Here is a 144,179-nt window from a genome sequence, read left to right as displayed (position 1 = left end):
TAAGGTTTTTAGGGTATCATGTACAAGAATTTATACTTTTGTATTGGGATGAGTTATTCAGTTACTTAAAATTAAGGTTTAAATCATAAACATTGCATGTATTTTCTAGGATACACCTACATAACTAGGTGATACAAAGACTTAGATGATTATGATGATGGATATGAGTTAAGGTTTTATGGTGTAATGGAAATTGAGATTAGTGGATACGTTCATGTTTTGATACCTATGATCTAGGACTTGCTACATTGTTTGATTTGTTAAACATTGAATTGTATTAACGATGATATGTGGTGTTTTACCTTATGATGATGATGTTATTTATGGTACCTTGATGATTATGTTATATGCATTTAGATAGTTTAGTGTACTTTATTGATGTTGTTTATGATGTTTTGGGTATATGCATGCATCATGATGATCATTTCAATATTTTAATTTGAATTAATGAATATGTTATGGTATTTTGATCATGCAATCAATTTATGTTTTATCAAGTGCATAAATGGAAATGTTTGTTAAAATAAGAATGTAGAATGTTCAATTTGTAGACACCTAAATTTGATTACACTACTTTGGTAATCTAATTTAGCCATCTCTAAAGGCATTATTAATTAAATTTCTATTTAATTAATCCTTTGTCATCCCCTAGTTGATTAATTTAATTAATCATCTATAGTCCTAAATTGATAAATCAAATAATCTATTATTTATCAATTAAATCCTTTTCTCCTATCTAATTCCAAAAATCCCCATTTATTAAATAAATCTATTTGATAAATGAAATCCTCAAATTCAAAAATCCTTAACCTATCTCTAATCCTCCATTTAGCCTAATCCACCCCATCCACCCATACTAACCAAGCTTAGCCACTAACTCACCCACCCTCATTAATGCCATCCACTTGCACATCTCTAACATCCCTAATCTAATCCTAAACCCAAGCCTAATCCACCCCCTAATGTTGTCACATTCCTTAAACAAGTTTAAGAATTTCCTAATCCAAACCAAAGTCTCCCCTCAAAAAGCCCAACCACTAAGTCATGAGTGCTCTTACAAAACATAAAAGACTCTTACAAGCCCACTCATGACTCTTACACCCATCTTCCACACTCTTCCCTCTTCCACACTCATTCCTCTTACATCCCTCTTACATACTCAACCCCACTCATCATGCCTTTAACCAACCCTTTACCCTACCCTCTCACACTCATCCTCCTTGTGACAAGTGTCACCTTCCCATTGGTGCTAAACAAGCACAATCCATGTGCTCCCCTTTGAGTGCATCTTAGCCCTCCTTAAGCCTTCATCCATCCTTGCATCTAAGCCCTCCATCCCTCTACCCCTTAGCCTATAAATTGAATCCCATCCCAAGCCATTTCATCAACAATTTTTGAGCTAAAGTTACCATGCTATTTTGAGAACCAAAGCCATCAATCTTACCCTTATAATGCCAAATTGAGAGCTCACAAAGCTACCAATTTGCCATTACCCATCTCCATTGAAGCAACTTTTGAGCATCTTGAGCATACATCCACAGCAAAAGGACACATCTACAGAATCAAGAAAGCATGGAGTGTTTTCTCTTGTGAAGTTTGCACTTCTTGTTTGCTTTTTTTTGTCCAAGCATTTATGTGAATTTAGTTTTTGTTTTGTGAATGTTTACTTTATTTGTTAATGTTCTTTGCATACTAAATCTTGTTCTACATTTTGGCACGCCCGGTGGGACCCCACTATGGGTCATTTAATCATCTATTTTCATCTATATGTCATTTTTTCTAACCATCTAATGTTTGTTGTTGTTTGAGTGTGTTGTGAGGGTGTTTTGCTTATTTTTGCAGGTTAAAGAACGCACTTAGGAAGAAGAAATACCATCTAAAAAAAAAAATTTGCGTTTTTCAACTTTTTTCGCGCAGTTTTGGCATCTGCAACCTGTTCTGTCTACAAAAATCCGCGTCTGTGCAAATCGACGTCTGTGAAAATCCGCGTCTGCGAAAATCGACGTCTGTGAAAATCCGCGTCTGTGCAAATCGACGTCTCCGCCACCGCCAATCCAAATCATTGTCTGCGAAAATCCGCATCTGCACAAATCGGCGTCTCTGCTTGTCACCTGTTTTCTGTGCCGCAAATCTGTTCTGTTGTCTTCGAATACTAGCATCTCTGTATTTTCGCATCTTCGTATTTTGGCGTCTCCGCTTGATAGACTGTCGTTTCTGCACTTTGTAGCTAAAAAAAAAAAAAAAAAAAAATAGTATAAATCAAAATTTGACTTTTAGTGGTTCCGTAGGATTTAGACCATTTTAAGCATTTTTACGCGTAGAAAAAATAGCAAAAAAAGTTAAAATTTTTTTTTCCATAGTTAAGCTCTCATTTTTGAAGATTTTGGCTAACTAACTAAATTGCTTTTTTTTGTCTCATTGCAGGTTGGAGCACATATGGAACCACTAACCATGTTTTTTGCAGGTTTTCATGTTGCTAAAAAATGAACTTGAATGTTTAACCATTTGTCTTTGAATGCATGTTGCTAAAAAAATGAACTTGAATGGTTAAACACATTTTCCATTGAATGAATGTTGCTCAAAACACACTCTTGAATGTCATGGATTAAAATCAACTTTCCTTGGAATGCATGCTTAAAACAACAAATCCAATCTTGAATGCCAAGGATCAATTAACCATTGCAATATCAAACACTTCATTTGGAGCTTCTAAAATTGAACAAAACAAATCTCTTTTCCACATGCAATCTAGGTAAAGTTTGATTTTTGAACATTTAAGAAACTTTGTTAAGTTAAAATACAAATTTACAAAAATCAATTTGAGTAGTTCCTTGGACTCACCTCTTTTCTAATCACCCATCAAATATTAACCATTGGTTGCAATCTCAGTGCCATTTATGGGGATGGGTCTACTTGAAAAAGATGTTAAATGTTCCACAATCTAACTCACTCACTTGGTCTTTGAACGTTTGCTTTAACTTTATCAAAATTCTTAAATGGCCAAAACTCTAGATTAAATCGATCACACTTCAAGTTTGGGCACTAAAATTGAACAACAACTGACGTGGAGAGCCTCCGGGCACGCGCTTGAAATCGAATCTCACACACTTTTGTTTTGGGCTTAAAAAAAAACTCACACTCAATCTTGAATGCCTTAAAGAAAATTAATCGATACTTGATGTGGAGGGCCTTCGGGCGCGCGAGTTTTCTTTTGTTGACCCTAACTCTTCTTATTGTTTGCATTCTTCGATCGATTTACTTTTGTTGGCGCTTCAAGTTGGAATTGAACATTGTCTCTTAAACATGAGTGCTTGCAAAGTCTAGATTAGCACACATAAGAGTCAGTTGGTAAAAGAACAAGCATGTTTTTTAGCCCAAGGTCATCCAAGTCTTCTCTCCCCTTGTCATCTTTCGAGGCCATCTTGGGTGCATAAGATTAGGATCCAAAACCTTGTTTCTTTTTAGGAGGCCTGCTTGGGGATTTCATCACCCCTTGGACGACCGCAACTCCAGCATTTCGGCGAAGTATAAGAATCGGGAGGTGAATCAAAAGACACCTCTTTTGGGATCAAGATTTTGTCATTCGGGCTAAGCCTCAAGGAAATTTATACCCTTGAGAAGTGAAAGAGGAGAAGTGGGTTACCGCTCCTCTTGGCTATGTGACATCCTTTTGGTCTCATCTACGGATTTGGGCCTCACGTACCTTGCGTATATCGAGGACTCCCTAGCTAAACCAATTGTCAGCCTTGCAGAAAACCATCTAGGATGTTAATGTGTTTGGAGTGACTGATCGAAACATTTGTAGAACATACACACTCCTTGGCGCAAGTATCACATTCTGAGAACCACAAACTTCTATCTGGGTGTTCCTATCTATTGCTTGTTTTTATTTTACTTGTTGAATGAATGTTTGCCAAACTTGGTCAATCTTAGCTTAGGGCACACTTAGCGTAGTCACTGCCTATTTTAGAAGTTCAACAAGTTGAAGCAAAACAACTAAGATTTTTTCCAAAGTCAAGAAAATTCAAGAATTTATGTCGAAACAACCCAAACCCAAATAGAAGTTTCACAAGGTCAAACTCAAGCCATCTCTAGCATACCAAGAACTTTCAGCCAAGAGAAAAGAAATAACACCAAGCCCATGAATTGCCAAACTCCACAAAGCAGAGGACAAAGCTACCGACGAAGCACTTCAAGAGGCTTGGTTAGAGTGCACTATCAAATTTAGCCAACATCCAAGAGTTAATCCTGCTTATGCCTTACCAACTAGGCATGATTTCTATGATTAGACACCCTTGTTTCTCCACATCTTCTTGGATAAGCTTCACTTTAGAGTCATCTTTGTAGAAAAGCCAGCCATCTTAGGTTATCCCCTTAAGCATTATTAGCTCATCCATCTCATTTAGAATCATACCATCTAGCCAGTAATCGAAAATCTGCACATCTAAGCTTTCAAAATTGTTGTCACCTTGCTAAAAGTTTGCCATTCCTAAAATCTTCCAAATCCACCAATCTCACCAAGGTTATCCCTTTGATAGAGCTTTGTCTAGGGTAATCTAGCTTTGTCACTTGTTATCCCTCATCACCTTGAGCTAAAGGTTGGGATTTGCAAGTGGTCAATCTCATGTTCTTCCTAAAGGATCATTAGTCTATCCTTAAGTTGACACAATCACCACCAAGCTTGCACATAGGAAAGCAGACCTTTTGTGCTTTGACAACATATCTTTGAAGTTAGAATCCCCAACCTAATCCTCCTTAGGTTTTTTCATATAGCTTTGCCTCAACCTAGGAAATCATTTGCATAGAAAAGCCTTCCCCCTTTTGCATCCATCAGCATTATTGCATCTCATCCCTAGGAGCATTTTTCATGCCACCCGTCACTCGCTTAGCCAAGAAGAAAGAAACAATGGAGCCCTATCATTTGGATCAAACAACCTCACCCCCCTTGAGCACTCAGCCATCCTTCAGCCCAGAGCAAGCTATGCCATCACCTACTGACATTGAAGCTTTCATGAACCAACTAGGAAATGCAGTATTGGTAAACGCCATTATAGACAAAAACAAAGAGACAATCATGGCTAATTTTCGAAGGGACAATGTAGGAACCTTTGACTTTGGAAGACCCCCTCCATTATCAGATCCATCTCACCCATTGTTTGGGCAGCTGCCACCACCCATAGGCTCTTATGATCCAAATTATTCTCAATATATTCCAAAAGAAGAGCCTCCAGCCAATCCATATGACCCAACAGACCCAAACATACCATCATCCACCCAAGTTGAAATCTCCATGCCACAAGCGAATCCAGCCACCACCACTCCATCCTTGGTTCATACCGACCCCCTTTACTCAAAACACCTCACCATTCACCCCCTTCACTATTGCTGCTGCTCCCCATCCCAGCCTTCCAGATCCACCCATCTCCAAAATCAGTGCTAGCATCTTTGGCCAACCTCAGCAATATACAACAGGGATGCCACCCATGGGGCCAAGTAATCAACCTTTCATCGCCCCCAGCTTGTTCCCCATAGCCCAAAGTACAATCCCATCATTTCCATTAAGTCTTGGGAGCTCAATACCACCAGCCAAAAATCCAAAAGCTACTACCTTCACTCCACAAAGCTATCAAAACCCACAAGCTACTGCCAATCTTCTACCAAGCTCCCAAGTGACCCCAGCTCCCACCACCACTCTACCAAGCTTCCAAATCCAGCCACAAAGCTATCAAACCCCATCAGTTCCATTCCCAAGATTTCAATTCCCACCACCTCCACCACCAACTAATCCATTACCTCCAATTACCAACTACTTTTCAATGCCACTTCTAGGAGGTAATCCACCACCCCAGCCAACCACCAATTATTTGCAGATACCATCCCAAATGGGGGCACAACCCACATATATTGGTCAAACCCACAAGCCCTCCGATCCTTTCCCCAAGCCTCACAACCATCTTATACCTTACCTCCACAAAGCAATCCATTTATCCCACAACCAGCTTATGTTCCTCAATCCCAAACTCAAATCCCATATCAACAGCAAGCCTCGCAGCACATGCAACTATATGCGCCACCTCCCCCTCAACAACTAGTCATCCACCATGTAGCTGCCCAAACAATGTACAATCCCTATCAGCAAATCCCTCACAGCCATCCATATTCAGTAGCCCCATCCAACACATACCTACCTCAAAGCACTCCTACATTGGGGGCACCCTAACCATCACCTATCAATTCAGAGTGGGAGCAAATGAAGACAGATCTGAAAGCCATCCAAGAAGGGAATGATCTAAAGACATTCAAGTTTGAGAATGTGTGTCCTTACCCATTTGACAGAGCCATTACCACGACACCATTTACCAAACACTTTGAGGTACCTAAATTTGACAAATTCAGAGGAAAAGGAGACCTTGTCACACATATCAAAGAATTTTACATGCATTGCCAGGACGTGGCATATAATGATGTCTTCCTCTTGCGCCTTTTTCCCAAAAGCTTGGCTAGACCAGCTCTTGAATGGTTTTATAGAATCCCCTATGGCACAATTAAAAACTTTGCTAAATTATCTGAGGCATTTGTAGCCCAATATGCCCATCTTGTTGAAACAGAGCTATCAATAGTTGATCTTGTCCACACCAAGCAAAAAGGTGGAGAAAGCCTTGCCGAATACCTGCAAAGATGGCAAACCCTTACCACCCGCATATCCTGCACCTTGCCAGAACGCCATGTGGTGAAAATGTTTATTGATAATGCACATCCCAGCTTGGCTCACCACATGACCATGAACTGTTTGCAGACCTATAAGGATATCAAAGAGAAAGGAATGATCCTTGAGCAAGGACTCATCAAAGATGGTGTGGTAAAGATTTAAAAAGAGGCCAACCAAAATCAATCACATTCCAATGACAAGTCTAGGTATTGGAACAAAAACAAGCATGTTGCAACAGATGGGGTTACTGACACCAGACATGTGAATATCGTTGGTCCTTCTCAAAACCAGTCTAACCCACCATATCAAACAAACAACCAACAAGCTATCAATTACCAACAACGAAATAACCAAAGCTATCAAAACCACAATACAAGACCCAACTTTCAAGGGTCTAACAATCAAGCTAATGCCATCAATGTAGCTGCAGGGCAAAAGCCTAGATTCCAACCTGCACCTAGAAACTATACACCCCTTGGTGAGCCATTGGATGTTATTTTTGAGAAATTGGTTAAGGAAAACCTCATCAAATTTCCTCCTACCCAGCAAATTGATCCAAGACAATCCAAAGCTGCATGGTACAAGGACAATGAGTATTGCAAGTTCCATAGGGTAAACGGTCACACCACCCTCAGATGCATGAAACTGAAAGACTATGTGCAGGACCTCATTGATCGGAAGGAAATCATTGTTGGTGCCCAAAATTCTCCCAATGCAAGCTTACAGATTTATCAAAATGCTTTTCCTCCACACAACAACCAAAATCTTGGAAAAACACCTATCCAAAACAACACCAACAACTGCTAGCCAAACCAACAGTATGGGAAGAACAATGACCACACTTCATCTTATATAGACTATGGTAGCCTTATAGGTTGTATATCTGAGAAAGAGCCTTCTGTCAATGTTATCAATATTTGAGGGCCAGACAATGAGTGTGCGGTTACCACTCGAAGAGCGCAATTTAACATCGCAAGCCCACTAGTTTCATCAGCACCATCAGCTCCATCAAAAAGCCGGTACAATATCTTGGAACACCTTGGGAACATGCCAGCCCAAATATCCATTTTAGACCTTCTCCGCACTAGTCTTATGTACAAAGACATCCTTGATAGTGCTCTCATAGAATCCCGTGTCCCTTCTGATATCAATGCTACTGATTTTCGTAATCTTGTTGGACACCTTTCATCCTCATGTGCCCTATCTTTCAAACCCACCGACATACCCGCGGTTGAGCCAGATCACACCCTTTCACTTCGCATAGCCATCATGGTATCCAATTTTGCCGTGAAAAGAGTAATGATAGATAATGGATCAGCCTTGAACATTTGCACCCTAAAATTCATAAAACAAGCTGGGTATACTGAGGCAGATATGATCAGTGAGGTTATCACCATCAAAGCTTATGACAACTTGGAAAGGACCACAGAAGGGACTATTTTGCTACCAATCAAGGTTGGGCCAGTCATCCAAGAGACAATTTTCCATGTTGTTGATCTAAACCTACCATTTAACATCCTCCTCGGTCGCCCATGGATTCATGCTATGAAGGCCGTTCCATCCACCTACCATCAGTGCATCAAATTTTTGCATCAAAACACTGAGGTAACCATCCACGCCGATCCAGAACCCTTTGCTTACTGCAATGCAGTTGAAGCTTCATATACAAACCATTGCCTTGGAATAGACATCGGCACAGCCATCGCCAGCTCATCCCACACTTGTAATGATGCAGAAACCATCCTCGCCTCCACCCTATCTACTGTAAAGATCAACAACAAAGACTATGGAGAATATAGTCTATCAGATGCATTTGCTGTCAGAGCAATCCCACTTGATCCACATACCCATGGATGGCCAACATATCACAAAGCTAAGGAGATTCCACCTCCTCGATACAAATGGTTTGGCCCAACCACCTTTGTGTCCTCCAAAATGCCTCTTCATGAGGAGCTCACTCTAGATATCAACAATTGGTTACATAAGGATGCACCTCCAAGAAATCAAGCATGCCTTGATCACTTCAACCAGAAGTATCCCCAACAACATAAGCTCATCACTGAAAAATGGAACTATAAAGGAGGTGGACTAGGACCAGAAGAAAGGGGCATGCAATGTCCCATCGAAGCACATAATTGGGAAACGAAGTCAGGTCTTAGCTTTGGTATACCCACAACTGGGGGTACCAACGAGAACGGTCACGCTTTTTCGAACATCCACCGCGACCTTGTCGAAATCGAAGACATTCCTGAGGAAGTTGAAAAGAGAGCCTACGATGATATCCCAGACCAAATCTTCCTAGGAGACTCTGTTCTCCGAGAACTATCCATCCATCTCATTGACCTACCACTTGCTCATCCACAACTCATAGATTGGGACCAACCAAGTGTCATACATACTGATGAGTTCGCATCAGAGGAAGCGCTTCTAAGATTCATGGGAGCCAGAACTCCTCATAAGAAGACAAAGCCAAATTTTTCCTACATCTACAAGCTAGATCCCAAGGGGTATTTTAGAGAAAATCCCCAACCTAGTTTCGATACACCCAAAACTGGAACTAAGGTAAATCTGGGACTAGCTAAGGCAGCAAAGAGAACCCCTCAACAAGAAAATCTAGCGCCACAAGCAGAACATGAGGATTTAGTATTGCCTCCTCAAGATAATCGACCAGAGGTGTCTTCTATTCTAATAGAGGATACTAGAGAAGTCAACATTGGTTCTTCAGAGATCCCTAGAATTGTTCACATTGCTGCATCCCTATCACAAGACCAAGCTGACCACCTCTTTGAGGTTTTACGAGAGAACATTGGCCGATTTGCATGGTCATATCAGGACATGCCAGGACTTGATCCAAAGCTTGTAGTTCATCATCTTGCAGTCGATCCAAAGATCAAGCCCGTAAGACAAAAGCTTAGAAAAATGCAACCCAAGGTGGCCTTACTAGTCAAAGATGAACTAGAAAGAATGTTAGCTGCTAAGGTTATCCAACCTATCGACTACTCAGAATGGATCTCCAACATGGTCCCTGTCTCTAAGCCTTCTGGTGACATTTTAGAGATCTTAACAAAGCTTGTCCAAAGGATGATTTTCCCTTGCCCAACATAGATATGATTGTAGATCTTATAGCTGGACATGAAATTCTGTCCCTTATGGATGGATTTTTTGGGTATAATCAGATCAAGATTGCAGAAGAGGATCAACATAAGACAACATTCACTACCCCTTGGGGAACCTTTTGCTACACCATGATGCCTTTTGGCCTGAAGAATGCTGGGGCTACCTATCAAAGAGCTATGACAACCATTTTCCATGATCTTATCCATAGCATTTTGGAAGATTATGTGGATGATATCCTAGTCAAATCTCACACCTTCATGGATCATCTTGCTGACCTGGAAAAAGTCTTTGATAGGTTGGCCCAATATCATCTCATGCTAAATGCCAAGAAGTGTGTCTTTGGGGTCACATCTGGCAAGCTTCTAGGCTTCATAGTTTCTAAACAAGGTATAGAGATCGACCCCAAAAAGGTCAAGGCTATCTTAGACATGCCTCCTCCCCAGACACTGCGATAGCTTCGCTCTCTTCAGGGAAAACTTCAATCTATCCGGTGCTTCATCTCCCAACTTGCAAATAAGTGTACACCATTTTCACACTTGCTAAAGAAGAATGAGAACTTCAAGTGGGATCTTTTATATCAGCACAGCTTCGATCAGCTCAAGCAGTATCTCACCAATCCCCCTATCTTGGTTCCACCAGTTCCTGGTCGTCCCTTGATCTTGTATATATCAGCAACACCTACTGCTCTAGGGGCACTTCTAGCACAACATGATGATTATAGCAGAGAGAGAGCCATCTACTATATCAGTTGAACCCTAGTTGGTTATGAACTCAATTACACTCCTATGGAAAAAGCTTGTTTGGCAGTTGTTTTCTCAACTCAAAAGCTTCGCCACTACATGCTAAGTCATACCATCCAACTAGTCTCTAAAATTGATCCACTCAAGTATATGCTCTCTAGAACAGCACTCACAGGTTGGCTAGCAAAGTGGGTTATGCTACTAAGTGAGTTTGACATCCAGTATGTGGACAGAAAGGCAATCAAAGGGCAAGCTATAGTAGATCACCTAGCTGATGCACCTCTAGTAGATGCATATCCTTTTCTCATAGAATTTCCAGATGAGCATATCTGCCTAATTGAAGAATAGCCCCCATGGAAGCTTTAATTTGATGGCTCATACACCTCTCATGGATCAGGGGCAGGAATATTATTAGTTACACCTCAAGGAGATTACATTCCAAAAGCCTTCAAGCTACAATTCCCTAGCACCAACAATATAGCAGAATATGAAGCTCTTGTAGCAGGATTAAAGATAGTTGTAGAATGGAATATCAGTGAGTTAGAAATCTTTGGCGATTCCCAGCTCATCATCAAACAAGTCTTAAATGAATATCAAACCAAAGATGAAAAGCTATTACCCTACAAAGAGCTAGTTGATCAGCTGACCCAACATTTTACAAAGCTTCAGTTTACACAAGTTCCTTGAATGCAGAATAAGGCAGTAGATGCCATGGCCACTATCAGCTCACTCTTGAAAATTCCCCAAGAAGCTACGCAGTATGAATTCTTAGTTGAGCAGCTCCTCACACCCGCTTATGCGAATGAGGATTCAAATCGTGTTCGTATCTTGGTTGGTCCCCAATCCCCTTGGTACCATGAAATTCACACTTACCTTAATGATGGTATCATATCCCCTCACCTCACACGCACCCAATGCTAGAACCTTATTCGAAAATCATCCCGCTATGTTATCATAGCCAATACCCTATATCGTCGGGGTTATCATGATACCCTCTCACGATGTTTAGATGAAAATGAGGCTGCGATGGCATTAAAAGAAGTACATTTCGAACTTTGCGGTGCCCACACGAGTGGTATTGTCCTAGCACGACAAATCCTTAGAGCAGGCTACTATTGGCCTACCATTGAAGAAGACTCTTGTGACTTTTTCAGAAAGTGTCTCCCATGTCAGCAGCATGCAAATCTTGTGCACGCTCCAGCACAAGATCTACAGCCTATTGCACCACCTTGGCCTTTCGCTTGTTGGGGCCTTGATCTAGTTGGAACTATCACCCCTCTCTCATCTGATGGACATAAATGGATAATAACAGCTACAGACTATTTCACTAAGTGGGTGGAAGCAGTCCCCCTAGTCTTAGCTACAGGAGTTCAAGTCTCCAAGTTCATCTTGTACCACATTGTTTGCCGCTTCGGCATCCCATCCACCATCTTCACTGACCACAGAGGTAACTTTGAAAATCTCAACATGGAAGAATTATGCGCTTCCCTCCGCATCCATCACCACTTTTCTAGCCCATATTTCCCACAAGGTAACGGCCAGGCAGAGGCAACTAATAAAAGCCTCCTCAAAATCCTAAAGAAAGTTGTCAATGATTTCGGCCGTGATTGGCACCTTCAAATAAATCCAGCTCTATGGGCCTATCGAACTTCCTTTCATACATCCACAGGCACAACTCCATACTCCCTAGTCTATGGTGCCGAAGTGGTATTACCTATAGAAGTTGAACTTCCCCAACTACGCATATCTTTGCGAGGGAAAATCTCAGATGAAGAATACAGAGTAGCTCGACTCACCCAACTAGATCTCTTAGACGAGAAGAGACAACAAGCCTATGACCATCTCACAGTCTATTAAACTCGTCTCAAAAGGAATTTCAACAAGAAGGTGCTCCCACGACACTTTCAGCCAGGTGACATGGTCCTCAAAGAAAATATGAAAGTGCAAGCAGATCGAGAAAAGAATGGCAAGTTTGAACCTACATGGCTTGGTCCCTATGTGGTTACTGCCTCCTTTGGCTCCGAAGCCTATCAATTATCTACACCAGAAGGAGAACTCTTGAATGATCCCACTAACATCATTCATCTCAAGAAGTTCTATGCTTGAAGATCCTTGGTATACCCAGCTTTTGAAAAATACAAAAAAAAAAAAAATAGTAAAGAGAAATAAGCGTCCAATGGTGAAAACTTGGCAATTCAAGCACCTTGGATAGGTACTTTGGTGAAAACCTGGTAATTCAGGCGCCTTGTGTGCTAAAGACTAATCCATTATCTATCACTATCCTATCCCTCATCCATCCACCCACCATCCCATAAAACACCTGCTTGTTCCCTTGGTGTTCCAATCAAATATCCAAAATCTGATGGAGGTTGTCAAATACCTCCTGTACAGCTTGTAAATCTTGTACCAAAGCTTGTATTATACCTTGTAAATCTTGTACCATACCTTGTATATATCTGAATCTTGTCCAAAGCTTGTATCATATTCCAACTTATAATCTTGTATCCTAGCCTGTATCCTATCACATGCACACATAGAATCCCATTTTCCTTAAGCTTTTCACAAACCATCTACCTATCCACCTATCAACTATTATAGACATCCCATCCTTCACAAACATTTCCATCTCACAAAAAACCAAAACATGAACAAACTTGTACATTTGTAACATATCTTGGTCTATCAACTTGTACATCCTCTTTAGCTTAGTATCATTGTATCTATCCGTCTTTCATGTTAGTTCATCCTTGGTCAACATCTTGCACACATCGCACACCTTGGTTAGATATTCCAATGCATCCTTTAGCTAGATATCCTATCACCAAAGTGTTATCCTTCTTAGTTCAGCTTGCCAGACACATCACTCATCCAGATCCATCAGCTTAGGTGCTCTCTGATAGATCTTTGCAAGATATAGCTTTCCTCATGTCTGATCTTGGTCCGTTAGTACCTCGTCCTACCCATCTCGTTGGTAAACAGTTCTCTTTTGGATTTTCGCTTTCTTTTGATTTGGGATCTTCCCTTTTGGGTCTTGAAATATCTTTTCCAAGCAATCTCCTTGTTCCCTCCTCAAGGTTTCCACGATCTTCCATATCATGGTATGCTGCGAATGGGGCAATTAGAGCATAAGGTCTTGATCAAGTTTTTTGCTTGTTTTCTTTTTCTGCTTGTGGGTTACCTAGTGTCATTTCCACGCTGCTTCCTCTGGGATTCATGTGTGATACTGGGGCAATCCTTGTGTGTTTGTTTTGAGTCAGTTCGTCAGTCCTCTGGACGGTTGGTAAAAAGGCCTTGATGTTCTTGGTAACCCTGGCAATTAACCAACAGTCCTATAGCAAATCTAGTGCTCAACTACATGGTGGTACTTCTCTTTGAAGTATCCCCCCGCTCAAAAAGCTTCAATGGATTCCCTTCATCTCCATTATCCCCCATCCATATCCAACAGCTATCCTAGCTTATGCATCAATATCTCTTTGAATCACTCCTCACGCTTAGCTTTAGGGATCCACAATCCTAGTCTTAGGGATCCACCAATCAAATCAATCCACCAAGCCTCATCTTTCGAGATCCACAATCCTAGTCCTAGGGATCTCCGAAACCCATCTTCCACCAGTCTGACTCTTTGAAATCCTGTTGCATCAGCTTTATCATTCTATCATCCATCTCCCTACCATGGATTCCTTTTATAGCACTCCGCTCCTCCATCTCCCCCCCCCAATCCTGGAAAGTCTTAAGCTTGATTTACTATTGTGCCTCTGATTTCCCTTTATCATTCTCCTGTAGTGAGAGTTTGAGCTAATTCAGCCCCTTCTCTTCGCCAACCTGCGTCTTAGCTCGTCTCAATTTCTTGTACTTTTCAAGAAGTCATCGAGCCTCATTTCTCTCCCTGCCGCCTTCTTGAGGGGGCATCATCTAAGTCTAGTCTCTTCTCTTCTTATCCGAGACTGGGGCAACCTTGTTGCTAAAACATCTTCCTCGTGTCGTCTTCATTCAAACTTCTTTGAAATAGTGTTGTCTCAACACTATGTCAAAGAGGGGCAAAATGTAGACACCTAAATTTGATTACACTGCTTTGGTAATCTAATTTAGCCATCTCTAAAGGCATTATTAATTAAATTTCTATTTAATTAATCCTTTGTCATCCCCTAGTTGATTAATTTAATTAATTATCTATAGTCCTAAATTGATAAATCAAATAATCTATTATTTATCAATTAAATCCTTTTCTCCTATCTAATTCCAAAAATCCCCATTTATTAAATAAATCTATTTGATAAATGAAATCCTCAAATTCAAAAACCCCTAACCTATCTCTAATCCTCCATTTAGCCTAATCCACCCCATCCACCCATACTAACCAAGCTTAGCCACTAACTCACCCACCCTCATTAATGCCATCCACTTGCACATCTCTAACATCCCTAATCTAATCCTAAACCCAAGCCTAATCCACCCCCTAATGTTGTCACATTCCTTAAACAAGTTTAAGACTTTCCTAATCCAAACCAAAGTCTCCCCTCAAAAAGCCTAACCACTAAGTCATGAGTGCTCTTACAAAACATAAAAGACTCTTACAAGCCCACTCATGACTCTTACACCCATCTTCCACACTCTTCCCTCTTCCACACTCATTCCTCTTACATCCATCTTACATACTCAACCCCACTCATCATGCCTTTAACCAACCCTTTACCCTACCCTCTCACACTCATCCTCCTTGTGAAAAGTGTCACCTTCCCATTGGTGCTAAACAAGCATAATCCATGTGCTCCCCTTTGAGTGCATCTTAGCCCTCCTTAAGCCTTCATCCATCCTTGCATCTAATCCCTCCATCCCTCTACCCCTTAGCCTATAAATTGAATCCCATCCCAAGCCATTTCATCAACAATCTTTGAGCTAAAGTTACCATGCTATTTTGAGAACCAAAGCCATCAATCTTACCCTTATAATGCAAAATTGAGAGCTCACAAAGCTACCAATTTGCCATTACCCATCTCCATTGAAGCATCTTTTCAGCATCTTGAGCATACATCCACAGCAAAAGGACACATATACAGAATCAAGAAAGCATGGAGTGTTTTCTCTTGTGAAGTTTGCACTTCTTGTTTGCTTTTTTTTGTCTAAGAATTTATGTGAATTTAGTTTTTGGTTTGTGAATGTTTACTTTATTTGTTAATGTTCTTTGCATACTAAATCTTGTTCTACACAATTAACTGATAATGCAATTTGGTTTATATATATGTGATTTTATCGAACTACTAATATTCAAATTGAGTGTGTAGGAAAGTTACCATTAAAATTTATCGGAGAAACAATAACCAACCATATGTGCAAACTATAAAACCAAGGTTGAATCCAATGAAGAGATTCAAACCTCGTTGTTAAGTGATTTAATTTGTGATTGTAATTTGTATGTATTTATTAGGTGTTTTCATATGTAATTAGTGACATGTTAGATGTTATGTAATGTGATTTTATAATGTCACTTGACACTTGTCATGTGTATGTGTAATGACATGTCTACTAAGGCTGGCAATATAATCCTAAACCTAATTGACTTATTAAGAACCCAATTAAACCCCTTTGATTGGAGATACTTATAAACTCCCACCAATTAGATTATTTGGATTCAATTTTTCTAGTCACTTCTAGAGACCAAAAAGTGGTCATAGGGTCCAATTTTAGTGAAATCTAAGTGCCTAGGTATTAGGGGTATGGATTAGGGACATTTTTGACACTACTAGAACCTCCTAGTGGCCTTGGTGACCCTTTTAATATCTCATTTTGCACATGTTGCGAAATGGAGTGGACCCTTGACCTTCCCCAAACCCACCCTCCTTTTCAATCTTGCATTTCTAATAGGGGACAAGTGAAAGCCAAAGTTTATAGGGGTCAATTTTGAATTTGATGTTGATAGGTGGGTAGAATTTGGAGGCCTTTTTAGATGCCCTTGTGGGAGTTAGAGGGTGTTCACCCACTCTCTACTTTTAGAGACATTAGGGTTTTGGATTTGGAGCAAGAAAATGGGGTGGAGCTCTTCTCAAACACCATTTTACCATAACACTTGTGAAGGTTGGTCACCTCCATTGCCATGGAAATCTTGTTCTTGTTTGAAAATAGATTAGTATGTCATTATATTCTCTTGCATATGTGCTTAATGTATTTTGTGATATTGTAATGTAAGGGGATGAAATTTTGGCTTGACTTCATTCTCGTTTTATTCATTTTTGGATTTTTGTATGAGATATTTTGCATGTATGGGCCCTTGCATGCCAATGTTATTGAGATTTTTTGGGGGAGATAAGGAGAAGAAAGTATGGAAATTGTATGTGAATTCTAGCCTTGGGAAGACATGTTTCTTGTATGTTTTACATTTGGTATCTCTTACACGGTAGTCCACCTTCACCCCTTTGTCATGGGTTCAAGGAAAATCTCATTGTGTATACCTTGGATGAGTGTTATTGTTGTACACTTGATTGTCACCCGTTGGTTATTCTTTCTCCTAACTCAATGGGTGGTCTCCTTTAGACCTAGGTTGGGAGGTGAGCTCTCCATTGCAAGCCTTGTATGTATTTGTAGATTTGTATAGACTTGAAGATGGAGAAAAATTGGATTGGGATCTTGATGGTGTTTCTTGAGTCACTTTGTGTGGGGATTTCTTCATTGTCACACTTTCTTGTATATTCTCCATTCATGTAATGAGAGAACAATTGTATCTTGATTTAGATCTTTAAAATGGATCCAATGTTGTAAATACCATTATTGATAATAGAAATGAAGTTATTGTATTAAAAGATGTATGTTATGGGACAACATTTCAATTGATTCCAATTCATTCTTGTCACTTGATACATTGTTTAAATAATATAGTTTTAGAGTTGATTATTCCATAAATTACTCATTGAAATTTTGGAAACCAATAATGTAAGAAAAAAGTTGATACTAATAGGATCTTGGTTTTGTATGTGGTATGTAAATTGTAGTTTGGATAGTTCTTCCAAAAAGTACTTGACTTGAAATTAATGTTCAAATTAATATATCTAATCTTTAGATGCACCTCAATTTAACCAAATAGATTTAATGGTAAGGCAATATATCAACATGGAAATCCAATCTAGAATACATGCATATCACTTCTATCACCTCCTAAAACTAATAGAAAATGAAACCAAACACATTCTATGAAATTTAAATATATAACCATAAAACCCATTAGGACATTTACAAATTCAAAAAAAAATGCATTGAAAAGAAATCCAAATGAGCACCTACAAGATTCTGGAAAATGTATGTGCAAATATTATTTTCCATCAAAAGTGAAATCACAGGGAATATCATTTGAATTATTCTTTTTCAAATTTAAAATAGAAGTATATTAGGAGGTATACTAATAATGTAGGAGTATCCTAGGTTGCCTTGCTATCGTGCTCATCTTTTTTTATTTTTCCCGTTAGTGCCAAGTTCTAGTGGTTGTCAACTTGCAGTTGCTTTCGAGTTGTTTAGTGTTGATTGAGTTGTCTAGTATTGATCAAGAATTCCTTTGTGTGCTAAGTACTTGATGTTTATTGATGTTTGGTTCCTTCTTTGACCAAGTTTTTTTGTAATTGGTTCTTAATTTGAGCCAGCTTATGTATTTAATTTGGATTGTGAATTTAATGATAGGATCTTGTCTTGGGATGACTATAGACTGTTTTAAGGTTAGTCTTCTATTATGTAAAGATCTAGAATCTTTCGCAAGCCATTTTGGCAAGAATAAAAGGGGTTTTTATGTTTAGGTTTGGTATCACTTGGAGAGTCTAGATGGGAATGTGAATTAGTAGAAGAACTGGAAATCCAAATTAAGGACTTGTAAAAGTTACTAAGTTTGGGATTTTGTAAAATCTTGTTGGCCATAACCCAGGAGACCTTAAATAGCTGGACATGTATGCTGATAATTTGATGGATCAATAAAAGTTTTTTGTTCTCTCTCTCTCTCTCTCTCTCTCTCTCTCTCTCTCTCTCTCTCTCTCTCTCTCTCTCTCTCTCTCTCTCTTGGTATTGTTCTCTCTGTGTTTGCTTCTATTGTGTTTGTTAAACAAGGTGTATGGATAGTTAGGTGTGCCTTCGATCCTAGCTATTCATTCCCTCCTTGTGTCAACTATATTAAATATAGACATTAAAGTATTTATATAACTCATTACCCCCCTATTACATATCATTTTGTTTTAATATGTTGAGTGGGTAACTGGAAAATGGATGGGACATCATGTGCCCCCCACCCTTCCCTCTACCCTCGACTCCTTTCCAAGCTAGGCACAGGTCAACATGAATACACTTGGGGGTACCTTGGTAATACATTTCAAACATGGGAAGGACCCTTAATGTGGATCCCTCCCCAAAACCCTTTCTTCCCTTCTCCAACACTTTCTCTCCTTTCTCCTTGCATGATCCTCATCCCAACTACCCTTTTTAGACTTCAATGTGCACCCATCTTTTTGATGGCCTTAGGTGGTGTGGCTACCACCTTGGACAGCATCCACCTTTGTCTTTTAATCCCTACTGTCCAAGTGGGAAGGTTAGTCTAGGGTATAGGGAGGTGTTAGGGGAAGTTAATAGGTGTTTAGGATAGTTAAGTAGGATTTAGAAGTTAGTGTTTAATATTTTTGGTATGTGTAAAACTATTTTAGGTAAGTAATCCTAGTAGTATATGTATATTAGTTAGATTAGTATAGTATTGAGTACATAGGATTGCATGTTAAAGTTTTAAATAAATAATTTAGTGGGTAGGGATTTGTTAAATGGTTGATAGGATATCTTAGTCATTTAATAAGTATGTTATTAGAGTTAATTAGTTAGGATTTAGTAGTAATTAGTGAGTGGATTTAGTATATGATGTTCTTGTGATGAGTATTGGATGTATTTTAAATGTTTAAATTTTAGAGTTGTTATTATATAGTGTGTTAGTGGTGCATTTAGGTATTGTTAATAGTTGTTAGTGTGTAGAGCTATTATATAGAAAATGTTAAGTCATAATTACATTTCATGATTTAAGTGGGATATTAGTTTGAATTGATGCTACTTTATCTTTGTATATATATTTAATGATTTAGATAATATCAATTATTTGTAAAAAGGTTGCAATTAATTCAAGATTGCTAATGTTAAAGGTTTGAAGGGTAAATGAAGGGGTCTTGTGTATATGACTTGATAGTTGTTAGGATTGACGTTAGTAGTTGTTTTTTTTCATCATTGACTAAATGTACTATTGTAAATATTTATTTGAATTTGTATTAGTTTAGTTATTAATTAGAGTTTAATATTAGTACATTAATAGGTCGCCTCTTAAGGGTAGAACTAGACTTCTAGGGGATTGATGTTGTATATTACTACAAGTACTTGACATTGAATTAATTCTAATGTAACTTATGTCATTAATCGAATAAAATGATGTGGAATGCATTATAGTTAAGTGAGGTTAACTTAACTATTAATTAGGGTTAAAATTTGAATGTACCAATGTTGTAGTATTTTTCCAGCTTCATGTCAAAAATGAAAACATGTGAATCAACCCTCACTGAAACTAAACCTATCTAACTTGAATTCAACTTAAGCTCTTGGAAACCCTAAAATGTTTCTTGAACATGATGTCGTACCTTGGAAAACATAAAATTATGGTTTAATTGTTTGACACTTAATCAACTCAAACTAAGTATTCCTATAGCTCTATAACTTATGGTTTTGAACCTGTGCAGTAAGTTTGGGTATTGACTCTACATCCTCATGTAATGTTATCAAAATTCAATTGTTACCTAAACCTTGTGACTTGAACTCACCTTATCATGTTGTCATATTTCTATAATGTATTGGATGTTAATATGTGTTTAACATAGTTATTATTACCTTTAAAAAAATTGTTGGTATGTTTTTTCCCTGATTTTTGGGCATGACAAAATCTTGTTAATTGATTATGCTATAGTAAAAAACATTTGAAAGAAAGCTAAATCTAATTACTTGTTTTGTATAGAAGATAGGATGAAATCATTAGAATTAAGTATAATGTGCCCATCTTTTTAGCAACTTAGTGGAGTTCTTAGCCTTTACATTCTCTTAAGGCTAAGTGAAGAAATAAGTAGAAATTGATTAAATTAATTTCTTATAAAGTCATAAAAAAATTTAAAATTAAAAGGTAAATTTATATTTAATTAATTTAATTTTCTAGAAGCACAATTAATTATTGTATTGCAAGGGAGAAGCTTCTAGAGAGTGTATTTTCTAGAAATACAATTAATTATTGTATTGGAAAGGGGGAAGCTTCTAGAGAATGCAATTAAGTAATATTTTATTTCCTTCTAGAAGGGTGAAGGAAAAGAATAAGTAGAGGTGAGTGATTTATTGTTAAATCATTCAATTATTATGAATTGCATTTGATATAAAATTAGGAGAAGAGGCTAGGGTTTCCAATTTAAGTTAGCCATTGGAGAACGTCAACTCTTTAGTGTTTCAACCATTTGAGGTGGTGAAATATCCACTAAATTTGGTATTCAGGAGAGCTTCAATTCATGAGTTCTATTTGTGCTCAAATTGGAGAATACATTTATTGTTGGCTACTACAATACGCAAGAACGATGCTGCACTACAGTACTTATGCTTGATTCATCTCCATTCTTGGACATCACTATTATCAGGTTCCTCTTGCAACTATTAGTAGTTAACATTGTAATTTTTAGGCATATGATTTTACTGTGATAATTCAGAATCAGATTTTGGCATTACTGTAGTCATTATTGTAAGCTCATTTGTCTTGGCAAACTCATAGCAACATTGTACTTAAGAATGAATTCAATAAATTGCGATACATGTTGCATACCATTTGTTTGATGAAATGTCCATCTAATAGCACATATGATCATCATAATAGTTGTATGTCAATTGTTTGTCAAAATGTTAGTTGGTTGTAGGTATGCATTCCATATCTAGTTTCCATGTATATGTATTAAAAATATCAAAAGAACTACAATTGCATATTAGTTCATTGTAAGAGGCATTGTAATATCATTTGCAAACATTCTAAATTTATTAGCATTGAAAGGTAATAATACAAGTGTTTGACAATATTACTTGAGCATAAATTAGTTAGTTTGGGCAAGGGATATCACATTGGTATTAGAGCTAAATCTTGCCATCCTGAGGGTTTAGCAATCACATGTAGCCACTTGGGGTTAGCTCTCATAGATTTTCCACTTGCAGGCAAGCTTTGTTTGACAAGAAACAAGTTTTTGACATGTAGCCAAATGCCATGGGTAACAGGAAAGAGCATAGTCCACCAAGAGACAATAGGAATGAGGATCAGGAAAAAAGGGAAATTTTTCAGAGCAATGGTTACATGAAAAGAGTGAATGGCTTAGGCTTTGCAGGCACTCACCACCATGGTTGAATACATGAACCCACAAGATAGATGGAATTTGAAACAAGGGGATAATAGGAGTGTAGTGGGATCACCTAGAACTCATAGAACTCTTTTCAAAATAGTAGATAGGCCCACACATCCTACTTTTGTTAGAGAGGAACCAGTATAGGAACCAACATAGGAAGTTGAGGATGAGACATTTACAGATATCCTTATGGTTGCAAATGATGAATGGGAATTATTGGCACCATAGGTTTGGGAGAGGATGACCTTTGAACACTTTGTAAATAAGAGGAGAGAATATTACAGGTCACTCAAATAGGATAGGAGGCCTAGGGGTCAAAATAGTGAGTTGAAGAGGGCTACATGCAACCTTACTATGCATACATTTGATGGGAGTGGTAAGATGACAACCCAAGCTTGGATTCATAAGCTTGACACATTCTTGGCACTAAGGCCAATGACAGAGATTGAAGCTATCAAATATGCCACTTTACATTTGGAGGGAGTAGCACATGATTGGTGGTACCATGCAATGATAACACTTCAACATAATTAGGTGATAGAGTACTAGGACTTCATGGATAGGTTGGTTGAAAGATTTGACAAAAAAAGATCCAGAGATTTACTTTCAAAAATTTGCATAGCTGAAACAAATAGGCAACTTGGAGTATTTCATTGGTGAATTTCAACTATTAGCAGTCATGGTGCCAAAACTTTTAGAGTGTAGATTGATAGTTCTTTTCATTGAGGGCCTATCCAAACCACCAAGAGGTTGGATAAAGGCATTTGATTCCATTTCTTTAGAGGAAGCTATGAAAAAGGAAAGAAGTATGGAACATGTAGTCCCAACAAGAAAATTTAAGTCTAAAGGAGCATCTTCTAGTAAGGATAACAAACCACTTTATAAAAAACCAGAAAGGACTAATTTTAAAAATGATTCTAAAGATAAAACTCCAGTACTTTTTGACAGGGAAAAATTAAATGATTTGAGGAAGAAAAAATTATGCTTCTATTGTAAGGAACCCTATGATGTAAACCATAAATATCCTCTTAGACCAAAGGGAAAAGCTAATAGAATTATGTGGCCATACTATGAGGAATCAAAATTAGATAATTCAAACCAACAGTATGATATAGAGGAAATGGATGGTGAAAAAAAGGAAGACAAGGCTGAAAAATTGTCTAAAATGGAGTCCATGGATGGGGAAGGAGATGGGAAAATTAGGAAAGCTCATCTCACTAGTATTAAGTAGGAAGGATCATTTCAAATGAGAGGAGTACTTGTTGGACAATGAGTTATAACTTTGGTTGATACTGGTGCCACTCATAATTTCATTGATGCTAGGTTGGTGGAGAAGCATGGCATACAAATAGAGGAGTTTGGGGGAATTAGAGTGAGGGTAGTTGATGGCTATGTCCTCAATTGTGATCATAAGATCACTGGACTCCCATTGAAAGTTAATAATTATGCCTTTAATGTAGATTTCTATGTTGTGCCTATGGGAGATACAAATATAGTCCTTGGGATGAGTTGGTTGCACAATATTGGTGAGTTCACTCTTAATCTCAAGGAGATGGAGATGAGGTTTAAAGTGAATGGGAAGACATAGATTCTTAAGGCAATCAGGGACAATTATTTTAGAATGGTCTCTTTCTAGAGGATGGCTAGATTGATTCGACATGATTAGGTAGAGTGGGCAGAAAACTGCATGTCAATGCTATCATAGGAGGGACAACATAAGAATGAATATTCTCCTAATATTCAGGAGCTTAGAGTTAAACAATCTAAGGTGTTTAGTGAACATTCCACCAAGTAGGCCACCAGACATGGGCATTGAGCACATCATTCAGTTCGAGGAGGGGGCTAAGCACATCATGATTACACCTTATAGGAATCCCAAGAGGTTGAAGGATGAAATTGAAAAAACCATAAAGGAATTACTTGCTATGGACCACATTATACCAAGTAAGTCTCCTTTTTCTTCTTTAGTGGTGTTGGTGAGAAAGAAGGATGGGACATTGAGGATGTGCATTGATTACAAGGTGCTTAATAGGAAGAAAATTAAAAATTGGTACCCCATTCCCAGTATCGATGAGTTGATAGATGAGCTTCATGGAGCTTGCTTCTTCTTAAAGATAGATTTGAGATTAGGTTATCACCATATTAGAGTTAGAGAGAAGGACATTGAGAAGACAACTTTTACATGTCATTGTGGCCATTTTGAGTTTGTAGTTATGCCATTTGGGCTAACTAATGTACCTGCTACTTTTCAGGCAACAATGAATAGGGTTTTCCATCCTTAGTTGAGGAAATTCATACTTGTCTTCTTCAATGATATCTTGGTGTACAATAGATATTGGGAGGAGCACTTGGTTCACCTTGACACGGTGTTGGATATATTAGGCAAAGAGTCCTTGTATGCAAAGGAGTCAAAATGTGATTTGGGTATGATAGACTTGTTGTATTTGGGTCACATCATTAGTGCAAAAGGTGTATGCATGGATCTTGAAAAGATTCATGCCATTGTGGAGTGGCCTTCATGAGTAACCCTTACATAGTTAAGGGGCTTTCTAGGATTATGTGGTTTCTACAGGAGGTTTGTGGATGGATTTTCCAGGCATGTAGCACCCTTGATAGATTTGATGAGAAAAGGAGCTTTCTTGTGGACTCCTGAGGTACAAGAGTGTTTTGAGAAATTTAAGGAGTCGATGACTTCCTATCCAGTGTTAGCATTACCATATTTCAACAAAGCTTTTGAGATACACTATGATGCTTTTACAGAGGGCATTGGAGTGGTGCTTATGCAAGAGAAGCACCCTATTACTTATGAGAGAAGGAAATTAAGAGGGCCAGAGTAGAGCTTCAACATATATGATGAGGAGATGTTAGCCATTATGCATGCTTTGGCTAAATTTAGGCAATATTTGGTAGGTAGCAAATTTTGTATCAAAATCGACCATAATAACATAAAACACTTTTTGGGGCAGTGAGATCTCAATGATAGGCAATAGAAGTGGGTGAGCAAGTTATAGTCCTATGACTTTGATATTACATATTTTAAGGGGACACATGATATAGTTGCTGATGCTTCATCACGTAGGCCCCATTTGAGCTTATTGCTAGATATATTAGAGGATTGGAGATACTTGATCCTTGTAGAGTATGCAAAGGATGCATGGACAACTAGATTCATAGATGGAACTATTTAGGACATCAAATACACCCTTATGAATGAGCTCGTCATTTACAAAGGGTGAATATTTATGGTTCTAGGCTCAACAGTGAGGAGGATGGTTCTGAAATCTTTTCATGATTCACCTATAGCAGGACATCTTGGTTTCCACAAGACATACCAGTAGATTAGAGAGTGCTTCACATGGAAAGGGCTCAAAGAAGAAGTACTTTAGTATGTTAGGGAGTGTCCCACCTGCCAACAAAATATGCAAGTGCACTCCTATCCAACTAGTTTAATTCAACCACTTCCAATTCCTAATAGGAAGTGGAAGTGTTTATCTAAGGACTTCGTCATAGGACTGCCTAAAGTCCAAGGCAGGGAGTGCATATATGTGGTCATGGATCACCTTATGAAGTTTTTTCATTTCTTTCCGATCACTGCTACATACACTGCTATATAGGTGGTAGAGTTTTTCTTTAAGGAGATATTCAGATTACATGGCTTACCTCAGAGAATTATGAGTGATAGAGACAACAAGTTTATGAGTCACTTTTGGTAGGATCTATTTAGGTTGTGTGCAACAAAGCTCACTCCAAGTACTAGCCACCACCCTCAGACAGATGGTCAAATGAAGATAATGAATAAATGGGTGGACAGATGTCTCAAAAATTTATAAGGGCAACAAAAGGCATGGGTAAAGTGGATTTGTCTTTGTGAGTATTGCTACAATACCACTTATCACATGTCTATTCATATGTCACCCTTTATAGTCCTATATGGGTATGAGGCACCCAATTTTATGGATCTACTTTTGAGTGATAGTAGAGTGCCCAATGTAGATGATTTTTTACAGGAGAGTCAAGATATTGTTAAGACTCTCAAGGATAATATAACCACAACACATAATTAGAAAAAGTAGTATGTAGACTAGAAGAGGACTGAGCGGACTTTTGAGGTTGGAGATATGGTGTATCTTATGTTGTAGCCTTATCGTCAATCCACTCTTTAGAAGAGTGGTGCCAAGAAACTTAAGCCACGATAGTATGGTCCATTCGAGATTATTAGGAAAGTGGGAGAGGTGGCTTATGAGTTAGATTTGCTAGTGGAGAGTAAGGTGCACAACTTTTTTCATGTATCACGCCTTAAGACGGTGCTAGGACATCATATTGTTCCTTTTACAGTGCTTCCATCCTTGGATAATGAGGGAAAATTGGTATTGGTGCCAAAGGCTATCATTGATTTTAGGGAAAGGAACTTGAGGCAACGTACTATAAGGGAGTATTTAGTGAAATGGAAGGACCTACCAATAGAGGATGCGACATTGGAGAATAAGGAGATTTTGCAGCATCTGGACTTGAATTGCTTGAGGACAAGCAATTTTAGGGAGGGAAGACTATAATGACTCCATCTTTTTAGCAATTTAGTGGAGTTCTTAGCCTTTACATTCTTCGAAGGCTAAGTGAAGAAATAAGGAGAAATTGATTAAATTACTTTCTTATAAAGTCATAATTTTTTTTTAAAAGGTCACTTTATATTTAATTAATTTAATTTTATAGAAGCACAATTAATTATTGTACTGCCAGGGAGAAGCTTCTAGAGAGTGAATTTTCTAGAAATACAATTAATTATTGTATTGGAAGGGGGAAGATTCTAGAGAATGCAATTAAATAATATTTTATTTCCTTCTGGAAGGGTGAAGGAAAAGAATAAATAAAGGTGAGAGCTTCATTGTTAAATCATCTGATTATTGGGAATTGCATTTGATATAAAATTGGGAGAAGAAGCTAAGGTTTTCAATTTCAATTAGCCATTGGAGAATGTCAACTTTTTAGTGTTGCAACCATTTGAGGTGGTGAAATATCCACTAAATTTTGTATTTAGGAGAGGTTCAATTCAGGAGTTCTATTTGTGCTTAAATTGGAGAATATATATATTGTTGGTTGCTACAGTATGCAAAACAATATCGCACTACAATACTTATGCTTGACTCATCTCCATTCTTGGGCATCACTATTATTAGGTTCCTCTTGCAACTATTAGTATTTAGCATTGTAATTTTTAGGCATATGATTTTACTATGATGATTTAGAAACAGATTTTTGCATTACTGTAGTCATTATTATAAGCCCATTTGTCTTGGAAAACTCATAGCAACATTGTACTTGAGAATGAATTCAATAAAGGATACATGTTGCATACCATTTGTTTGATGAAATGTCCATCTAATAGCACATATGATCATCATAATAGTTGTATGTCAATTTTTTATCAAAATGTTAGTTGGTTGTAGGCATGCATTCCATATCTAGTTTTCATGTATATGCATTGAAAATATCAAAATAACTACACTTGCATATTAGTTCATTGTAAGAGGCATTGTAATATCACTTGTGAACATTCTAAATTTCTTAGCATTGAAAAAAATAATTCAAGTGTTTGACAATATTTCTTGAGCTAAATTTAGTCAGTTTGGGCAAGGGATATTACATTGGTATCAGAGCTTGCTTGCAAAGTGTTTCACGAAGTTATAATCGATTGCAGTTATTTCCTTAACTATGTTGGCCATGCTAGCAAAAGCCCTTCACTATCTATGCTTCTAGGTCCTGATTTAAAAAATGAAATACTTCTACAAAATCCATATCTACTATCGATGAACTCTTCTAGTAGTGGTACTTAAAGTTATTTCTATCCAAAGCTAGTGGTGTTGGATCTTGAATTGGGCAAAGGGATGGGACAAGAAAGCAAGGTACAATAGGAGAGTTGCTAGATCTCAGTCTCATCAAACTGATTGTTTAACAAGTGGTGGATAAGAAGGATCAATGACTTGAAACTTAAGGTCATAGTTGACTATGAAGATGTCGTGATGAGCTTTTGAGAGAGAAAAAACTTTTAGTGAATTGTTGAGTGAATCTAGTAAATCACTTCAAAGTTCATGCTATTTTAAAGAAGTGACCCACATCCTACAACTTCCTTTACACAAAAAATATCGAACCTAACTACAAAATTAGTTATTTCCCTATATGCAGAGTGGGACTAGCAAAAACCAGTCCTTATCCATTATGGGTATGAGCTCTAGCAGCTCTAGAATCCAAATTTGGTCTATACTTAATGCAAGTTTCCCCACTTGTCCTACATGCATGTAACTGTTATCTTGTTACACTCACATAAAAAGTTCAATACAATGCCATGGGAAAATCTACATGCAAGTAGACACGTGTATATAATTGTTTGAGAAATGGCAATAGTCCAAGCCCCTAAAATACAATTTTTTTTCCATGAAAAAGGAAGAGACTACTTGAAAAAATGGTGATAGCCAATAGAGAGAAAATAAATAAAACATTTCAAATGCCATTTTAATAAGGAAATTTTCTTTGACCATAGGTTAAACACATATTATAGCATTTTTTAGAAGCTTATTAATGCTGGAATTGCAATTGAAAACTTTAGTTTCTTAAGAGTTTAAAATGAGTTACAAGTAGTTCTTTGAATCTAATTACATTTAGAAATTACCATATTAAAAAATCAAAATTAAGTTCTATATTGCTTCTAACCACAACTAAGAATAAATCATTAACAATATTATGCTTCTACATACATTGATGTTAGAATCTATTACAAAACTCTTATGATACTCTCTTTATGCTCCCATGTGACAAATATGTATGCTAAAAACCTAGCACAAATATTTGAATTGACTTTATTATTATGGTTGATAGAGAAGAAGTTAGAGCCCAACACATGTTTAATGACATGCATAACCAATTGATACTTGTATTTGGAAATTTCTTTCAACTTTAAATCTCAAATTGGCATGTAAATTTTTTTTGTCATTTATTTTTTTGTCATTTAATGGAGTTGAGCTTTATGGGACCATCCAACCTTTGGCTTATGTTCTTGTTGCACTGGTATTTACCCCACCAAAATTTCAATATTTTTTGCTAAAATGGGCAAAGAAACATCTAATTTTGAGCTCCAGAAAGATCAATAATTCATGGGATTCTTGATGGTTTGGGCTCTAGCCAAGTCATCCATCTCATGGTCAGCTTTGATTCACATTTTGAATTCCCACAATTGGAGACCCAACCTAAACCTTATGTGAGTTTGAAGTTGAGGTGCTATCTTTCAATTTTCTTAGCACATAAGAAGTAGGTTAATAAAAGGTTAATGTCTTAACGAAAAGACCTTAAATAAAAGAGGTTAAGGAATATAGGTTAGCATTCCCTCTCTCTCCCCAAACATTTATGCACTCTCTCTCTTTCTGAACAACAACTTTTTGGAAAATTTAAAATTAGGAAGTTAGAGTTTGAAAATTGAAATTAATGATAAATGTTTCTATAGGTCAATATTCCCTCTCTTTCCCTATAACCTTAACTTTTCAAAAACTTGGAGTTAGGATTTGAAATTTTGGCCAAAAGACATGCCCTAAGCCTAACCTATAGAATTTCAAGAATCTGAACTCAAATACATATTTCAGAATAACTACTTAGTAGAAACTTTCTAGAAATGTATTTGCATGTGTTGCCACTTTAGGGCATGGGTTGATTTCAGATGTAAAGTCATTAAAGATTTATTTAATTGACTCTTGACTTCAACAATAAAAGCATTGAGAGAATATTTGACATTTCAAACAATGAGAATATTTGGCATTTCAAACAATGCAAGGTGTAAAGCCAACTTTCATGAGGAGAATATCAAAAATTGATCAACATATATTGAATACCATAAGTTTGCATAGAAAACGTTTGACACAATGTCAATGTATGGACTATCTCATGAGAGTTTGTATTTATAGAAAAAGTATAGAAGATTAGTTGAGGAAACCAAAATAATCTGAAGTGAATGTAGTTGGCTATTCGGTAACATGCCTATGGAAATGATAGCAGAGTTTTGAATTTAGCATATAAAGGGATTGAATGTGTTGGTGTTTTGAAAAACTACAAAGTAACAAAATGCTCAATACCAAAATGACATCACTCACACAATCTAAGAACTAGCCAATTCCTATTAACAATTATATGTGCAAACCATTTGGACCCAACTTTTAAAAAAACCAAGGGTGGTTTTCTACTCTTTAGGCTCTGCAAAACCAAGGTGGGTATACCCAGGGATGATTCAAGACTGGGAAACACTATATGAGGATTATTTTAGTTTCATTCTGATTCTCATCTGAAATCCTCAAATACATGCATAATTCATGACAATTTGATAAACACATCCATATAATAGATTTGGCCAAAATTCTTCTATAGGTCTGCACGTGTTCTCAACAATAGTGGCTAACTGAAGCTAAAACATTCCATGCAAACAAGTACTGGCCAACTTTGAAGATCTTTAGAAAATAAAAGTAAAATTGATTATAATTCTACATTTGAAAACCATTTATGACATATGTCTCTTCCAGCTGAATCAATTTGACCAATGCCTAATCCATTAGGGTTCAGAGTCTACTACAATCCTTAGATCTAATTTGTTGCCTTACAACAAATATTATTAGCAATTCTTATCAGAATTCATCATTCAAAAATCCTTTCTACTACTCTAGCAACCTTACCAAATTCATCAAAGCTTTTACTTAATCCATTGAACTAATATCATTGATGAACATATATACAACCTAACTGGATTGCATTCAATTGCACAAGCCTTTACTCATACAATATCAAGATGACCAAGTAATCAAAAAGAGAGAAAATTCAGAAAAAACTAATATGGGGACAACTCATAATTTGTATTTATTTTCTTTGAAAATTGTATACATTTGCAGTAAACTCAGAATGACCTTAACAATAAACACAGAGATCATTCTATATTCATGTATTCTCAGGAACTAATAGAGAAAATACATCATAAACTTGCTAAAAAATATTGGACCGAAAAAACTAAGTATATCACCTAGAAACAATAGAAATCAGACCCCTTCTCTAGCCCTGGGATCTCACTTATATAGTGTGAGATGCAACAAGCTTTAGGCTAAGAGAAAATGACAAGTGTCCTTTACAAGAAATATTTACATACACCTATCACCAAATGAAAAAATGTGAGTAACAGAAAGAATTATACATCAAACATTCCTTTTGTGGGCCCCTTTCTATTACATCCTCTATTGTTGTTGATTTGGCTGCTATTCTAATCTCTCTTTGTATGCAATTGCCAAGCTAGCCAATGATGAAGATTATTTTGATGATTGCACATTAATCTCCACCTATGGGTTTTCACCATCTTTATCCTGTATGGTGGAAGTAACTTCTACTTTTTTCTCTTCTTTAGTTATATCAGCATCATATGGGCTCGGGCCTGCAACTAAAGGTGGCTGATTATTCTTGTCTTCTTCTTCTAGTTGGGCTTGTGTAGTGATGATGTCAATGATTTGGATCTCCTCACCCTACACCTCATCACTGCCAGTTTCATCTTCAACAAACTATTCACCAGGAGCTATTTCTGCCATCCACTTGTCAAATAGTGTGTCATTTGGCCAATTGAATTGCAAAATATCTCTATGTCTTTTTAACACATACTCAGCCTCATTATCAATAGAAACAAATTCCTGTTTTAAAGAATCAAAGAATATTTGGGCCTTCACCATTTCTTCTATTGTTGTAGCCCACCATGCATGCCCTATTTCATTTACAATTCTATTCATCCTTAAACAAAAAATATCATCAAGCTCCTTCGCCCATTCATCTTTTTTTTTCAAATCATTTCTTTTATCTAGCGCATGAGGAAACAAACTAAATTTTTGGCTCTTGTACTTGTTCAAGTAGCCCACTATTATTCTCTGTAAATGAATCCTTTTATTGTCAAAATCAGCAAGATCAGAAACAATATCAAAGGTTTTTTCAATTTGATCATAAGAATTATTTATTATAGAGAAACACAAAAATGTCATTTCGTTCTCCCTTCTCACCCATTTATTTATGATGGGCTTTAAAGCCTCATCATTGGCTTTCAAATCCTCCCAGATACTAATCACCTTGGCCAACTGATCATGGATTAGTGGCCATTCAACTTTGTCCCCCAAATATGTGACAGCTTTTCTTAATTTATCTTCATATTTTGACTCCAACTCTACATGTAAGGCCCATAGTTTACCCTTTTCTTCTTCAAAGTCCTCAGTAGTGTAGTACTGTGGCCTTTGGGGTGTATTTGGTATTTCTATGAGGGGGGTGGATTTGAAGGGTTCAATTGGGGGACGAGGGTATGTTAATCTAGGTCTGGTGGATTTTCCCAATAGCTTGTTCTCAAGATCAACTCTCTTTTTTACCTCTTTATTGTAGGCATCCACAACTGCCTCATATTTGCTCTGTAATTCAATCATTTCCTTTTCTTCTATTTTTGCAGTAGCTAAGGAAAATTGAGAATAATCTGCATTCATGTGGGCTGCCTATACATGTGAGGTATCAACAACTCTCCTTACAATGATATTCCCTATCAGTCCTGAATCATCAGGCTGTGTTGGTACAATCCTAGATCCTCTTCTTAGTGACCACATGACAAGAACAACTTGGTCATTACTAAAAGTAGTCCCTACAAACTCCTTTTTATTTGGGTCTTATAACTCCAATTTATTAGAAACAAAATTGAAAATCAATGCATCTGCAATATCTCAATTACGCAACAATAGTATGTTAGAAGTCTTTACCATTTGCCTTCCCTCTTTAGGGGCAATGTTCTGGAACTCTTGCATCATTTGTTCTTTTATTTAGTTTTGGATGGAGGCTTCATCCATTTCTGGATGCTCTATTTTCATGTTCTTACATCTTTCTGCAAAATTGTGCATGTTTGCCCTCCAAGAAAACTGATGGAAAGCCGTAGACTTTACAAAACTATCATCTAACAAAAATTGCTGGCTGGGTTGTTCCAAAATAGGATCCAATTCCCTTCCCTTAAAATTGCCTATAGTTAGCTCAAAGCTTGGCACAGGAGGCTCTTGGGGGTTCCCTTCATCAATCTCTACTTGGGTAACAGAAACTCCCCCTTGTGACCCAATTTTTTCAATTTGCTCATTAGTCAGCTGCTCCTCCTCAATTCTCAAAGGGGTCTGTGAAGGTGAATACTCCTCAACATGAGGATCCTCCTCTCTTATTATTTATCTCCTCTTAGGGGAGGGCTCAGAAGGCCTCTCTTCCAAAATATTACTAGTGGACTCAATTATTTGTTTGCCTTTGTCCACAGTATTCCTTTTATTTTTAATAACAATATACCCCAGCCTTTTCTGGATAGGTAATTGACCTGCCCTTATATTGGGAGTAAAACCCAATCTTCCCATTACTTCCCTAGACTTATTTGGGTAGAACCTAATAAAGAATTGCTTCTTCTCATTCATTGCCTCTATTATTTCAAGAAAATTATTCATAAGTTTTTTCATCTTATCTAGATTTGTAACTGCATCGTCCAAAGGACTATAATCTGGATCAAAACAATGAATGAAATCCAAAATTTTAGAAAAGACTCTCCACTTTTCTTTTCTAGTCTCTTGCTCTTGCAAGGAGTACTCATTCCTTATTAAGTCTTCAGGAAAATAAAATTCATGCTTGATTTTACCAAGCTTAATTCTGTGCCTTAGAGCCAAATGATAAAAACCTTCAGAATCACAAAAACAAGGGTGAGAATCAGCCATCTTATAAGGATCCAAAATCTTGTGTAGAGAAAGCCAACCCCCTTTTGTGATTACAAATTGATGAGCCATTGTGCAAGTAGGAAAAATTGACCCCTTTTGTCTCTTCAATAGAAGGGTTTCCTCCACTCCTCCCTGTTGCCACAATATTTCAGCAACTCCTACCTTCAAAGGCACTTGGTAAGGTAGTACGTGAGGGCTTCCTTTAAAACCATATACTCTAAATACATTAGAAATAGAGTATGCAATAACATCTCTCCAATTATGTGAAACTTTCAAACTACTTGGATTGTCCATAGGCCTAATGAGACCCATTAGTGCTTTGGGGATTCTAGGATTGTCCCTTAATAGGAGGCATCTAAGCTTTGAAGCGAAATATCTATCAAACCTGACAAAACTGGCATTCTCTGCATCCCAAGTCATATCTGCACTCCACAATTGAATTGGTAGTGCTTGCCCATTCTCTTCTCTGTTTAATTCCATTTTTTTACCAAAATATGTAACTCCTTTGAACAAGAACATGTGCATTAACAAAGAATAATGGCCAAAAGTTTGTTCCACCTTACCCTTAGCAATTCCAATCAGTCTAATGTGAATCTCCTCAGCTAAGTAGGAAGAAAAATAAAAAATTATATCAACACCAAAAGAGGAAATCTGAGTAATCATATACATAAAATCCACAGGCATAAACTCCTCTTCATCTCTCCCAAAAACTTTGCACAGGGACCTATATATTTCTATAGCCCTAGAATTGAAATATACCCTTTTGAAAGGTTCCCTGGAGGATGTTGTTATTGTTGGCAGTGTTCCAATTCTACCTATGTGTTCCCTCAGTGCACCTTGCCTAACTACATCTTTCTTAGACATATATTTGTTCTCTAATCCTTTCAAATCAATGGGCACATGATAATCAGTGATAGGCCCTAAACTAAAAACCTCCCTAATTTCCTTTGGGCTGATTGTAATCAAGATTTCACCATCAATTCTCCTCACTACTCTAAGGGCTTGGTCATAGTTCTTAGCTACAGCTTCCAAAAGATCATAGTCCATGAAAACACTGGGAACCACTAGTTTCCCTAGATCAAAATTCTAGATATTGGCATGTGGGGCAAAAAGGTTCCTCTCTGAAAACCATTTTTTGAACAAAACAAGACCAATCTGTGAAGTTATTGCATCTCTAACCAAGTTTCCCTTATCATACAACCCATCTACTATTCTCAACCTAGGGTTTAATGAAGTTAGCCTTTTAACTTCTATAGTTTCAACGGCGGAAGGAGGGAGCAGTTCAAGCAAATCATTGTGGACATTCTTATCCAAATAGTTCTCTTGACCAGAAAACACCTTCTACTTTGGAGCCATTTTTAATTAACTCTCGAAGAAATTGAAATAGTGCAAGGATTATAGTACAAATACTTACTTTTGAATTTTTCTCTAGTTCTTTTCAGTATTTCTACAATCTTTCTGCGAACAAACTGCTTCACAGTCTTACCAAATTCAACACAGTCTTCTCAATAACTGCTTCTTCTTAGAAATGCTTGGAATCTTTGTTCACGTAAGGTGGAATTAAGAAAATATTCTATGTTATACTCTATTTTTTCTCACTTGTGAAGTTTTCATCTCTCATAAATGCACAGGGTGGCATCACCTTCTACATTCAAATTTACACCATAGATTTTCAAAAAATCCTACGATCCAGGGATGCAAGCAAAGATGACTCATGTTCCACTTGACAAGTTGGTAGTCAACCCAATGAAAATTTTCCATGTGTACCTTTCCTTCATTATTGGCACTTTTGAACTGGACCCACAAAATTCTGAGGACACGTGTCACTGAGTCGCTATCTCGTTATACATAAAAAGTGAGCACCTTGCCATAGCGGGATAGAAACCATCATTAATTTTGCATTGATCATGTGGGAGATATTTGATGCATTACTTAAAAGAAATATGGTAGGCCCCTTGTCACTATGTCATTGTTCGTAACCTTCGTGCACCTCAGCATAGCGAGATAGCGACGATCGTAGATTTGAGATAGATTTGACAATCATAATCTTTCATATGTTTTATGAATTAGGGTGTGGGTCCAATTGTTGATGACATGAGGAAACCCTACCCTTCTGGCATTTAGATTCATCTTTTAAAAACCTGGCCATGTTACCATGTTGCTTGGGGCCCACGTGTGTTTATTTCTTGACTGGGCGCTATGTCGCTAATGGCAAGAAGAACAAGTTTCAAATAGCGATATAGCGACCTCCAGTGCCATTACTTTTCCCAGTGTATACGTGTAGCTCATTAGATGCCATCATGTTCCAAAGCTTTATAACTAATATCTGACAGAGCATTTTCTAGGACCCACTTTCTCTAAAATGTTGCTGCAGTATTACTTTCTATCTGGGCGCTATGTCGCTAATAGCGAGAAACAAAAATTCTCCAATAGTGACACAATGACTTTCGAGGACTCATCAAAATTTGGGGCCAGAAAGATAAAGGCAATTGAAGTCATAACCACCTTCATTAATGCTTCTGACATAACAATAAAACCACACATCCATCACGCAGCTTGCAAAAGTTACGGTCACCAGAAAACTTAAAAGTGACTATCGGCCATTATTTTTGGTGAAGGTGCCATGTCACTAATGGTGAAGTGTTCAATTTTTTTGATAGCAACAAAGTGACTAATTGGAAAAATTGAGATTTCTATTGACGCCTTTTGTACTTCAATGTTCTAACCCCTTTTCAGGTTCTGACAGGTCTGTCATAAAAATGTGATCAAATATTTCTAAAGCAATATAATCTCTGATCATCATATTGACGACACCACTCTTCAACTTAGTGGTAGTCGCTATGTTGCTAAGGGTAAAACACTCGCATCTTTTCATAGTGAGATAACGATTGCCGTAGATCTTTTAGGACCGAACGGTGAGAAACAAAAAATAAATGGGGAGACTCGGGGTGTAGAAAGTTTGAAAAGGATGGGAAAATTTGCATATTTTTTTAAAAGTTTCACACCCAAAAATTTAAAAGGAAATGAGACCTAGGGCTTTAACAAGAAAATTCAAATGCTACCAAGATTTTGCAAGATTAAAGTGAAAACCCTAGTCTCCACTTGACAAATTCAATTCTAATTTTTTTTTAAAAAATGGGGAAAAATATTTTGCAAAAATCAGACCAACAGAATGATCACAAAAATAACACAAAATAACAGAAATTGACAAAACCTATGAAATATTTTCCATAGTTCATTTAAAGGGGATTTTCAAAGGTAGTTATGAGGGTTGCACAATCATAAACAAAGACCACATGCTAGAACATAGAAGACAACACTTTTTGCTCATAATGATTGGAATGAAAGAGTCACGTGTCTCTAACTCATGTTTGCATTGAATGGAACATGTAATCAAGGTATTATTTAGAAAATCCTCTTAAGTAGTGTTGACCCTCATGATGTAGCAAACTATTTTATAAAATGCCGTAAGTAGATCATGAAGACACTTGTCTGGGGAAACAAATTATCTAATGCAATGTCTGAGAATGACACCAATTCAATGTTCACATGCATAGAGTATAACAGTGTTGATAGAGAACAAAAGCCCACTTTATAATAAATTAAGTGTTAAAATGTCATTAGCTAGTTATAGATATATGTGTTATTACTATCTAGAAGTCGTTGTGACATCGTATGGATATTTATCTCAATCATTTGACATTTCTTTGGTGTTGTTCGTTATGATTGCAATAGTTGAAGCACAATGCTCCAAATTATATAATATAATGCCTTGGAGCATGCTCTAATATGAGGAACATGCAAAATTGAACACAAAGCTATATGATTTCCTACACTATGTCACTTTATAGATTTGAAAGACTTGGTGCCTCAACAAAGATAACATGAAGAACAACTGAAGTAAGATGCAAATTGTTGGAGTCCACCCCTAATAAATTACATGTGAAAAGGTGGAATTGGTGAAGGATGCACATTGAGTGTGTCAACCATTTGACAGAGTGCCTTTAAGGGTCACACTCATCATAGTGATGTTGAAGCATCCATTCTATGGTCAATAAAGGACAAAACACGAAGACGTGCTGAATTTGTAAATGAGTTGATATACAAAATACCTCAAAGAAGTTGATGAGGACATGTTAGAATGTGGAGCTATAAACATGCCACATGGGTGATGCAAATAAATGATGCCCATTGGAAATGTGCTTGTAATATGTGGAGATTTGGACCAAGTACAATGCCACACACACCATTGGACCAAACATAGAAAAAATTGGATGCTTTGTAGAATTGGTTAGTGATCTTATGTCCACTAGTTGTGTGGAGACCTTCAAGCAATTATAAATGGATCAACACAAGGAGATCGCAGTTCTATACACAAGTCAATTAAGCATGAAGAATATAACAAAAACTAATTTAAGTCTTCAAAGTGAGCAATATAGAAGTCAAGATTTAGAACTTCAAAATGGCCATGGTGAAATTTGATTATGTTGGCTTCAATCAACTAGTTAATTATGGTAAAAGGCTAATATTTACAATTATGGGACCGGTACCAAGAAGATGAAGATATTGCATCTACCTAGATAAATTATATCTTTTACTCAATGTTGAGTTGTAGTTTTAGAGTTTGACTTTTATTTTGTAAAAAGTTGGAGTTGGCTTTCACTAATCTAACTTTTGAGTTAGTAATCAACCCAATAGGTTAGTTATGTGAAGATACTTATAAATACAAGGTGAGTTCAATGTAAATGGGAGAGAGGCATTTTAGAAAAGTGTAGACACTAGAAAAATTCTTAGAAAAACTTCAAATAAATTTCAGTTTGATATTCAATGTGTAATGGTTTTTTTTTGAGTTTGTATATTCTCAAAAGATAATGAAGAGTACATATGTGTTTATGTTCAAATTGTTCTTCTAAATTTTGATCACTTGTTTATCATAAGTTAAATTAGTGATTCCATTTATGCAATTATGTAGATCATTTGGATTGGTGCAAAGAAACACATTCATTTCATGGTATCTTGATTTGGATCTACACATACAACTTATCACTTTGTATGTTGGGATTTTTATATTGCTTTCATCATTATCAAATTTGTATTAAAACCCTTTGTAAATCATTGTCTTTTATGGATCTTGGTCAGTAGTCGTATGCCTACAATTGGAGTTCATATTCCTATCTTCTTTTAGTCTTATTTTCTCTCCTTTTGTGCTTTTAGGTGAAAAGTATAAAAAAATACAAATGAACCTATCATATCATGGAGTTGCCCCTCTCAAATGTAGAAGAAGATTGCAAATTGATAGTGATCAGTTGTAGTCTCTCAAACTGTTGGAATAATTGTCATTGTTCACAAGGAAAACATGGTCAGTTTGGAAGATTATTTCACATTGACAAATCTATTTACCAACAAGTTTTTGGTGACTCAACAAGGGAAGAAAAAAGACCAATATACATTACTCCACAAAAACCTCAAGGCAACTTCCTTGAAATGGAGGTTGGTAACTCTATTTGAAAGAATGAAGGTTGGTAACTCTATTTACAAGATTTAGAATTGTCAAATTTATCGAAAAGAGTGAATTTAGAATCATGTGCAAAGGAAAAGTTGAAAATGACAATAATAGTGACAATGATGATGAATACTTTTCATACTAGAAGAAGCAGGTTCCTGATTAACCTATTAAGGCTAATTTCTTGAGAAGTTTTTATGGTGGTGCACGACTTGATCCAACAAAGATTCATCCATATTTGTTTCAAACTTTGTGAAATATTGATGAAGAAGATGGCAGACACAATCCATTTTTCTCTTGTACATGGAAATATTTGTCAAAAAGAAATTTGACTTGTATAAATCAAGAAGAATTTGTTCAGAATCATATTGTATGTGGATGTAGGTTGGAGAATGATAATCAAGAAAGTTGCCCAATAGGTACACCTATTAATCAAAAAAATCATACTCCTAGCAATCTAAGATCCAATTCAATTTTTGAAAAACTTCTATGGTAATCAAAGACTTAATCGTACTAAATACATCCTTTATTTCTTCAAAAATTGTAAATATTGAACAAGAAGATGATACTGAGAATCAATTTCTTGTTGATGGAATATCTTATGAGATTTTTTTCAAAAGTGATTCATCAAAAGATGCATGCCAAGAAAATGATAAAGAAGAAGTGAGTGAAATGGAAAAAGAAGTTTTTATTGAGAATTTTCATAGGCATTACAAAGATCTTGAGAAGGTAATGGAAGTCATTCATGAATTTGAAAATAAAGATCCTGATGAAGAGGCATCACAATCTTTGCAAACATGCTTGTACAGGTCACAATTTAAAAAGAATGTCAAGGAGAGGATGCTAGAAGATGAATCATATGTGGTCACTATTCCAATTTGGTGTCATGATGCTCTAGATGATGACTTCCTATGTAGAGAAGATCATCCCATTCATCTATCATTGATCTTTTGAAGAAAAAAAACATGTCAATACAATTCAACATATGGGCTCATCCATATCTTCTTCTAGTGTATCATTGGATAATGATGTGCTTTTGAAATATGAGAAAAAGATTAGTGAATTTGTTTATCATAATGAGTTAGAGGAGAGTTTTTCATTGCAACAATTGCAAATTATAGATCCTAGCATTGAAATAAAATCAAGGATGAGGCAATTTTTGAAAAGATCAATCCCATCTACAAGTAAATTTATTGAAGATCATCTCAAAGAGTGTGATTAAAAAATGTGGGTATTGAGAAATCTAAGGAGGTTCATGATAATGTCTAAATTTATGCAGCATTCCCTCTTGATCAATGTCATGATGCTTCCAAAACTAATTGTCTTTGTACTACAAAGCCTTCTCAAGTTCCTGGTCTTGATTATGATTCATTAGAGGCCTTGACTAAATTTCTAAAAAGAGAAAGTTTTCATGGAGTGTGTCCTAATGAAGAGACAAATAAATATGAGGATGAAGTAGATGAGAACCCTATCTTACCACACCCACAGTCAAAATGTGAAGAGGGAGATCCCATCCTAAGTTCACATGATCATGAATCCCAACTAAAGCAAGTCATATACAAGGGGGATGCATTTTCAAATTCAAATCACTTCTTACAAGGTTCAACTAGAATCATGATGATTAAAAAGGAACTTTATCATGTATTAGAAGAGATTCAAGAGTTTTTTTAATGAAGAATCACAAGAAATCCAAGCAAGGGACTTTCTAGATGGAGTAAAAGACTAGAATCACATTCTGAAGCTTGATAATCTAGTACTGCAACTCTTTCAAAATGAACTCATTAATGAAATGTAATAGGAAGTAGAGTTGATTCTAGACTCAGAGATTTTTGATGAAGCATGGTTATTTGGATATGTTTCTTCACCTGATGTAGTGGAGCATGTTAGCAATCTCAAAAATGGAATTCACGAAGCAAGTCTACATTTTAGTTTGCAGGAACTTGGGAGTTGGTGCTTGTTAGCTTGACATGATAGTTATTTTCCTCATCCTGTCAATGGGTATGTATGACTTATCTCAAGTTGGAGTTATCAGAGGTAGGGGTTCCCTACTATGTACATAAATTAGAAGTTTTTTTTGTGTTGGTCTCATTTTTGGCTTGTTCCAATTTCTTGTGTCACTTTCTACATTGTCCCCCTATTGACTCTATGGCCATATGATAATGCATTGTTTTTCAAATTTGTTGGGTTCATCCTATGTCCTTTACAATCCTTATCCCTAGTTAGAGCTAGTTTGTGCCCTGGTATTTATCCCACCAAAATTTCAATTTTTTTAAATATTAAAATGGGAAAAGAAACATCTAGCTGAGCTTCAAAAAGACCAATAATCCAGCATATGAAGAGATTGAATGATTGCATAAATTATAACACAAAATAACACCATGCAGACCTTGCACCCCAAGGACATGGATTTCATTAAGCTTCTATGAGAGAAACAAGATGGATGACTATGGGCCATACCAAATAGAAGGATTGGAACAACATATCAAGGGCATTTACTTTACATGTGAACCATATGCAAAAAGTGCGTCAAATAGATGATAGCGAATTTGAACAAGTGCCGCATAGTGGCATGTACTTGCCATTTAGTTATAGTTAATAGAGTAAATAGATATTATATAGTACAAGTTATAGAATACATTATATGTAGTTATGGTTAATAGAATAGATTTTTATTTTTTACATTTCATGGAGTTATAAGTGAGCTATCGTTATAAGTGAAATTTTCAAAGATAGGTAAATTAATGAAATAGAATTAAGATATAAAAGTTTGTAGATATATAATATTAAATAAATAAAATTAAGATGTAAAGGTTCAATACATTCAATAGTGTAATTTATTGTTTGTCAAGATTTAATTTAAAAAAAAAAATTTATAGTAAACTTTTGAATAAATAATAAATATTTTTATTTTTATTAGAATGAATAATAGATTAATTTTATCGCTATTTATTACAATCTATAAATAACGAAAATCTCGTCATTGAAAATGCAATATGGAGAACTCCCGAAAAAAGAGCTCCTATAACACCAAAAGTATTGAGCCAATCATATAATTTCTATGGTATATAAAATATATAATTAAATAATAAAACTTCTGAAAGATTTTTGTTAGTCAAAAATAAATATATTTGATTGGCTAAAATTAATAGAATTTGCAGAGAAACTGAATACAATAGTAAATAGTAGTTGTCAACCGCAAGCACAATATGCCCAACATGAAATTGTTAATTAAGAACTTATTAGGCAACGACCATCAAGATGAGCATGTCACTTTGAAATAAACCTTGCCCCTCGATATTGAAAAGTGAAAATCAAGTCACACTATACACAGGTGTGACAAACGTTGAATAAACAAATATTCAGATATATAAGTATAGATAGTGTTGATGAACTATTTTGTCAGAATGCAATTAAAGGGGATTTTTGAAAGTGGTTATGAGGATCACACAATGATCAACAAAGAACACATGCTAGAACACATAATACACCACCTTCTTCTCACAAGGATTGGAATGAAGGAATCATGTGTCTGTGACTCATGCTTGCTGTGAAGGAAAAGCGTAATCAAGGCATTATTTAGAAAATCCTCTTAAGAATTGTCAGCCCACGAGGACACTCGCGTAAGGCAAAAAATTATCTGATATAACGTCTGAGAATGGAACCTGTTCAATGTTCACATGCATAATATATAACTGTGTTGACAGAGAACAAAATCCTACTTCATAATAAATTAAGTGTTAAAATGTCATTAGCCAATTATAGATCTCTGTGTCATGACTTTGTTGAAGCCATTGTAGCACCGTATGCATATTTATCTCATCATTTGGCATTGCTTTCGTGTTGTATGTTATGATTGAAATAGTTGAAGCACAATGCTCCAAACTATTTGATATAATGCCTTGGAGCACACTGTAATACGAGGAATGTGCAAAATTGAATACAAAGCTATATGATTGCCTACACTCTGTCACTTCATGGATTTGGAAGACCCGATGCCTCAACAAAAATAGCATGAATAATAACTAAATTAATATGCAAAACATTGGAGTCTACACCTAACAAATGACATGTGAAAAAGGTGAAAATTGTAAAGGATATACATTCAGTGTGCCAACCATTTGATAGAGTTCCTTTAAGGGTCATGCTCATCACACTGCTGTTGAATCATCCATTCTATGGCCAATAAAGGACAAATGTGAAGACACTGACTTTGTGAATGGGTTGATAGACAAAATGCTTCAAAGAAGTTGATGAAGACATGTTAGAATGTGGAGTTATACATAGGCCATGTGGGTGATGCAAACAAATGATGGTGGTTGGAAATGTGCTTGTAATATGTAGAGATTTGTGCCAAGTATGATGCCTCACACACCATTGGACTGAACATAGCAAAAATTGGATGTCTTGTACAACTGGTTAGTGATCTTATGGCCACAAGTTGTGCGGAGACCTTCAACCAATCATAAATGGATTAACACAAGGAGATCATAGATCTATGCACAAGTCAATTAAGCATGAAGAATATAACAAACGACAATTCAAGTCTTGAAAGTGAGCAATATAGAAGTTGACATTTTGAACTTCAAAATGGTCATGGTGTAATTCAATGATGTAAGGCTTTAATCAGCTAGTTATTTATGGTAAAAAGACTGATATCTACAAGCATTGAAACAACACCAAGAAGATGTAGATGTTGCATCTACCTATATAAATTGTATCCTTTAGTCAATGTTGAGTTGTGGTTAAGAGTTTGACTTTTATTTTGTGAAAAGTTGGAGTTTATTATGAAATGTATTCTAAATTTCAAAAATCAAACTTTTGAGGTAGTTATTAATCTAATAAGTTAGTTATGTGAAGAGGATTATAAATACAAGGGAAGCTCAATGTAAATGGGAGAGATAATTTTTAACAAAGGTAGACTCTGGAGAAATTCTTAGAAGAACTTCAAATAAATATCAATTTCATATGATATGTAATGGTTTTTTTTGAGTTTGTACATTTTTGAAAGATAATGAAGAGTACATTTGTTTGTAAGTTCAAAATTTTCTTTGAAATTTGACCAATTATTTATTGTACATTTGTTAATCCCTAAGTCATGTTGTCTATTAGCATCAAACACTTATTTATACAGAAAGCGAGATTATTCGATCATCACTGCGTCCGAGTCATCCTAGATATAAGCCAAGCAAAGGAATAAAGACTTTTAAATATTCTAAGTCATGTACCAAGTAGTTATTATTGACGAGTGTGCTAATGGTCATCGAGTACTCACATTATTTCAGAGAAAACTAGAGACCAAACTAGTTGTTGAGTTAGTCAGAGTTTAGTGGAAGTTGAGTGTTATATATGTAATGCCCCAAAATTGGCTCATTGCCATGATCACCAATTCTAGTCTATTTCAATCAATTCTAAGTCCTATGTCACTAGGCAATTCTAGTTTTGATTTTTGCTACTTGACCTAAGTGTCAAATGCAAAAAACCCTAAATCTGCATTAATCAAACTATCTATTTAATTCCTAAAGTATTGACTTGTATTAGCCATATTAAACCTATTGATTAAGATTTAATTTAATTTAAAGTGTTTATACTTTACTTAAATTAAATTATCTCCTAAGGCTAATGTACTAAGGAATTAAAAGTATTTAATTTCATAACTATGTTCATTTTAATTAATTGAATGTAATTATTCAATTAAATAGAAAAGGCATTTATGAGGTCATATCTCATTTTATTAAATTGAATATCTTTCCTAAATTCTATTTCTCAGTTCAAAATGGAAATTCTCAGTTAACTACTTCTCGAATGAGAAGTGATTTAATTCACTCACTCTCACATTAGTGAATATGAGTTAACTATTTCTTGCACTCAGGATCTAAATCATTTAATTGCATCTGTATTGGGAATCTTTCCACTTTGACTAAATCTTGGCTTTAGTCCTCACGGTCGATCTAAGTTGATCTCAACCGTTGATCAATTCTAGGAATTCTATTTAAGAGACTCCTAATTCTTCATTCAAAAGAGGTTGAATTTTTATGCTATTGAATTGCTGTCAGATTGAATACTCACTTTCATAGCTTTTATAAATGCTTTTGCTTAATATCTTAGTATAATTTAGATTAAACAATGCATACATTTAATTAAATAGCTTTCTTTTATTGTTCAATAGAATAGATTGTATTTCATTTAGATTACTTGCATACTCATCTTTTGCATAAACCCTTCATTCTAGAAAGGTTTGGTTGCCTACATCTCATTCTGAGAGTTCATAGGTAAAATCCTTCTAGATAGAAGGCAACGGGTCGCATTGTCGAATGTCTTGGATAAATGACTCCATCTTTATCCCAGGATGAGTCCGTAGGTAATGACTACATTGAAGTGTGTGTGATGTTCAGAGGCCCACAAATTCATGCATTCAATATAGACTAAGTTATCTAGTTCATGTTGAGCTAGTGAAGGTCGAAGGACAACATGAAGAAACAATTTATTGCAAGCACCAATATGTTGTAAGTGCCAAGTAACACAATTTTACATTTTTATTTGGAATGTGTAGTGCCTCTCATGTTATAAGTCTGTACCTTGTTATATTTTGATATGAGAGATATTGTTACTCATGTTATGTTTTCATTTGAGATGACCTGAGAGCCATATGTTATACTTTGATTTCTAGTACCATAGATGTTAGATTATTATGTTGTTCAATTGATCATATTTGCACGATGATGCTATTTTGAGATGATAAGACAGTTTATGATGATACCTAGTTATCCAATATTTGGACATATCTCTGATTTGGTTATATGTGGATTTAATGCTATGGTTATTTACTTCATTCTTGCTTTGATATGCTTTATGTGAACATGAGTGATGTAAATGGATTAATTTAGTAGAATTGAATAAATGGTTTAAATAGGTTATTTAATGCATTTATTGCTTCAACTATGATATTATATGCAATTGCACTTGATCGTGTTTTTAGTGCACAAGATTTATATCCCTGGCAGTGGCATACAGAGTTAGTGATTCAATTGTTCATATTTTACTAATTTTGTCCTTGTATGGTCAATGTATCTTATTTAAGTATTATAATTGAACCTTCCAATGATTTGATACATCCAGAATCATTTGTGTTATGTGATTAGACCTATGAACATGTCTGTGCTTTTAAAGATTCGCATTGTTGCAAAAGTTGTTTAGGAAATTTCTATGATTTGGGGTTTTTGGGTTTTAGTTTTATTGATTTTAATTTGTGGCAGATTTGCCATAGATGAATTCCAATTACTTGGAATAGCCTATTTTTGTTTGGGTTGATTTGGGATTTAATAAGTATCTAAAGAGGAAATTAATTCCCCACTTCTCACTTTTTGGAAATTAAAAATTTGAGAGTATTTTTCCAAAACCCTTTTCTGGAGGATTTTGTTTATGTTCCTTGTGAGAGCTATGGGTGTGGGATCTTTGCGAGATCAATCTTGTTGGATCCAACTTAGGGAAACCTTGCTTTGCTGCGACTTTCAATAGTTTCCACAGGATACTTATTTTATCTGGCTTATTCTTGTTTTAGCCCTTTTGGCTATCAAGTAGGGCTCTCTTGTATTTGTGTTTAAGCTCTATTTCTACTTTCATTTCTAGTAGCTATTTGTTAGGAGGTTGAGAACTAGTGTTCCCCTCTATTTCTAATTGTTTGTTCTGCCCTATTGGTCGGGTATGAATGTTTTCCTAATTTTTGGGATGAGGGTTTGGGGTTTTGCATTGTTATGTTGGCTATTTTTTCATATAGTGTTTGAACTTGAATTTTATTGGATTTTCATGGCTTTTGTGCCCTAAGATCAAATGGGTTTTAATTTTGAAGTTTTTGAGTTTTGAGTTTTGAGGTTTTTACCTTGATTTGCATGCCACTCAGTTTTCTCGAGTTTTCTTGGCATGATGTTGGTCGTGGCCTTGGATTATCCATAGGATGTCAAACAAACCATTGTTGCACTTTTATGTTGCATTGGGATGCATGTTGCATCTATCCTCTCGAGTTTGTCTTCGGTTGAGTGTAATTTTTTTTGTGTTCTCATCCAATACTTGTGTTATGATCTTTTTGATGGTGGTGCACCACACATGAGAATGTGTGTGTGCATTTATTGGGTGACTTGTGAGGCTCGATCTCCCATTTTTACTTTGGTGGAGTTAAGATCATTTTGGGTTGGGTTGGGAATATGCATGCCTACAAACACTCCTCATTGGATGAGCATGGGTAGGGTAGGGTAGCACCATGGAGGGGGCTTCTATCTCATAGCTTGGTGTTTATGACACCATAGGGTTGGAATGAAGAAGTTTTAATCAAGTGACAACTAAATAAAAAATATTGGGTAATAAAATGGAGATGATAAAAAGGACACCAAGTGTGAGAGCCTTATGTTGGGAAGTTGAGTCCACATAGTACTAAGCTTGGGCTTTTCGATGACAAAAAACTCTCCATGCATCAAGCCCCTACATAGTTATCCACTGAGTGTCTGACTAGGACCTATAGTACTTTCATTATTTCATGTTCTTGGTTTCAGTCATCTTTATTGTTTGGCATGAGTGTTAGCCATGGATGTTTGCTTTATGTGTGTTTGTGGTTGGATCATTATCTCTATCAACATGGTGGGAGTGGACCTATGGGTTTCATGTGGTTGGGAGGTGAAGTTACCTATACTACTGTTGAGGACTATTGTACAGAGATGATCTATTATTCCAGTATGACTGATGCTTTGAAATATCCCAAACCAAATATTTACTTGATTTCCTTTTCAGCAATATATTTAGGACTAAACATGGCAGAGGTATTATGAACACAATTGAAACCAGTAGAAATTCCAATAAACATTTACCCAACTTCTTCTTGAATATAATATTCAAAACTAAAACATAGGAAAATGTAATACGATACAAAAATAAAACTAGCAGATTCTCTACAAGATAATAATTCATTCTTTCCAACATAACATTCAAGATTCAAGAATATAACAATGCTTTACAAAAAAATAATATAAAAACCAACAAACTTTTATAACTCCTTAAAATATGTTATTGCATTATATGACAATAATACAATGACCAACACTAACAAATCCAATCTTAAATGCAGTTAATATTTAGATTGGAATACTAGACTAAGAACTTGTAGGCGCATATGAAACACCTAATTTGATGTCTCCTTAGACAATGGGTTTGCGTCCACTGTCTGCTAGTACAAGGGGCTATTTCCTCACATTGGTTGAAAGCTAAAGCTTTCTAAATACTCTTGCAGGAGAGAACTGAAAATTGAATAATAAAATCAAGCATGCCCAAATGAAAGAGTCTCTTCCCCTTTTAACCCCATAGCTATGACTCTTCAACTTCCCTCTTGGCATTTTGTCTTATCCCCCTTGTCCTTTTTGCCCTCTTTCTAACATTAAATTGACCCTTATATTTTGAGTCCATGCTCTCCAAGTCAATTTTGATATTATATATAATATGCCTTAACATTTCTAATGTCCTAGAAAAGGGGACATTACAAATCTCCCCTCCTTAAAATTGCCTGTCCCTAAGCAATCAATACCAAGATCTAATACGAATCTATAGGCAAACCTAAAGCCCAATTTGACAACAATTCTGGCCACACTATGAATCAAGGTGACACTCTGCAACCCATCCATCAACCTGAATCCCAAATCAAATATAAAACTATAAGATTTCATTGTCCTTATAGGTTGTACAACTTTGACTATCCACTATAACTAACTCCTGAATAAGCCATAGATGCATACTGTCAACACCTGGATCCCAAAACATATTGTCATAACCAATTGATATGATAAGGTAGAAATGTATCAATGAACTATGCAAGACCTAGTAGATGGTGACAACCCAACCTAAATAGATGATGTAATAAAGAAGCTACTCAAAAACTAAAAGTAACACCCTGAGTGCATCCAATACCATACTATCATCATCAATCTCGAGAACCTCTAGGTAAATAGGTACTATGAATAAGAATGAAGCTTAAAACCCATCCCTTGAGATTAAAACATAACTCCCATCAATACCACACTGAAATCTATCCAAGGGCTGATGTATGTAATCCAACAAACTCCTATATGGTGTGAAATCAGGAACCCTACTAGGATTGATCCAACGATGAACAACTGTAGTCAATTCACCACTTCCATACTATGACCCATATTCATTGCTAGGAATTGTACCAAGATTCCATATCCTAAAATCATAATCATCTTCTCCATGATAATCAAAAGGAGAGTCCTCATTTATCTCAAAAAGGGGATTATCAAAAATCCAATCAGCATCTAATTCAAACATGAGGTTGTCGATAAGATGAATGTGATCTAAAACTTTGGTACTTGGTCTTTTAGGACAACTATCCAAGTCATAAGTTTGTTGAATTCTATCAAGCTCAACAATGATTTCTTTGAGAAACTCCCACTTCATTTTACCCTCATGTTCCCGAGAGTGATTTGTAACCCTGATATAATTTTGTGCTTCCTGAAGAGAAAATCAAGTTTCATCCAATTCCTCCTAAGTATACTTAAGCTCCCTATTGAGCTCCATAATCCCATTCCTTTCCTTTTTTAGCTGATCAACATGTATTTCAGAAACCTTAAGAATGTTATTCCTATTGGAAAGAAAATATAAATAATCAAATTTCATAGTTTCAAAAGCTATTTTGATCACTCGCAAATCAAAACAAGCCAATCTACTTCCACTCCCTTTTGAGCCATTCTATAGAGATCTTCCACCATCTTGTGAGTGTTGTCATAACATACCAATGATGCCATAACCATGTTATTACTAACCTTCAACTGATTCTTTAAGGTATGCATTTCATTATTGTCCCGTTGAAGCAGTTCATCATCTTGCAATGTCATCTTCGATTGTTCCTCTAAATTCAAACCATGGTTATAGGAAATATATGGTTCATCACATAAATAATCCATCCTACTATTTCCTTGTGTACAACCAACCTCACTAACCATCTTGTCAAAGCTAACCTCCATATCACCAACGAAGAAACTTGCACCTTGTGTAACATCTTCTCTGTAATCATGAGAAGGCTACAAATCAATGATAATTGACTAGTATTATTTTTCAAGACCATTTATTTGATGATATTGTTCTACTAGAAATTATTCATAATTAAGTTTTCACTGGTCCTTTGCAAGGAGATCCTAAACCAAATTCAAATACTTTCTTCTTGCCATATTAGTATTATTTTGCTACTCTAGATAAAAATCTATCTAATTACTGAATGATAAATCATTCTGAATTTGGGTAGGAAATTCTTTATACTCCCCATAAATGTTGAGTATTTTTTCTCTTATATCGGATTCAAAATTCTTGCCTAACTTCTCTTGTGGCTTCATAGTACCTTTCCTAATTTTATCCAAATCCTTTACTTACCATATTAGCAAGATGGATGCTCAATTCGACATGATTTATATGCTCAATTTAATCTCCTTGTGTTAACAATAGAACTAAAGGTCCATCATTTGTACCACATACTTCTTTAGCATGCCCACAATGTAGAATTTCCTCTAAATTGAAAGTATCTTGACAATGAGAATCAAAAATCAAACCACATGCTAAAATCATTGCGCCCCATAGACTTACACTGCTTTCTTATGACACTTTTGATACTCAGGTGGAGTTATTTTTCACAACAGTGACTTCTCCTGTTACTTCCTTTTTAGATATACTACATTGTAACTATCTAGACTTGGCAACAACCAATACTCACCTTATTGGAACTTCTTCCATTTACAACATGGGTGACACTATAATTTATGCTTTGTTTCATATTCTGCCATTAATATTTTGCACACAAAATTGCTTTCATTCTAGGAGATGTTTTATGTTTTTTTTTCTCACTATTCTTGTAGTCCTACTCTGTAACATAAGACATTGCATCAATAACAAGTACTACAACATCAAAGTGCCTTATTGCTCGAAATCCTCGATTCGTATGAAGTGACTCAGTTTTGTTGCCCCCTGAGGCTACACTACTCTTCACTTAATTCCAACTGTATCAATGAGTCAGTACCCACATGGAACCTATTTTAAAATCTAAGTATGCAATGCTAATGTTGCAAGAATGTGCCAGTTGCTTCTCTAGATTTCCATGTGTTTCACAACCCTCCCTGACGCTTCCCTCTAGCATCCATGTAGGATAGAATTCATATTTGTGTTTCCTTCCAATCTTGCCGTAGCTCCTAGTAAGACCAGCATTGGCTCTCAAACATGCAACACAACCTCCCAAGACTCATCACATACCTTTAATTCTCAATGCAAGCCCCTTAAACTTGATCATAAGTCCACCAAAATTGTCTGAAACCCTTCAAACTCTTTAACTTGGGTGTGATAGCAGGCCCAACATCTGCAATTTTTTTGGCTTTTGAAATAGTTCTTAACACTAATAATTATATTCCACTTACCCACTCTCGATGGTGGTCATAATTGGTTCCTATAATTATCTCTGATGCATCATATCTTATATCCAATTTGGAAGATCACAAAATTTTGACATTGTGTTGGAGTTCATTATAATGCCAACAACTGTTTCAAGTTTCAACTACCCACACCAATGCTTGATTTACGAGCATAATTATACTAGGAGGCTAATTTACAATGTGAACCCCAAACTTAAGGTAGAACTCTATGAAAACAATTTGTGATTCCTTCATCTACAACTCCTACAAGCTTAGATCCACAAATGTAATGCATGTAGAAAGAAATGAAAAGCATGCTCGAAGGAATCAACTTGTTTTTGAAGACTATCAAACTATTCTCCACTTCGATAACATTTAACAATCTGCCTCAAACTAATTGTTAACAAAGTATTTGTTCCATCGTAGTATATTATGCCTGGCAATATTTTCCTATCTTGCACTATAATTGATAGACCACACATATTTTGTAACAACTCCACATATACCTACACATGATGGCCAACTTCAATCATAGCAATCTTGCTAATGTGAAATAAATTGTATTGCTAGATGCCTTATCTCTCCCAATTGTATCTTTAGAACTTAATCCCAACATTGAGCAATTTATCATTCATGATAACATGTATGATTTTGGTTACAATTTATGTGTTTGTAACTGCCAACACTAGCCACTTGAATCTATTGGCTACCTCCTCATTACCCCTATCTTTTGGCAATACAATTGTTTGCATAGGTCAAAATTCCTTAGAGTGACTCAAGCTTGACACACACATCAGTAGCTCCTTGATGCGAAATCTTTGTAGTTTATTCTTGAGGTAGCCTGGAACAAATATGACATAAACAAGCTCATTTCATAGCTTGTGGTAGAGATATATGTTTTCAAAAAACCTACACTTAACAACTCTGAGAAATCCTTTCACCAATCTTCTCAAAGGGATATGTAGCATCTTAGTCGAAATGAAGTAGCTCACGATAAGATCTTAGCATCCTCTCATATTTCACCCCAAACTATATACTCATTGCCTCTTAATAGACCTAGCTTTGTAAAGAATCATGAAGAAATATTTTGGACCATGATGGCAATTCTAATTGGTTTGATTTGAACATAAGTTATTGCTTCTCACAAACTATTTACAATGTCAATGACCTAATGGAATTCAAACCAAAATTTTGTGCATGGCAAGAATGGCTATATCACTTACTTAAATGGGTTTGACCACATCTTATATTATATGTTTTCTCCTTATCAAATTGGAAAGACGCCCAAGAAAGCCCTCACACTATACACCTAAAAGCTTGTAATATTTTGAGTTTCTCATAACAATTTATCACATGCAAATGCTTGATACTGAAGATTTATCCCTCTATTGAAGAGGCTGTATATCATTTCTTGACCAAGCTAATGTTAAAACTCTTCTAGAAAAAGAGCTAATATTTCAAAAATCTGTAAAGAACATCTCTCTTGCACTTTACAAAGGAGAACAATTATAATATATGGACTTCTATTGAAATGATGACAAGAAATTGACACTTCAAATTTTCTCAATCTTTGATGAACAAAAAATATTCACTGCTTCTTCAGAAATATGAATCAATTTCAAAATTTCTGTAGATGCCTATTATACATAACCTATTTAGGCTGGCAAGAAAACATAGCTTTGATACCATTGAAATATCCCAAACTAGATATTTACACAATTTTCTTTTTAGCAGTATATTCAGGACTAAACATTGCAGATGTATTACTAACACAATCAATACCAGTAGAAATTCCAATAGATATTTACACAACTTCTTCTTGAATATAATATTCAAAACTCAAACATAGGGAAATGTAATATGATACAACAATAAAACTAGAAGATTGTCCACAAGATAATAACCTATTCTTTCCAAAATAACATTCAAGATTTGAGCATATAACAATGCATTACGAACTAGTAATATAAAAAACTAACAAACTCTTATAACTCCTTAAAATATGTTATTTTATTATACAACAATAATATAATAACTAGCTCCAACAAATACAATCTTAAATACAGTTAACAGTCAGATTGGAATACTAGAATAAGAACTTGTAAGCGCATATGAAACACCTAATTTGATGTCTCCCTAGACAATAGGTTTGCATCCACTGTCTACTAGTACAAGGGGCTACCTCCTCACACTAGCTAAAAGCTAAAGCTTTTTGAATACTCTCACAAGAGAGAACTGAAAAATGAATAACAAAATCAAGCATGCCCAAATGAAAAAGTTTCTTCTCCTTTTAACCCCACAGCTATGACTCTTCGACTTCCCTCCTGGCTTTTCATCTTATCTCCCTTGTCCTTTTTGCTGCCTTTCTAACATTAAATTGACCTTCATTTTTTGAGTCCATGCTCTCCAAGTCAATTATGATATTATATATAATATGCTTTTAACATTTCTAATGTCCCTAAAAAGGAGACATTACATGCTTGATGTTTCACTTAGTATATTCAAGATTCCAAAGTATGCTTCCTTGTGATTTATACTTTCACTGGAATGCTTGGATATCATGTTTAGATGATATTAGTTTATTCGATGCATTTCTTTATTATGATGTTTAGTGTATGATTAGATGGTGTGGTTTTCTTAGTTGGAATATTTAATGCTTATTGGTTTAACATGTTAGATTTTATGTTCTTATGATGTTATTACGTTTTAGTAGTGACGTCCTCATAAGATAGCTCCGACTATCTAATTGGAAGTTATGGATGTTATGCACAAGGGATGGCTAGGGCCTTTGAGGTCTCATGATGATATTATGGTTGGGAGGAACCATGCATGAATTTGGTTATATTTGTTCATTGTGATGTTGGTTTTAGTACATTTCCTTCACTATTATGTTTTAGATGGTAAGATGCACTTTTCATGTTGCAGTTATTGTGTTTGAGTGCCTAATCCTCGATTGTGGATCTAGTACTCCTTAGTGTTGGAGGAATTATTTTTCCCTATCTTCTCATCTTGTGTTTACCTTACTTTCTATAATGAATCCTCACACAAGATTGTACTCTCTCCTACATGAGATTGCACAATCTCCTGCATGAGACTTCGTGTTTCCTCATGCACAAGCTTGTATTTCTTCATGTGGTGTCTTGTACTTCCTCACGTTAATCTCAACATTAGTGAAATGGTTTTGGGTACTAGGCCAAGTAGTTCTTCATGCAAGAGGGTAGCATTTCACATGGCATGTTGTACTTCCTCCTATAAAACTGTCTATTGGGATTTTCTCACACTGAAAATAGGGGGCATCTCCACTATTCATTGGAGAATGCAATTTGATGTTTCAAGTACCTCTTGTTAGGATAAACCACGGACATAAATAAAAACTACATGCAAATATAACCAATAATAGAAAATAATAGATCACATAGAAATGAACACAAGGCACCAAGATTTAACATGGTTCACCCAATCCCTAGGCTACGTCCACCAAACAACAAGTCTGTTCTTATTACAATCTAGTGATTACAACCTAATTACAATCCATAATCCCTTACAGCTCAATACCGCTGCAAGAACCAATTTTGCATCACAACATAATGAAAAATACCTAACCCTAAACCCTTTTATACAAGTATTAAACCGCTTTAGGGTTATAACATGTCGGCCATAATTAGCCATAACTTTAGTGGTGAATCTACAAATGGAAAATAGTACCAAAATGATTGGAAAATAGTACTAATTATGAAGTATGTATAGTACTTTCCTGATCAGTCACCAAAATCTAACAATCTCCCACTTGGGGACTGATCTGGCTCCACACTAAACAACAATCTCCCACTTGGAGACTGATCCTATAGCAATACCACTACCACATGGGGCTCCCACTGGATCAAACCACCTTGGACTCTGCTACGCTTTTATGCATGTTCAGTCTGAAAGACCAACCGAAGCTGAAGAGGAGTTCAGCTTCTCCCTTGTTACAACCTTTGTCAACATATCTGCTGGATAGTCATTGGTATGTATCTTCTCTAGCTTTAACTATCCATCCTCCAAAACCGACCAAATGAAATGGTACTGCAACTGTATGTGTTTGGTCTTAGAATGCAGAGCTGAATTCTTAGCAAGATGAAGGGCACTCTAACTATTTGTGAACAAATAATTATCCTTATGAGGATGTCCCAATTCTTCCAAGAGGAACTGAAGCCATATCATCTCCTTGGCTGCCTCTGTAGTAGCAACATACTCTGCCTCTGTAGTGGATAGAGCATTAATCTTTTGTAACCTAGAAACTCAGCTCACAGTTGCCCCACCAACAGTAAAGACATAACCTATAGTACTCTACCTAGTATCAATATCTCCTGCCAAATCTGAGTCAACATAGCCCTATAAATCAGTAGTAGAGCCCCCAAAGTGTAAAAACTTATTGGATGTTCCTCTCAAATATCAAAGAATCCACTTGACAGCATTCCAATGCTCAAATCCTGGATGACTCATATACCTGCTAACGACTCCCACTGCATGTGCAATATTTGGCCTAGTGCATACCATAACATACATCAAGTTTCCTACAGCTGAAGCATAGGGTACCTTGGACATCTTATCCTCCTCTTCTTGTGTCTTGACACATCTCCTTAGTCAATTTCAAATGACCAGGTAAAGGTGTGCTGATAGCTTTAGCATTCTCCATAGAGAAATGTTGCAACACCTTCTCAACATAATTAGCTTGAGATAGCATCAATTTTCTATTCTTCCTATCTCTACAAATCTTCATACCAAGGATTTTTTTTGCTGCCCCCAAATCCTTCATAGAAAATGCATGTGCTAACTGGCATTTCAGCCCCTTAATATGATCCATGTTAGACCCAGCTACAAGCATATCATCAACATATAGACATAAAATAATGTAGCTATCATCATCCAACCTCTTAAAATACACACAATAATCTGAATGACACTTGTTACAGCCATGCTCATGCATAAACTTGTCAAATTTCAGATACCATTGCCGAGGTGCTTGCTTCAAGCCATATAAACTTTTCTTCAATTCGCACACTAAGTTCTCCTTACCTTTCACCTCAAATCCTCGTGGCTGGGCTATATATATTTCTTCATCCAAATCACCATGAAGAAAGGCTGTTTTAACATCCAACTACTCTAAATGCAAATCTTCAGTAGCCACAAGACTTAAAACAGTATGGATAGAAGTCATTTTAACAACAGGAGAAAATATCTCATCAAAATCAATTCCCTTTTTCTGTGCAAATCCTTTTACAAATAACTTGACCTTAAATCTTTTCTTACCTCCTTCCTCTTCTTTCAACCTGTAAACCCACTTATTCTATAAAGCCTTTTTACTTGCAAGCAACTTGCATAGATCCCATGTCTTATTTTGTAGCAAAGAGTCCATTTCATATTTCATTGAAGACTCCCACTGAACCTTAGTATCCACCTACACAGCTTCATCATAACTTTTAGGTTCACCAGCATCAGTAAGTAAAATAGAATACAAAGAGGGAGAAAATCTTTGTGGAGGTCTAATTTGCCTCGTTGACCGTCTAACATTCACTGGTGTGTGTGGTATTTTTTGTTGCAGTTGTTGCACATCATGAGGAATGTTTGGAACATTAGCTTTTGCAGTATCATCCAGCACTACATAATCATATTATTTCTTCTCATGTTGCTGCAACAGATCTTTGTACAACACTTTCTCATTGAATATGACATCCCGACTTCTAAAATTTTTAAGATTTTCAAAACCCCAAAGCCTATAACCAAATTCATTAATGCCATATCCAAAAAAGACACATTTCTTTGATTTAGCTTCTAGCTTGGTTCTATTTTCAGAGTCTATATGAGAAAAAGCTTCACAACCAAAGGTCTTGAGAAAAGAATAACTCACCTTCTTACCTGTCAATGCTTCCTCTGGAATACCATAGCCCAAAGGAGTATAGGGACCTATATTAATCAAATATACTGTAGTATTGATAGCCTCCACCCACATGTGTAAGGGCAACCTAGCATGCAACCTCATGCTCCTTGCACACTCCATTATAGTCTTGTTCATGCGTTCAGCCACTCCATTTTCTTGTGGAGTCCTTGGAACAGTTTTATATCTACAAATACCATTAGTGGAGTAATAATCTTCAAATTCATGATTGCAATACTCACCACCATTATCAGATCCGAGACATTTTAATTTCTTACCAGTTTGATTTTCAACCAAGCATTTCCATTTCTTAAAAGTTTGACATACATCGGATTTTTGTCTAAGGAAATAAACCCATACTTTTCTAGTTGCATCATTAATAAATGTAACATAATAATGAGATCCACCAAGGGAAGATACTTGAGCTGGTCCCCATACATCTGTATGCACAAGCTCTAATTTCTCCTTTTTGTTTTCCTTCCTAGTCTTTACAAAACTCACTCTCTTTTGTTTTCCATACACACAACTTTCACATAAATCCATAGTAACACATTTCAAACCTAGTAAAACTTTCTTTGAATGAAGTACTTTCATACCTTTCTCACTCATGTGGCCAAATTTGTTGTGCCACAACGCTGTATCAGAATCTACAACAACTATTTGTTCTCCCTGCTCAATTGCAGCAATTGTTCCTGAACATTCATTTTTCTCTGAAACAATCAAAGTAGTAGGAACAATATGACCTGTACAAAGATATAAGGTGCCTAATTTCACACCTTTTGCTACTACAAGGGAACCTTTTGAAACCTTCCAATTTTTATCATTAAAAGTAACTACACAACCCTCATCACCGAGTTGCCTAGCTGAAATTAAATTTCTACTCAGCCTTGGAACATGTCTTACCTCATGTAGTAGCCAATGATTCCCATTCTACAACTTAATCTTAATTTTTCCCTTTCCAACAATCTGACAGGGTTCATTATCCCCCAAATAAACAAGTCCAAAATCCCTTTGGACATAATCAATGAAATAACCTCTATGAGGTGTAGCATGAAATGAAGCACCAGAATCTAAAACCCATGAATCATCAACACTCTCTAAAGATAGAAGCAAAGCATCCTCTTCAGATTTGTTACTTACCACATTTGCCTCCTTGTCTCCATCTGATTTATCTCCTTCATTTTTTTTTTGATTCCAACAATCTTTCTTTTTGTGCCCTGGTTTCCCATAGTACTAGCAATCATTTGGTCCTCTCGATTGAGATCACCTCCTCCCCTTTGACTTTCCTCTTGATTTCCCATGATTTCTAGAGTTACTTCCTCTTTCAGTCATTCTGCCCTTGCTTTGTGCATTCAAAGAACTTCCTGATGTAGATCCACCTGAGGATTTCCTACGAGTTTCCTCACTCAAAACAACACCGATCACATCATCATATTTTAGGGTACTAGATCCAGGAATAGAATTACTCACCACCATTACCAAGCCATTCCAGCTTTCAGGCAAAGAACACAAAATCAAGAGAGCCCTAATTTCTTCATCAAAATTGATACCCACAGAAGATAACTAACTAGTAATAGTATTAAACACATTTAAATGATCTGCAACAAATCCACCTTCTTCCATTTTCATATTAAATAAACACTTCATGAGAAATACCTTGTTTGAAGCAGAGCAATTTTCATACAATGTCGCTAGGGTTTTCATCAAATCTTCTGTCATTTTTTCTTTTGCAATATTAAATTCCACCGATGGTTCTAAGCATAATCGAATGCTTTCGAGTGCCTTTCTATCCAAAAGATCGCATTCAGCCTCTAACATAGTTCCCTAATTCTTGGCTTTGTCTTCCAATGACTTCCATAAATCCTTCTGATATAGATAGTCTTCCATTTGCATTTTCCATAACTAGAAGTTCTGCCCATTAAACCTATCAACCCTCAGCTTACCCTCATTTTCCATCGCTCCCACTCAACCATGAGGTCCACCCACTTAACCGTGAGACTTTCCTGTAGAGGATAACTAAAAGACAACCTCGCTCTGATACCACTTGTTAGGATAAACCATAGACAGAAATGAAAACTACTTACAAATATAACCAATAACAAAAAATAATAGATCACATAGAAATGAACACAAGGCACCAATATTTAATGTGGTTCACCCAATCCTTGGACTACGTCCACCAAACAACAAGTTTGATCTTATTACAATCCAGTGACTACAACCTGATTACAATCCATAATCCCTTACAGCTCAATACTGTCGCAAGAACCAATTTCGCATCAGAACATAATGAAAAATACCCAACCCTAAACTCTTTTATACATGTATTAAACCGCTTTAGGGTTATAACATGTCGGCATAATTAGCCATAACTTTAGTGGCGAATCTACGAATGGTGAATAGTACCAAAATGATTGGTGAATAGTACTAATTATGAAGTATGTACAGTACTTTCCTAATCAGTCACCACAATCTAACACCTTTTGGGATTTCTTGTTTTTCTAGGTTTTGATAGATCAAAGATTATTCCTTCTGTTAATGTATTTGGCTTTCGTCTTTCAGTTTGAGCATGTCTGTTTGGTAGTGGCATTCAAAATTTTGTTGGATGTCAGGATTGTTGGTTAAGTCTTCCATTGTGATCTTCTTGATCCTCATATGTTGATTTTCATGTGCATCCATACTTGTTTAAAAAATAAAATATCTTGGCTTTTATTTATCCTTGTTCTAAGGATCTCAGGGCAGGGCATTATAGAATGACACTAAAGTCTATGTTAAACATTTTTGTCGAGCTGGAAGTTTGTTTTGGAGATCAAGGAGTTGATCAAGGAGGTGGTGTTGTAATTCTTTTAGAATAACTGGGGGGGGGGGGGGGTGCAGGGGGGTGGGGTGAATCAATTATTCAAGGTCCAGATGTACAAATAAAACTTTTCACAATTTAGTGAACCCATAAGACATTCTCAACCATGCATTCATTCATTGTGTGTTAACTAAAATTGATATGTTACTATTAAATCAACTTGCAGAAATGTGAAGAATGAAATATAATATAACCATCAACACATTTGACACAATAATTTAATGTGGAAACCCAATTTGGGAAAAGCCACTAGTAACATGCTACTCCTTTTCCACTCTTCTAAAGTGATGCCCTGGTAAAGGCCAACACTGTTAAAGGTTACAATAAACATTTTTAAATGTGACCTAATTAAGGGCTTTCAATCACCCTATCAAAAGTGAGCCTTGTTAGACGACTTTAGGCCATTCACTTGGAATGCCACCCTATTAAAGGATTTTTCAATGACTGTCAAGTCAACCTTACTCCAAAGGATTTACTCTAGGCTAATATAATTGTTAGAAAGTAACAATAGAGCTTTGATTTGATACAACTTACAACCTTACTTCTAGATTACAGATCACTATTTAGTCCTCAACTCTACTTGGCTTCCAATCTTTGTATTTCTCACAGCTTATTCACCCTTCAAGCATTCATCCTCTTTAAGCATTCTTGCTTAGTACACCATTGCAGACTTCTTCACTTGGGTCACTTGATGAAGCAAAACCCCTTTTCCTTCTACTTATTAGATTTTTGCATAAAACTCTCTAACTTTTTGCTTCATGACTAGATATTCCTACATATAGGAAATTAGAACACTTTTCCCACTCATTATCCATCACCAAAATTAGGGTTTCTGATGGATTAGGTAGGATACAATGTATCTACCCCATATCTTGTCTTTTCTAGAAACTTCTCTTAGAATCCATTTGAATTCACCTCCAAAATGGTTTACATAAGATTCTGTGCCACTAGCTCATCAATCTTATATTTTTCCTAATTCACAAGTTCTAAGAAAACAAACTTGTTGGCTTTTATTTGATGAATCTTTGATCTTTCTCATAATGTAGTAGCTCGACATTACCATCCTTCTGATGCTTGGCACATACTGCATTACTCGACATCAACTGTAAAATCACTCAACATCAATTGGATTTTACTAGTGCTTGGCATCAACTAAAAATTACTTAGTATCTACTAACTTGCTCAAAATCCACTAGAATTTGCTTTTACTTGGCCCCAACAGACTTTTTTCTCATCTTGCACTAACTTTGTTCAACTTTATTCTTCTAAACTTTCTAAGTGTAGCCAATTATTTTGTAACCTCAAGTAGATCATCAATTCACTATGCTATCATTGTCTTAACTGATTCTTCTACTTCAATACATAATCATAACTCAATCTTTCCTCTAGGTACTTTTGTTACATCTTGTTGATCAAATCCTCCTCATCAATCAACTAAGTGATAGTACTTGAAACATATAAGAAATTGTCTTACTAACATCTAGTAGGTTTGACATCGGTGAAAACACAATGATTGAAACACACAATCTCCTTCGACAATCTTTCTAATCAAGTGATCTTTTCAATCAAATACGAACAATCTCCCTCTTTAGCATTAATGACAAACCAAACTGATCAACCAATCAAACAAATGATGAACATCTTGTTCCATCAAACTAACTAGGTTAAAATAGTAAGACATTACTAAAAAGAAAACTTGTGATTGAAATTTCTCCCTCTATCAGTAGCTCCCTCTTCTGATTTGGTTACAAAATATAACTCCCTTTGAGTTCCTTCTTTATTTGTTTCTCTTCTTTCATGGATTAGCAGAATATCAAAATATCTCCCTCTTTTTGTTTTGATCCTTCCTCTAATTTCTTTTTGCTTTCTATATCTCCCTCTTTCTTTCTTTTAATCTTCTGATCTTTTGATGATGTACTCTCTCCATTATTCCTCTTGCACTTGATTAGTTTAATGTACTTTCTCCCTCTTTGACAACAATTCCAAAGACATATACTCAACACTTGGCATCTTTGATATATGTAGATATAGGCTTTTGCAGGTTCTTTAATTTTCTCCCTTTGTCACCTTTCTTGTGACTGATTTGTAATTCTAGTTCTGCAATTACTTTAGGTAAGTCCTAAAGTAAGATCCACTGAATCAATTTTTATGAAATGAATGTCATCTTGTTTGATGCAAGGTACTCCCTTTGTCTTTTACATAGCCTTTGATAAGGGTATCATCCCTAGTTTACCTCTCAGATACTCATAAGCATCCTTAGGTATTGCTTTTGTGAAGGTATCAATAATTTTCTCCTTTGTGTTAATATATTCCATCTTCACTTCTTTATCTTGAACCAATTCCCTTACATAGTGATACTTGATTGCAATGTGTTTTTTCTTTGTATGCATTACATGATTCTTTGATATATTGATAGCACTTATATTATTACAATAAAGTGTCACTAGTTCTTTCATTTCTTTCTTCATTCCCTTAAGTAGCTATTTGATCCATACAATGTTTGTGCAGTTAATAGCAGCAACAACATACTTTGCTTTAGTAGTGGATTGGAAGTACAACTTTGCTTCTTGCTAGTCCATGTAACAAGTCTTTTTCCTAATAAGAATGCTCCTCCACTAGTGCTCTTTTTGTCATCAATATTTCCAACCCAATCAACATGAGTGTAGGATTTCAATTAAAACTTTTCATTCTTCTTATAGTATAAACCAAAATCTTTTGTTCCTTTCAAGTATCTCATTATTCTTTTCACAACCATCAAGTGATTCTCTCTAGGATTAGCAGAGAATCTTGCAACTATCCCTACAGCTAATGCAATATCAAGTCTGTTGTGTACTACATATTACAATTTGTCAACCATGGATCTATATAATGTTTGATTTACCTTGGCTAAATCATCATTCTTTGATAGCTTGAGTGTTGTCACCATAGGTGTACTTACTAGTCTTGAATCCTCTAGTCCAAATGTCTTCAATATCTCTTTGACATATTTTGACTGAGTGATATATACACCATATTTCATCTGATATACTTGTAATCCCACAAAGAATTTGATCTCACCAAACATTGAAATTTCAAACTCTTGCTTCATTTAATTTTCAAAATCCTTACACAAAGCATCTTGTCCTCCAAATATGATATCATTTCAGATAACGGTATACTTTTTCTCTACCCATCTTCATGTACAAATTGCTATTATCATCTATCCTTTCAAATCCAATCTTAACAAGATAAGTATGAAGTCTTTCATACCATGCTCTTGGTGCTTATTTCAATCCATATAGGGATTTGTGTAGTCTACATACCATAATCTTGTTATTTTTATCAGCAAAATCTTTTGGTTGTTCTATGTAGACTTCTTCTAACATGCCATTCATAAATGCAGACCTGACATCCATCTAATAAACTTTGAAACCTTTGTATGCAGCATAAGCAAGCAAAATTCTTACTCCTTCCATTCTTGTAATAGGAGCAAATGTTTCACCATAGTCAATTCCTTCTTCTTGTGCATACCCTTTGCAAACTAGTCTTGTTTTGTTTCTTGTTACTTCACCATTCTCACCCGACTTGTTTCTGAATACCCATTTTTTGCCAATCACATTCTTGTCTTTTGGTCTAGGAACTAGACTCCAAGTCTTGTTCGTCTCTATCTACTAAATTTCTTCTTCCATTTCTTTGTACTAGTCATCATCTTCCAATGCATCTTTCACTATCTCAGGTTCCTTCATGCTTATCAAACATTATTCACTTCTCAATCTATTTCTTGTCATTGGCCTTGTATGTTTGTCTCCAATGATTTGATTTGCAAGATGATATCTTTTGACATATTTGGATAGTCTAGGCTCAGTTCTTGTAGCTACATTATGTCTCTTAGCTTCAATGTCACTGTGTACATCTCTATTAAGAGTTTTAGCATCTCTTTCATGTGTGCTAATCTCAAAGTCAGATTGTGTATTTTCCTCATTCTACAACTTGATATTTGAATGCAACTTGACATTCATAGGTTGTGACTCGATAGTTGTTGAGACTTGCTGTTGGTTTGTAGCATGATTTGTAGCATCTTCTTTTGCATGCATTCCTTCATAATAGTATACAAATGATTTGTATTCTTCTGGTTCTTTTGTAGGTTCAGCCTCATGTACTTTTGTAAACTCATCAAAATTCACATTTTCACTTTCCACAATTTTTTTAGTGTTAGTATTTAAACACTTATAAGCTTTACTTCTTGTGGAATAACCAAAGAATATACCTTCTTCAATCTTTGAATCAATCTTCCCACTCATAACATCTTTAAGAATATAACATTTGCTTCCAAATACCTTATAGTATTTCACATTAGGTTGTTTGAATGAGTACCTTTCTTGACTTGCACATGATTAAGGGTGTATATAGTAGTACTTACAACTTCTCTTTAGTATTTTTGAGCAACATTCTTCTCCATCATGAGTGTTCTGGCACAATCCATTATAGACCTATTTTTTCTTTCATCAATTCCATTTTGTGGAGGGGTCCTAGGTGTAGGTGTTTGTCTTTTGATTCCTTTGTCATTATAGAACATCTTAAACTCATTTGAAGTGAATTCTCCTCCTTTTTCTAATCTCAAGCATTTCAAACTCTTATAAGTCTGTTTCTTTTTCAACTCTTGCCAAGTACCACTTAAACATTTGAAAAGCATCTAATTTTTTTTTTAGAAACATGACCATCATCATCCTAGAGTAATCATCAACAAATAACATTATATACTTATCTCCTTTAGAGCTTTTCACTTCAATAGGTCCACACAAGTTAGTATGAACAATTTCAAGTATTTCTTTAGAGGTATTAGTTTTAAAGCTTGACTTTGTCATCTTGCCTAGCTGACATTGTTTGCGCATTATATTTTCTAGTTTTTTCAACTTAGGCAAACCTCTAACTCTTTTCATGTTATTGATACTAAGTAGATTATCAAAATTAACATGACATAATCTCTTGTGCCAAAGCCATACATCATCAAATTTTGCATTAAGATAAGTAACATCTTCTATATCTAGATAGAACAGATTACTTCTAGTTTGATTACCTTTTCCAATCAAGTTTCTATTTGTGTCATATATCTTGGCTGATTTATTTTTCAAACTCAACTTTGCATCCGAAATTATTCAATTGTGACACACTTAACAAGTTATAATTCAATCCTTCAACATAGTAAGCATTGCCACATGAAATCTTGTCTGTGAGTTTGATAGAGCCCTTTCCTTTTATCAAACATGGTGCATCATTACCAAATCTTACACTATTTCTATCATAAAAGATTAAGGTAATGAACTTGCTTTTGTCTCTAGTCATGTGATGTGAGCATCCATTGTTAATGATTCATTTGTCATTCTTGTTCACACAAGTCATAAGTGCAGTTGCCTCATCCTCATTAGATTTACCCTTCATTGCAACATATACCACTTCATCATAGTCATGTTTATCAGCAATGTAGCATGACTTCTTACCTTTGTCTCTGTAGTCTCTTCCATCATCTTCTCTTCTATTTTTGTGCTTGTTTCCTTCTCTATAGTTCTTCTTTTGTGTACATCTTGCTGCAATATGACCAACTTCATTGCAATTGAAACAAATGATAGGTAACTTACCTTTGAACTTGCCTTTTTCTTTGTGAAATCTTCTCGCCAGCAATGCTTCCAATTGTTCAATGTCTTCCTCATCTATGTTATTGTCATTGGATTCATACTTTATCTTTCTTTTCTTCTTCTTCTTTTGCTTTACCTCCTTAGAATCCTTTGATAACAATTTTTCTTTGAAAGCTGATTCAATACTTTATGGTCTGTAGTTGTCAAAATTAGATAGCTCAAAAGTAGTGAGTCTTCCTACCAAACCTTCAAGGGTTAGATCTTGGTATACATCTTAACTCTTAGATTGCAGATACTCTAATGGTATACAAAGGCAATAATGTTCTCAAGACTTTACTTAGCATAGTATCATCATCTATTTTACCAGTGGCACCTTTTATTGCACTAACAACTTCTTTTATTCTAGCAACATATTGAGTAGTATTCTCACCTTCTTCCATTCTCATGTCATCAAAATTACCTTTGAGGCTCTTTGACTTGGCTCTTTGAACATTTTTGTCTCCTCCATAGATAGTATCCAAGGCATCCCACATCTTATTTGCACCATTAAGGCCTTTGATATCATCAAATTTGGCATAGCTTAGGATAGAGGCAATCTCCAACATTGCCTGATTGTGTTCTTTCTTTTTCTTTAAATCTTTAGTAGTTAGGGCTCCTACTGGATCAACATGTTGTACTACAATGCAAGATTTTGCATAATCTGCAAGTCCTCCAAGGTGTAGCTTCATCAAACTTTGCCATGCAGGAAAGTTATTTCTATTGAGCTTGGTTACCTCTCTTTTTGACATCTTGATCTTTGTGCTTCTAGTACCTTAAAACTAATCCTCTTAAGTAGATAGCTTTGATACCAATTTTTGTAATTCTTTTAGAATAACTGATATACATTTTTTTGAGCATCATTAATCCCTAGGTAAGGGATTCAATCAATCAAAAAATTGGAAGGTTTAAGGGTAAAAAAAATGATTCTAGATCATTTATTTGGATCAAGAAGGTTCACCCAATCATTTATTTAAGGATGGTTTATGACTTAATTCAATATAGAGAAATAAGGTTGTTGCATGCATGTGAAGTGTGAAGGATTGGATGCATGCAATGGTGAAGATAGATTAGACAGAGTATAGAGACTGAGAAGAGTAGTGAAGTGCAGAGATAGAGATCTATCAAATCAAAGAGGTGATGAGTGAATGAATAGAGAAGATATGTTATCAACATATTAGTGCAAACCAAAGGATCAGGTACTGATAGAATTTAACAAGTGTAATCAAGGCTTAAATATCTTAATAGAGTGGTCCTAATAGACCTTTGCAAATCTCTTAATATAGTACTTACTTAGTTGTAAGGTTAAATCCTTTAATTGAGGTAAACTAAATAAGTCTTATAAGATCTTAACAGGGAAAACCCTTCACAAGGTAGATAATCATAAGTTATCTAACTTGTAGCCCTAACATACAAAATTTATTGCTGTAGTAGTGAAGATTTGTGGGTGTCATCCACACCGCAATTTTACCTTCACATTGGAGGGTTTATGTGTAACCAAATCTTTGTGTTTATGTGTTATGAGTTAAATCTTTGTGTTTATATGTTATGAGTTACTTTACATGTTTCTAAGTTATTCATGATATTAGATGCTGGATTTGATTATGCAATGCAATAAATGTTCATTAAGTTTATGATATTATTGAGATAAGGGTTTATAGTGAAGCTATCAAATTTGATACTTGTTTGAAGTGTTAAAGTTTTATAAATCCCGATTCACCCCCCCACCATCTTACTATCTCAATTTCCCTATTAGATTTCCAATAATTGGTATCAAAGCATTGATTCTCTTATCATAAGTTTAATTGCTTGAGAGATAAGATCTTCGAGATGGAAGCCTATAAGCTGGGAAATACTATTGAGAACAAAAAGATTGATTTGAAAATTTCCTTGAAACAAGTCAAGGTCGCTAAAGAGGAATTGAGGAAATTCTTGGATCAAAGGAAGGAGATGGAAATTAAGCATAATGACACACAATACAAGGAACAAAGAATTGAGGAGACATGCAATGAAGGTAGATCAAGTGATACTGATACAAAAATAGAAAATTTAGTGGAGAGAAACAACAATATGAATGATGAAGTAAAAGAAATGAAGTGATATCAATAAGACTATGTGAAGCCTTGGAGAAGAAGGGAAAAGTTGAGGATGACACAGTTCTAACAGAAGAAAACATTATAGATTTAACTAAAAGACTGGATGAAAATATCACTAAGGTACAAACCCTAATACACAATCAATTTGACATGGTAAATAAATTGTTAAGTGTTAACCATGAGTTTGTTAGAAAGGATCTTGAGATTGTAAATATGAAATCTGAAAATGGGAGATTGAAGAATTAACTAAAAGCTGAAATTTTTTTATGGAAAGCTTAAAAAAACCTAAGGAGGCTATGAAATTATTGAATAAACTGATGAATGAACCTAAGAGATCTAATGATACTTATGGACTAGGCTATGTCAAGTTCTTATCAAGTACCAAGAAAGGAGAATCATCTAAGAAAGGAGAACAAAGGAATGTGAATGCCAAGCCACAAAATAAGAAGCCTATATGTTATCATTGTGGAAAACTAGTTCATATGAAAATATATGTAGGAGCAATATTGGTAAGTGAAACCCTAAACCTAAATTCAATGGTTATTGCTTTAAGTACAACAAACAAGGTCACCAAGCACATAAATGTAGATCAGAGGTCAACAAAGTAACAACCACTTCTAGATCTGAAGGTTACTATTATACATGCCATAATTATGGTCATAAGTCACAAGATTGCAAAGCTTAGGAAAATAATAATTGGAGAACCAAAGAACAAGGCAAAACACCTAAGCAAGGTAATACAATCAATTGGAATTACAAAACACGGTACAACTATCAACTATGTGGTGAGTATGGACATATTAAAACTAATTGTGTTAGAAAATATTTCAAAGGTAAATCCAAAATTTGAATGAATGGTAGTGTAGTGTCTTATCATTATCATATGATTGTTCATTTGAGTAGAAACTGTAGGAATCGAGTACTAGAGATCAATATTGAGCAAAACAAAGGAAAATCAATAGTTGGAATTGAACAGATGAATCAAACCTAGAGAAAGAAGGAAGATGGAAGAAGTAATGTAATAAATGATATCGAGGTCACCTAATCCAATGGATCAGGTGATCACAACACCATAAACTAAGCATAAATGGTATGAATGGATGTGTTTTAAGTTGTTAAATCCTATAGGTCAGCTCCTAGTATAACATGTATTGACATCCATATCAACATAAGTGAAGATGCATAAGGATAAATGTTAATGTTTGGACTAGTATTGAGTTGAAAATTTGGTAATGACTGAGTGACAATTATGTATGTCAGTATGAGTCGAGTCGTGGTGTTGACCAAGTGAAGTAGTAGGTATCTGTGTCAAGTTTTACAGAGTAAGTCGAGACAACTATCATGTACTTTGCATTTACCAACTAAGGGTATAGAGCATTAAATAGAATAACATTTCGATTATATGAAGGTATATTGTCAATTTTTGAGTTCATTTTAAATCACTAGGCTATCAAATTCTCAGAGCAAAGAACAAGATGATTTGAAGGTGCAATTGTGCATAGTTTCAAGTATAAAACATAATTAAAAATGTTTCTAAATATTTTGATTTATAGTGTACAATGTGGTCTCATATATGTCAAATTTGGAAATTTTCTTTTTGCCACCAGTTTTTGGGTACCCAAAACTAGATTAGGTACCCAATCCTATTTCGGGTACACTATTCAGTCAATTAAAAAAATGTGTTTGAGCCATGTGTATCTAACATATTGACTTCAAATGATCATCAAATGACTTTTTCTCCATCCAAATTCAATGAAACAAAAGGGGTTTCTTGAGAACACTCTCAAGATTCCATTGATATAATTGTCGTCAAATAAAAAGTTTGATAAATATTTTTTAGTTGATTTGTAATGAAGATGCCTATAAAGTGTCGATCGACAAATTGTTTGAAAAACAACTATAACTATCAAACATAATAACATTTTCGAAATCCAAAAGTTGAGTCACATTCTATGTTTTTCCTACTATAAGAATTTTTATTTTTTATTTTTTAATAAAGTTTTCAATTAGTTAAGGTGGTCATACACGGGAGATTTTTAAAATTTTGAAAATGTTATAGTAGATTAAAAAAAAAAAAATTTACCTAGAGTAAAAATAGCCAAAAATATGTGTCACATCTAGGGATGAGTCTAATTTCTATATGTAGAATTATATTAAAATATATTAGATCATTTGATTTTGATTAAGGTGGTCAGACATACACCTACTTTTTATTTTCACCATAAAGTTTTTGTACTATTGCATTAAAAAAAGACCGATCAAATGATTTTTTTTTTTCAAATAAGGCATAGTAGTTTACAAACTACATTAAATTTCCTATAGATTCTTTTCTTACAAATTTTTGATATAAAGTTCATAACTACATCAAAATAACGTGTCAAGTTAACAAAACCCCGATTTGCTAATTTTTCACTACCACTTAAGGCCATAGTTTGGTTGACCATGATCCTGCACATGCCCATACCTAAAGTTCCTTACAAAAGTTAGAAGCTAATATATTGAGGGTAGTTAAGGAGGACAAAGAAAATTAGATCTAGGTAATAATAAAAAAACTTTATATAGTAGAAAATGATGAACATTTGAAGACCATATTAAGAAATTGAAGCCATTATTGAGGACAAAGACTAGGCTAATACAAATAATGGCAAAACAAAATGAAGATATGCATGTTGAGATAGAGAAGGTGTTATATGAAGCATTAAGTGATCCATATGTTATAAATTTTGAGTTATTTGGAACGTAGATCAAAGAACCAAAGGTTATAACTAATGATGACAAGGACACAACAATTTGTAAGTAGAGTCACACAACCTAATGTTTATATTCAAATAGATCCAATTAGTCCAAATGTAGTACCTGATGAAGACACTTTCCAGGATCAAACAATTGTTAGAAATGTAGATACCAGTGATTTTAATGATGAAAATATAAATGAGGATTATATAGAACATGATAAGGATTGAATCGATACATAGGATGGAGTTAATGATAATCAAGAAGTAGTAAGCACATAAGAAATAGTTGAGAAAAGAAAAGATCAATCAAAAGATCAATCCATTTAGCAAAGTGAGGAATCAAAGGAAACATTAGAGTTAACAACACCCATATTGCAAGAACCATTAGTACTATGAGCACCTAAAACTGCAAGACACAATTTGACAAAACAGAGGGTAGAAAGTGGTTAGCAAGTAAAGATAAAACAAAAGGCAGAAGTAGTGGAGAAAGAAGCAACTGAGTGGAGGCCGAAGGAAGAACAGAGGACATAAGAGGTTAGTCAATCAAGGGAAATTGAGGTAATTTATAAACCTTCCAAATCAACTAATAAAAGAAAAGATAGTGCAAGCACCTCAACACCTACTTTGGAAATTCTATTTGAAGGAGATTTTTCAAGTTTGATGAAAGTGCAATTGACCCCAAAAGGGACATGCAATTGTCAGCCTTTGCATTTTCTAAAGTTGTTAAAGAATATTAAAATAAGGTAGAGCACACTAAAAATGTATTAGATCTTGCATTTGATATATTTCATACATCTTTAATACCTTTCCAAACCCAATTTGCAAAACAAGATAAAGAGAAGAATTTGGAGAAAATCATTGAAGAGTTCAATGCACATTTCTTAACTCTAGAAGAAACAACAAAGGAAAGAGTGCAAGAATATCATGAGGATAAGTTATTTAATCAAGTATTTGAAAATGTTAAGAATTTTTTATTTATTTTATATACTTGTATTAAATACTTGAGGAATTTCATACCAAAATGAAAACACATATGTGTTGAATGTGCTAGAGCACGTATTCATACTTCTGAAATCACTAAGGAAATTAAGGATAAGGAGACTGAGATAGAAAAGATAGTAGAGGAAATTAAGTCTTAGCATGCAATTTTTTTTGAAATTGATCAATGAATAAGCGAGGCTTATTATGAGTTGAGACTCTTGGAACATGACAAAAATTAGATTTTGAAAATATTCGGTCTATTTAGAGACCATCTATCACCAAGGATGGATTTAATGTAAAAAATAGTTAGACACACTCCTAGAAGAAAAGAAATCCTGTGAGAGATTTTCTTTCATGGACCTTAATGGAGAAAATATTGTAGCTCATGGACTATGTGTAGTAATAATGTTAGAGAAACAATTAAGTAAACTTAGGATAAAGAGTTTGTAGCCTTGAAGATAAGTTTTTCAGATTTTATAACATAACACTTTTGGAAAAGAATCAAGGATGAGAAAAAAGGACACAAACAAAATTTTGACATGTAAATAGTAAAATTTTGTGTAGCCTTTGTCATTGATGTCAAAGGGGGAGAAGTGGACAAGTTTTTATTTATTTATTGGTATTTGGAGAAGATAAGTATGCAAGGTATGTACATATAACTTACTAAGTATATAGTAAGGGGGAGAATTTATGTAGAGTATAATATTAGGGGGAGAAGTATGTATAGATGGTTTATAGCTCGATGATCTACAAATTTTGACAATTTGTTTTGGCCACAAGTTTTGAAGTTTTTGGTAAAGTGCATTATACTTGGCCAATTTTTCCCATAGTTTCATCAATGCCAAAGGGAGATATTTTTGGAAATTTGGCTATGGTAGTATATTTAGGGTTCCCATTAATAGAAACATAATGTATTATTAAGATGGTAGAAGTCAAAGGTCAAGTTTGGTATGACAACACTTAAAAAATTATTTGAGTATAAAGGTTGATTACAATATAAAGGTATATTGTTTTGTTCGGCAAGCTTCATAGAAGATATAGTCTATTTAGAGGGCTTGGAGGAAGTAGTATGGACATCATAGATGACATGTGTAAAGATACTAAATATTTTTTTAATGTTTTGATTATGTTTTGGGGAGATTTCTAGTAATAGGTATAACATGGCAAAACAAGGCAACTGGCAGAGTATTGGATTTTTTGGTCAAGGAATTATTTTGACTTGTCAAAACAAGATCTTGACATGGTTGGGACAATATCCTAGATTTGTTAACCCTTATATGTTCAAAAGAATGTGATATTAAGTATTGGAAATGTGTGAAGAAGGCTAAGGCCAACAATTCAAAGTTCTCAGTGTAAAGGAAGATCCTTTTTTTTAATAAAGAAAAGTAGTGAATTGTATTATAATGATATAATGGACATATTCACACTTTGATGATATTGTATACATGAAAATATGATGATTAGAATAGATCATGTACCATTGTATGAAGTTTTGTATGTGTGGAACTAGAAGGACAAATCAAATTTGGAAGATCTATCAACACATTCAAGGTTTTGCATCTATTTATATAACTTGTAAAGTTCTACATGCATGTTTGGGTAGTGGAATCAAGTTGTATTTTGTATTGTAGTTACAACTCCTAATAGGGTTGAGTTTGCTAACAGTTCCTGACCATCTAACAAAGACAAATACACATAGATATACATGTAATAAACTCCTAACAAGGTCAATAACTTTCAAAAGATTAGTGGATCATTTTGTGGGTGCCATCCCCAGAGGGGTTTTCCCTTGGCTAGGGTTTCCATAGTGAAAAAAAGTGGTTTTATGAGTTTCTTTATGTTGTGCATGATTTTACTTTTTAGTTTTCCCTTCTATGAAATTTTAACATGTATAAATGATATTCATATTTGGGCAAAAAATTATTTAAAGTGCATAAATGATTCACCCCCACCTATTAGTTATATCCATGTGTATTTCTAACAAATGTAGCATGTTGGACTACTTAAGGATCATTATATTACTTAATGTGGTGTGATCTATCTCAAATCCATTTTAGGTGATAGCCATATGTTATGCATCAAGTATAAATAAAGTATCATTTCATATGTGATGTATGCAAATATCTATATGAAAATATTTATGTGATCTTGGTTTCTTATATATGAACTATATATGTGTTCAAGAAAGTTGTAACTTACTTATTTGTCTAATTTGAGGAGGTATAAATAGGAGAAGACTCTATTTTCAAATTTTCAAAAAATATATAATGTGATGGTTTCTAATTTTTCTTTCATATATTTCATGTAATCTTATCAACAACTTGAACCTTATTGTATTTCTAGGGCATAATCACTCTAGTAGCGAGGCCTACCAGTAGCATCCCTTTTCTTATTATAGTGAGCATTTCATGCAGTTAGTGTTATTGTACACATCACCTTAACTTATCTCATTATTAAAAGATATTTTTATTTCATGAAAATTATATTCTCTACGATTTCCCCCTTTTGGGATTTCCACATTCTATGATTATGTTAATGTTAATGTTATTTCATTCTCATATTTTTTATGGCAATTTACCATGATTTAAAGTTCAAAGATCTTAAGTGGTGGTTGATGATTGTTAAGTAATAGTTTTGTTGATCAAAAGTTTTAAAAGTGTGTGGGAATAACTAATTTAGTCCCCTCTTGAAGTTATTTACCTTGTTCAACAATAATAACTTAACTAAATCATTAAACATTATGACAAGTACTAGATCTCCTCTCTTCTTGCCTCAATCCCCTTGTAGAGGCAAAAACCTATCTAGGATTTAATCAACTATATTCACTTGTGTAGGTAAAGATCTATTTATACCAATCTTCTCTTAAATCGTTCAAGTGGTAGCAAAAAGGAAATGTGAATTTCTATCACACCCCATCATATGTCTCGTTGATATCTATTTTCAAAATTGTGCATTTGGTGTTTGTGATTGTTATCAAACAATGGAATTAAATATGATGAAAATACATCACATAGTGCTTGTATTTGATATAAAGCCTCCTTTCTTTGGAAAGATACCTTGGTCTAGTAGCTAGAGTAATTCTCTTGTAAATGACATTGCGTAGCGAAATGTGCCTATATTCCACAAATCTAAAAAGTGAAGCATTTTTTGCTAAATGTAGTGAAGATGTACATTTGAAATAGAACTATAAGATTTTATTTTCTTTCCTTGAAGCATCCACAATTTCAAATATCTTCTTTTTAATTACATGTAAGAAGTGTTAATTAAATGTAATGGGAAGAACTTTAGAACAATAAGACTTATGTTTTTAAGTGGAAAAATTTGACTTCCACCATGGTGGTATGTGTCATTATTATTGTATTCTCTTCTATTCAAATAAGCAACGAGATACTTCTCAAAAAATAAAGAATAGAGGTGCATTAATGCTCCGTTTGTTTGCTGGAATTAATCTGGAATAGGGAAACGGGAATAGAAAAATTGGAATAAATCTATTCCAATTTTGGCCCAAAATGAGAATAAATCGAATTCTATTTAGAATTCGATTTATTCTCATTTTGGGCCAAAATTGGAATAGATTTATTCCAATTTTCCTATTCCCGTTTCCCTATTCCAGATTAATTCCAGCAAACAAACGGAGCATAAGGTCAATAAAAGATGATCATTGAAACTCTCAACTTCTTGATATCATCAAGATTTTCTAGAATCTTATAGTCTATAGACTGAATTGAATTGATTCTATCGGTACCTCTCTTTGTTGTAGTGGAAATAATTAGTCCTTTCATCTACCTCCTTGGTCTAAACTTCAATTTGTAGAAAATCTCATTGCACAAATGGATCGTGGAGAGCTTTACCAATATATCCTTTTCAATATGGAACCATTCTTGATTCATTCTAGAACTTTAATTGTTACAAACACAACTAATCTAAACTATACGAATCAGTCCCCATCAAATAATGAAGAGGAAAACAATCAAAACAGCTGGAGATTGAGCTCAACTATCTATGTTTGAACTGAGTGCACTATGGGCCTGAATCAGCAGCCCTAGATGTAAAGAAAACGCAGCAATGAAGCATCTCTTTGAAGCTTACATAAATAATTAATTTTAGGATTAAAAAACAGAAGCTTATTAAGAGATGGATTTCACTACAGCAGTTAGCGTGTTCTACATCATTCATTTAAGGCAGAATTTGAACCGTGCTATTAAATTTATTTATATTTTAAAAAATATGTATTTAATAAATCAAAATTTAGACTTTCTGATTTCTAGTGAAATTGAAAGGTTCTTAAAGAATCTACTAGAAATTAAGTTTTATTGAGTGCTTGGCTCTAAGTTGAAAAGAAAGAAATGAGGCCAGATTAGTGCCCAAATGAATTTGAGAAATGGATACCCTGCTTAGCCCTCGTTCTCCCATATCAAATAGTTACAAATATTTGATAAAAGACCTCCGTAAACAAAATAGAATGCACTGTTATATTTGCTATACAAAAATCAATTAAAAACAAACAGAAAGAAAACAAAGACACAAATTTTTACATTATAGAAATAAGCTGAAGCTGAACATACAAGTGTAGATTTCCAAGTTAAGGAGACAATTCCGGTATAACAGGGAGTGTTGGGCGCCAAGAAAAGTCTTTGTAAAACTCAAAATCATCCAAGGGTGGAACAAATTGCCATTTATTCCCTTCGCTCTGCTTCTCGCCATTTTCACACGTAGAATCCTCAATCTTGTTCAATTCAGAAACCCCTAATAACCTACCTATTCTTTGTTGACCACCATGCCGATGATCCCTGCGAATGCCATAAAACTCCTTTACAGTAGAAATAAACTGTGTCACATACGTCATAGCACTCGCAACAACCCTGAGCTTTTTAGAGGCCGGCAGATCCTTTGAAGCACTAAGCTCTATATTACTACTAGTATTATTATTGTTCTTCTTGTGATTCATCCTTTCTTTGCACAAAAGCTTATGAACTCCCTTCCGAGAAAGAAGATAAAACGTATTGCCCAACATAAGAACATCATCTGATTTCAAGATTGAATCTTTAGGCCTCTGAAAGACATCTGGCCTTGTGACAACATAATTTGGATATGCCTCCATTAAAACTCTTGCACTCAGTGGCTGGTGAAAGATTTCCATAGACCCACCTCTATGAACAACACGTACTATGTTGCTCTTATCATAATCTTGGGCATTTGGGCTTCTATCAATCCTTCTATTTATGCTATTCTCGTATTCTTGGCCAATTGAACTAATACCAATCCTTCCATTTCCTTTATTATCATATTCTTGGGCAATTGAGCTAATATCAATCCTTCTATTTGTGCTATTGTCATGTTCATGGGCAATTGGGCTTTTATCAATCATTCTATTTTCGCTATTATCATATTTATGGGCAATTGGGCTTCTATCAATCTTTCTTATGCTATTATCATATTCATGGGCAATTGGGCTTCTATCAATCCTTCTATTTCCGCTATTATCATATTCATGGGCAATTGGGCTTCTATCAATCCTCCTATTTCTGCTATTATCATATTCATGGGCAATTGGGCTTTTATCAATCTTTCTTCTGCTGTTATCATATTCATAGGCACTTGGGCTTTTTTCTGAATCGCCAGAATCCTGTGGCTGTATTGCAATTGCATTCTTCTCTCTGTTCTTCAGCTTGGCGGCAAAAGAGAGGAAGACACGCTTACTGTGAATTTCCATTGTATAAAAGTATAAACCACATCTGCAAAGCTTAGTGACTTATTGTAATGTGCTTCAAAGGCGGCAAAAAACACAAAAAAACATTGCCGTACGAGATCCCTCGATGAAGTTGGCAAAAGGGAGAATGCTTTCGAGGTGATAAGATGAAATTTGGACGGTGTTTCCCATGGGAGTTTATAGATAAAAATAGTCATGTCCATATCATATTGAATTTGTGGGATCTGCATTGGTGGCTAAAATACAATTTTAGTTGTTCCTTATAATGTCGCAGGCCATTGGAATACTCGTGGGCCGCCTGATGAGCATTGTAGTTGGTGACATTTTTGGCCTCTCGAATGGTTTTTCGTATATCCATGAACATTAGTTATTTAATATTTGTATAAATAAAGATAAAAATGTATAATCTCTATAAAAAGAGGGCTAGAAGGGTATAATCTGACTTTCTGATATATAGAGTTTTATTTAGTTATTAAAGAAAAAGGATGTTAGAAGGAGATGCCAAGTTATAACCAGAATATACCTTTGACAATGTTTATCAATTAATTGAGAAATAGAATATAATGATTTTTAATTGTTAATTAATTAATTGATATATTCAAAGTTATATCTTTATTGTATAAAGATCTATTAAGCCTAAGAAAAACTTATTTAGCTATAGCAACTCTTAAAGGACATGTATTATCAGATTTCTTCCGAACATCACTAGTGTAGGATCATCATATAGGTGGCTAAATGTCATTACACTTTATTTCTCATGGGCTAGAGATTATGAAACTTTATCAGTCATTTATACTTCATTATAGATATCTTAAATATATATTTTAAAAATTGTTGAAAAGTCAATGGGCCTCTAATCTTAACTATTGAAGTTGAATGGTTCTAAATGAGCCAACCGAGGATCAAGTTTTATTGAACACAAGACCCTCGATATCTAGTAAGGCATGTTGTTGACATCTTGCTTGAAGAGAATCTGATGAAATAGACACCCTTTATTCTTTGAATATTAGCCAAAGGTATCTCATTGAGTCTATGTCTCTCAATATCACAAGGGACAAGGTTGGTATCTTGCCCCAGGTGAATTTGACAAAATGTACACTTCTAGTTGTTGGATCTTAGCCAAACTAGAGATTTATTATAGAGATGTTGATTTGGATCTATTTTATCTACCTCAACTTTTTAACTCAATTTATTTATTGCATGTATGAAGATATAAATTTTGTGTGCTACTATTTTGAAAGTATTACACTTACTATTAAATATCAATATTTTGAGATGTAAATGATTATCGAATTTAAGGTAAAATATGAAAAGAATGTTAACACACTCATGTCATTATACTCCTAACCTGAATGCCATTGCAGAATGCTTATTGATATTAAAGCTAATTAGACCATTTTATTTAGGATTAGTATGGTATGCACATAACATAATTTTCACATTTACAAATAAATATATATTCAAAATGATGTATACTTAATATAAATAAATTAGGTTGAATAAATAAATGAGTTATTAAGAGTAGTATGAGTAAAATTCTTAAATCTACAACAACTAAGATAGATCCAACCACAAAATGATCTATATTTCTACAAATAATACTGTGAACATCAAGAGAGAATGAAAGAATTAATTGTTTGTTACATAAAAGATTAAATCAAATGACCATGACAATCAACATATACTCTCTTGGCTATCTTCTTCTCAAAGAGATGCGAGCTCTCAAAACCACTAAAGTCCAACAACATGAGAACTTTCAAGACTGTGGTTGTAGAACTATGAAAATTAAACCTCTTTATATATAGTTTTAGGATTCAATTAGGAATGAGTTTATTTGATACATAATTATAATTGATTGATCAACTAACTAGTAAACTATGAAAAAATGGCAATTAAGTGGTTGCATGAAAAAATAGATTAGATGGTTAATTTTATTGATTGGAAGTTGATATTATTTATATGGGTATAAATCAACTGCATCAATAAGATGATTGGATTGATTATTGAGAAGACTAAGTTGATTTCTTATTCAAAGCAAATAGAGTGGAGAGAACCCCAAGTCAATGGTACATAGAAAAGATGAAACTAGAAGAAAAAATTCATTAAATAAAATTCAAAATAAAAATTAATTTTGAACATAAGAAATAAATAAATTATATAATGTATTTATTTTTAGAAGAATTCTATGAATCATCTAGTCAAGGACTAGCAACTAAACAACATAAGACAATAAACCTTAGATATTGAACAATTGTGCTAGCACATTCCTAGTCTTGCCACAATCACCAACCCTTTGCATTGGAGAAATAAAAATTAAATAAATTGATCATATTTCTAGTTTAAGAAAATGTAGTTAAGTAATTATTACAATTATCTTAATAGTGGTGATAATAACAATGAGGAGTATTTTAGTTAAATAATGAGATTATTTAATTAAATTAGATATAAAATATTAATAAAATAATGATAACTATTTAATTAATTTTTTGAAGATTAATTAAAGAACTTATAAAGAATATAAATTGAAAACTAATAATAATTAATTAATATAATTTAATTATTGAAATTTGAGGAATGTGATTTATTCAAAATTATATTAATAAGGAAGACACAAATTATAATGAAAATTATTTAATTAATTGAGAGAAAGATTAGTAAAATTACTATGCATAGATGACTTGATAATTTTTAATGTCTACATTACTTGTATATAATTGACCTAGATAATTTATCTCATTAGTCCATAAATTTGAATATGATTAGGTGTAGTCTAATTTAATAATGATGATGTAGACAATATTGCCTCTCTTGATTGTAGCTTTCCTTCATGAAATTCTAATCATAGCTTTGACATCGTGCCTATGGATGCTTCATCTTTTGCATGTGACTTGTCAATTATTATTTTATTTCATTCTTTTATTTTTTGCTATGTACTCATTTTGGCATAGTAACACGTAAGGAGTGCTTCATGACAATTATGATTGTGATACTACATTGAGATGTATGCACAATTAGATTAATTGTGCCTTGTAAAGTCCCCCTATTCACTTTCCATATTTCATACTCCTTTATCTGATCTTGGCTTTATGTTCATGGATTGTATCACTTTCAATTGCATGTGTGTTTCCTCATACTGCCTCTCCCATTTGAATTATGTAAGTCATCTTGATGGATGCAACCTTGTTGATCTCTCCTTGAGATGGGATCATGATTGGGACCATGAGTGGTCTACACCCTTGAGGTTATTAGATTTATGTTATTGTATTAGTTGCTTTGATTATGCTTACACCTGTTTTATGAGATTATGATGTGATCTATGGTTCACTGAGGTTTGTGCTAGTGGTTACCAAGATCAATGTGGTATCATGATGTTGTTCCATGATTACCTTGAGATGTGTGCAAAGATTGCACTATGTATTATTATCATGCTCATTGGACTAGGTTCCTATAGCAGTGGTTAGTCATGTTTATCATGGTGTTCACTTATGTGTTTTAAGTGCCTTTTCATGTTGTTTTTACAACCATTATTAAATGCTTAAATAATTAGGAATGGATTGTTCATGCTGGATTCATTGGTAATGTGTTGCGAATATTTACCTTGTTATATTTTGATCTGAGAGATATTTGTTACTAATGTTATGTTTTACATTTGAGATGACCTGAGGTTCAGGTGTTATACTTATTTCAGTATCATAGATGTTAGATGACTATGTTATTTAGTTGATCTCATATTGCATGATAATGCCATTTTGAGATAAGAGTGTATTTAATGATGATATTTGGTTATTTGGTATTTGGACATATCTCTAATTATGTTATGTGGTGGATTTAATGTTATGGGTATTTATTTCATTCATGCGTTGTTATGCTTTATGCGAACATGAGTGATTTAAATGGATTATTTTGATATAGTTGAATAAATGGTTAAATTAGTCATTTAATACATTTATTGCTTTACCTATGTTATTTTATGCAATTGTACTTGATCGTGTGTTGTTTAGTGTGTAGGATTTATATCCCTGGCAGTGGCACATTGAGTAATGATTCAACCATTCATATTTTATCGATGTTGTCCTTGTATGGTCAATGTATCCTTATTTTAATTGTTTAATTAAACCTTTTGGTGATTTGATTAAATTTGGACTCATTTGAATTATGTGACTAGACCTATGAGTGTGTCTGTGCATTTAGAGGTTCGCATTGTCGTGAAGGTCATTAAGGAAATTCTGTGATTTTTTGGTTTTTGGGCTTTTAATTTTATTGAATTTAATTTCTAGCAGCTTTTCCATATATGAAAACCTATTTCTAGGAAAAACATATTTTCATTTGGATTGAATCAAGATTTAACTAGGTTGGATGGTTATTTTCCCTAATCAATTATTCATTAAAAAAGTGAATAAGTATTGAAAAAGGAATTTAATTCCCCACTTCTCACTTTTGAATAAGAAAGTTTGAGAGTAAACCCCAAAATCCTCTTCATAAGGATTTACTATTTTGTTCGTTATGGGAGCTATGGGCATGGGATCATCACGAGGTTGATCTCATTGGATCTAGCTCGGGGAGACCTTGGATTGTCACAATTTTTGGCTACTTTTGCTAGATGTTTATCTTATGCTTTAGATTCCCATTTTGCCATTTTGGTTGTGAGGTAGGGCTCTCCTATTTTATTGTTTCTGCTCCATTTTAGCTTCTATTTTTGGTAGCCATTTGTTTGGAGGCTGAGAACTAGTGTTTCCCTTTGTTTCTATATGTTAGCTCTACTTGGTTGGGTGGGTATGAGCATTTCCTATTTTTTAGGATGAGGGTTTGAGCTTTTGCACTGTTATGCTAGCCTTTTTTGCATACAGACTACAAACCAAAATTTTATTTGATTTTCAAAGTTTTTGTGCCCAAAGACCAAATATATTTTAATTTTAAACTTTTCCATTTTTAGGGGTTTTTACCTCATTTTGCGGCTACTCTATTTTCTTATATTCTTTTGGCATGAGTTTGGTCATGGACCTGGATTATCCATTTGGATATCAGTCAGACTATTGTTGCACTTTTGTTTTTGCATTGGGATGTGTGCCACATTTGTACTCTTGACTTTGTGTTCGGTTGAGTTATTTTTATATGGTGTTATTGTTTCTTTTGGACCTTTGTTATTGTTTCATGGACATTAGGATTTGTGTAGAATCCATACTCTCGGATTGAGGCTAGCTCAGTGAGTTCATGATGTTTGGTCTTGTTGCATCATTGGGATTCACACAAAATTCATACTCTCAGATTAAGGCCGATTGAATGAGTTCATTATGTATGGTTTTATTGTCTTTGGGATTCATGTAGAATCCATCCTCCTGCATTATTTTTGGTTGAGTGATATTTTGCTTGTGTTCTCATCAAATCCTTGTGTTATGAACTTCATGATGGTGGTGTGCCACACATGAGTACGTGCACATACATTTGTCAGGTGACTTGCGAGGCCCAATCTTCTATGGTACTTCTAGGAGTTATGATCATTGGGCTTGGGTTGGGAATATGCATGCCTATGGGCACTCATCATTGGATGAGCATGGGTAGGGTAGGGTAGCACATGGAGGGGCTTCTATCTTGCAACCTAGTGACTATTTCCTATTGGTTGGCAGAGAAAGTTTAATACGAGTGAAAACTAAATAAAAATGTGTGAGTAATAAAGTTTAAGATAATTAAAATGGTGGGGAGAGTACCTTTTGTTGGAAAGAGTTGCCACCCAAATTGTGCGCCTTTCATTGGAGAGTGTAGTTGCCAAACTAGCTTGGGCTTGTCAATGCCAAATGACTCTCCATGATGTCATCCCCTAGTAGCCCATTGAGTGTCTGATTAGGACCTATAGTTTATTCATTGTCTATGTTCTTGGTTTAGTCATCATAGTGTCTGACATGTGTGTTAGCCAACGACGTTTTCTTTGTGTGTGTTTGTGGTTGGATCATTATCTCCATTAGCATGATGGGAGTGGGCCTGTGGGTTCCACGTGGTTGGGAGGTGTAGCTACCTATGCCATTATTGGGAACCGGTGTACAAAGATAGTCTATTGTCCTAGTGCAATCATTATTGGATATTTTCACTTGGTACTTTGGGTTTTGGAGTATACTTTCTTGTGATTTATGCTTTCATTATAATGCTTGTATATCATGTTTAGATGGTGTTATTTATTGACACATTTCCTTATTATGATGATTAGCATATGATAGATGATGTTATCCATACTTGTAGGTTTATCTTATGCTTTACTTCTAGCATGTTAGATTTCATTTGCTTATGTTGTAGCATGTTTTAGTAGTGACATCCTTATATGATAGTACTAATGATCTGATTAGTAGTTTGGGATGTTATGCATGGGGGATGGCTAGGACCCACGATGGTCTTATTGTTAGAAACAATACTCCACCAATATAATTGGGGGGAGGGGTGAATCAATTATATGATAATTTAAAACATTTATCCTCATAAAAAATCTTGACCATTCAAACAAAGTAAACAACAACCATAAAGAGATGCACATAAATAATTACACTAGATATGTTGACTAGGGAAACCCTTAATTAGAGGGAAATCCCCAGAGGGAATGTTGCCCGCAAAATGATGTTCTAATATGGATATTCCTTGTTAGAGGATGGACCCTATTAGGAGACTTTGAATCCATGTTAGGAGATTCCAACGCTATTAGGAGTTGTGGAAGGTAGCTGAACCCACTATCCAAATAGTTTCAAGATCAGATCAACAAATCCACTGTCCAATTAACCTCGGTACTATTGCTTTTGAAATAATAGATGTGTAACAAGCTTCCACTTCTTCCTCTGTATAGTACGTCAGACTCCTTCACCTTCAGATCATGCAATTAGATCTAGAACTTTGAACTTAGTATCAATAACCCTTAAGGTCACTTACACGCATAGGTAGATCACTCTACTCTTGTATCACTTTTTTGCCTAGTAATTTGCAAGTCTTCTCTACTCATCTATGTGTAAAATAAGGAAAACATCTTTCCTTTATACCATGCTTAATAATAAATCCTTGATCCAGCTTTCCATATGTTAATTAAATGAAATACACATTTAATTAATGATGTTGACTCATTGTTAAACACAAAATTTCACATGTGCGACTTTCATAGATGTGCACTCTTTGACATCATCAATGGTTAGTAAACTATCTCCAGTTCACTGCATAACCCTTCACTACAATTGTAACAAACTACATAACAATCATGCAATAGGAACTGCTTTCCTAATACTCTATTTCCATATGGTTCTCTGTAGATCAACCATATCTTCTATACACTATAAACACAAAATTTCACATGTGCGACTTTCATAGATGTGCACTCTTTGACATCATCAATGGTTAGTAAACTATCTCCAGTTCACTGCATAACCCTTCACTACAATTGTAAAAAACTACATAACAATCATGCAATAGGAACTACTTTCCTAATACTCTATTTCCATATGGTTCTCTGTAGATCAACCATATCTTCTATACACTATCAATTTAGGTTCTATGCACTTACCCTTGTAACAAATACACAATGTAGTATGTGCTAGTAACTGCACATCATCAACTAAGTAATATAATGTTCTTAATATAGAAATCATAGTCTGTTGCTCTGTTAGTCTTTTACAAACTTATTACTATGTTGTCATCAATGAGAAACATATTTATAAATACATCATATCAATGCTCCCCCATAGCATCGGCATTCATGTTAACAAGCTTCTCCCTGTGGCATTGATGGTAACATAGATGAAAAACATCTAGTTACAAGAATACCAACAAGTCTTTTCAAATCCTCTTCATCAATCAAATCTTGCTTCATGAAAATCCTTTATTGCAATACTTCTCCCCCATAGTACAATTTTTTTCATGCCATATTTCTCCCCATTGACATCAATGTCAAATATAGTACACAAATGGTTCAATTTTTTGAACATCCAATAATTTATTAGCACGACCACAAACTAGTATGTTTCTTTACAACTTTGTATATAAATCCATAAATAACTCAAGTGTCTAAAGACACTATTGTATACCAATTACTAATTACCAAGATTCCTTTGCTAACTCTGTTCATAACTATCAATGGTGCTCTAATCCCTAGATTGATGCACTTTTGCATCTTTTATTCTAAAATAGGTAGGGGCATAACCCCAAGCATATCTCTTAGGTACTCAAACATATCCTTTGGTAAGGCCTTTGTGAAAATGTCTACAATCTGTTCCTTAGTGTTAATGTATTCCAGTCTGATTTCTTTCTCTACAACATTCTCTTTCAACACATGATACTTTATAGAGATGTGCTTAGTCTTAGAATGCAAAACAAGATTCTTAGACATGTTAACTATGCTTGTATTATCATAGTAAATAATAACATTTTTTTTTAATGTAATTCCAATATCCTTCATCATCTGCTTCATCCATATAACTTGATTATAGTTGTTTGCTGCTGCAACATTTTCTACCTCTTTAGTAATTTGTGAAGTGTAATCTTGTTTCTTGCTTAGCCAAGAAACCAATCTTGCACCAAGAAAGAATGCTCCTCCACTGGTGCTTTTTTTATCATCCATATCTCCAGCCTAATCAACATCAGTATAAGTGCAAAGAGTAAAATCATTACTTCTGTCATATCGAATGTCATAACCAGATGTCCCTTTCAGATATCTGAATATCCTTTTTACTGTTGCGTAGTAATATTCTTTAGGATCAGCTTAAAATCTTGCCACAATTCCAACCACATTTGCTATATCAGGTCTATTATGAATTAGATACTATACTCCTTCAATCATAGATCTATACTTCTTTTATTCAACAATAGATGTCTCATCCTTGCTTGATAACTTGTGACCAATTACAGTAGGAGTTCCAATAGGTTTACAATTTTCTAGTCCAAATCTTTTCAGCAAATCTTTCAAATACTTGGTATAAGAAATAAAGATTCCTTCTTTTTTTTGAACAATTTGCAATCCTAAGAAAAATTTCATTTCTCCTATCATGTTCATCTCAAATTCATTATTCATATCTTCTAAGAATTTTTTACTGGCTTCATCATTTCCTCCAAAAATGATATCATCAACAAATACAATGATTATCAACAAACCATTTTCTATCTCTTTCAAGTACAAGTTGCTATCTGTTGTTCCTTTAGCAAATCCAAGCTTTTCTAGGTATTTATCTAACCTTGCATACCAGGTTCTAAGTGCTTTCTTTAATCCATACAAGGCTTTCTTTAATTTGCAAACCATATCCTTCTCTTCTATCAAAGGAAAGCCTTCTAGCTACTCAATATAAACTTCTTCAAGTTCTCCATTTAAGAACGCTAACTTAACATCCATCTGATATACCTTGAAGTTTTTATTTGTTGCATATGCTAGGAACATTCTAACTGCTTCCATACTTTCTATAGGTGCATATGTTTCCTCAATCAATTCCTTCTTGCTGAGAATAGCCTTTGCATACCAGTCTTTTTTTGTTTCTTAATACTTCTCCTTGTTCATTCATTTTGTTTCTGAATACTCATTTTGTGCCAATCACATTTTTGTTCTTAGGTGTAGGGACTAGTTCCCATGTGTCATTCTTTATTATCTATTGAAGTTCTTCCTCCATTGCTTTCATCCAATGATCATCCTTGAATGCTTCATCTGCATTTTTTGGTTCTAGTTCAAATATTAGACATAGTTCTTCATTGATTTTGCTTCTTATCATTACTCCTTTTTCTTTACTTCCTATTATCTAATCAATAGGATGATTTCTTATCATATTCTTATTTGGGTTAGGAGTTGTTACTTCAACTCTTATTTCAGGTACTGCGCTCTGTTCTTCTCTTATTTCTTTAGTTTGTACATTATTCTTCAAGTCATTGTTAGTCTTGAGAAATAATTCATTATATCTATTGGTCATCCTAGAATAATCATCTCGATCAGATTATAATCCATCACTTTCTCTTTGGTGCCAAACTTTTCATCTATTCTCACATTTGCGCACTCTACTATAGCTTTTGTTCTATAATTGAAACATCTATAAGCTTTAATTTTTAATGAATAGCCAAGAAACATACCTTCATTGCTCCTTGGATTAAACTTAATGATATCATCATCTCTTTTGATGTAGCATTTGCTTCCAAATATTCTAATATATTTTATTGATGGTGAGTATCCGAACCATAACTCATAAGGTGTTTTCTCCATAGCTTTTCTGATCTGTACTCTATTTAGAGTGTATACTATTGTATTGACTGCTTCTCTCTAAAAAGTTGTTGGTACATTATTTTCAAATAACAAATCTCTTGCTACTTCATCAGTTGATCTATTTCTTCTTTCAACAATCCCATTCTACTTAGGTGTATGGGGTGAAGATAGTTGTCTCCTAATTCCATGCTCTTCACAATAGATATTGAATTCTCTAGAAGTGAATTCTCCTCCTCTATTAGATCTTAAGCTTTTAATTTTAACTCCAGATTCATTCTCAACTCTATTCTTGAATGTCTTGAATTTCTCAAATGATTCTAATTTTTCTTTAAGAAAAGCTACCCACATCATTCTAGTAAAATCATCACCAAGAATCATAAAATACCTTTCTCCATAGAATCCTCTTGTTCTTGCGGGACCACTCAAATCTGTATAAACCAATTCCAACTTTTGTGTAGTACCAAACTACTTGATAGGAAATGAAAATTTCTTCAGCTTAGCCATGATACGTTCCTTACAAGTAATGTCATTTGGATTAGTGATCTTAGGTAAATCTCTTATAGCAATTACTAGCTTTCATAATGTTATCAAAGTTTATGTGACAAAATCTTCTATTCCATAAGCAAATGTTGTCAACTTTAGCTACTAAACATGTAATTTTAGTGGTGTTTAACTGAAATACATTACCTCTAGTTCTTGTGCCAGTACCAAGAAATTTTCCTTCCTTATCCTTGATGATGCATGTGTCATTACCAAATTGTAATTGGTAACCTTTGTCCATAAGCTGTCCAATACTTAACAAGTTATGTTTTAATCCATCAACAAAATAAACAACATTAGTATTTGTTTTACCATCAAGTGTGATAGATCCAATTCCTGTAATGTGATAGGCTACATTGTTCCCTACTCTAACAATTCCTCCATTATGACTTTTGAATTTGAAAAATTTGCTCATATCACCAGTCATGTGATGTGAACAACCACTATCAATGATCCAATCTTTCCTTTCAACTTGTGAGATCAGTGCACTTTCTTCTTTAATTTCTATATCAAGATCATCCACCTTTATAGCTATGAATCCTTATTCATCTTCACTTTTTTTTTTTATCAAATTCTTCTTCTTCTTCTTCATTAGCATATAAATAACTAGGTCTTCTAGATTTGAATCTTCACTTATACTTTCTTTCTCTTTTAGGACACTTAGATGCATAATGACCATATTCGTTACATGTCCAACATTTAAAGATATTCTCACCATCTTTTTCTCTTTCCACAAGAAGAACCACTCCTTCCTAGATGTTTTCCTCAATAGACTTGCTGCTACTAGCAATGTCTCCTTGCACTTTTGTGTTCCTTACTAGACCAAGTTTAATATTAAATACACTAAATGCTGTCTTAACTTTTTTTAATTCTCCAAATTATTTTAGATCGAATTCTTTAGCTTCCAATCTACCAAGCAATGTTTCTTTGGTGAAAATAGTAGTATAGGGTATCATCACCTGAATCATCTATGTTATTATCTTGAAAGGTGGTGTCAGACTTTTCAAGATCTTCCATATTACTTCATCATCAGATTTCTTTCCACCAAGAGATGTGATTCCTACAACAATCTCAAATATTTTGCCAATATAGCTTCTTATAGACTCATCTTCCATCATTTTAGCATCTTGGAATGAGAAATATAGATTTTTTAATCTAACTCTTTTTGCATGTGTATCACCTTCATAATTAGCTTCTAAGGTTTTCCAAATTTTATGAGATGTTTTGAGTTGTTTTACTTGGCTATACTCACTTTCAGGTAGAGTAGACAATATTGCTTCTCTTGCCCTTATGCTGCACATGAATGCTTCTCTTTGTTCCTTGGTACAACTTTCAAGATTGTCTTCTTTTACAATGTTTTTAGATGCCTTGGTTACAAGCCAATATCCTAGACCCATGCACAAAATATGAGTCTTCATTTTATCCTTCCAACTGTCATAATTTGTGCCATCAAATCTTGAATTTTCATTTTTGGACATATTCATCATGGATCTTCTAAAGTTGTTAAACTTTTTCTTCAAGGACCTAATGCTCTGATACCAATTGTTAGAAATAATAGTCCACCAATATAACAGAGAGGGAGGGTGGGGGGGCGGGGGGTGAATTAGTTATATGATAGTTTAAAACATTTATCCTCATAAACAATCTTGACCATTCAAGCAAAGTAAACAACACCTATAAAGAGATGCACATAAACAATTATACTAGATATGTTGACTAGAGAAACCCTTGATTAGAGGGTAAACTTTGGTCAGAATGATGCCCACAAAATGATGTACTAATATGAATATTCCTTATTAAGGATGGACCCTATTAGGAGTCTATTACAACATTTAGTAGAAAGAGTCCTTAATTGTTAGGAGACTTTGAATCCATTTAAAGAGATTCCAACCTTGTTAGGAGTTGTGCCAACCCTGTTAGGAGTTATGGAAGGTAGTGAACCCACTATCTAAATAGCTTCAAGATTAGATCAATGGACCCACTATCCAATTGAGCTCAGTACTATTCCTTTCAAAATAATAGATTTGTAACAAGCTTCCACTTCTTCCTCTGTCTAGTACATTAGACTCCTTCACCTTCAAATAATGTAATCATATCTAGAACTCTGAACTCAATATCAATAACCCTTAAGGTCACTTACAAGCATAAGTAGATCACTCTACTTTTGTATCGCTTTGCTACTTAGTAATTCGTAAGTCTTCTCTGCTCATCTATGTTTAAAACAAGGAAAACATTTTTCCTTTATACCATGCTTAATAATAAATCATTGAGTTAGCTTTCCACACATTAATTAAATGAAAAATACATTTAATTAATGTTGTTGGCTCACTGTTATACAAAAACTTTCACACATGTGACTTTCATACATGCGCACTCTCTAATGTCATCAATAGTCAATAAACTATCTCCAGTTCACTGCACACACTACAATTGTAATGAATTGTAGTAATCATGCAATAGGAACTGCTTTCCTAATGCTCTATTTCCATATAATTCTTTGTAGATCAACCATATCTTTCGTACACTATCAATTTAGATTCTGTGCACTTACCCTTGTAACAAATACACAATGTAGTATGTGCTAGAAACTATGCATCATCATATAAGTAATATAATATTCTCAATATAGAATCATAGTCTGTTGCTCTGTCAGTCTTTTACAAACTTATTACTATGTTGTCATCAATGAAAAACATAGTTATAAATACATCATATCAGTGCTCCAACCATACATCAAGATTCATTCTAACACTTATGACGCTATTATGGTTGGGAGGAACTACGCACTTAGTTTGGTTTTTCAATTATTGAGATGTTATTTCTATACATTGAAATATTTCTTCTATACACTTCGATGTTGCTTTTAGTACATTCTTTTTCTACTATGGTTTAGATGGATAGATGTTTCTCTTTCATGCTTCATGGCATCTTGTTGCTTATGCACTTGAGTGTTCATTCCTCGATCTACATGGATCTGGTACTCCCCAGTGTGGAGGTTTGTTTTTCCATTTCATCCCTTGTTTTGGCCCTTACAGTAATTCTTTCTTTCTCTAAGTAAGCATGCATCAACATTGGGTGATACTTTAAAGTATTGCATGTCCAAAGAAGAAGAATCGAGTGATACTAAAAAGTATCGCATGCCCTTGTAAACTCCATCATGTGACACTCTATTGTATCACATACCTCTTGGAGAAAGGTCATACAATACTGGTAAATTATCACATGTATTCTTGAGAAGTATTACCCAAAACCTGATTGTATCAGATACCTTCATTACAAAGGTCATATGATATTGGAAAGTATCATACTATGTTGATTTAAAGTATCACCTGGGTTTTGGAAAAGACCTATTTGGGTGGATAGTGGGCACTTTTCAATTTGGCCGAAAGTTTTTCTAAGATGTTTTGGATACCCTTTCTGATGTTCTCAAATACCTTAGGTTTAAATTTCAAATTTGATATGTTATTAGATTTGTATTTGTTTGTGTCCTTCTGTGGTTTATCATTTATGTTTGGTAGTGGCCTTTGGAGATCCGTTGGTTGCTTGGATTGTTGGTGAAGTCTTCCATTACAATGTTTGTGATCCCTGTATGATTTTTTCATGTACATTCATAATTGAATAAAAAATATCTTGGCTTGAATTGAATCCTTGTTCCAAGGATCTTTGGGTAGAGCATTACATTTGGTATCAGAGCCCATGTTCAAACTTTGGAATATTTGCATATATGTTGCCCATATGGTTAATGTTGCATTGTGTGAGTGCGAGTGTCTTGGTGAGAGCTTGTGATCTTTGTTGCTTTGGTATCTACTTGGGATGAACTTTCTTATCCAGTAGACGTGACTAGAGTAGTGTGAGGAGAAGGAAGTAAGTCCTCCTAGTTTTGTAGATGAAATCATTGTGCCTTATTTTTTTGGTTGTGTGTGTGACCCTTTTGGATGAAATTTTTGATTGGTATCCAAGTGTGGACTTTGAGTGCCTCTTTTTATGTCTCCTTGTGGAGTAAGGTGCATTGTTTCCCTATTTTCTCCTAATTGTAGTAAATAAATAGATCTTATTTATGATTATTTGTTTTCTCATTATAGTAATGAAATGGTTCCTTTCAGTGAGAAATAAGTGTTATTTTGAATAATTTCAAAGTATTAGGTTTTGCATTTTATCCTTTGGGTTAATGACTTAATTACCCTATCTAATTGATTCATAAACTTATGGAAATTGTATTAAATTTATGAATATCTAAATGTTGCATTGCATGGAAAATAATTAAGGAAATTATTGTAGCCTGCATATGCATATGGTTATTGGTGGTATACTACTTAATGTGTGTGAGTGTGTTCTCTAACGCTGCTACAATGTTGTATTCCTTAGAATTGTGTGGTGATTTATCCCTCTTATGTGACTATTCTCAATCATCACATGTAATGTGAATTTTTTTATGCTTTATTTTATTTGGCTGGAGGTACTTTCCTCATGTTGTTGGGCTAGCATTGGTTTTTAGTATTTTCCTCTCTTGGAATAATCATCAAATTTTCTTTATCACTCTCCTTGTAGCTATTGTCACACTTGAATTATTGTTGAAATGAGCTCTCTTTTGATTTACTATTGAAGTTGAAAATACCTTGATGGAGTTTTGTTTTGGTTCATGATGACTATTCTAAATGTGTTTTACTATTGCCCAGTTGTGTGCTGTGACTCTACTATGTTCATCTCAAACCTCTGGTAGTACGTACAAGGGATAATATCATAAAGAACATACTAGCGTGGTTTTCATAGATCTGAATTTGTTAATGTAGTTGGGTATTTTAAATGTTGATTAAACTTAATGTATTTCTAGATAGAAATTTGAAAAGATATGGACCTATTTTTTCATGACTCTTGAACCCTTGCTTTGAAAACCTTTCAGTTTCATTGTGCACTAGTTCTTATGTTATGTTTAATTAATAAAATTATGTCAAAAAAGTAATGATGGTTTCAATGTGTGAGTAGCCTTGCTTTTTATGTCTTATGTAGTGTTGGGCATGTGTTCTCTTTGTTTGTTTTGGACATTTCATCCATTGCTTGTCTTGGTAATCAAGATGGTTTGAGTTGCCTATGATGTTTTATCTCGAGTGGTGGTTCTAATTCTTAGGTCATAGGACTCTCCAAGCTCCATCATTTTGTAGGCCTTGTTGATATCTTTCTAATTCTTTTTAAATGAAGTTAATCAGAGTCTAGATGTGAAAGTTATGGCCTCTAGAGTGAAGGCAATTTTTGTGTTGATTTGAAATTTTGCACAAGAATCACATGGTCATGCACTTTCTTGCCTAGTTCATTGCATTTTCTTGCTTGGTTTAATGAGAAACTTTGTGTGAGATTGTATTAATGAAAAATTTCACCTAGGGAACAACAAGCAACTATTTTGCACTTCTAAAGGTGCAAATCAATGTTTCAAGTACCCTTTATCGAGTAGAGGCTAACTAAATCATGTCATATCACATTTATGTCCATTGTAGAATTTTAACCCTTCATGTTATTCTTAGGGAGGTGTTAACAAATCTTCACAATCTACTAGGTACTTTTTGGGATTCATGCTTGGGTTTGTGTGTTTCCTATAGCACTAACCCACCCTCATGAGGTGAAGTGTGGTTTGTGAGCATTCCTTGTCTATGGTGGATGTTGCCTTCTCATTTGGGAGTGAATTAATCTTTTGATGAGTCTAAGATCCACCTTTTGGATGTTGACTTTGGCACATCTCGATATCCTTTTCTCTGTTGAGAAAGTAGGCTAGCATGGTTATGCCCATAGCTTAGTTAGTGTTGGATGAGTATTTTGATGGTTGGTGGAATTGTGAGTTTCCTAATGCATCTTGGGCTGATTATTGTAGAGGTTGAGAGAGAATCCCTCTTAGTTCTAATACTCTTTAGTTTCTTTCTATCTAACCTTGTATCTTCATGAATTTTCTTAGTCAAGTTGCTCATTGGTAGTTGAATTGAGGCTAGAGATTGAGTTTAGCAGTAGGTTGGGTGTAGTATTCCTAGCATGTTGGTGTAGGAACATGGTGTCATTAGACACATGTTACCATCTTATGAGTTGGTATGTTGTTATTACATGAATTTGTCCACTAATGAGATTCTTTGCAACTTGGTGGAAAGGTGATATCTTGTTAGGTTGGGTTATGTAAACCTAGTTCCCAGTGTTAGTTAAGCTTTTTGTATCATAGAGGCTATGTGCTCCTATGCTTGGTGGTTAGTAGTGGTGAATATCATTTGGAGTGCACACTTTTGTTGGTAAACTATCATCCTCTATGTTCTAAGGGTGAGTTTATGTGGTTCAAGGATGCTCATGTGTGACATGATAGTATTCTTGGGATCTTGGGATGGTTATTCCCATAATTCCAACACTTTTTTGGAAGTGCATAGTATTTGACCTAATTTTGTGGTCATGTGGTAGGTGGATGTTGTGGTTGGGCACCTGTGGACAAGGTAGAGTGGGTTTTTCCTTACCTTGTATTGTTGACTTTATGGCTAGATTGGTTTTCCTAGTGCATAAGATGTTCCTTATTGGAGGACCATGTGTTAGGGTAACACCTCTTCTCTTTTGGTTAACCTATCTAGGGGTTGCTATGATGGTTTGAGAATTTTGGAGTGATTTGGGTTAGACTTGTGGAGAGTTTGTTGATTCATTCCTATTGCTTGGTTTTGATTTTCCTCTTCGTGTGTTTTAGTTTCTATTCTTGGATTGCAGGATTCAAGGAATAAGCCTAGTCTTTGGGGGGGATAATGTAGTGCCTCTCCCATTTGACTTCTTCAAGTCATCCTAATGGATGTAACCTTTTTGATCTCTCCTTGAGATGGGATTGTGATTGGGACCATGAGTGGTCTACACCTTGAGGTTATTGGATTTGTGTTATTGTATTAGTTGCTTTGATTCTATGTATGCTTGTTTTATGAGATTATGATGTGATTGATAGTTCACTAAGGTTTGTGCCAGTGGTTATTAGGATCAATGTGGTATAATGATGTTGTTTTATGATTACCCTGAGATGTGTGCAGAGATTGCACTTTGTACTATTATTCTGCTACATTGGACTAGGTTCTTGTAGCAGTGGTCAGTCATGTATATGATGATGTTTTCTTATGTGTTTTAAGTTCCTTTTCATGTTGTTTTTACAACTATTATTAAATACTTAAATAATTAGAAATGGAGTGTCCACGTTGGATTCATTGGTAATGTGTTGCAGATATTTACCTTGTTATATTTTGATTCGAGAGATATTTGGTACTCATGTTATGTTTTACATTTGAGATGACCTTAAGGTCAGGTGTTATATTTATTTCAGTATCATAGATGTTAGATGACTATGATGTTCAATTAATCATATTGCATGATGATGCCATTTGAGATGACAGTGTGTTTTCTGATGATATTTGGTTATCCAATATTTGGACATATCTTCGATTATGTTATTTGGTGGATTTAATGTTATGGGTATTTAATTCATTCTTGTGTTGTTATGATTTATGAAAATGCAAGTGATGTAAATGGATTATTTTGGTATAATTGAATAAATGGTTAAATTATTCATTCAAAAAATTTATTGCTTTGACTATGTTATTTTATGCAATTGCACTTGATTGCATTGTCTAGTGTGTAGATTTATATCCCTAGCAGTGGCTCATGGAGTTAGTGATTCAACCATTCATATTTTACCAATGTCATCCCTATATGGTTGATGTATCCTTATTTTAACTATTTAATTAAAGCTTCTGATGATTTGATTAAATCCAAACTCATTTGTATTATATGACTAGACCTGTGAGTGTGTCTGTGCATTTAGAGGTTTGCATTGTTGCAAAGGTTGTTAAGGAAATTCTATGTTTTTTGGGTTTTTAAGATTTTAATTTTATTGAATTTATTTTTGGCAGCTTTGCCATAGATGAAAACCTATTTCTAGGAATAGCCTATTTTTGTTTGGGTTGATTCAGGATTTAATTAGGTTGGCTGGTTATTTGCCCTAATTGATTATTCACTCGAAAAGTGAATAAGTACTAAAAAAGAAATTTAATTCCTCACTTCTCACTTTTGAATTAGAAATTTTGAGAGTAAAACTCAAAATCCTCTTCATAAGGATTTACTGTTTTGTTCATTGTGGGAGCTACAGGTGTGGGATCGTCATGAGGTTGATCTCATTGGATCTAGCTAGGGGAGATCTTGGATTGCCACAATTTTTGGCTACTTTTGCGAGATTTTTATTTTATAGTTCAAATTCTCATTTTTCCCTTTTGGTTGTGAGGTAGGGCTCTCCCATTTTATTGTTTATTCTTTGTTTCAACTTCTATTTTTGGTAGCGATTTGTTTGGAGGCTAAGAACTAGTGTTCCCCTCCATTTCTATATGTTAGCTCTACCTAGTTGGGCGAGTATGAGTATTTCCCTATTTTTTTGGATGAGGGTTTAGGGTTTTGCACTATTATGCTGGTCATTTTTGCATACAGACTCCAAACCCATATTTTATTTGATTTTTGGGGTTGTTGTACCCAAAGACCCAATGGGTTTTAATTTTGAAGTTTTCCAATTTTTGGGGTTTTTATCTCATTTTGCATGCCACCCTATTTTCTCAAGTTTTCTTGGCATGAGTTTGGTTGTGGACCTGGATCATCTATTTGGCTGTCAGTTAAACCATTGGTGCACTTTTGTGTTTGCATTGGGATGTGTACAACATCTGTACTCTTGACTTTGTGTTTGGTTGAGCTATTTTTATGTGATGTTATGGTTTCTTTTGGACCTTTGTTATTGTTTCGTGGACACTAGGATTTGTGTAAAGTCCATACTCCCAGATTGAGGCCGTTTGAGTGAGTTCATGATGTTTGGTCTTGTTGCATCATTGGGATTCATGTAGAATCCATACTCCCAAATTGAGGCCAATTGTGTGAGTTCATGATGTATGGTTTTATTGTCTTTGGGATTCATGGAGAATCCATCCTCCCAATTTATTTTCAGTTGAGTGATATTTTGCTTGTGTTCTCATCTAGTCCTTGTGTTATGATCTTCATGATGGTGGTGCACCATAAAAGTATGTGTGTGTACATTTTTTGGGTGACTTGCGAGGCCCAATCTTCCATGGTACTTTTGGGAGTTATGATCATTGGGGTTGGGTTTGGAATATGCATGCCTACGGGCACTCATCTTTGGATGAGCATGGGTAGGGTAGGGTAGTACATGGAGGGGCTTCTATCTTGGAACCTGGTGACTATTTCATGTTGGTTGGTAGAGGAAGTTTAATACAAGTTAGATTTCCTTATGCCTATGTTGTAGAATGTTTTAGTAGTGACATCCTTATATGATAGTATCGATGATTTGATCAGTAGCTTGGGATGTTATGTGTGGGGGGATGACTAGGGCCCATGATGGTCTTATGACACTATTATGGTTGGGAGGAACCACATATTTAGTTTGGTTGTTTAGCTATTACAATGTTATTTCTGTACATTGTGATGTTGCTTCTATACACTATAATTTTTCTTTCAGTATGTTCTTTTACTACTATGGTTGAGATGGATAGATGTTCCTCTTTCATGTTTCATGGCACCTTGTTGCTTATGCACTCGAGTGTTTGTTCCTCAATCTATGTGGATTTGGTACTCCATAATGTGGAGGTTTTTTTTCCTATTTCATCCTTTGTTTTGGCCCTTAGAGTAATTTTTTCTTTCTCTAGGTGACCATGCATCAACATTGGGCAATACTTTAAAGTATCACACAACCAAAGGAGAAGAATCATGCGATACTGGAGAGTATCACATGCCCTTGTAAACTCTATTGTATGACATTCTGTTGTATCTCACACCTCTTATAGAAAGGTCATACAATACTTGTAAAGTATTGCATGCCTTCTTGAGAAGTATCACCTAAACCCTAATTGAATCGCATGCCTTCATTAGATATGTCATATGATACTAGAAAGTATCATACTGTGCTGATTTAAAATATCACCTAGGTTTTGGAAAGAACCTTTCTGGATAGACGATAGACACTTTTTGGTTTGGCAGAAAATTTTTCTGAGGTGTTTTGGATACCCTTTATGGTGTTCTCGAATACCTTGGGATCGCATTTCAAATTTGGTATGTTATCAAATTTGTATTTGTTTGCATTCTTCCGTGGTTTATCATTTATGTTTGGTAGTGGCATTTTGAGATTCATTGGTTGCTTGGATTTTTGGTGAAGTCTTCTATTGTAATCTTTGTGATCCCTATATGATGTTGTCATGTGCATTCATACTTGAAAAAAAATATCTTGGCTTGAATTGAATCCTTGTTCCAAGGATCTCCAGGTGGGGTATTACATTCTGTATGATGCATGCTCCTACTTTTGAGTTTTCAATATTGTGATATATGACTTTGAGTGGTCTTCTTTATATTATTACTAGCAATTGATCCCACTAGAGTTATTATGATTTTAGCTTGATTATATAATTTTGTTGATTTCATAAAGAAGCATGTTTTATCCTTATTTTGGGTGAGATCTATTTCCCAACTAAATTAGATATTTGACTTATCTGGTTGTTTTGTGGCTTAAATTAAACTTGTGTTTCTTGATGAATGGGATAGACTAATCTTTTGGTTATGAATGAGATGTAAACATATTTTTTGATTGGATTAACAATTAGTATAGCTAATCATAAGTAATGAATCATTCTTATGATACATGGATTTAATCAAATATCATATGTCTAATAATTTTGTGATTTTGATCTCATTTCAAATAATATTAACATGTCAATTTTTGAAGGGTGAAATATTCATGATATTAATGATTATTTAAATGTATAGTGGACATATTGATTAAATTAAATTAAGATGAAATCATTGATGACAAAAATAAGGGTGTATAGACCATGAGAATAATTGTGCAAGATTAGGTATGCTTGATGTAAAAAAATGAACTCAAGAATTTTATTTAAACCTATAAGGATGATAATTTGGTTGATTCTATGAAAAAGGAGTTGGAAAAATTTGAGAAGAATGTGTGTTATTATCCCAATAATATGGATGAGAATATTATTGACACTAAGTGGGTATTCATTATAATAAAGTGAATGAAGAAGGTAAAAAGACAAGGAATGAAGAAAGATTACTCATCAAAGGATACTCTTAGATAGAAGGGGTAGACTATGAATAAACCTTTTCTCTAGTTATAGGATTAGAAGTAATTAGAATGCTCATATCTTATGCGTCTCATAAAAATCAATGTACCTCATGTTGGTAGCTACAAGTGTGACAAGGTAGTGAGTGAGGGGTACATTATGTATTTCCTTAGTAATCACTTTCTTCTTTCATTTAAATGATAGCCAACTTTAAGTAATTTAATCGATAGTGTTTTAGTAAATTGGTAGTTAGTAAAATTCTAACAATAAAAATAAGACATTTAAGCCATAAACTTGAAACACATAACACACTTATTTTGGTATCGTAGAAAACCCTTGGTTAGAGGGAAAAACTGTAGTGGGGATGATACCCACAACTCATCATGCAATAGTTGCTAGAAATATAAGAGGAGTAATTGAGAGGGGAAGGGTCAATCAATTACCACAAAAATAAATCCCAGATCCCTTAGATATCAATATAAATAAAAAATGAACTCTATTGTAACTCGATAAACATTGAAATAGCTTGGAAAATCCTTAACATGAAAATATTAAGACATTATCTATGATTGATGTTACTTTAACTTAGTTGCAAGCACATAAAATAAATAATGTGAACACAAAATTTTAACGTGGAAACCCAATTTAAGAAAAACCACCAATTGCAACTAGTTACTAATTTTAACTCTTTTGAAGTGAGCCCTGTTAGGAGCCAACCCTATAAAAGGTTGCAAACTACACTATTAGGTGTGACCTTGTTAGAGGATTTAATCACCCCATTAGGAGTGGCCTTGTTAGAAGTATTTAGACAATTCAGTAGAAATGCCACCTTGTTAGATGATTTACAAATAATTGTTAAGCCAACTCTATTAAGAGTTTTATATCATTGCTATAATGGTTAGAGAGTAACAATGAGATGACATGTTTTCTGATGCAACTGAATTTCTAATTATATATCATAATTTTGGCTTGCATACTTGATCCTTTTTGATTGAATGTATCTTTGCATCTCATTGAGGATATTCTGCTTTATCCTTCTATTTTGCTTCCTCTAAGCATCATCAAGTATTCAATTATTGTTCCAGTTATGCTTTTTCTTCAAATACTCAACTTGACCTTATATTTATATCTTACACATTGTCAAGTCATCTTGAATACAACTTAGAATAATTAATATTCATCTTATCAGTTGTCAAAGTACCAATAGACAATTTAATTGAACTCAATATGATGAAACAAGAAAATCCTTTGTTAGCTGACCCTACTTGGTAGATACTAACTCAAAGTGATTTTCCTATGTTAACCAAGTGAACTTGATTAACACTACATATTCACAAAGTTCGTTTGGTAATCAAGTGAGCTCAGTTAACATTGGTTTCATCTAAAATTTCCTTTATTAACTGAGTGAGCTTGGTTAACACTCAACTCCTACAAACTTTCCTTCATTGCTCAAGTGAACTTGGTAAACACTGTCCTTTCAACTAGGTGAACTTTGGAATGCTTGGCAGATACATGAAACTTTCTTCAATGCCTGAGAGAGCTCGACATACACTAACTGGAAATGATATAACATTTTGTGTAACATCAAAGAAAATACATAATTAATCAATTATTTCCAACAGTAACGAGGTACTCAGCTTAAATATTTACAATAATGTCATCTTCTAAATGGCTACACTCTATTAAAAGTGTCTAATACATTGCTAAGAGTATCAAGAGTCCTATTATAGAAGTTACTCTATTAAGATATTTTATCCGATTCTTATAGTGTTCATCCAATTAAAGGATTTACATAATGAGTTCAAAATAGAACTAAAATGTCTTATTAAAGACCACATGGTTAAAGGATTTTAGAATCTTGTTGATTAACTATTTAGGAATAAACTATTGGAAATGGAAAGGAGTAACTGAGAGGGGAGGAGTGAATCAATTACCACAAAAACAAATAAAAAATTCCCTTTAAGATGTCAACACAATATAAAACCAATAACTTGTTGTAACTTGGTTAACACTGAATATTCTATTGTAGCTCAGTTAACACTGAATATATCACTGTTACTCGATTAGCACTAAACATGTAGATCTTAAGATATTTAAATGTGATTAACCTTACTTAACTTAGTTGTAGAAACATAAAGAAAATAACATGAATACATGAGACACCAAGATTTAATGTGGAAACCCAATTTGAGAAAACCACTAGTTGCAACTAGTTACTATTTTTCACTCTTCTATAGTGAGCCCCGTTAGGAGAAAACCTAGATAGAGGTTACAAAACACACTGTTAGGTGTGACCCTATTAGAGGATTTAATTCACCCTGTTAGGAGTGGCCTTGTTAGAGGTCTTCAAACACTTCAATCTAGAAAGCCACCTTGTTAGAGGATTTGGAAAATAGCTATTAGGCTAACTTTGTTAGGAGATTTATTCACTACTACAATTATTAGAGAGTAAAAATGACTTGACTCGATTGCTTATGCAACTATCTTTTCTGATTTCAAATCTTTGTTTGACTTTAATACTTGATCATCCTTAATCAAAATGTTCTTTGTAGATCAGTCAACTCAGATAATCTAATATCCTTCCAAGTCACTTTCTTAATTTATCTTCTATAATTCCATGCTTCACAGTCTTCAATCCCCAACTTGACCTCATACTTATATGAATAAACTTGTCAAGTCGGATTGAATATAATTTCAATCAAACAATATTCATCCCTTACGTCATCTAGCATTAACCAATAAATAAATCAAACTTAATATGATGTCAATCACCTAATATAGAATTGAGTACTTAGTTAACTCAAAGAAACTCTTCATTAATTGATCCAACTTGGTCAATACTAATTCTAAACTAACTTGCCTTTGGTGATCGAGTGAACTCAGTCAACTTTCCTTCTTTTTTTTTCAAAGGTATAAGTGTATGTGTAAGAAGGAGGAGATTTTATGATAGCCTTGAGAGGCAAAAATGCAATTCTAGTTTTATTTTGTGTTATGGATATGACATTCTTCTCTTTGAAGAGACCACCTTCATCCAATGTGTTCATGATTCAATAGTGAATCATTGTGCAAGCCATTGAAGAGTTTGTTATGTGTTGTGTTGTGTGGATGTAAGCATTAGCAGATGTTGTGTGTGAAACCCATTTTGGGCCTTATTTCCCCAACTCGATGGGTGGCTTCTTAGAAGCCTAGGGTGGGAGGTGAGCCTCGATGGTTCCAAGTTTTGTGTTGTTTTACAAGTTTTCAGAGAATAGAACCTATGAAGAGATTAGGGTTTCACCCTTGACAATTTTGAAGAATCAAGTGTTTGTGAAGAGATCAATCTCTTCCATGCCACCTCATAATGTATTGTGATATTAAGTTTGCAATGTTGCATCATTGTAATGTGAAAGGGGATTTACTTTCTATTGTATATTGTTGTAAATGTGTAAAGTGAAATTTGAAATTGTGTTTATAATTGTCTTTGCAAGAGAAAGATTGTGTCATTATCATAGTTGTATAAGAAGGAAAAAGATCATTCCATGTAAATAATATCTAATATTGTGGAAGCCATATTGAAGTTATGTAATTTAGCTCCTTGTCCTTGCCTATATTTTGTATTCAATCAATAACTAAACCCTATGGAATTTTCAATGTTAGAGGAATATTGTAATGACTATATAATGTAGTTTTGAATGATTTCATTTTAAGGCTCTCTGTTATGTAATTTGATGCAATGGAAATATTAAGTTCTTAAGAGTTCTATGTATGCATAGGAAGTGATTCAATATGTACTTGACAATAAATAATCTCATTTATAGGTAATTTCATTTTTTTGAAACCATCTATAGTTGATTTGTATAGACAATATGTAAATTTTGAGCATCTAGTACCAATAAATCTCTAGACTATATAGATGATTGAAGTTACATTAATTTATTATCAAACAAATTATCGTAAGACCGTAGTTGAAATGGAAGAATATAACTCCACATATGACCCAGTCTAAAATCAATAAGGGAAAGTATGTTGTAGATGCATTTTTCTCTCTAGAAATTGTATAGGAGAAGGAAATAATCCCTCTCCCCAATTACAAACAATAAAATAATCAAAAAACACATTCCTAGTATCTTGCCCTGTCAACAAAAGAGGCCCATCAAATAATGATTTAGGAAATAAACCTTTCATATTTCATCCCATTATGCTAGTGTCAGACATGTGCTTGCATGACACAATCCACAACTAAAAATTAATTAATAACTTATACATATATATACATATACATACATAGATATATATATATATATATATATATAAATTATGGTAAAATAAGAATGTTAGGACATGCCCAAGGATTAAATGTGAGAAACACCCAAAAATACAATAAAATAAACTAAATTACATGATATCTAAGCTACCTAACCTAGGCACCTTTGGTAAGTAAATACATGCAGAAACACCTTTTTAAACCAAAACATATTTAAAACCTAGCAAATACTCCCAAAACTGCCCACCCTTGGGTTTTCCAACCTATCCTCTCCCCTCACATGTGGGAACATGTACCCACTCCCAGCAAAGTATGCCTACCATTGGAATTGGTGATAAGTTGGGAAGAGTTAGGGGGGGGGATAAAAGTAAAAGACTTTTCAAGCAAGCTAAGACCTGCACCCATCCTTATCACCAAGGAGAAAGCACTAAAAAAGGAGTGGGGGGAATAGGTGGGAAGTTGAGTCTCCTCTCATGTCATCTGATTCATGAGGAGGAATTCGCTAGGAATAGGGGGAGGTAGTTAATAAAGTCAAAATGAAAAGTTGTTAGTTAAATGTTGCAATGAGTTAATAAAGGGATTAGATATAGGCATGTATTAAGGGGTAGGGTTCTAGGTAGAGAGATATTGAAGTGGAATGTAGCTAAGTATAGTCAGGATTTAGGGTGTTAAGTTTGGAGTAAATAATAATGCCGTAAATAAAGTATAGTGATTTGTCTTGTAGAGTGGAAAAGTAATTTAATTAGTTGATAATTAAAGATCATGAGTCATATGAAAGTTTAGTAGTAGGGTTGTTAAAACTAAATATTAATTGATGATTAAATTTTAGAAAATTTATTATTAAATAAGTGCATTAATAGATTTTTATATAATTTTTGTTTTTTACATAGCTTTATGTATGCATATTAAGAATTAATTGGTACATAAAATAGCTACATAGGATTAGTACTGCTTATGAAGATATCTTACCAAGTATATTTAATTTAAATTTTAAGTATAAAAAGGAGATTATTATAAGAGTAATAATGATAATAATAATAAAAAATAAATAATTATATATATATGTGTGTGTGTGTGTGTGTGTGTATGTATGTATGTATGTATGTATATGTAAAGTTATCGATTAAACTAACAACTTGTTTGACAGAGTACTAAAACATAATTAAGGAAATATAAGAATCCTTTTTTATGGAAGTTACCTACACAAAATAAAATAAAATAGAATGAAAATTTGTATGGAATGTAATGAATTAAGGTAAGATGAGTGAATCAGATTATATAGGGAAAATTTATATACGTCCACACATTCATAGATTATTATGTTTTGCAACTATATTGATAAAGGGATTGGTGACCCACATTTACATATGCAACGTCTTCTTCCCAGGCTAGGTTGAGGAAATCAAAACAATAACATTGTCTATCTCTTATGCTATAGCTTTGAGTCAGCAAATGATAGAAAACTAATTGGTCTCCATTAAAATGTGAAGTCTAAAATTTTCATATGAAACAAATCCTCCTACACCAACTAGAATCATTTCCTCCAAACTATACCTTGGAAATTCTACCCATGAACCCTAGGATATGATTGTAGATCTTTTCCTAAATGTTATTTGATACAACTTCCTAGTTGATAATCGAATAAGTGATATCCTAATATCCTTGAGAAAACATGAGTTATTATACACCAATTTTAGTTTGATAAAGTGTTCATAAAAAAACATTGGTCTATTTGTATTATCCTTTAGTCCACCTTTCAAAAAAAAGTTTGGTTGTGTTTTGCCTGGTAAAATTTGGGCATGACATTTTGGTATTAGGGCCTTGTTACAACACTAGAGCCTTACCCATTACGCTTAACTCACTAAAACTATAACTTGTGTATAAGATGCCTTCCATTACCCATAATGGTTGTCAGAGGGCTAGAGTCCCTAGGGGTGTAGAAGTGGAACCTGGAGGGGTAGAACATGGAATTGGAGGAACCCCACCCAAGCAACCTCAAAATCTTAATAATATTTTTATAGCCATTCAAAACCTTAATGGAGAAGTCCAGGAGAGGATTCCACCTATAATTCCATAGCCCAAACAACAAGGAATAGGGGAGCATCAAGCTGATAATAGGGAAAGAAGTAGGAGCCCTCCACTGGGAGATGCAAAAGGACAAGGTGACCATGAAGAGGCCTTGGTTCATTAGATTGAACCACCACCAGTTATAGAGCCACTAGCAGTAGTGAGAGCACTCAAATACATAGGGAATGCGATTATGGAATTGATCTAACTCAAACCACCTCTTTTCATTGGAACCAAAGATGGCACAAAGGTAGAGGCATGGTTATAGAGCTTAGAGAGGTACTTTAGTTTACAACCATATGGGAGCAATATGAAGGCACAACTTTCTATACACTTATTATGAGATAATGCTTCCAATTGGTGGAATTAGGAAGAGACCATAGGAGGAGTAAGGGTAGAAACTCTTACCTAAGAGGCATTTGTGGCCTGATTCAGAGATAGGTATATTTCAGAGCATTTCAAATAGAGCCAGATTGAGGAGTTCCATGACCTCCAACAATGGGACCTTACTATGGCATAGTATGAGAGTAGATTTATTGAGCTCCTTCCTTATATCGAGTACATGAGGGATGAGAAGTTGTGGATCTACTGATTTACCAAGGATCTTAATTTGTCTCTTTAGAATTTGGTATGCCTAGAGTTTTCAAGCATCTTTAGAGAGGTTATTGAGACAACTTTGGTTGCAAAAGACCTTTGTAACAAATAGGAATCTTGAGATTGGTCTCACAATCAAAATTTCTCCCAGCATGCAGGACAACAAAAACCCTCATGGAAGGGTAATCAGGGTCATTCAACAGGGTCCTCTAAGGCTCCATAGGTACAACAAAAGTCTCAACAAGATAATAGGTAGAAGTCAACATAGGGGTATCAGGGTTCTAAGCCCAAAAAGTGGCAATCATAGGGGTCCTAACAAGATCATAGGCCATAGGATCCATATGCATAGCCAACTAGGACTTAGGAGTCCTTCCAAGGTGGCTATATTAGATCCAATAGAATAGGGGATCAGTAGTAGTTTAGGCCTTAGGGAGTTTAGATTCAGACTTGTCGACCATGTTATACTTGTAGTGGTATGGGCCACATAGCTAGAGAGTGTCCATAGGGACCAATAGTCAGTAATCAATGAGGAGCCACTTTAGAGCCTACAGTGGGAGACATGGGTAGATCTCACAGGGTATTTTTAGTAGTTGAAAACTGCCAAGTTGAACATCAGGCCATGGTTATTGAGACTACAAGTATAATTAGAGATATTAATGTTTCTATATTTTTTGATTTTGGAGCCACCAATTCTTTTATATCTCCTTTTGTAGTGGAGTGTTGTAGGCTAGTGGCAACTAGGTAGGATGATAATTGGGAAGTTGACTTGGCCTCTGGGGCTAGGGTGATAGTTAATTCTTGTATACATGATTGTCTGATTCAAATTGGAAACATGAGCACAACCATAGATCTACGGGTTACAATCCTAGGTTCATATGATGTAGTCCTTGGTATGGATTGGCTATGTGCACATAATGCTAAGATAAACTATAGACAAAAGAAGGTTGAGTTTATTGATGATTGTGGTACTTCCACAATAATTTTAGGGATGTGGAGGCCAATGTCTCTTCGTATTATCTCCACCATGTAGCTTAAGCAGTGTCTATGAAAGGGATGTTAGTTTTTTGTAGTATCTATCAATAATAAGGAGGAAGAAGACAAGAGGGAACCTTCTCTAGATGAGTATCTGATATTACAATAATTTAAGGACATGTTTCCCTCAAAGCTTTCAGGTATGATGCCACCTAGGGTAGTTGACTTCCACATTGATCTTGTGCTAGAAGCTAAGCCTATCTCTAGATTTTGATATAGGATGGCTAGACACGAGCTTAATGAACTTAAGATTTAGTTGGAAGAAATCTTGGAGAAAGGACATATCCATCCTAATGTATCACCTTGGGGTGTGTTGGTGACCTTTGTAAAGAAGAAGGATGGATCACTCAGCTTGTGTATTAATTACCAAGAATTGAATAAGGTAACTATTAAGAATCGATACCAACTCCCTAGAATTAATGACCTATTTGATCAGCTTTAGGGTGTGCAAGTATTCTCTAAGATAGAATTGAAGTTTGGGTATCACCAATTGTAGATTGTGGAAAGTGACATTTATAAGACTGCATTTCATACTAGGTATGGTCATTACAAGTTCACAGTGGTACCATTTGGTCTTATAAATGCCCAATCATATTTGTGAGCCTTATGAAAAAGGTGTTCTATACATTTTTGGATAAGTTTTTAGTAGTATTCCTTGATGATATATTGACATATTCTTGTAATGAGGAGGGACACAAAGAGCACTTGAGACAAGTGTTACAACGCTTAAGGGAAAATCAACTATATGGTAGTTTGTTAAAGTGTGTCTTCTTTAGAAAGGAAGTGCATTATTTAGGTCATGTTGTATCAAGAGATGGAATCACAGTGAACCCATCCAAGATCCAAGCCATCATGGATTGGCCAAAACTAACCAATGTTACAAAATTTTAGAGCTTCATGGGATTGGTAGGGTATTATAGGTAGTTTGTGGTAGGAATTTCTAGAGTAGCTCATCTCATCACATCCCTTTAGAGGAAAGGGAAGAAGTTTGAATGGATAGGGAAGTGTGAGAAGGCCTTCCAAGAACTTAAAAGAGCACTCACTAGCACATTAATCCTCATAGTTCCTGATCCTTTGTTAGATTTTGTAGTATACACATATGCTTTATTGGGTGGGATTGGAGCCATTCTCATGCACAATTGCTGAGTTATAGCATATGAGTCCAGGAAACTTAAGACTCACAAGCTCAATTATCCTACCCATAATTTAGAGCTTGTAGTAGTGGTTCATGCCTTGGCAAGATGACACCACTTTCTCCTACTTCATCACTTTGAGCTTCATTCAAATCACTAAAGTTTGTAGTATATTTTTACATAGCCAAATCTTAATGCCAAACAGAGAAGATGGATGGAATTCTTATGTGAATATGATTTTGATGTACATTACATTAAAGGAAAAGAGAATGTAGTTGTAGATGCCTTGAGTAGGAGGTGTCATGAGATATCTTCTATGATTATTGAGACAAATTTGAGAGAGTGCATACTACACCATCTACCTAAAGATTTATTTTATACATAAGTTTGTCACTTAATCCACTCTTAGAGACCCCTAGAGGGAATTTTATTGTTATTTCTTATTAGGTCTTGATGGATTACTACATCATAAAGGGTGCATTTATGTACCCTCCATAGGAGACTTACTTGAGTTCATTATTTTGGAAGCTCACATAACACCCTATGCAACACATCCAAGTGTTAAGAAGCTTCATGTTGATTTGAGATAGTTATATCACCGGCCAAAAATGAGAATGTAGATTGCCAACATCATAGCCAAATGCCTAGAATGTCAAAGACTCAAGGCAAAACATGGATATCTAGGTGGACTCTTGCAACCATATGAGATACTCAAGTGGAAGTGGGGCACTATCTTCATGGATTTTATTATTGGTCTTTTGATGTCTTCTCATCATTACGATGCCATCATGGTGATGTTCGACACTTTGAACAAAGTTTCCCCCTTTTCGCTCATTCACACTACCTTCACAACACTTGTAGTTGCACATATGTTCTTGCTGGACATTGTTAGACTCCATGACATTCCTCATAAGATAATCTTGGATAGAGATTCCTTATTTACATCATCCTTTTGGAGGGAATTGTAGACATCACTAGGTACCAAGCTCAACTTTAGCATGACCTATCACCCTCAGAAAGATGGGAAAATAGAGAGAGTTAACCAAATCCTAGAGGATATGCTATGAATGTATGTGACGGACTACTAGTCCAAGTGGGAAGAATACCTTCATCTTGAAAAATTTTCTTATAAAAATGGGCATCACACTTCCATAGTCATGCCACCCTTCCAAGACTTGTATGGTAGGACCTACAAAACACCCCTAAGTTGGGATAGGATTGAAGATAGGATATCAATAGGGCCACAATTAGTCAAGGATATGTAGCAGTAGGTGATTCTAATTAGACAATGCATTAGAGAGGCCCAAGATAGACAAAAGAAATATGCAAATGTGAAGAAGGTGGATAGAGAATACATGGTTGTGATAGAGTATTCTTGAGAGTGCGACCACATAAGAGCCCAATCTATTTTGGAAAAGGCTCTATGTTAGCACCTTGTTTTGTGGGTCCTTTTGAGATTTTGGAGTGGATAGGACCAGTTGCTTATTATTTATCCCTACCACCTAGCCTATTGCAAATCCATGATGTATTTCATGTATATGTATTAAGAAAGTATATTTATGAAAAATCTCACATCATAGATTGGGATGCTTTGCAGGTGGAGTCCAACAGATAGATAGCATTGGAGACAATCCACATTTTGGCTTGATGGACCCTCACACTTCAAGGTAGAGAGTTGGACCAGGGTAGAGTTTAGTAGGATTGTTATGATGAGGTCATGACTTCATGGGAGGATGCAACTCAGATGAAGACTCAATACCCATACCTTTTTGAAAAACTCTAGGAGGAAGTTCATGCTTGGGGGGGAGGATGTGAGGCATCACCTTGAACTATCATAGCATAGATATTTTACTTACATTTTTATACTCAAGATTTGGATATTTTGACATTTATTTGAGACTTCGATGGATAGTGGCTTATATTATCTATTGATTTTGGCATTACAATAGTATTTTCCATCTATGATATTTATCAAGAACCAAATATTGTATATGGGATGATCAAACAAATATGGATGCAACTTTACACATGGTAGGATAAAACATAGATTATGATGGGATGAAAAGTGTTAAATTTGATTATGATGATTTATGATTAAATGTGGTATGTGGATTTTGATATTTTTATGATTTAGAATTTTTATTGGAAAGGATTAAGAAAAGTAATTAAATTGAATTATGCAATATGGATTTTGTAACATTGGAATTTGTATGCATATATGATATGTATTTTATGTGATCTTCTTTTAACTACTGATACTTGAGTTTAGTGTGTAGGAAGTGGAACCATGGAAATTATTAGGGAAACAAGTTTCAAATTCATGTAAACATGGTTTAGCCAAGGTGAATCTTTTGAAGGTTTAAAAGCCTCATTGTGATGTATTTTATTTTGTATATGTAAGCTTGTTTATGTGTGTGTGGAAATTTTAATCTTAAAAATGCATTAGAGACATGCCATGATGATGTGTAATGTGCTTTAATGTGTCACTTGACACTTGTAGGTTTTTATGTGTTAATGACATGTCACCAAGGGTTTGGTCATGGTAGTATTTTATCCTTAAACTAATTACCTTGTTAAAGGTTAAGTAAACCCACTTGATAGGGGATAGGATGGGTCACTATAGAAAAGAAATTTGAATTTAGACTTGACTAGGGTTTTGAAGGGTCATTAGGTGGTCCCAAAGTGTCCTTTGTGTGAAAATAAGCTACCCATATGATAGTAGAACATGTTAGGGGCCTAATTTTGACCACAATAATGCCTAGATAGCCTTTTATCAATGCATTCTTTCACCAATTTGAAAATGGAGCTGTCACATGAGTTCTTTCCCATGTTTCCACTAAGTCAAAAATAAAAAACTTAGGAGGGGACAAGTTTGTAAGAGGGAGTGGCTTGGTGTTTTTGCCAAAATAGATAGTGGGAAAAGCCTTTTTAGTGAGACTTGGACAAACTAATGGGGTGTTCACCCACTCTCTAAGTTTAGAGATAGTTAGGGTTTGGGAGGGAGGCTAAGGGAGCTCTTCATCAACTATCACTGCCTTTTTTCTTGGACCAAGGTTGGTGCTCAAACCATGACCATTTTAGCATTGCATAATGAATCTAAAAACATGTAGCTTTGTTATGGGATCATGTATTGTTATTGTAAATATTTGTATTGTGTTGTGATTGTGCATTGTGCTTCATGTATTTTCTTGGTTTTCTTTCTTCATCTCTTTGCTTTGTTTTGAATGTTGCATGTTAATGGGTGTGAAGGCTCCACTCACCCTTGAGAGGGAAGTGAAGCCTTGGGTGAAGGAGTTAGTTGGGCTCAACATTGTGATCCCCTGATTTGAAGAAAAATTGCACAAACAAACTAGGGTTTGTGACTCCAAATCACGGCTTCAAAATTTCTTCAACGAAGCTACAGCAAGAAGGCTCTGATACCATGTTGGAGTTGAGGAAAGCCAACTCTGAAGATGCCAAGATCACCTGCATGCGAGAACCTATCAAAGAGAAGCCATAGAAGGGGAGGAGCATGGAGCACGAGCAAAATCCTAAACGGACATGAGAGCCAAAAATGCAAACACAATAAGAAATGGCTTGATGTTATTATTGTTGTGAAAATACAAAGAGGGAGCCCAAATATAAAGAGCTGATGGAAGCTTGTAGAACAAGCTGGAAGGAGGTAGAGGACAAAAATGACAACTCAGCACATATCCACAAAAAGTGGAATATGCTAAAAAAGGAGCAAACTCCCGAGTTGTCAACAACAACCACTACATGCATTAAATACTAAATATGCATGACCTAAGTAAGCTTAAGAAATAGAATAAATAATTAAATATTAATTATTTACTCTAACACAATAATGCCTAGATAGCCTTTTATCAATGCATTCTTTCACCAATTTGAAAATGGAGTTGTCACATGAGTTCTTTCCCATGTTTCCACTAAGTCAAAAATAAAAAACTTAGGAGGGGACAAGTTTTTAAGAGGGAGTGGCTTGGTGTTTTTGCCAAAATAGATAGTGGGAAAAGCCTTTTTAGTGAGACTTGGACAAACTAATGGGGTGTTCACCCACTCTCTAAGTTTAGAGATAGTTAGGGTTTGGGAGGGAGGCTAAGGGAGCTCTTCATCAACTATCACTGCCTTTTTTCTTGGACCAAGGTTGGTGCTCAAACCATGACCATTTTAGCATTGCATAATGAATCTAAAAACATGTAGCTTTGTTATGGGATAATGTATTGTTATTGTAAATATTTGTATTGTGTTGTGATTGTGCATTGTGCTTCATGTATTTTCTTGGTTTTCTTTCTTCATCTCTTTGCTTTGTTTTGAATGTTGCATGTTAATGGGTGTGAAGTCTCCACTCACCCTTGAGAGGGAAGTGAAGCCTTGGGTGAAGGAGTTAGTTGGGCTCAACATTGTGATCCCCTGATTTGAAGAAAAATTGCACAAACAAACTAGGGTTTGTGACTCCAAATCACGGCTTCAAAATTTCTTCAACGAAGTTGCAGCAGGAAGGCTCTAATACCATGTTGGAGTTGAGGAAAGCCAACTCCGAAGACACCAAGATCACCTGCATGCGAGAACCTATCAAAGAGAAGCCATAGAAGGGGAGGAGCATGGAGCACGGGCAAAATCCTAAATGGACATGAGAGCCAAAAATGCAAACACAATAAGAAATGTATTTACAATAAGAAATGGCTTGATGTTATTATTGTTGTGAAAATACAAAGAGGGAGCCCGAATATAAAGAGTTGATGGAAGCTTGTAGAACAAGCTGGAAGGAGGTAGAGGACAAAAATGACAACTCAGCACATATCCACAAAAAGTGGAATATGCTAAAAAAGGAGCAAACTCCCGAGTTGTCAACAACAACCACTACATGCATTAAATACTAAATATGCATGACCTAAGTAAGCTTAAGCAATAGAATAAATAATTAAATATTAATTATTTACTCTAACACAATAATGCCTAGATAGCCTTTTATCAATGCATTCTTTCACCAATTTGAAAATGGAGCTGTCACATGAGTTCTTTCCCATGTTTCCACTAAGTCAAAAACAAAAAACTTAGGAGGGGACAAGTTTGTAAGAGGGAGTGGCTTGGTGTTTTTGCCAAAATAGATAGTGGTAAAAGCCTTTTTAGTGAGACTTGGACAAACTAATGGGGTGTTCACCCACTCTCTAAGTTTAGAGATAGTTAGGGTTTGGGAGGGAGGCTAAGGGAGCTCTTCATCAACTATCACTGCCTTTTTTCTTGGACCAAGGTTGGTGCTCAAACCATGACCATTTTAGCATTGCATAATGAATCTGAAAACATGTAGCTTTGTTATGGGATCATGTATTGTTATTGTAAATATTTGTATTGTGTTGTGATTGTGCATTGTGCTTCATGTATTTTCTTGGTTTTCTTTCTTCATCTCTTTGTTTTGTTTTGAATGTTGCATGTTAATGGGTGTGAAGGCTCCACTCACCCTTGAGAGGGAAGTGAAGCCTTGGGTGAAGGAGTTAGTTGGGCTCAACATTGTGATCCCCTGATTTGAAGAAAAATTGCACAAACAAACTAGGGTTTGTGACTCCAAATCACGGCTTCAAAATTTCTTCAACGAAGCTGCAGCAGGAAGGCTCTGATACCATGTTGGAGTTGAGGAAAGCCAACTCCGAAGATGCCAAGATCACCTGCATGCGAGAACCTGTCAAAGAGAAGCCATAGAAGGGGAGGAGCATGGAGCACGGGAAAAACCCTAAACGGACATGAGAGCCAAAAATGCAAACACAATAAGAAATGTATTTACAATAAGAAATGGCTTGATGTTATTATTGTTGTGAAAATACAAAGAGGGAGCCCAAATATAAAGAGCTCATGGAAGCTTGTAGAACAATATGGAAGGAGGTAGAGGACAAAAATGACAACTCAACACATATCCACAAAAAGTGGAATATGCTAAAAAAGGAGCAAACTCCCGAGTTGTCAACAACAACCACTACATGCATTAAATACTAAATATGCATGACCTAAGTAAGCTTAAGCAATAGAATAAATAATTAAATATTAATTATTTACTCTAACACAATAATGCCTAGATAGCCTTTTATCAATGCATTCTTTCACCAATTTGAAAATGGAGCTGTCACATGAGTTCTTTCCCATGTTTCCTCTAAGTCAAAAATAAAAAGCTTAGGAGGGGACAAGTTTGTAAGAGGGAGTGGCTTGGTGTTTTTGCCAAAATAGATAGTGGGAAAAGCCTTTTTAGTGAGACTTGGACAAACTAATGGGGTGTTCACCCACTCTCTAAGTTTAGAGATAGTTAGGGTTTGGGAGGGAGGCTAAGGGAGCTCTTCATCAACTATCACTGCCTTTTTTCTTGGACCAAGGTTGGTGCTCAAACCATGACCATTTTAGCATTGCATAATGAATCTGAAAACATGTAGCTTTGTTATGGGATCATGTATTGTTATTGTAAATATTTGTATTGTGTTGTGATTGTGCATTGTGCTTCATGTATTTTCTTGGTTTTCTTTCTTCATCTCTTTGCTTTGTTTTGAATGTTGCATGTTAATGGGTGTGAAGGCTCCACTCACCCTTGAGAGGGAAGTGAAGCCTTAGGTGAAGGAGTTAGTTGGGCTCAACATTGTAGTTAATAAAATTTACCTCATGATGAGAAGTTCTTCTTTCTTTTGTGGAGTATAGGATCCATTGAAGCCATATGCTTTTTGTTGTTTTGGAGATATAAGTGTATGTGTAAGAAGGAGGAGATTTTAAGATAGCCTTGAGAGGAAAAAATGCAATTGTAGTTTGATTTTTGTGTTATGGATATGACATTCTTCCCTTTAAAGAGCCCACCTTCACCCAATGTGTTCATGATTCCAATAGTGAATCATTGTGCAAGCCATAGAAGGGTTTGTTATGTATTGTGTTTTGTGGATGTAAGCATTAGTAGATGTTGTGTGTGAAACTCATTGTGGGCCTTGTTTCCCTAGCTTAGTGGGTGGCTTCTTAGAAGCCTAAGATGGGAGGTGAGTCTCCATCTTTCCAAGTTTTGTGTTGTTTTACAGGTTTTGAGGGAATAGAACCTATGAAGAGATTAGGGTTTCACCATTGATAATGTTGAAGAATAAAGTGTTTGTGAAGAGATCAATTTGTTCCATGCCACCTCATAATGCATTGTGATATTAGGTTTCCATTGTTGCATCATTATAATGTAAAAGGGGATTTACTTCATATTGTATATTGTTGTAAATGTGTAAAGTGAAATTTGAGATTATGTATATAACTGTCTTTGCAAGAGAAAGATTGTGTCATTATCATAGTTGTGTAAGAAGGAAAAAGATCATTCCATGTAAAAGAATATATAATATTGTGGAAACCATATTGAAGTTATGTAATTTAGCTCCTTGTCCTTGCCTAGTTTTTGTATTCATTCAATAATTGAACCCTATGGAATTCCTAATGTGAGAGGAATATTGTAATTACTATTTAATGTAGTTTTGAGTGATTTCATTTTAAGGTTCTCTAATATGTAATTTGATGCAATGGAAATATTAAGTTCTTAATAGTTCTATGTATGCATAGGAAGTGATTCAATATGTTCTTGAAAATAAATAATCTCATTTATAGGTAATTTCATTTTTTGGAAACCATCTATAGTTGATTTGTATAGATAATATGTAAATTTTGAGCACCTAGTACAAATAAATCTCTAGACTACATAGATGCATGAAGTTACATTAATTTATTATCAAACAAATTACCTTATGACCATAGTTGAAATGGAAGAATATAACTCCACATATGACCTAGTGTACAATCCATAAGGGAGAGTATGCTATAGATACATTTTACTCTCTGGAAATTATATGGGAGAAGGAAATAATCTCTCTTCCGAATTACATACAATAAAACAATCACAAAGCACTATCCTAGTATCTTATCTTGTCTTAAAAAGAGGCCCATCAAATAATGATTTAGGAAATAAACCTTTCTTATTTCATCCCATTATGCTAGTGTTAGACATGTGATTGCATGACATAATCCACAACTAAAAATTAATAAATAAATAAAATATATATATTACCTATGACAAAAAAAGAATGTTAAGACATGCTATTACCCAAGGATTAAATGTGGGAAACACCCAAAAATACAATAAAATAAACTAAATTACATGATACCTAACCCACCTACCCTAGGCACCTTTGGTGAGTAAATACATGCATAAATACCATTTTTAAACCCAAACATATTTAAAACCCAACAAATACTCCCAAAATTTCCCACCCCTAGGTTTTCTAACCTATCCTCTCCTCTCCTCTTACGCGTGGGAACATGTACCCACTCCCAACAAAGTACCACTACCCTTGGAAGTGGTGATAAGATGGGAAGAGTTGGGGGGGGGGGAATAAAAGTAAAAGACTTTTCAAACAAGCTATGACCTACACCCGTCCTCATCACTTAGGAGAAAGTACTAAAAAAAGGGATGGGGAATAGGTGGGAAGTTGAGCCTCCTCTCATGTTACATGAGTTATGAGGAGGAATTCACTTGGAACAGGGGGAGGTAGTTAATAAAGTCAAAATGCAAAGTTGTTAGTTAAATGTTGCAATGAGTTAGTAAAGGGATTAGATATATGTATGTATTAAGGGGTAGGGTGCTCGATAGAGAGATATTGAAGTAGAATATAGGTAAGTATAGTCAGGATTTAGGGTGTTAAGTTAAGAGTAAATAATAATGTCATAAATAAAGTATAGGGATTTTCCTTGTAGAGGGAAAAAGTAATTTAATTAGTTGATAAGTAAAGATTATGAGTCATCAAAGTTTAGTAGTAAGGTTGTTAAAATTAAATATTAATTGATGATTAAATTTTAGAAAATTTATTATTAAATAAGAACATTAATGGTTTTTTATATAATTTTTGTTTGTTACATACTTCTATGCATGCATATTAAGAATTACTTGGTACATAGAATAGCTACATAGGATTGGTATTGCTTGTGAAGATACCTTACGAAGTATATTTAATTTAATTTTTAAGTATAAAAAGGAGATTATTATAAGAGTAATAATAGTGATAATAATAATAATAAATAAATAAATAAATTATAATAAAAAAACAAACAAACAAACAAATAAACAAATATATATATATATATATGTATATATGTAAAGTTATTGATTTAACTAATGACCTATTTCATAGAGTATTGAGGCATAATTAAGGAAATATACAAATCATTTTTTATGGAAGTTACCCACACTAAAATAAAATAGAATGAAAATTTGCATAAAATGTAATGAATTAAGGTAAGATGAGTGAATCAAATTATATAGGGAAAATTTATATGCATCTACATATTCACAGATTATTAAGTTTTGCAACTATATTGATAAAAGGATTGGTGACCCAAATTTACATATGCAACATCTTCTTATCTGGCTAGGTCGAGGAAATCAAAATGATAGCACTATCTATCTCTTATGCTACAACTTTGACTCTCAGCAAATGTTAGAAAACTAATTGGTCTCCCTTAAAATGTGAAGTCTAATTTTTTTTGTATGAAATGAATCATCCTACACCAACTAAAATCATTTCCTCCAAACTATACCCTGGAAATTCTACCCATGAACCCTAGGATATGATTGTAGATCTTTTCCTATATGTTATTTAGTGCTACTTCCTAGTCGATAATTAAATAAGTGATATCCTAATATCCTTGAGAAAACATAAGATATTATCCTCCAATTTTAGTTCGATAAAGTATTCATAAAAAAAAAGGTCTATTCATATTATCCTTTAGTTCACCTTTCAAAAAAAAAAAATGGTTGTGTTTTGGCTTGTAAAATTTGGGCATGAAAAATATCCCTCTTTAGCATTGATGGTAATACAACATGTCATAGTACAATGATTTTTTTAGAGAAAAATAGAAGTTGTAAAGTTTCTACAAATTTTATAGGTTTAGATCTGAGATAATACTTTTTATTCATTGATGTTTTGATCTTCTTCTTCTTTATGTATGTAGAATGTAATTTTTAGAATATTAAATGTTATTCTTAAACTTTTTTATCTCTATAGTAATTAGTATAGGGTAGTATGATTTTAAGGAGCAAACTTCAATATTTTTGTCCTTAAACTAAATTAACACTCACCCCCTATACCAAGACCAGAGGGCATGTCCCTTAAAGGGACACAATCCTCTCTTGGTCAGCCCATACATTACTTGTAGAAATCAGCACCTATGAAGGAGATAACAAAAATGTTAACTAACATAACAATTAGTTATAGTTAGTACATAACATGTTTACTGCCAAGGATCATTGCCCATCTATTTGTCAAGTGTAGTGTATATAATGCTTTCATATGGTATAAGGGGAGAAGATTAAGGTGTGATCTGCACTTCTCAGACCAATATGAATATCACTGTTAATATTTAATACTCCTTCTTAACTTGATAATCATAGTAAGAGATAATATATCTACCATCATCAATTATGATGAATAATCATAGATTGATACTCTATAGCTATATTAATCTTTTGAGCAAATGGTATCATGGAACGTATGATATTGATTCATATAACCATATTGTGATATGACTTATCACTTATACTGGTGATGTTAGTATTGCATGTAATGCAATACACACATGATAAAATCTAAAGAACAATTAAAGTCTTCATTTATCCAAGTTGTGACTCATAGGAACTAGAAATCCTATATCACAACTTGATCTTGAGTTAAGATCTACTAGAATAAAGGATAAAATTTGAACAATAATTCTTCCTTTATCCAAGTTTTGATTCATAGGCATGGAAATTCTTATGTCACAAATGATCTTGAACTCACCTAGATCTAACACTAGTTCTATACTGTTCAACACATTATCTAAGAAATTTTCATCTCTCATAATGTCTCTTACACAAGTATTCATTACCTCATAGATCGTCACCTCTTAAATAATGAATACAAATGGTGGAGCCCATAACAATCAATAGCCTGACAATAAAATTATTTTATTAATAATTTAAAGAATACAAATGAATTACAATTCAACCATACCAAGTCTTTTCCTGAAGTGATCAATCTTCACTCTAGAGAGAGGTTTAATGAGAATATTTTCTATCTGATCTATAGTGCAAATGTATTCTAATTTTACAACATTCCTATCTACCATATCTCTTACATAATGGTAAGGAATTTTGATATGCTTGGACCTATCATGAAAAACTGGATTCACTGAAAGCTTGATGGAACTCTAATTATCACATTGAATAATTGTAGGATTCATGGCTTGCCCAAATAATTCCACAAGTCACTTTCTAAGCCAAACTACTTCCTAAGAGACCATCGCTATTGCAATGTATTCAGATTTTGTGGAACTTTGTGCTACTAAAGACTATTTTCTACATATCCAAGATATTATTGCCGATCCTAAACCGAAACATCTTGAAGTACTTTTTTTGGTCTTTACCGCTTCCACCCCAATATAAGTTAGTGAATCCATGTAAATATAAGTCAACTTTCTCATATTTAAGCCCAAGATTAAGAGTGCCTTGTAAATATCTCATAATGTTTTTGACTACAACTAGGTGAATCTCCTTTGGTTCACACATAAACTAACTTAAAACATTAACAACATAGCAAATATCAAGTCTTGTATTTACCAAGTACATAGGGGACCCAATCATCTATCTATAGAGAGTAGAATCTATGGAAGGTGATTCTATTGCTTCTTTTTTAAGTTTATATAGATTAGTCTTCACTTGGAGAAGACATATACTTGCAATTCCACATTCTAAATCTCTTCAAAATATCTAATGTATACTTGCCTTGATTAAGTATAATGCTATCAAAATTTTGCCATACTTCTAGTCCTAGGAAGTAATGAAGGAGTCCCAAGTCTTTCATCTCAAATTCTCTAATTAGATCTTTCTTACATTGATCTATGAGATGATCATCACCTATTATTAGTAAATCATCAACACACAATATCAAAATTAGCATATCATCTTTGTCCCTTTTATAATATAGATTTGGATCAGCTTCTTTTTTTGAGAATCCTAAGCTACTGAGATACTTATCAATTCTTTAGTACCAAGCCCAAGCCATTGGAGCCTATTTAAGCCCATAGAGAGCTTTCTTGAGCCTACAAAAAAAAATGTTAGGATCATGAGTTTCAAATCATTCAATTATCTCTAAATATATTTCTTCTCTAATCTTTCCATTCAATAATTTTATTTTGCCATCCATCTAATGTACTTTCTATTTTTTTGATGTTGCAACAGCTAGGACTACTCTTACAAAGGTGTATTTGGAAATAGAAGCAAAGGTTTCTTCATAATCAATCCCTTCTTTATGAGAGAATCCCTTGGCTACAAATCTGGCTTTATATTTTTCAATGCTACCATCAACAACATACTTTATTTTAAATATCCATTGGGAAGAAACAATAGATTTTACTTTAGGTCTTGGAAAATTTTTCCAAACATCATTCTTCATAATAGATTGGTATTCTTATGTCATTGCTTCTTTCCAAGTTGTATGCTTGATAACATCTGAAATATTGGTTGGCTCTAATTTAGACAAATCATTCATGTCTATTGTATGGCTAGAAAATATTTTGGGTCTTTTGTTTTCTTTGACTGTTCTAGAAGGTGCAACAAAGTCTTGTGTTGCCTCTACTATTTTAATGGCCCAAAGTGGTATTTTCTTTGAATTTTGAGTTTCTTCAGTATTAAGGTTTTGAATTTCATCTTCAATTTCTTCCATGTTCTCCCTCTAAGAATCAGATTGAGTATTTCTTTCAGAACTAGGTAAAGTAGAGGGTTCTTCAGAACTTAGGGCTCTTTTGAATGCTAAATATTCTTCAAAAATTACATCCCTAGTAAGTTAAATATTTTTCTCTCCAGGTGTGAAAATCCTATATGGTTTAGATGTTTCACTATACCCTACAAAAATAGCTTTCCTCCCGGAGGGTTCTAACTTAGTTCTCTTTTCTTTTGGAACATGGATATATACAAGGCACCCAAAGATCCTAAGATGAGTTATATTGGGTTTAACTTTAGTAAATAATTCTTTAGGAGTTTTATCTCTAAGGTAAGAGTGAGGGCTTCTATTTTGAATATAGATAGCAATACAAGAGGATTCTTCCCAAAGATAATATTCTAGATTTTGATCAAATATCATAGCTCTACCAACTTCTATAATTGTTCTATTCTTCCTTTTTGCTACCCTATTTTTTTTGTGGGTTATAAGGAATGGTATACTCCCTCTTAATTACTATTTATTTACAAAACCTTTTAAACAAATTTGAGGTGTATTCCCCTCCATTATCAATTCTAAGAGTTTTGATTTTATGTCTTAATAAGTTTTCAATTAAGGTTTTAAATTCTGTAAATCTCTTTAGGATTTCTTTTGATTCTTTGCATTTTAAGAAGTAAATCCAAGTTTTCCAATAGAAGTCATTTATGAATAGAATATAGTACCAGAATCCTCTAAGAGAAGGAACAAACATAGGTCCACATAAATATGAGTGGATTAATTCCAAAACATTGTTAGTTTTTCTAGTGCTATCATGAAATGGACTTTTGGTGTTCTTACCTAGAGCGCATCCTTTGCATGTGCTTGAGTGGTCTTTATTTAGTTTAGGTAAACTTGTAACCATATTCTCCATAGTTGATAAAGTTTTGAAATTTAGATGTCCTAACCTTCTGTGCCATGTTTTATCTATATCTACAACTTCATGAATTAAGGCTTGAATAGATCAACTAGGTTCTAAATTTAATTCATACAAACACCCTTTTCTTTGACCAATCAATTTTTCTTTCTTAATTGAGGAGTTTTTAGCCCAGGTTATTACTTTACCATCTATGAATGCAACATTATGTCCATCATCTTCAAGTTTTGTACCCAAGATTAGATTCTTTTTTATTCCTGGTACGTAGAGTACTCCTTTGAGAAGTAGAGAACTACTTGACTTTAGTTCCAAGGTGCAATTTACAATTCCTTTGACAGAATGTATTGAATTATCACTGATGGTGACTTTTCCATTAACTTTTTCTGACATAGAGTATACTGCTTCTTTCTATCCTGTAATATGTCAAGAAGATCCACTATGAATCACCCATGATTTATTTGGGACTTAATTTGATAGTGTTGAATACAATACATGATTCTTAGGATCATAGTTATCTTCTTCCATAGTGATGTTTGTATAATTCACTTTTTGTTTAGAATTCTAAGGGTAATTTTTTCACATCTAAAACATTTTATTTTGGATAGATCTTTCTTAGGTCTATCATTTTTTTGATTACCCCTTTTCTTCTTGAAATGCTTCATTTTACTTTTATAGGAATTTATATTTAGAACATGAAGTTCTTCATCTTCTAATTTCAGTTTTCCTCCTTTCTTAAGTTTTTTGGATTCTTCCTGAAGACAGTCTCCCTTAAATATATTGAAGTCAAGAAGATTATCTTTGGCACTTACTCCTTGTGTGAATATTTCTCATAAATTTGGTAATCCATCTATAGCCATAAATTTTAGTTCTATATCATTAATGATGGTTCCTATACTTGAAAGTTCATCTTTTAGGTTGGTAATCCTTAGGAATTAGGAATTCATTGATTCTTCCTTCTTTATTCATATGTGATTTAGTTGCCTTTTTAGTGTGAGAACTCTAGTTGCATTTTTAACCTTATATGAATTTAGTAATAGATTCATCAAATTAAATGTTGTTTGACATTTCATTAGCATGGGTATTATATCATTTTCACTCCATCTAATATGATTTAAATGGCTTTCCTATTTCGTTTACTCTAGATAGATTTATGAGGTTCAATAGTAGCTTGTTTGGATTTTGAATCAACAAATTTTTTTACATCATTTTCTTCAAGAATCATCATGATTTTGAATTTATAGGTATCAAAGTGTTATTTCCCATCAAACCTATCCTTAGGTCTGATTGTGTATGCCATTGAAGATAGGAGAATGATGCTAGAAATATACCAACTTTGATTATTTAATTTGCAGAGCCTAAGCTCGACTACCTAAGCTCTAATACCATGTAAAGTTTCTACAAATTTTATAGGTTTAAATATGAGATAATACCTTTCATTCATTGATGTTTTGATCTTGTTCTTCTTTATGAATGTAGAATATAATTTTAAAAATATTAAATGTTATTCTAAAACTTGTTTATCTCTACAATAACTCATATAGGGTAGTATGGCTTTAAGGAGAAAATTTAATTTTTTTTGTGTATCCTTAAAGTACAATAACACCCACCCCTTATACCAAGACCAAAGGGCATGTCCCTTAAATGGACATGACCCTCTCTAGGTTGACCTGTACATTACTTGTAGAAATTGGCACCTATGAAGGAGATAACAAAAATGTTAACTAACATAACAATTAGTTAGAGTTAGTACATAACATGTTTATTGCCAAGGATCATTGCCCATCTATTTGTCAAGTGTAGTGTATATAATGCTTTTGTATGGTATAAAGGGAGAAGATTAAAGTATAGTCTACACTTCTCAAACTAGTATGAATATCACTATTAATATTTAATAGAAGTAAGGATAATATCGTTATTTGTATTCTAATTTTCATCCATGAGAACTCCCTCTATTAGTGAGAACTCCCTCTGACATCAATCTCTTCCTTTGGAATGATTTTCTAGTTTCTTTGAGTACAATTTTTCCCTCAGATAGAAAAATTTCCTTCTCTTATGATACAAAATCTCTCTAATACTTTGATATGACAAAAAAGTCTTCCTCTTTGACATCTCATCCTAAAGACAACAATAAATGTGTTTTTCATGTACCTAATGTACTGATTCATATGCAATCTTCTCTAACAATACTACATCAACTTGTTTGATCTTTAAAAAAATTAGTTAATGCATCACTAAAATCTAATTAGTGAGCTTAATATAGGGGAATGAACCCTAGCTTACCTCTTAGATACAAAAATGCATCCTTAGGTAATGGTTTGGTGAATATGTCTACAATTTGTTCCTTTATATTCACATATTCCAATCTCAACTCATTTTATTGCACTAATTCTCTTAAAAAATGATATTTTATTGCAATGTACTTTGTCTTGGTATGCATCACAGGATTCTTGGAGATGTTAATTGCACTGGTGTTATCACAGAAGATAACTATTAGATCCTTGATTTCTTCCTTCATACCTACCGTCAATTGCTTAAACCAAGTGATGTTGGAAGAATTAATTATTGTTGCAACATATTCTACTTCTATCGTAGATTGAGAGATGCAATTTTGCTTCTTGCTTGTCCAAGACACTATTCTCTTTCCAAGAAAGAATTCTCCAGCACTAGTGCTTTTCTTGTCATCAATATTCCTTCCCAATCAACATTACTAAAGGCTTTCAATTCAAAGTTGCTTCCTTTCTTATACCACAAACCATAATCTTTAGTACCTTTTAGATACCTCATAATTCTTTTTATTGCCATCATATGATTTTCCTTTGGATTAGCCAAAAATCTTTCCACCATAACAAATGCTAATGCAATGTTAGGTCTTTTGTATACCACATAATAAATTTTTCCAATCATTGATCTTTATGTAATTTGATTTACCTCTTTGGGGTCACCATTTTTGGAAAGCTTATGTCTAGGAGACATAGGTTTATCTTCCATTCTAAATTTCTTCAATATCTCCTTGACAAACTTTGATTGAGTAATGTAGATACCATCTTTCTTTTGTTGGATTTACAAGAAAATAAAGAATTTAATCACTCCAAACATTGACATTTAAAATTCTTTACTCCTTTACTTAGAAAAAGATTTGCATAAATCATCATGTCTAGTGAATAATGTATCAACCCCAAATATTTGTGCCAGCACTATCTTCTTATTTGGTCCTTCCTTAATTGATCTAGAGTCCTCTATTTTTACTTCTGGTTTATGAAAGAGAAAATGCATATTGATACAAGGACCATAACTTGTAATTGGTTTATTGGATGAGTATCATCTTTGAATATGTTTTATTATTCCTAATTTTGAACAATTTCTCCAAAGTGTTTGGCAAGAAAAGTTCATAAATGAAAGTTATAAATAATGTAACTAGACATAGAAATTTGATTGTGTAAATGAAGATGTTTTCATTATTGGTGTATAATGTCAGGGTTCTTTGTTTTAATCTTTGAGATGTTCTTGGTTCTTTGAGGGTGTACCAACCTATTGTGAATCCCTTGAGTTAAACTAAGAAGCCTTGAAGGTAAATATAGAGGGCTCTGCGTCAATAAGTTCTTCCAAAATTAATGAAAATAAGCCAAAACAAAACTAAATAAAAGCTAACTCATATGCCTTTATGAAAATATAAGGTTTAGGTCTATATCATTCACAATGAGTTTGCATCAACCAAAACATCAAAGAAATTGCTTGAAAAAAATAACTAGAAAATTGAAATATACAACATCAAAATAGGTTTTCTTCCTTTCCAAATCCTTCCTCCAACTTCTCCAACTTACAATTTAGTGTTTTGGAGACCAAAAGTTGTCACCAAGTTGTAAAAGTTGTCATTACAATTTTCACAACTTTTACAATTATTATCCAAATGACTTCAAACTTTCCCTAAACACTTGAAATATGATTAAAATTAATTTAAGACTTAGATAATATCATTTACACTATATTTTTTATACATTTTAGTGGTTTTACCATGCTTGAATAGGTGACTCTACACCACTTATGGCTATTTTGGTGAAGACTGGTCAGATTCTATCATAATATGACTAACTTTGAGGAAATTGCCATAAATTTTATTTCCTTTCTTGTATTTGGCTATAATTTGGAGAAAATGTCGGTAACTCACTATTATTGAGTCTCACAAAAAGGATTGGTTTCATTCTTGCATTTATGGAAGTTATCAATGATTGATTAATGGATTTAAATTCTACCCTACTTTAGAAAATATTCTTAAAAGATGCAACATTCTTGCATTCATTTCAATGATTGGAAAAGATTATAAATGTGAATCCATACATATAATTTAAAAGTTTTGTGGAAGACCCATATAGCACACTTCTATTGTGCTCTCTACATCAAGTGGTATCAAAGCCCAAAAGGTCTAGGCAAAAGGTATTTTGTGGTTGTGTGTTTATCTTTTATAGGTTGAAGAGAGAACCTAGATACCGAGAGACTAGGCCAAGAGAGAAAAGAGGAGAAAGGCCTAAGGAGAGGTATCAAAGACAAAAAGAAGAAAGGTAAAAGAGACTTTCTTGAAAATGGATTTTTTTATGAAATTTATGCATGGTGATTTTCAGGGTAAGGATTCACAAAAGAAGGAAGAAAAAAAGGAAAGAGAAGAGGAGATATAAATATTGGAAAAAGAAGAAAAGGAACATACAAAGAAGTTAGAGGCACTTCTTAAAATCCTAGAGCAACTAATTGCAAATGGTGAGGAAGATGAAGAATTTAATTTTTTAGAGGTTCAAGAAGTTGAAAAAGATGAGGGAAAAGAGAATGAACTTAAGGAAGAGCAAAGAGAAATAATTATAGAAGAAACAAAAGAGGAAGAGTTGATTGAATCTAATATGGAAGTTGAACCAATCAAAGACTCCATGAAGATGGACATTGCTGAAAACTATTATGTTGAAATATTTTTAGGTATCAAGGATAATAATGAGCAAATGGTAGAGAGTGATCAGATTTATGATTTGAATTATGGTAAAAGGGAAGAGTTTTCAAGAAGATTGGAGAACAAAGATACAAATTTTGGGATTTATTTTGATACTAATCAATTGATTTTTGCCCATGATTTTCTTGTTATACTTATTTCAATGCAAGTGATCAAGAAATTAGATTGGAGAGAACATTAATTTATTCTTAACAGGTTGATATTTTCAAGTAAAAGGATTAAAAGACCAAAAGTGAAGATGAGATCTTTTGAAACCCCATTTCCAAGAGGACTTGGAAAAATTTCAAAGTTGGGGAGTATGGTGCAGAGTCACCTATTCAAGCGTGGTAAAACCACTAAAATGTATAAAAATAGAGTGGAAATGATATTATCTAAGTCTTAAAGTCATTTTAATCACATTTCAAGTGTTTAGGGAAAGTTTGAAGTCATTTGGATAATAATTGTAAAAGTTGTTCAAAAGTTGCCAAAATTGTAATGACAACTTTTACAACTTGGTGACAACTTTCTAAAAGTTGGTTTAAAGGTGTTAATGTGTAGTTATAGGTTGGTTGGAGAGTTTAATGTGATTCCAAATTATATATATTTGGTCTCCAAAAAACTAAATTTTAAGTTGGAGAATTTGGAGGAAGGATTTGGAATGGAAAACAACTTATTTTGATGTTGTATATTTTAGTTTTCTAGTTTCTTTTTCCTGCAATTTCTCTGATGTTTTTGTTCGTGAAAACTCATTGTGAATGATACAGACCTGAAACTTATATTTTTGGAAAGGTATATGAGTTATCTTTTATTTAGTTTTTTTTTGGCTTATTTTCATTATGTTTGGAAGAACTTATGGCTATTTTGGTGAAGATTGGTCAGATTATGTCATAATATGACTAACTTTGAAGAAATTGCAATAACTTTTATTTCCTTTCTTGGATTTGGATATAAGTTCTAGAAAATGTTGGTAACTCACTATTATTGAGTCTCACAAAAAGGATTGGTTTCATTCTTTCACTTATGGAAGTTATTAATAATTGATTAAGGATTTTAAATTCTAGCCTAGTTTAAAAATTATTCTTAAAAGATGCAACATTCTTGCATTCATTTCAATGTTTGGAAAAGTTTATAAATGTGAATCCATACGTATAATTTCAAAGTTTTGTGGAAGACCCATATAGCACACTTCTGTTGTGCTTTCTGCATCATTTATGTATAGACTATTGTTGTCACTTGTTCTTTGAAAACCAATCTTTACTAGATGATTGTACAATATTTCATACTAGGATCTAGGGGCTTGTTTGAGACCATATAAAGCTTTGTGTAGTCTGAAAACCATATCCATTTTTTTAGGATCCATGAAACCCTTAGGTTGGTGAATGTAGACTTTTTCTTCTAGGATTCCATTCAACAATGTTAACTTCACATCCATTTGATATACTTTGAATTCTCTATGAGTAGCATGAGCAAGTAGTGTTCTAGCACCTTCAAGTCTTGCAATAGGAGAAAAAGTCTCTCCATAATAAATACTTTCTTCTTGAGCATAACATTTGCAAACTAATCTTGCTTTGTTTCTTAAAACTTCTCCTTTCTCATTCAACTTATTTCTGAATACCCATTTTGTTCCAGTTACATTTTTGTCCTTGGGTCTAGCAACAAGAGTCCAAGTTTTGTTCCTTTGAATCTGATCAATCTTTTCATTCATTTCCTCAATCCAACTTTCATTTTATAATGCATCTTTAATAATTCTAGGTTCAAACTCAATAAGAAAACATGTATCTTTTAATTTATCTCTTATCATTGTGCCTTTTCACTAATCTCCAATTATTTTCTTGGGTGCACGATGCCTTCTAACATATCTAGCAAGTACACATACCTTCTTTTTCAATTCACTTGGTTCACCATGCTCAAAATGATCTTCTCAATTATGCTCAAGTCCCACTATCTGTGACTCATGTCCTTTAGACTATGACTCGATTTTCTCTTGCTAAAACTTAGGTCCTTCTAAAATTGTAACACAGGTCCTTCTAATTGTGACTCAGGTTGCACTAGCTACAACTCATGTTGAACTAGAGATTTATGGGACTCAAGTGGTGAAGAATTTTGATTTCCAATTGCATTTTCTTGAACTTTAGGTAAAGTATCAGGTTTACAGTAGAAAAAGTTTTTGTAGTTTTTAGGTTCTTTTCTACTTTTTTCTTCACTCTTTTTTACAAACTCATCAATTTTCACATGTGAACTTTCTATGACTTTATGAGTGGAAAGATTTAGACATTTATATACTTCGTTCTTGTTGGAATATCCCAAGAATATTCCTTCATCACTTTTCACATCAAATTTTCCTTTCTTGGATTCTTTCAAGATATAACATTTTCTTCCAAATACTTTTAAGTAATAGACATTAGGTTTATAGCCATATCATAATTCATAAGATATTTGATTTGAGTCCTTCTTCAGCTGAAATTGATTCAAGATATGAACTGTTGTGCTGATTGCTTCCTTCTAGTATTTGATTACAAAATTTTTCTCTATCATCAGTGTCCTTGCACAATCCATAACGAATATATTTCCTCTTTTTTCTATGTCATTCTATTGAGGTGTACTAGGTGTAGATACCTATCTTTTGATTCCTCTTTCATTACATAATTCATTAAATTCATTTGAGATGAATTCTCCTCCTCTATCTGACCTTAGACACTTTAGTTTCTTTCTTGTTTCTTTTTCCACTCTAGCTAGATACCACTTAAATTTTTGAAATGCTTTAGATTTATCTTTTAGCTACATAATTATCATCATCCTAGAATAATCATCAATAAAAAAAATATAGTACTTATCTCCGCAGTAGATTTCTATTCCAATGGGTCCACAAAGATCTATATCAACAAGCTCCAAAACTTCTTTAGAATGATAATTCTTACTTTCAAAACCTATCTTTCCCATCTTTCCAATTCGATAATTTTTGTACATGCCCACATCAAGTTTTTTTAGACTAGGAATGCCTCTCACTCTTTTGTTCTTTCTTATGTTGACCAAGTTACTAAAATTTAATTAACACAACCTTTTATGCCATAACCAAATTTCCTCTACTTGAGCTGGGAAACATGAACTTTTAGTTAGATCTAGATAGAAATAATTACCTTTTGTTTGATTGCCAGTCCCAACTACATTTCCTTTCCCATTTAGCAACTTGGCCTTTCCATTCATGAATTCTACCTTGAATCCAATGTTGTTCAACTGTGCCACATTAAGTGGATTTTATTTTAGTCCTTCAACCTAGTAAGCATTGTCACATCTATGTTCATCAATCAATGTAATGCAACCTTTTCCTTTTACATAACAAGTTTCATTATTTCCAAATCTGACACTCCCACCACTGTAGTGTTCCAAGTGCTCAAAATTAGATTTATCACTAGTCATGTGATGAGAACAATCTCTATTTATAATCCATGTGTCATTTTTGCTAATATGAGAAATGAGGGCCATATTATCATTGTCATCATTTGATTAATCTTTAATAGCAATGCAAACCATTTCATCTTCATCGCTACTATTAGAGTCTTTAGCCATGTACCAATATGTCTTACCTTTATCCTTGTAGTTTTTGTAGCTTTTGTAATATTTCTTTTCTTTGTACTTGTCATGCTTCTTGTCTTCTTTGCTTTCTTTATTTGGACACCTTGCATTAATGTGACCAACTTCTTCAAAAGAAAAGAAAATTAGAGGTATTTTACCTTTGCACTTTCCTTTGCCTTTAGGGAATCTTCTTGCAAGTAGGGCTTCAATGACTTCAAGGTCATCATCAGAATTATCTTCATCTTCACTGTTAGAATTTTTTCTTTTGGATTTTCCACCTTTCTTCTTAAGTGATAGTTTATCTTGAAATGTAGAATCAATGCTACTAGAGTTAGGGACATAATTATTAAAATTATCTAACTCAAAGGCTGTCAATATTCCCACTAGTGCATCCAAAGTTATATCATTTTTAGGATCATATCTCATCTCTTGAAGAGCTGATACTCTAATTGCATAAATAGGAAAAATATTTTGGATTATCTTGTTGACTACTTTCACATCATCTATTTATCCTCCCAAGACTTTGATTAAACTTACACTTGCTTTCATTCTTTTACTGTATTGTCCAATGTTTTCATCTTCTCTCATCTTCATCTGATCAAATTGACCTCTTTGAATTTCTGCATAGCTCTCCTCACATTTTCATCTTCTCTATAGATATCTTTCATCTTGTTGCACATTTCATGAAAAAAATGACAATATTTGACTTCATCAAATTTAGCATAATTGAGAATAGAGGCAATGCCAATCATCACAATGTTATGATTCTTGTTTTCCACAATTTAACCCATAGGCAATAGTCCAACAAGTGTCACATATTTTTTTATGTAGATATTTTAGGTATGTGTCTCCAATGGTTTCCAAATGTAGCTTCATCAGTTCCTACCATGCTTGAAAGTTATCTCTATTTAGCTTAGGAATCTCCCTTTTGTAAGACATCTTGATCTTTAGCTTAGGTCCTTGAAACCTTATTTATAAGAGCCAAATTCTCTGATATAAATTGTTGGAAATAGAAAGGAGTAACTTAGAGGGGAGGGGTGAATCAGTTAGCACAAAATAATAATCCAAAAGTCCCTTCAAGATGTCAACACAATATAAAACTAATAACTTGATGTAACTTGGTTAACACTGAATATTCTATTGTAGCTCGATTAATACTAAATATATTATTGTTACTCAATTATCACTAAACATGCAAATATTAAGATATTTAAATGTGATTAACCTTACTTATTTTAGTTGGAGAACATAAAGAAAATAACATAAATACATGAGACACCAAACTTAACATGAAAACCCAATTTGGGAAAACCACTAGTTGGAACTAGTTACTATTGTGGTGTCCACAACACATGCCCCATTCCTCACTAAGAATGGGGACCCCCTACTTTTTTTTTCCAACTCCCAGACTCACAGTTTGAGAGTTGAGAGTGCATATGAGCAATTTTAGTATGCTAATAGAAACCAAATTTAAATAAAGCTTCTACAAACTAAACAAAATTCATAAACTTCAAGATAGACCAAGATGAACTCTCAATTGAGAATATGAGCCATTAATGGACTCTCTCAATGAGAAGCTCTCTTTTTGATTGGCTTTGTCTAAATAGATAGGATGTATGCTCAAGCTTATGCTTCAAATAGGGCTTCAAATGGAGTTGGAATTTGGGTGTGAGTGTATGGTTTTGATGTAAAATGGCTTCTTAAAATGGCATTATGACTTTACTTCATGGATTGTGTTAAAATGGCCTGGGAGAGGATTCCTTAAATAGGCAAAGGGCTTGAGGGATCAAGGGCTAGGATGCAAGGATGGGGAAAAGCTCATGGAGGGCTCAGATTGCATGAGAGGAGAGCACATGGATTGTGCTTCTTTATAACCAATCAGAGAGTGACACATGTCACAGGGTGAGAGGATGGAGGAAAGGGGAAGGATGAGTCAACAAAGGAGGCTCAAGGGATAAAATCTTCATAAAGACCCTCATAATGGCTTGTAAGAGCAATAAAAGGGCTTGAAAGAGTCATTTATGGCCTAGTGGGCTTCATAAAGTTTTATGGTTGGGATATTTTGAAGGAGATGAGAGAAATTTTGACTTGGGCTTGATTAGGAAGGTTTTAAGCTTTCTTAGGATTGTGAAAATGATTAGAGGATGGATTAGGATGGTTTAGGATTAGCTTAGGGATAGGCAAGTGGATGATATTTAATGAGGGTGGGTGAAGGAGGAGATATTTGTTAACTTTGGCTTGGGTTAGTAAGTTTTAACCCATGTTTAGGGAATGTGACAAGGTTAGGAGGGGATTAGGATTAGGTTTAAAGACATCTTCTAGAAGAGTCTAGACTTTGGATGAGGATAAAGACTTTCTAGAATAGTCTAGAACTTCCTAGGATGAGGATGAAGACTTTCTAGAAGAGTCTAGAACTTCTTAGGATGAGGATAAATTATATTTCTAGAAAATAAATAAAGTTTTATTTATTTCAAGGGTTTGGGTTGAGGAGATATTTATTAAAACGTTTTTAATAAACATGAGGATTAATATTTAATCTTAATTAAATATTTTGAGTTGGGATTAGGGGTAGGAAATGATGGGATTAGCCTTTAATCAAAATTAAAGAAGGATTAGAAGATTTTGGAAGAGGTTAGTGGTCTTAAGGAAATTGGCCAAGTTTTGGGCAAAAAATAAATTTTTTATTTATTTTGGGTTTTTTGGTCAATTTATTAATTAAATAATTAATAAATAAGGAAATAATGTTTAAATAAGATTTAAACATTTTTGGGAGGGATTCCTTAATTAAATATTTTTAAGTAAGATAAAGGGATTTAATGGCATAAAAATAAATAAATAAATTAAATAATTAATAAATTAATAAATGATGATGTCATCAGGAATTTTTTAGAAAATAAAAATAATTTATTTTCTAAAGGTTTTTAGGTGTCTACAGGGAGAAAATTGTTCAAGTTAAAGTCTTAGAGTCGTCAAAAAATTTGAAAAACACAAAAACATTAGGAAATTCGAAAAACAAAAAAATATTAGAATTAAAAAAAAAAAAAAAAGTTTAAAACAATAATAATAAATTTTTTTTTTTGAAGCCATGCCACATACACGTGCACATGGACGAGATGTGCACTGTGCATCCACACACCCTGCTCGGCAGGGGGCTATAAAACCCTAGCCTTGGCTTTTATTTTTGCCACCTTTTGTTTTTAGCCAGCGCTTAAAGGTATAAACCCTTGACTCTTTTTTACACCATGCTTTGCGCATGGTGCCTAACACTTGAATGATTTTTTGTCATGCTCTGCGCATGGCACTACTTACACTTGCACCGCACTTTGTGCATGGCACCATTTGAACTTGTGTTGCAACGACACTGAATATTTGCATGGTCTCCTTGCACTGCTTAAGCACGCACTGCCATTCAGGTGTGCATTCTGCCGCTTGAGTGTGTGCCACCTTTCCAGTGCACATTGTGTTGCTTGAGCATGTGCCGCCACTCCGCACCGCGCTCCAAGCACGCATAGCGCCACTTGTGTTTGGGCGCTGGTTGTTTTTGAGCGTGCATTCCCCCCTCACTCACACATATATATATATATTTTAATTATATATATATATATAATTTCAAAAATAGTAAAAAGTGATAAAATTTCAAAAAAAAAAAAAAAAAGAAATAAAAGGGATAAAATAAGAAAATAAACAAAATTCCCAAATGGGGCATTTTTTTTTCTTTTTGCTTATTTCAATTCATAGTTAGTTTTTATGTTTTGGTTAATAACTGTTTTTTTCTCATAATGTGTAGGTGATAAAATGGTGTCCACATCTAGAGTAGCACCCAAACCTATAGTCTTCAAATTCCAAGGTGTACCTTCAAAGTCGTGTCTATGATGACAACATAGAAGTCTGAGATACCAACCTGGGGCACATAGATCTAGGGGAATTCCTAAGAATTTTCAACAAGCCAACAAAGAGATAAGCCTTGGTATCTACATTGATCTACTCTAGATTGGTGAATGTAGTGTCACATCCTATGTTAGTTCAATCAGTAGAGTTAATCATGACCCTATCACGACACTTTGTTCCTAAAGAAAGTGTAGTCAAAAGTGTCTCAGGAGAAGTAGTGTTGGATTTATGACCCAATAACATTAAGAGGGTCTTCCATCTTCTTAGAATAGAATAGTTTATCTGACTCTCCTATGAAGCAACTGAGAGATGGTATAGGGAGCATCTACAAGAGGCAATTGACATCATATAGTCTTCGTACCTCATTGAGAAGCCTCCTTGGGGAAAGATAATAGGCAAGGTAGGTATGACTCAGGGATGCATGAAAGAAGACATTGGATACTCTATCATTGTCTTGAGCAGAGTCATGGACTTACCCATAGTGGGCGACCTTAGCACCTTTATGGTCAACTTCATTAAGACCATTAGATAGGCAAAGGTACCATTGGATTGGGCCACCACACTAAGTGAGAACTTGTGTGAACAACTAAGGATAGTGAAGGATAAGAAGAAGTTTTACATGACTTCTTACATGGCATACCTACTTGCAGAAAGGGTAGCAAACTATCTCAGTTTGTACAGGAGAGGCAATATGGAAGACCCCAATGCCTGGCCATATATAGTTTACCCTCAGTTGGTGAAGAAGAAACTCTCAATGTAGAGAAAAGAATATAGAATCATGAATGATGCAATCATCTTTGCAATCATTCAATTCATTAAGGGAGACTATGGGAAGAGGTTATCTAATGAAGCCAAAGTACAAGTTATAGCTCTTGGAGCCTACTTCATCCAGTTCAAAATGTTCACCTATCTAGGGCTGGCTGGTGCATCCATCCATCCTGAGAAGCTCCTGAGATGCCCAAGTGAAAAATTGGTGTTGTTGGAGATATCTCAACAAATTGAGTCAGCCTATGAGAAGATAACCTTTTTGGGCATGGCCATTGGTCATTGGACCATATTAGGTGAAGAGGAAACAAGATATTCCATCCTTTGAGTGGGAGTGGGAGAACTATCCTCTTGAAGAATATAACTCTCCCCAGCCATATTTTGACAATGTCAAGAAAGTGGAGAGTCTGGCAAGAAGTGACTTCCATCATGAGGATGTTGTTGAAGATCACTGGATGAATACCACAAATGACTATGATATCTGCATTAGGAACTACATGAGGATGACTTTATATCTAGTAGAAAAGGCTGTTTGGTTGAGCATTCTTGATGAGATAAGGCAACAAGATTCTAAGGAGTTACTAGACCCCCTATTCAACGTAGACAAAATTGGTGAAAGACCCATTATGAATGTTGAGGTTGACAGGGAGGAGCTCGATGATATTAATCATAGAGGGAGGCATCTTATTAGAATGACATAGGATTGGATCAAGAAACCTTTTCCACTTGATCTAATTCCTAATACTATAGTCTTCCATGCACATGCTCACCTAGAAAGAGGTAGAGGAATGAAAGTAACAATTCCTACCTTCACAACTTAGTCTCCTATCAAGCCAGAAACAATGTACTAGCTTGATCACCCGATGGGATATTATCACCCTCTTGAAAGGAAGGGAAAGAATAAAAGAAAGAGGACCTCTCCTCAGAGGATTCAAATAGAATAGGTGCCTCCCTAGGAATAGGAATAGAGTCCATAAGGGTCCCAAGTTACTGGAACTACCCAGGTCCAAGATGAACCATAGTTGCCTCCCATTGTGTCTAGCCAAATAGAAGAGGGAGAGATTTTACAAGTCTTCATTCCTCCTATGCAAGATGAGCTAGCTTCTCCTTCTACCTCCAAGAAACAAAAGAAAATAATTAAGATTGGGATAAAGAAAAGGAAAAGGATTAGTAAAAGTTTAGTGCCTAATCCATCTATCCCTAAAACCATTCTGGAGGGAGATGATGAAGAAGAAGAAATAGAATTAGAAGAGGAAGAGAAACAAGTGCCCCTACAGGGAAGAACTTGGCTACCTAGAGCCACAGATTTGCAAAGGAGAAAGAGTGCCATGGGTACCTTGCCATCCACTCAAGCAGAACCATTAGAGCTCTCTTCTTCAGAAGATGAAGTACATCAGTGGGTAGATTAGCAAAGTGAAGAGACTGATGATGCTTTCTCAATGTTAGATATTAATTTCATGCCCATAGGTACATATTTGATTAGGGATAAGATCACAGATAAAACTACAGGTGAACCTCAACAAGAAAATTGGATGCAAATGCCACCAAATACATAGGGTCCTAATGTTACTCCTCCATCTCCACCATGAGTTATATGGTAGAACAGGGCTTGGTGACTCCCCCACCTCAGAGATCATAGGAAGAGCATGTTCAAAAGGAACCATTATCAGAGGAGAGACCAGAACAAATGGTGACCGGTGAAGTGTCATAAGAAAAAAATGGTGGAATATTCTCAACCACTTTCCCAAGACACCGAGGTTAAGGCTATAGGGTCTACTAAGACTGAGGCTACACAAGGAGAGCCCTCCCAATAGGATACAACTCCCAATAGGAGTGACAAAGGGAAGGAAGTTACAAAACATACTCCTTCATCATCAAGAGCTAGGTCCTCAATAGGACACCTTCCTAGATGGTTCCAGAAGGAGATAATGTGGAGTACTAAGCCTCAATTCTGTGCTTTAGAGGAAGATATTTGTGATATTGTAGAGATCTTGAACAAACCTGAGTCTCCATCACATGAATTAGCACCATTGGCATTTGTCACCACCATACGAAACTGAGATTTATTTGCACAAGTGGCTCTCCCTCCTAAAGGCACAAATGCAGAAGGCCTTAGCCTCAAAAATTATGAATTGAAAGATGTTATGTTGGGAAGACCTACATGGGATTCAGCTCAACAAATGATGATTATTGGAGTCAAAGAGATCCTCAAGTACATGGAACAAGAGGAGATTGAACTCCAAGCACTTTGAAGGCAAGTTGAGATCCTAAAAGCATATCTAGCTGAACTCGTTGGTCCTCTTGATCTAGAACACCTGGAGCACACTTTGAACACTATACTTAGAGAAGGGGGAGGTGTATAATTAGACCCATTTTTGAAGGCTTGTCAAGAATGGCAAGAAATTTTTGAGGAAAAAGGTATCTAGATTATCATAGGAAATTTGAAGTTATTGCATGCTACACATGAGAACATGAATAAGGTTGTAGCAATTTTGAAGTAGGACTTTAGTATCGTTGATGAGGTACACACTTGGAGTAAGGATTTGTAGACTCTACAAGCCATAAAGGGCCAAAGATACATGGTTTTGATTGATGTATATACCAAAGAAGAATTAGACATGATTGATGATTGGATAGAGAAAATAGTAGATAGCAATAAAGTAATGGAGACATTACATGAGGAGATTCATCGGCTCAAGGACCAAGCCCGAGAGAAAATTTTGGAAGCAGAAAGACACTATAGTGGTGCATGCTTGGATATTTTTGAAGATGAGGAATGAGAGAAATTTTTACCTATAGAGACAATAATGGAAAATTTTAGGAATATTTTTGTGGAGGTTGGTGATGATTAGGACATATGACAAGCCTTTAGGACAAAAGAAGCATTGTTAGAGTTGGACACCAAACTCAAAGATTTTTCAGAGACTCGAATTGAGGTGGAAAACTATAAATAGAAGGTCAAGGATAAATACAAGGCTTTAGATCTTCTAGATGCAGCTAAGATAATTGAGATGATAGAGAAATTCAAGGGAAAACATCCAAACATAGCTTTTGGATGAAGAAGAATAAAATCCAAATGCTAGAATTTCAATTTTGACACTTCGTAGAATTTTGAGATTTTGACCTTGTTGAAGTCCACAGGTATGCAGGTCCACAACTCCACAATTTAGAGGTGTACTGATAGTTAACTATGAGTTCCAAAAATAGCATTTTCCATGCATTACAAATGCATTTTGATAGTAGTTTAACTTCGACACACGCCTAGTAAAGGACCAACTTCTATTTTTGGCACCTCCAAATGCTCCTACTTTTCCTGAAGGCTTCCTCCTACTTTCTCTCTCATGTTTTCTATATTTTTGACATGTAAAGGGCTTATGCATCTGATTAATGAATAAAATATGAATGGAGTCCTTCTAAGCACCAAATTAATGGTTTGTATATATTTAGTTAGTTTTAATGTTTTAAAAGCATTTTGTTGCATGAAGATATCTCTCACTCTCAACACAAATTGAGGAGATGATTTCTTACAAATACCACATTGTAAAATGTAACAAGGGCCACCATTATTATGCAATAAAATTATGCTTTTGGTGCTCACATTTGGAGTGTAGTGATTCTTGCCTAAATGTGTCATTTTTTTGTGAATTTTGTTCATGGAATTGTGATTGAACCAAAGGTTTATTGCATTGTTTTTGGTTGTACGATCTTTTAGTTCTAGTGTTTGCTACATATTTACAAATTTTGATGATGTAACAAGGTTGAGAAGAGATCTTTTAATTGTGCCTACATAGCTTTTTGTCTCACATGAGCACACTTTCTATGGCCTTGCAATTTGATGAAAGGTGAAATATCATATGATTGTTAAAGTTTCTCATTGACGATTGCATCAGTGTATTCTAGGAAGCATTTCTCTTGTTTTCATTATTTTAACTCACAATGTGTTGTTTTCTATAGCTTATGTCCATTGAGGATTTCAATTCAAGTTATTTCAATTTCATGTTATTTGCTTTCAGTTTTGTTATTTTTTTTGCTAACCCCTTGTTAGAATAGGAACTCATTTTAGTTGCATTGTTGGAATTGTATTCATTGAAAAATCAAAAAATACTTTTTTTTTTTTTTTTGGTGTGTGATTTGGAGACAACAAACAGATTTACTTCATTCTAAGATTATAATCAGAACTAGCAAAGGCCTCCTCGTGAACAATCAAATTTATCTTCAACTGAGCGGATTTTGGTACGTCGCAAGACAAATACTAAACCTTGGAGTTGATCCCCAAAGATTGGCTTTTCAAGAGAGGAATTACACAATGGATTCCTACCATTGACCTCATGCATAATGGCCACCCAATAGAAGTGGCATTAGAAGAGGGCCTCTTTTGACTCCTGGAAAGGAAGAAAATTTGTTTAAGTTTCAAAATTTTTCACTTCTCCAATAATCTGTGCTTCACAAAAGTTTGGAAAAATTATTGAGTTTTTGATAAATTTAGGTCCGTAGCTCTATAGGTACGTAGGTCCATAGGTCTATAGCTATGTAGGTCTATAGATCCACAACTTTGCAGGTGCGTAGGTTCTCAAAACTCTATGGTGCACAAAATTTAGAGAGATGAGAAAGTGTCCTTCTATAGAGGTGCATTTTTTCCAAGATTGATGCAAGCTAGAGGATATTGATCCAAAATCCCCATTTCAGCAAGCATTAAGGTCTATTCCAATTGCACATGAGTTTCTTGAGCTTACCCACTTCCATAAACCACATAGTGACAAGGGAACATCCCAAGTTCAACCACTTCTGTTTGAACTTTCGTCTTCTTCTTCAACTCCACCTCCACTCCAACCATCTAGTGGACCACCACATATTCCAATAGCTACTCCTCAACAACCACTATCAAGTCCACCAAACCCTTCAATTTCCTTTTTTGAAAATGTTGTAGACTCACTAATAAACTTGAGAGGTGCACTCCATGACCTCCCTAAGAATCCTGAGAAGTTTTGCCCCAGATTCATCTATGATGAGACTCGAACTGCTGCAGATCATGTCAAGGTATTCAAGGAAATTTGCAATCGCAAGCAAGTTGCTAATGAGGATGTAGTTCTTTGTTTATTCCCCTACTCTTTGGGGGAAATTTCCTTCAATTGGTATGTCAATTTGCCACCCAGATGTATTGGAAATTGGGATACATTTGAAAAATTGTTCTTAGAACAATTAAAAAATTTCATCAATCCAGTTGTGATACATTAATAATTCATATCAATCAAAAGAAACCCAGCTGAGATAGTTTCCCACTTCAACCATCACTTTCATATGGCTTACTGCAAGTTTAAAATGCCATACACTATACTAGTTGAAGCCGCTATTCTAATTTATCTGAATGCTATGGATAATCTTACTGTGATCTTTCTAAGAAGACTTCCTACAACAAATATTGACACATTGAATAAAGTCTTTGTAGAAGCAATCATGTTCATGAAGCAAGCCAATCTTAATGGAGGAGGAATGATGCTTCTAGCACAAGTAGTCCCTACAATACCAACATACCCCATGGGAGCACCCACAATGCCTAGCCAGTTCATACCTATGAATCCAATTCCATTACAATAGGCACCCACTTCACAAAATCAAGCAATAACATATCTAGGTTATGAGCCTCCAAAAAAAAATTTCTTTGAATAGAAGGCCATAGTTCCCATGGAAAAAAACAATAACCTCATTTCAAAAGTTGGTCGAATGAAGAAGACTATGTCATAGATGACAATGAATTGACACATCTTAGATTGTCACAAGGGAAAAATAACAACTTCCAAAGAAACAATGCTAGCCCCTACAACAACAATTTTGGTCAGAATTACAACAAGAACTTCAATAGGAACAATAACAACAATGATTCAGGAAATAATAATGAGGGAAACAACTTCAATCCTCTTGTTTGCAAAATTGGCTTTCAAAGGAAAAATCGACAATGGAACACCCATTCGAACAATGGAAGAATTCCTACTGATATCAATCAATATAATGATAGGAAAAATATGCTTAACAATGATGGTTCTTACTATAATGGCAATCAAGGGATGAATCAAAATTCATAGGTAAATAAAAATCCTCCTCCTATACAATTCAATGCTATGCTATTGGAATCCTATGATTCTACACATAATGCACAAGTGGAACAACTAGTGAGTGAGGAGTTCTCATTCCCATTTAGTTAGGAACCTAATGTTCAACATGATGAGATGTTTTCTTTTTGCAATGACAATCAAAATACATACAATCTCAGAAATAGAAAAGAACCTTTGATAGATCGGATTCCTCCAAGTTTACAACCAACTCCACTTGATCCAAGAGAAAGTAACAATTTTCCACTGGTAAGACCAGTGCATGGAGGACAACAAAATCAGAATCAAGTGAATGTACCAACAATATTGAAGAATCCTGCTTGGTCCACTCAAAAGTACAATGTAATAGAGGATTTGAAAAGGACTAAGGCCAATATGTCCATGTTTGACATGTTACAAAATTTTCCACGACAATAAGAAGCTCTTATGAAGAAATTGGACCATACAAAGGTTTCCCACAATACAAATACTATTCCTCAAAAGATAGTATCTCAGCAAGTGAATGCTGTAGAAGTGATGCCCACTATGTTCAAAGACAAAGTTGAGGTACCCCCATTTTTGCTTAGCATCAAGATATATGGGAAGAATCTTCATAATTGCCTCATTGGTTTAGGAGCTTCATGTAACATAATGCCATTATCAATAGCTCAAAGGCTAGGAGTTAGTCCTCAACCCCCCAATCGAATAGTAATACAGTTGGATAAAGCAGAGGTAAAAGTCATTGGTGTATCAAAAGATGTGCTGATATAGTTAATAGTTGACTCTCAGATTTAGGATGTTATTGATATACATGTGGTTGATATCTTGGAAACATATGGGTTTCTTTTAACTAGAGAATGGATGAAATGTCTAGGAGGATGGTTTTCTACACACTTCACTCAATTGTGGTTGCCATGGAAAGGATTGAACAATCAAATCAAGATAGATGCTGAGCCCAAATTGAAAATGATGATTATAGATTACAATGCATTGAATGAGATGGCATTCTTACAATCAGATTTGCGTTCATACAAAGTGATGGTATTGGATATGGTTCCAAACAATACATCTCAAGATTAGAATGAAGAATGTAAGGTGCCGATACCCAAAAGTGAAACCGTGACACAAGTCATAGACAGTATGTTGACTAATTTACAATGTTTAGGAGAGGAAGTTGATCCTAGCATCCTCCTCCTTCTAGGATTCTATCAGTTACACAAAGTTAGTCACTCTAAATTTGAATGTTCATCATGTCAAGAAGTAGTTGCAAAGGTATTGACCCACATGATGGAAAACAAGGATAAAAATGCCTCAATAGATGAACTCACTGAAAGCCTAAATTCAATGAACTTGTCCAACCTTGTTGAAAAGATTGAAGAGGAAATTGAATATTTAAATGTGTCATATAGTGATACCTCTTCAGATGGTGGAGGTTTGTCTTCTCCACATCTTGGGATGATTAAAGTCCAAAGAAGAAGACAATATGTGAAAGGTAAAGGATGGAATTCAGTAGTCATTCATCCTAAACCTAAAGTTGAGGAAATCAAAGAACTAATAGGGGAAATTCAAGATTAAAAAAAAAAAAAAACACTTCCTCTATCTACAGATTATGAAGGGGACTCATCAAGTCCTATACAAGGGAAGTTAGAATGGGTTCCTAACAAATAGTCATTCAAGGCTCAAGTGAAAGAGAAGTTAAGGATAAATAAGCATAAAGTTAGGAAACCCAAGGAAAATGAAATTTGGACACTCTGCTTTGATGGTTCCAGGTGCAAGATGGGAGCTAGTGCAGGTATCAAATTAGTCAACCCAAAAGGTAGGTCTTTCTATGCCATATATCAATTACAGTTTAGATGTACTAACAATGCTGCAGAATATGAGGCATTAACTAAAGGACTTCTCTTTGCACTAGAGAAACGAGTCATAGGTCTCATAATTGAAGGGGATTCTCAATTGGTCATATGAAAAGTAAAATCCATATACTCTTGCAATGATAAAAGATTACTTTCTTATAAAAAAGGGTATGGGATATATTGGATGATTTTGAAGCTTTAAACATCAAATCAATTCCAAGAAGAAAGAACATGGTAGCGGATGCTCTAGCCATTTTAGCAAGTTCTTTGCAACCAGTTGAAAGAACCAAGTTAAAAAGAATTTCAATAGAATTGGTTGTTATTCCATCCATCCTAGACAATATCACAAACTTTCATGTTTTCCAAGATGATCAACATATACTTGAGTTTATCATGTGCAGTCACCATTTTGAGGGAAAAGAGATTGATGATACACTAGATGACAAGCCTGAAGATGAGGAGCTTGAGGATGAGGATGGGATTCTGAATTTAAAAACTAATAATATTCCAAAGGAATGGTTGAACTAGAACACACATTTGATTATGATGAATCAACACTCAATAGAAGGGTAACCCAGGAAAGGGAATCGAAGAATGTGACTCATAAAATTTGGGTATTGATGAAAAACCAAGAATGGTATAGATAGGATAAGTGTGCAACTCATAGGAAAGGGAGGACATGCTCAAATTAATCACCAAGTATAAGGATGTCATTGCTTGGAGCTATGAAGAATTAAAGACTTATGATCCTAAGATTATCATACATGACATCCCATTGAAACCAGATGCTAAACCATTCTGATAAAGACAAACAATGGTAAATCCTCTCA

Source organism: Cupressus sempervirens, chromosome 3, assembly GCF_028749045.1.
Source record: "Cupressus sempervirens isolate cs-2001-9-10 chromosome 3, ASM2874904v1, whole genome shotgun sequence".
NCBI classification, from domain to species: domain Eukaryota; kingdom Viridiplantae; phylum Streptophyta; class Pinopsida; order Cupressales; family Cupressaceae; genus Cupressus; species Cupressus sempervirens.
This window is presented reverse-complemented; position numbering follows the sequence as displayed.